General features: G+C 41.5%; 9 protein-coding genes across 11 annotated transcripts in view; 8 read left to right on the forward strand and 1 right to left on the reverse strand.

Annotated features, from left to right (window-relative positions):
• The window catches only part of tacr1a (tachykinin receptor 1a), a 20,407-nt gene extending 11,639 nt beyond the window's left edge, over window positions 1-8,768 (forward strand). The window contains exons 3-5 of the mRNA XM_048244437.1: window positions 1,031-1,181; window positions 2,989-3,185; window positions 3,850-8,768. Coding sequence (XP_048100394.1) covers window positions 1,031-1,181; window positions 2,989-3,185; window positions 3,850-4,192 — 691 coding nt within the window. The 3' untranslated portion in view covers window positions 4,193-8,768. The remainder of the gene's footprint in view (window positions 1-1,030; window positions 1,182-2,988; window positions 3,186-3,849) is intronic.
• A 25,727-nt stretch (window positions 8,769-34,495) lies between these two features.
• Window positions 34,496-44,166, forward strand: ncaph (non-SMC condensin I complex, subunit H). Its single transcript, XM_048243702.1, has 18 exons — window positions 34,496-34,648; window positions 35,004-35,228; window positions 35,333-35,423; window positions 36,244-36,333; window positions 36,542-36,659; window positions 37,448-37,602; window positions 37,826-38,015; window positions 38,344-38,423; window positions 38,623-38,825; window positions 39,064-39,209; window positions 39,386-39,492; window positions 41,217-41,336; window positions 41,446-41,553; window positions 42,162-42,305; window positions 42,414-42,536; window positions 42,835-42,908; window positions 43,076-43,151; window positions 43,708-44,166. The coding sequence occupies exons 2-18, from the start codon at window positions 35,014-35,016 to the stop codon at window positions 43,765-43,767; spliced, it is 2,100 nt and encodes a 699-aa protein (XP_048099659.1). The 5' UTR covers window positions 34,496-34,648; window positions 35,004-35,013; the 3' UTR covers window positions 43,768-44,166.
• A 304-nt stretch (window positions 44,167-44,470) lies between these two features.
• vamp8 (vesicle-associated membrane protein 8 (endobrevin)) lies at window positions 44,471-51,073 on the forward strand. Its single transcript, XM_048244599.1, has 3 exons — window positions 44,471-45,020; window positions 47,347-47,514; window positions 49,469-51,073. Exons 1-3 carry the CDS (start codon window positions 44,988-44,990, stop codon window positions 49,655-49,657), a joined length of 390 nt encoding a protein of 129 aa, XP_048100556.1. The 5' UTR covers window positions 44,471-44,987; the 3' UTR covers window positions 49,658-51,073.
• A 10,386-nt stretch (window positions 51,074-61,459) lies between these two features.
• vamp5 (vesicle-associated membrane protein 5) lies at window positions 61,460-66,173 on the forward strand. Its single transcript, XM_048242486.1, has 3 exons — window positions 61,460-61,743; window positions 63,697-63,840; window positions 65,092-66,173. Exons 1-3 carry the CDS (start codon window positions 61,741-61,743, stop codon window positions 65,290-65,292), a joined length of 348 nt encoding a protein of 115 aa, XP_048098443.1. The 5' UTR covers window positions 61,460-61,740; the 3' UTR covers window positions 65,293-66,173.
• A 1,227-nt stretch (window positions 66,174-67,400) lies between these two features.
• Window positions 67,401-69,464, forward strand: rnf181 (ring finger protein 181). Its single transcript, XM_048243263.1, has 6 exons — window positions 67,401-67,620; window positions 68,109-68,241; window positions 68,337-68,476; window positions 68,593-68,708; window positions 68,987-69,061; window positions 69,168-69,464. Exons 2-6 carry the CDS (start codon window positions 68,156-68,158, stop codon window positions 69,225-69,227), a joined length of 477 nt encoding a protein of 158 aa, XP_048099220.1. The 5' UTR covers window positions 67,401-67,620; window positions 68,109-68,155; the 3' UTR covers window positions 69,228-69,464.
• Window positions 69,465-70,338: 874 nt separating this feature from the next.
• Window positions 70,339-80,178, reverse strand: tmem150aa (transmembrane protein 150Aa). Its single transcript, XM_048243262.1, has 8 exons — window positions 80,038-80,178; window positions 78,090-78,253; window positions 77,800-77,847; window positions 77,610-77,696; window positions 77,158-77,225; window positions 76,674-76,801; window positions 75,429-75,606; window positions 70,339-74,060 (listed from the first exon to the last, which is right to left on the reverse strand). Exons 2-8 carry the CDS (start codon window positions 78,152-78,154, stop codon window positions 73,756-73,758), a joined length of 879 nt encoding a protein of 292 aa, XP_048099219.1. The 5' UTR covers window positions 78,155-78,253; window positions 80,038-80,178; the 3' UTR covers window positions 70,339-73,755.
• Window positions 80,179-80,684: 506 nt separating this feature from the next.
• Window positions 80,685-99,516, forward strand: LOC125294472 (prominin-2-like). 2 transcript variants are annotated; one of them, XM_048243259.1, is made up of 24 exons: window positions 80,685-80,808; window positions 80,989-81,226; window positions 81,802-81,848; window positions 82,121-82,329; window positions 82,790-82,910; window positions 83,009-83,072; window positions 83,172-83,261; window positions 83,380-83,567; window positions 83,657-83,731; window positions 83,820-83,883; window positions 83,998-84,148; window positions 84,258-84,416; window positions 84,510-84,633; window positions 84,761-84,915; window positions 85,063-85,147; window positions 85,342-85,488; window positions 85,626-85,697; window positions 86,095-86,184; window positions 86,329-86,382; window positions 97,172-97,252; window positions 97,646-97,714; window positions 98,549-98,638; window positions 98,764-98,870; window positions 98,967-99,516. In XM_048243259.1, exons 2-24 carry the CDS (start codon window positions 81,007-81,009, stop codon window positions 99,100-99,102), a joined length of 2,598 nt encoding a protein of 865 aa, XP_048099216.1. In that variant the 5' UTR covers window positions 80,685-80,808; window positions 80,989-81,006; the 3' UTR covers window positions 99,103-99,516. The 2 variants fall into 2 exon arrangements, with proteins under 2 accessions (XP_048099216.1, XP_048099218.1); XM_048243261.1 differs by having other exon boundaries at window positions 80,689-80,808; window positions 82,988-83,072.
• Window positions 99,517-108,166: 8,650 nt separating this feature from the next.
• Window positions 108,167-118,041, forward strand: LOC125294915 (cytotoxic granule associated RNA binding protein TIA1-like). Of its 2 annotated transcripts, none has more exons than XM_048243982.1 (11): window positions 108,167-108,331; window positions 108,958-109,054; window positions 109,156-109,275; window positions 110,795-110,849; window positions 110,988-111,075; window positions 111,159-111,234; window positions 111,465-111,573; window positions 113,879-113,974; window positions 114,081-114,165; window positions 116,148-116,280; window positions 116,547-118,041. In XM_048243982.1, exons 1-11 carry the CDS (start codon window positions 108,303-108,305, stop codon window positions 116,703-116,705), a joined length of 1,047 nt encoding a protein of 348 aa, XP_048099939.1. In that variant the 5' UTR covers window positions 108,167-108,302; the 3' UTR covers window positions 116,706-118,041. The 2 variants fall into 2 exon arrangements, with proteins under 2 accessions (XP_048099939.1, XP_048099940.1); XM_048243983.1 differs by having other exon boundaries at window positions 108,168-108,331; window positions 109,177-109,275.
• Window positions 118,042-118,737: 696 nt separating this feature from the next.
• LOC125294720 (calcium-activated potassium channel subunit alpha-1-like) lies at window positions 118,738-134,623 on the forward strand. The gene is made up of 27 exons (XM_048243676.1): window positions 118,738-119,101; window positions 119,290-119,379; window positions 119,521-119,582; window positions 119,661-119,751; window positions 119,878-119,989; window positions 120,452-120,527; window positions 120,625-120,700; window positions 121,346-121,516; window positions 121,699-121,787; window positions 121,937-122,047; window positions 122,271-122,376; window positions 124,073-124,155; window positions 124,261-124,330; window positions 125,389-125,544; window positions 125,864-125,973; window positions 126,192-126,260; window positions 126,376-126,462; window positions 126,711-126,787; window positions 126,981-127,041; window positions 129,057-129,174; window positions 129,885-130,109; window positions 130,395-130,614; window positions 131,970-132,041; window positions 132,258-132,388; window positions 132,741-132,936; window positions 133,735-133,838; window positions 134,390-134,623. The coding sequence occupies exons 1-25, from the start codon at window positions 118,895-118,897 to the stop codon at window positions 132,849-132,851; spliced, it is 2,781 nt and encodes a 926-aa protein (XP_048099633.1). The 5' UTR covers window positions 118,738-118,894; the 3' UTR covers window positions 132,852-132,936; window positions 133,735-133,838; window positions 134,390-134,623.
• Window positions 134,624-140,000: the final 5,377 nt, after the last annotated feature.

Here is a 140,000-nt window from a genome sequence, read left to right on the forward strand (position 1 = left end):
CTTCCGATGCATCTCCTGAATTTTTATTTTTTATTTAGTTGATAACCCTAATCTGAGGGTCATTGCCACTGTATTAATTTACACTTTGTTTAAATTGATTGCCATCTCATGGCCACAACAAACACAGAATGAATGCATGAAAGAGCATCAATAGAAAAACAAATTCAAAGTGGCCCTGGACAGGGGTGGTGCACAAGATCATGGGCCCTATGCATAGGCAGTCCTGATGGGCCCCCATAATAAATATAAGAAAAATATATTCCAGACTTTTCAAGGACCCTCCCTCCCCTTGGGGCCCTAATAATCAGTACTGGTTTTACCCCCCAGTCCCACGCCTCTGGCCCTGGTACATAACTCTGATTGTGAGTTGCTTGCTTTTTATTGCCCTACAGTATATTGGATGTGTCAATCTTACTTCTTCCTAGAAAACTGTAATGAACAGACTCCGTCCAAAGTGCTCTTTGTCTTGTCTGCTGTGCACACTCACACCACCACTCCTGATGTGCCTCTATGACACATTCATTTCTGCACCATATATACATCCAGGAAGCTCTACAGCAGGGAAATGAAGTTCATTATTTATAATTATGTTTCCACAGCCGAATCAGCCTTAAATAAGTTGCAATTAGCCTGTCACTGTCGGGCATGTTCTCTTGCTTGGCACGCAATGAATGAGCCCACGTGACGTATCACTATGAGAGTGAAGAGGAAAGTATGTTCACAGTCTACTTCAATGCATGTTGTTTGTGGTCAGTTTAGAAAATTAGTTGCAGCTGTGCAGGTTTTCTTTAGAGAGTCTTTGTGAGCAATTGAGACACTAATCACAGTTTAATATACTTTCAGTACAAATGTAATTGCATAGTCCTTATTAAATGCATTCATCGCATAGCAATGTTCTGTGTCTAACTACTATTTCAGTAATGTCTCATTTCCCTTTGTGTGATTACTCCCCTTGTCTTCTGCATCTGTCATTCTGTCCTTCCTCTCTCTTTCTCTCTCTCTCTCTGTCTGTCTTTATTATCTCTCATAGCTACTATGTGTTGCTGGCTGTGCTGATCTACCTTCTGCCCCTACTGGTGATGGGCTGTGCCTACCTAGAGGTCGGGCTCACTCTGTGGGCCAGCGAGATCCCAGGGGACTCGTCCGATCGCTACAAGGAGCAGCTTACTGCCAAGCGCAAGGTACCAATGTCTGGACCCATTGATTGGGCAGCGGCCCCAATCCTCTAAGCTGTCTGTGGTAGAACATGATTGTGTATAGAGGTAGACAGCAAAGCAGAGGTCCCAAAGTCAGCTGGACTTGATTGCATAGAGATAAACAGGACAGCAGACAGGAGAGACCCCAAAACAGGCTGTGGATGGAGTAGACCTAGCTAAAAAGAAAGACAGAACAGCAAGAGACAGGAGACATTTTTGTTTATTTTCTTTTTTTATTTATCCTTTATTTTACCAGGTGAGCCCCATCAATCTTACATCTCTTTTTCAAGGGAGCCCATGGTCTCGCAAAAGTAAAAAGTACACATGTTGCATCAATGTTAACTCTACATTTACAATTAAAAATGATACTCTGAATAGGGACAACTGATTGACAATGCTCATTAACTGGCAGACAAAAAAATATATAATAAGCCGGAGTTAACTGTCAGTGTTCACATTTTCATCTGTCATCTCTAGCCAGTTCTTACAAAGGCAGCCTAGAATAAAATACTAGGCTCAAGACTAATATGCATCCTCATTATCCTACTCCAGTAATAACCTCTCTTTTGTTTTGTTATCTATGTGGCTTACCTCTCCATTTATAGACCTTAAGGTTATTTTAATGCCACTACCTGTAGCACAGTGTGCCAACTGGATCTGTAAATCTACTGCAGTGTAACCTTGGCAAGGCTAATGGACAACACAATTTAAGCAGTTGTCCGGAAGAATGCTCTTTAGCTGCTGAGTTTGGAACAAGAGCACATTAGTCACCAGACATTGGCACTTTTCCACTGTTTAGCCAATGCAGAACATTGTTCAATTCCACAGTGCAATTAGTGTCTTAATGACAGATTCATTCACAGGGTGGCAATTTGAAATCTCACACCAATAAGCCCAGTTTTATTTTCAACCTGACTCATGGCTCCCATAACTCTTTAACTTACTGTTTCAATCTAATACTAAACTCACATGTTCAAAAGCTGAAGGCTTTGTCTACGCCTTTTATACCACAAGCCTTAAAGTCATGGTGAGGAAGACTTGTATTACATAGACACACGCTCAGAAACTTGAATAGAGACCTTAAAACAAATGTGTAACGTATGTTTCATGCAGTTTCATCACAAGAGGTTGTCTCCCTCCTTTCTCAAGCATTGGTTACTAGCATTCAATAATTTGCACATTAGCAGTCTTAGGCAAGCAAATTACCCAGTCTGTCAAAGGGCAAATGAGGTGCTAGCAGAATAGAGCTGCAATAGGTCAGAAAGCTTGTGTTAGAATCTACCAAATCTGTCAGAATGCATCTAGACTTCAAAGCGGTGGCTTTGCCTTGTAAATCCATGGGCTCTGTCTACCTTCTGCTAGCTCAGCAAGGCACCTGTTTAGCTATGCTCGTGCTGATGACTAAGTGTGAGCCTCCTAACTGTATGGACTGACCATATGCTGTGCTGTAAGATTCTCACGCTTTCATCCTAGAGCTCCAAACTCCACACTAATCTTAATGTCATGGCTTTCCTAAAGAGAGATGTAAACTGGATAGTATTGATCAGGTGAAGGACAGAGCAACTCACTTGTCATTCACATAAGCTAAGGTAGAAAAGTCCTACCACGATTTGGTTCTACCTGTGCACTTAACACATGCGATTTCACCCATGAGTTGATTGACCTGACTATATCATAAGAGTCAGAATGATAGGCTGGGAAAAAAGTAGAATGGGAAAAAAAATCGCTTTTAGGTACATCTCTCTGCCGCCCTCATCTCTCCCTCTTTTTCCATGTCTACCTCTCTCTGAAGGTGGTGAAGATGATGATTGTGGTGGTGTGCACCTTCGCCGTCTGCTGGCTGCCCTTCCACGTCTACTTCTTCCTGGGCCACTTCTTCCCCAGCCTGCTGCAGAGGACTTTCATCCAGCAGGTGTACCTGGCCATTATGTGGCTGGCCATGAGCTCCACCATGTACAACCCCATCATCTACTGCTGTCTCAACGACAGGTAATCTCAGACTGTGAACAAGAAGAATTTGGAGCCCTCTCTCTGTCACGCTATCGCATGACCAGGAAAGAGCCACATGGTTTTCCTCAGGGTGCATTTTGAATTGATAACACTGAATGTGACATTGTCATGTTAAATATAATGTTATTTGTGAAATGGATGACAGCATACCCAAATAATTCCACCTGTTTTGCACCAATATATCTCCCTGTATTATTTTGCAGACTTAAAACTGTGATATCCACTAAGCTTATCAGAGTGCAGCAAGAATGTATTTTAACAATTACGTGAGAATTAAATTAGAGAGTATTGTATCCATAAAGTTAGAATTATATAAGACAAGCAATTGAAAGTTATTGGAGACAGATAGGAGTTTCTCAAGGTTACATTCAATGCACCCACAATCCTGCGACATCTATGTGTTGAGAACTTAATGCTAGTTATGTGAGTCTGTGAGGTCGAACTAACAACAGAAAGCTGCTGGCTCAGTGATAAGGGGATCCATCTCCTGAGCCAGCATGTGTGTGTTAGATCCTCTTCCTGACGCACGAATTGTGCTAATTGGCAAGGTCAAAACGGTCAACACAAAATTCCGGAGAGGATTTCCATATCTTTAACCCATACCGTCCTCCTCTGCCGTTGCCCTGCCCTGTTTGTTTTGTAGGTTCCGTGCCGGCTTCAAGCAAGCGTTCCGCTGGTGCCCGTTTGTGCCCGAAGGCGCCTATGAGGGTCTGGAGATGAAGTCCACCCGCTACCTGCACACACAGACCAGCATGTACAAGACCAGCCGCATGGAGACCACCATGTCGACGGTGCTGCCGCAGGGCACCGACAAGGACCCCAGGGCAGGAGCGTGCGTGTGCACGGCGGTGGCGGCGGCAGGGGGAGTCGCGGCCGCGCGCCGGAGTTCAGTTGACCTGGCCTCCAACGGCTCCTCGTCACGGAGCATTTCCAAGACCGTGTCGGAGACCTCCAGCTTCTACTCCAGCAACAACCTGCCTGAGTAGTCTCCTCCTCCTCCTCCTCTCTTCTCCTCACCCCCCCCCCCAGCTCTGCTCATCCACTGACTGTCAGACTTACTGTTTGTGAGTGTGTCTGTGTGTGTGTGTGTGTGTGTGTGTGTGTTTTCATGCCGCTGTGCATATCACCCGTGTGCCAGCATGTCCGATGAACTCTGCTGAAACAGCATGCCCTGGTTTCTGGGCAGGATTGTTTCACCAAGGGCACTATCGCACAGTCACCTTCTCTGCGTAGATTTAAAGCTATTGGACATTATTTCCTGTGGCCATTGATGAATCACACACACACACACACACACACACACACACACACACACACACACACACACACACACACACACACACACACACACAGCAGTCTGGCTCATAGGTTTCATAATCCCCAATTTACACGCTGCACACCATTTGGTGATGTGGTTTGTGCAATGGGACCTCCATTGTCTGAATGTATATTTTACAGTATCGATTGGCTGCTAGGCTTCAAACTGTTAACTGCAGTTTGCCTGTTCATAGCAGCTTGTGAACTGAAGCTCACTCAAAGTGCTTTTGACTGAAGAAGAGTGTGTCAAAACCACTGACCTCAAATGCAGCAAACACCATGGATTTGTGTACATTACTCTCAACTTTGTTATCATTTAATGTTTTCCATGTAGTGCAATAGACACTACAAACGTGTATATAGGCTCTGAAGTAGCAGACCATGTCTGAGGAAAATGAGAAGACTGTACAGCAGGCTGGGTTATAAGACAGAGAAAAAAATAATGGAGAAAAAGTGTTCCGAGGTGGTGCCACCGCGTGTTACGTCTGGCTGTGCTTTACCAAACAAGACTATGTTAGAATCACAGCTGAAGGTATGACTATATTCAGCGGAACATAATATCTTGGGGAGTAGTTTTCACAGCTTGTTTTCTTTTTGTGCCATTGCAAGCAACTATTTCACGCAATCTAGCCGAGTAGCAACAACACACAACACACATACACTAACACATACACATAAACGCACATAGCCAAGGCAGTGGTAAAATTAGCTCAGCAGTCTTCTACAGTGCTCTTCCCAGGTCTGCTGCGGAAGCATTTGTGAGTGTGAGTTTGTGTGTGTGTGTGTGTGTGTGTGTGTGTGTTTGTGTGTGTGAGTAGAGTAATATGGAAGAAGGGGATACTGAACAAATAACAAATGGATCAAATACATATCATTGTATATTCCTGTTAGGACCAGAACTTGCCCTGAATTGTTAATTGCCTCTTCCTACTATACTACCATACACACCAAACTATTACATGTAGATCCTCTGTGACATGCTGTTGGTGTTTGTATGGGGGTGAAGGAGTCAGATGGAGAGAGAGACTTGATAAAGACTGGAATTCTCAAATAGAGATCCCAGTTCCCAGTGACAGTTTGGTACCTGGTGGTATTTAGAAACATGCCCATTAGAATGAATGTTGTGTGTATATGTGTCTTTACAGTAAGCCTGTGGTTGACTGTGTATATGTATTGGGGCGGGGGGACTCCATGACTTGAGTGCAAAAAATGTGTACGTTTGTGCATACAGTATGTATAAGTGAATGTTTCATATGAGCAAATGTGTCCTGAAATGAGTGCAAATCCATGCACATCTGTATGCATCCGTGCAGTGATTGAGGACTGAGGCCACACACTCTGCAGATGCATCCAAGGGCCCTGAATGATCTCTCTCTCTCTCTCTCTCTCTTTCACACACACACACACACACACACACCTGGACACCTCAGGCCTCCTGGCTGTGCTGAGTCTCCTGAGACCTAACATGGCTCACCCTGACATGCAGCCCTCCCTGCATTAGCGGATCGTTCATGTGGCCCTGGCTTAACACTACAGCATCAACGTGCTCGCTGTGGTTAATGTATGCAGCTGTTTCAAAGTGACTGTGGCCGTCTGGTCCATGCCTGACATGAGTGGCCCTACCTACCGTTATCCGATCCGTTTGATGCAGCTTGCCATATTTTATCATAGCTCTGCTGTTTAATCCAGTTTCCATTCTCCTGGAAAACAATTTCAAAAGCAGGAAATGAGGCGCAATTGTTGAGCCATGGGCTCTGTGGGTTTAACACAAACAGACGGCATTGCATGCCAAATCAAATGGCTGCCTCAATGTGATGTGCCGATGCCGGCACCTGTTAGAATTTAGAGATTCAAAGTTATTCTGTTCAGGATGGAAGTATTCTGTTCATGGATAAAGTAGTTGTTCTATAGAAGATGAAAAGGAGATAAGTAAGTGATGAAACAATCCTCAGCACGTTCAGATCAGTAAGATTTTGTTGATTCTTTGTGTTAATTAACGTGTTGGTGATAAATAGTTCTTTTTTTATTATTATATATATATATATATATAAGACAGCAGCTGTTTCTTTGTACTTTTAATGTGGTTTTATTTAACTTGTACTGTTATTTAGAGTGATTGTACAAGAGAAGTGGTATTAATGTTGCGTATACAGAGAACAATGTATAATTTCTTGTCACATAAAAACCACACGGTCATTTCTAATCTAGTGTACAAGTTCAATACAAACTTTTACCAACAGTGCAAATCACTGTAGCTTTGCAGAACAATGTTTTTGAGCATTAATCTATATGTTGCTGAATTGTTTTCCCAGTAAATCTCACATTATTGTCACTGTAGTGCAATTGTGCTTTTGTTGTGCTGTGCTCACTGTATGCATCACAAAAAAGTGTTCTGCCTATTGACAACAATTGACATACATTATCCATCTATCAATAAAATAGATTGATTTAGTTTTGTTTAAAGAAAAGAGAATCAAAGCACCCCAAGCCCAATAATGTGCCTTCAACTACACAGCCATTACACCGCATAGGTCCTTAGGAAGACACTAAATAGATAGATAGATAGATAGATAGATAGATACTTTATTGATCCCCAGGGGAAATTCAAGCAATTCACTAGTGTCTAGGCAGACATAAAAAAAACTTATTTGCCTCTAATTCTTATTCCAGTCCACTGTTGTTGTGTCTGGTCAGATGGTGCCTAGAGGGGGGTGCAGATGTAACATTGTTGTATTGGAGAAGACCTTTGTTTTCACCACGATGGCTCGTGCACTGACAGCTCGTGCACTGAACTCAGTCCCCAGCTGAGATCTCTATCTCTCTTTCCTTCTCTCCACGTTCCACTCAGTTTGAGAGTCTTCATTTTTCTGGCAGTGTGCTTTCCACATCAGTCAGCAGAGAAGGCGTGTTCAGTCCTGTTCCATGTTTTGTCTGTCAATCCAAATCAAAGGCAAACTGTGCCCCCCCTGACTTTCATAGGATGTGTGGTAGTATTTCAGAGTATGAGTTTGCATTGCTTTGACTTAAATGTCAAGCACTGACAATACAAGAATACGAAGAGAGAACATAAAGGGAAAACACCAGTGACTGGGCTTCTATTAAACAATGAATGGTTATGGGAGAGGGGGTCCAGGGCAGGGCCGCAGTGGGGCCACTTTTCAGCCCGGGAGTTTCAGGCCCAAGACCGGCCCACTTTTTTAGTGGTCGTGGAAATTGGATAAATAATATATATTTCCCTCGACCGGCCCAAAAGTGAAGCGGCCCACCGGGAATTTTCCCGATTCTCCCGATTACCCACTCCGGGCCTGGTCCAGGGTGAGAAAGAGGTGAAAGGAACGAGATATTTCACAAACTGTGCCCTGCGGATGTATGCTAGAGAGAGGGAGAAAGAGAGAAGAAGAGGAGGTTGATATCAAAATTAATGAACAGACTTGGGTGGGCACGACAGAAACAGATCGATCACACAACGTAGCACAGCCAGCATTTTAAGCGAGGAAGGCTGAGAGAAGAACACGAACCCCCCAGAGAAGCAGACGACGGGCGAAAGTAATCACCAGGGAAAACACCGCAGCAGAGAGAGAGAGAGAGAGAGTACGAGAGAGAAAGCGCCCGATGTCAGCACGTCGCACCTGTGGAGTGTTTGTCGCCGCGTTAAACCCAGCGGATGCGCTGCACATGCAAACGCATCCTAATTCCATCTCACCGCTCTCATCAAACAAGGATTCACGCCTCTGCAAAAGAGGCTCAATATAACCGAAAATAGATTAATTTAGAGGTGTGAGTTGAAAAGGGAGATGATTTGAGTTGGGATGTAATTTACTTAACCTTCCTTAAAATCATTTGTGGGCAGGGAGAATGCTGTTTATGTCCTTTAGAGCACGGGGTGCTGCTTTCAAGTTGAATCGTTTTCATGCCATTACACCTACATATCACCATCCACTTACTTATATCGATTATATGATAGCAATCATATTTCAATGGTATGGTCTTTTTGTGTGAAAATGAAACTGAATGGTTTATAAGTTAACTTGTAGATGTGTGAATGCATTTAAAGCAGTAAGTGTTCTGCTGAGTTTTCTTTGGGCTGATATAAAAGAAGGTATTAACCTAAATCTCAGTCGCTGCTCCCCCTTTAGACGTTTCCATTCAGTCTCACAGGGCATGTGTTTTTATCAACTTGCTAAGACGGTGTGCATAATGTATTTTCACAGCTTTGCCATTCTGCCCCCAAAATAAAGAATGCTCTTCATCATGCTCTTGTCCCATCTTGCCTTTTTCTGTGTTACAAAAAAATAAGACATAGTGGTGCTGCTGCCGCGGCACTAAATGCCTTTGAACTGTATATAAAACAGTAATGAAATGATACCCTGATGCAGAAAGAGTGTGATTTTTCTGGGATCACTGGAGCGGGTTCTGCGATGTTTGCACCAACCAGTGTGAGATCGATGACAGATGGTGGCGGCTGGCAACGTGGCTGACTCTCGCTGCGATCTAAGCAACGAGCTCCCGGTCTCGTCTCTCCATCTACACCTCGTCTCCTCATCAAGCTCAGGGGAAGGGATTAAGATAAGGGCCCTCTCTCTTGCTCCAGGCCTTGCTGGGGGAGAGGGAGAGGTGGAGGATAGAGGGCCTCAGAGAGGGAGATTAAGGGTGGAGAGCCAGATAGGAGGAGAGGAGAGGAGCGGAGCCAGGCTGAGAGGCACAGAAGCAAGGGCTGCACATGTTCACATTGGCCCTTCAGGGTGCGTGTGGGGTTCTGGTGGCGATGCAAAGGTGCCAGGGATTACGAGAAGAGCTTCATAAACACGACAAGAGCACAATTCACACACACACACACACACACACACACACACACACATACAAAAACACCACACCTCTCATTCATAGACACACACAGATACAATTGGTTTGTCCTTCTCTGACACTTGCAGCTTGCCATGAAGTGAAATTTGTGTGTGTGTGTGTGTGTGTGTGTGGTATGTGTATGTGTGTGGGGGGAGGTGTCATGGTGTGTGATCTGTCGTCCACACAGGGCTGCACAGGTGAGCAGCCAGTCACTCCAGAGCCCCAGTTAATGCCTCATGTCACCCCTGACTGCCTCTGTCCCTGTAGTCAAGATATCACCAGAGCAATTTAGCTCATTCGCACCTTCCCAGAGACCAGATGAAGCCACAAGAAGACATGAGTGTGAAAAAGAGAGAGAGATAGAGAGATAGAGAGAGTGAGATGGTAACAGAGACAGACTATATGCACATGTTGGGGTAAAAGAGGGAGGGAGGACAATATGGATGGTGAGTGGAGAGGACTGATAAAAAATTGACCTCTTTAGCCCTGTCTCGGGTCTGTGCCCTGGGGCCAGACACCATTGTCAGGGATGACTTCTTCATTGCAGAGTTAAGGAGACTGAGCTGTGCTGTTCATTTCTTCTCCAGAGCAGCGCCCCGGACCTGATGAAATAATAACAATGATGTGTTCGGCCTGCAGCGAACGCACTGGGCATGACAGATCAAATTTCTTCATGTTACCCCAACCACCACAAGTCTGGTGCCAGTCTTTTTGTGTCCCCTTTATAACAAAAAGAAATGTCTTTTTTCCCTCTCTTTTGTTTGTCCTCCTGACACAGACATGTTTTTATCTCTCCCTCTCTCTCTCTTTGTCTTTTTGTCTGCTTTTGTATCACTCCATTTCTGTCTCCTCAACTGAGCGTAGAATGTGTCAGTTTAATTGTCTTCTTTCTCTTTGCTCTTATTACATACTGTTTTAATTTTTTGTGCCATTCTGCTCTTATCTGAAGTCTTTCTGTCTTCTCACCGTCTCTATTTCCTGTTCTTTTCTTAAACTCAAACATCTTGAGACTGAGTACGACAGACAAGATTGAATTCAAATAATTTTTGTTCAATACTCTCATTTTTAATATATCAGTGAAACAACACCCGATGGTGAACAAGACTGAGAAGAATTGTAATGAATAACAAGAGACAGATAACATCCAATGCATGCTTACAAGACAATAACAAATGTGAACTGTGCTACATCATTTCAAACATTACATTAATGAACGATTTTGAATATGAATTATAGTATGAGGAAAAATCCAGAGACCAAAGGTTTTTTATTAACTTCTGCTTCCATTTGAGTCAACTGGAGAAAATGAGGTGTCAGGAGAGACAGACGGGGGACAAAACACCATTTTGTTTCAGTTTTCCCGTTCATTTCTCCTTACAAAGACATATGAAGAAGTGAGGGGGTCTGACAGCAAATTAGAAAACATTCCCGCTCTCTCCCCGAACGACCATTGATCTCCACTGTGCTTTCGTTTGATTCACACATTGAATATTTCATAAGCAACAGATGACAAGTCTGTGGCATTTAAATTCAACAGTGGCTATGCTGCTCAATCACAAGCTTTTGCAAAATGCAGAATGACATTTTAAACAATATCAATTGGAAAAGCAAAATGAAAAGACCTGTTGCTGTCTTTTTGACTTGTTTGTACATTTGTACAAAACGCTATGCAAAACAGCAGTAAGCCAAATGATAGAGAATGGCGTTTGATGTATTGTGGCTTTCAGGTCTGTAAAGCCTGTTTGGTACCCAATTTCACCTACATATAATCTGCCAACAGCGGCCATGCTGGCAAAAGCGTTCAGCATCTCACCACACAATGTGTGTGAATCCCTCCCCTGGGTCCTTTGTGTGTTTTACAGAAACTGTTATGAAAGTAAGAGCAAAAAAAAAAAAAAACACCCTGGTCAAACATTTTCCCTTCACACTCACTTTCTCTCTCTCCTTCACTATCTCTCTTTCCCTTCCCCTCTCCAACTCTTTCCTTCTGCCTCCCTCCCCTCTTGCTGCCATCCCACCTTCCATTTCTGGGGGCTGCAGAGGTCCAGTCTCAGCAGGGTCTCTCCCTCCCTGCGTGACATTCACTCTGACGGTGGGGGCGGGGAGAGAGAGCTTTCCGACCGCTCGCTGGGCTCCATACCCAAACAGGCCCAGGAGCACGGAGGTCAGAGGCTCCCTGCACCACACACACTCACCTCTCCTCATTTTCCAGCGGGGGCAGCTTTAATACCTTTCCCCTCAGTCAGCAAAGCACAACAGAGCGGGGCAGAACACAGCCTCACAGTTCCGGCTCCAAGGGTGAATATAAGGACAGAGTGGCAGTCCCACCCCTTCATTTACCTCAATGCCCCCCCCCACACACACACACACTCCCCCAGAGGGACTGCCAAAGGTGTTGGCAACTTTCCTCAGGCCTAATCAATGTGGATTGGCATGCGACATTAGTATTCTACCCAGAGGAAGTTGATAGCTAAATGTATTCTGTAGTGGTGGATGCTGTGTGAAAAGAGCAGCTCAGCCCCCATGCCCTGCTGTGACACTGCCGTAAGAGCACAGCATCAAAAACACATCCAGCAGGTCTGACACACAAGCTGCCTGGTCCAGTCTTGACAGCTCTGATATCTGATATATTTCAAAAACACATTAAAACTAGAATTGGATTTTGAACAACACATACTGTTTCTGAAATCAGATGATTAACACTTTGAAATTCTGTCAGCGCAATCACTAAATTGAAATGTGGCAACCTCCAGCCATACAGCTGCAACTTTAACTCAGGGTCCGCGCACACACCTGCTAGTTCAAAAATCAGGCAAAACACTCCATTACAGTAAAACCTTCATTACCGAAATCACATTTATGTAAGTGGCATTTTCAGAAAATAGCTTACATCCCTAATTTAAAAATCAACGGTTTCATTATCTCAGTCCAAACAGATTCAGCTGTATGACACATTGATATTTCTCTCATTTCTTACATTCCACAGTTCACATTTCTTTAGGAGAAAACAGACCATATGATACAGCTGAGTAAGAGTAAGGATCAAATATCATCATCTTTGGTAATGACTAGAAGTCAAACTCTTCATTTGGATCTGAAGTCGCTGAGTCACTTTCAGCTATAATGTTGCTTTAAAACATGACCAACTTCAACAAGTTGGAGGCAAATATGACTTTGATATTATGGCAAAATACTACTAAAATATCATTCAACATCTGCAAAATCAAAGTCAATTTGAATGTTGATTTGTAAAGTAGCCTACATTTCTTGAGAGAAGTCCACAGATTAACAGTACAGCCGTTTGCAGAACTTCATATATAGTGCTCATTCATCTCTCCTTTCCTTTACATTGTTTCATCACGATGGATATGTGTGTGTGTGTGTGTGTGTGTGTGTGTGTGTGTGTGTGTGTGTGTGTGGTAATAAAATGTTGTTTATGTACACTACTTCAGAGATAATAAAGTTGAGAGGTCTTTCTCTGGGTGCATTGACAAATTATTATTAATGTCCTGGAATCCCAGGGAAGTGAGATGTGCAAATCAAACAGACTTGTTGAACATATCTGTCAGGCCTGCCTTGATTGTAGCATGTGACATTTTTGTGACATTAACTTGAACTTGTTCCCAGTGATGTGATTATCACAGGTAACAAGATTACCCATGGTATCCACCAAGCCCATGATTAGATCTGCAGGGGACCCCTGTGGTTATGGTATTCGTGCCGATTCTGGTGGAAAAATCAAACCAGGGACCCCTGTGCTCTGAGTGCTATGGTTGCCAAAAAGTCATTATCCGTCATTTTCATTCTGACTAATTGCCAGCATGCGCCATGTATCTCTAAATAATGAGAGTCTCACCAAGCACCCATGTAGACGAAAGAGGTCAGGTGACTAGAGGCAATGTAATCAGCACTTACAGAGAGAGAGAGAGAGAGAGTCTGTTCTGTGCAAAATAACACAAAACTGCAAATGCATTCTCAAAGCACCAGGGAGATAAAACTGCACACACCCACACACACACATCATGTGATTGTCAGATCATCTATGCATTTGATACAACCTGAAAGAGGTAAGAAGACAGTGAGAGAGCTAAAGGGCTCATCTCCATGGCTCTGAGTGACAGAGATAATGAGGAGGACAGGTAGAAGAAGGCAGATGATTGGTAGCACAGATGTCAGGAAGGCGACGGGAGGTCTGCCTCTGTGCTGCACACTGATGGAAATGTCACGGCAACCATCATAGCCTACATCCCGTGGTCTCTGATTTGCCGCAAGGCTACCATCGGCCCCATTTCCATGAGTCCTTTCCAGCAAACAATTTGTCCCATTTTCAGGAAGTGCACAGGTCATTTTAGTGGCTCTACACGGCTAATAAGATTGAGCTAATTTTCTTGCCATTATATTGTTACAGGCAGTGCACCTTCTCATAATATGGAGTCAGGAAGAGTGTCAAATTTAGGGGATTCAAAAACTTTTAGCCAGACAATAATATTAATTCAGGGCTTAACTTACCGTAACAGAAATTAAGGTAATTGGAATAGAAACAATACAAAAATAAAAAACCTAACCTAACTAAACCTTTGTACTATTTCAATTGGGATTTGAGCTATGATGCAAAAGTTACAACTGCAGCTAAATCTAGAAATGTAACTCATATATATGCCTGTGTTTTTTAAGTGAAACATGAGTTTTGTCTCTGTGTGCAGTTGCATTCAGAATAGCCAGTACTCCTCGCCTGTAATATCAGTGCAATGATAGTTCAGATGTGTTAATGGTGAATGAGCAAAAATTATAATCTTTGAAATATGATGATGGTCATCATTGTCTTTTTAAAGGCCAATCAAAGATGTTGATGAGGATGATAGACTAGAAAACCAGACAAGACCAGGCTCTAAATGAACCTTCTCACATGATGAACACAGTGTTCTTCTTATGCGTCCACAGACGCAACACATGGTTTTCAGAAATTGTATTTCAAATGCTTTGGTCAACAGCCCTCCTGGGCTCGCTTCCCAGTCTTCCCCCTGAAACAGCGCTAATAAAATAAAGCTTTAGCTGGAAGCCAATTAGAGCAGGGTCAGGCAGGTGTTTATTATGACTACTACAGTAATTATGCCCACTCCAGCGCCATGGCCGGAAACTGTCTGTCCACTGCCTGGGCGGGGGTGCTTCCCTCCGTAGTGTCCGAGCTGTGGCAGAGTCGAGACTCCTGGAACATCATTGGTGGATGTTGGCAGGAAAGGCTAGCCAGCGGACCAGTCCGTGATTGTGCTCAAGAGCGGTTTTGGTGATGGAACTGCAGCACATGGTAACAGAGTAGGCCCTGCCCTTGCTGAAAACAAGCGTTTTTAGGCAGATGATAATTAGCCTCATGTTCCAAATAGCAGCCATTTCCACGTCTCTGCATGTCAGATTACAGTCAGATCTCCTCCACAGTCCACAGAACTGTTTTTCATAATTAGCCCATGTTCCAATAGCAGCCACAGATAAATCCACAGTGTGTCATAACCACAATACAGATAAATGTGTGTAAATGGCAATGATAAAGATTCACACAGAGCTGGATAGAGGCATTTGCCATTGATCGTTTTCAGAGGGATCTTGCTGTAACTGATATTTCATGAAGCAAGCAGCAGAGCCTATGAGGAAGGTCTAGAGAGTACAGGCTGCATTTGTGCTCAAGCAGAAAGAACAAAATAGCCTACTGTTCCTATAGTCCCTATAGCTGGCTCTGTACAGTACTGTATTGTAGCTCCATCAGGCTCCATCCGCCTGAAGGCATACATCATCCACTTACAGACCTGTCAGTCACGCAGGTTTGGATTGAAGGGCGTGACCCATGCACAACAAACATCATTGTTTCATGCATCCCCACAACTGCACTGTGCATTCTATTAGCGCGAGTAGAGGATGTGGAAAATTGCAAGAGGTTCAGGCCAGCAACGCCACCGACTGGGCTTAACAGTGATGTTTATTTCACAGAACCAGCCGCTGCAGGACTGAGATGGAGGACCACTTCAGAAAGAGCAAAAAGACAAGAAGCTTTTAGTAATCATTATTTTACAGCGGTCCCATTTGCAGTCCACACCAGACTTTAAGAATATTTCTCACAGAGAGAGCTCGGTCCACAGAGAGAGATGGCGGTGTGGATTCTATTTGTCAGAGCAGCATGTGGATAGGAAACACATATAATAATCAGTGGGAGACAAAACAGCTTTATCTGTCAAAGTGAGGATAAGACTTGGGTTCCCTTCAACGAAATGAATCACATAGTTATAGTGTACCAGAAATGTTCTCTTTTCCATGAACATTACAGTCCCATGTGTCAATTATTTGCAGCCAGATGATGATGTGTTATTACAAAAACTCAACTGTCTCCAACCATGTTTGTAATCACACATACAGACATTTGTGGAGTAGACATGGTTGACCCAATATTGGGGATTCAACATTTAATTCAAATTAATGATATTTTTTTTATTGTAAAAAAATGCATAATAGTACATAATGCACTAGAGATAGGAACCTTGGAATGCCATTTAAATAATTTGATTGCCTCAGTATTCTCCAGAGATAAAAGTAGCGAGTTCAAGTAAATAAAGTAATTTTATCAGCAGCCGAGATAAATAATCTCTATATGCTTCCCCCCGGCACCTTTCTGATTTATTCCAGAGGAATAGGAATCAAGATGATAAAACAGATTTGGGTAACACTTTATAATAACTACACACAATTCATCATTTATTAAGCCTTTGTTACTTATTAGTTAATGGTTTGTTCATCATTAGTAATTTCTTGTTCATACAAAATTTATCATCAGTAAAGCATTTGTTCAGACAGTTATAAATAGTTTGTTCATAGTAAATAAGCCTATATCTAAAATATGTTTATACATTATTGTTAATACTTAATAAATGATGCAATAATACTTTTTTTATTCTGCAGACTGACCAATCTAGATTTAATTTGGGGTTTGGAAAAGTTTGTGAAAACACACTCATGAGGCAGATTTAATGCAAGGTCTGACCATGTTAGGTAATGCCCACAGTTGGCTTGGGACTTGGTAGAGGCTCTGGTGCAGATCTGGGCATTGTGGAGCCGAGTGAGTGGGTGGAAGAAAAAATCCCAGTCATACGATGAAGACTAGAAAAAAACAAAAAAAGGCCAGTGCAAGAATGAGAATGATGAGGATGATGAATGGTGGAGAATGTCATGCAGAGGATGAAAATGATTTTTGAGTTGGACAGAATCACTGGAAGTAAGGAGCGAGCGGAGTACAAGAGTGTGAGGTGATCTAGGAGTGATAGGATAATATTGGAAGGTATACAGGAGAGGAGGATTATAAAGAGTGAACCGGAGGGTCTTAGAGGACAGGCGGAGACCCCCTGAGCACCAAAGAACATCAAATGAGGAAGGGGAGTGAAGCTGTGGAGGAACGAGTGAAACGTTATAATGGATAAAAAGAGAAAAACGACAACAAGCAAGGAGAACTGGATAGAAAGAAGATAAGAGAGGAGGAGAAAAAGGCTAGAGAAAAACAACAACGATGAAGTGGACAAGGAGGAGGGGGCATAGCACATTAGTGTTTTTCTTCCTTCAGTGGCAGAACACAAATAGTTATAAACTCTACGTCTGGATAGGATCCCACTGACGCCCGTTTCCAAATCACCAAAAACCTAGGATCCAATCACAATTGCTTGTCTGGAATGGGGCAGGCTTAATATGATGACAGATAGAGCAGTGCAGTACAGAATAGAGGGAAGTGAATACAAAGTCACAGTTCTTCAGAGAAACACATTATCGGACTGGAATACTTGATAGGGATTTTACAGACCTTTAACACCTCCATGAACTGCAAGAGGCATTGCCAACAGCAGAACATAATTAGCAACCTGTGATTAATGCTGATAACTTTGTCATGCCCTGCTGTTCTGCTTGAGCAGACCTGGATCTGAGAATTAAGTATAAGGGGAGGTACATGTGTGTCTTTCTATTCACAAAACCTGCAAAGAGGTTGAGAGCTGAAGAAAAGAGACTGTGAACTGAGCTATAGGAGAAACATTTTTATCTCAAAATAGACATATTTGGGGTCTATGGCATTTCATTTGGTGGACATTTTTGAAAAGTGGTTCAGACTTTAAATAAATGACTGTTTTTTCCACATGAGACTACTCTTTTTAATATTTAGATATCTTCACTACTGCTATCATAGCAATAATTCATGTGTTTATGCACATATGGCATGATCTGTCAGATGGCATGTTAAACCAGTTTTGTCTGTCAAATGTTGCAAAATTAAGTGTTTCAATCAACAATGTAAGCAGTGTATGCAGAATAAATGAATGAATGATGTTTCATAGCCTAATAAATAAATAAATAAACAAAACACTGAGGCATCATCATTAGCATATAACTTCCTCTCAGCTCAGCTCAGTTTAAAATACTTTTATATTATTTTAATAACTATCCAGAGGCAGCTCTTAAGCAAGTCTAACAGAGATTAACTTTGGGTTTTGGAATAATGCCCAGTTAAGACTTAAGGGTATTTGTTTACGCACAGTAGACACTGTCTTACAACAACAGGACAGACATAGAGGAGTATACAGACACTGTAACCTCTTACATCACCAAGTGCATCGATGATGTGACCCACACAAAAGACATCATCACTGGGCTAACTGGAAGCCATGGCTGACAGGGGATGTCCCTCAGGCTGCTGAGGGCCAGAGACAAAGCCTACAGAGCTGGGGATGAAGCTGGCATGAAAAACAGCGAGAGCCAACCTGTCCCTGTGGCATCAAGGAAGCAAATAAGGAATACACTCACAAGATAACCACCCACTTCAAAGACAGCAGGAACTCACAAAGCCTATGGCAGGGCATTCAGGCCCTCACGGACTACAAGCCAAGGCCACAGAGCTGTGAGAGCAACATCCCTCTGCTCAACAACCTGAACCTTCTTTGCTCGCTTTGAAGCACAAACAGCACCTGCCCACAGAAGACCCATCCCCCCTCTACATGAGCAGCCCCTGTGCCTCTCTGCCGACAGCTGAAGAGGACACTTGCTGCTATCAACACCCGTAAGGCAACAGGTCCAGACAACATCCCAGGTCGCGTGGTGCTGAAGGACTGCGCAGGGGAGCTTAAGGATGTCTTCACAGACATCTTTAACACTTCCCTGAAGCAAGCCATCGCCCCATCATGTTTCAAAGCTGCCACCATCATACCTGTGCCAAGAAAACTGCTCCATCCTGCTTCAATGACTACCGCCCTGTGGCACTGACACCCATCATCATGAAGTGCTTTGAGCGGCTTGTCATGTCACATATCAAAGCCATTCTCCCCCACCCTGGACCCCTTCCAGTTTGCATACCGAGCCAAGCGGTCTACAGAGGATGCAATCTGCTCTGCCCTCCACCCAGCCCTCATCCACCTGGAAAAAAGAGACTCATATGTGAGATTGCTGTTTATAGACTTCAGTTCTGCATTCAACACCATAATACCACAACAACTCATCTGCAAACTTGACAAACTAGGACTCAGTACCTACCTCTGCAACTGGCTACTGGACTTCCTCTGTCAGAGGCCCCAAGTAGTAACGTGTTGGCAACAATACCTCAAGCAGCATCACACTGAGCACAGGGGCCCCAAGGCTGCGTGCTCAGTCCGCTGCTCTTCACCCTGCTGGACGATGACTGCACTGCAACCTACAGCAACAATCACATAGTGAAATTTGCTGGACGACACAACTCTGGTGGGTCTCATCACCAAGGGCTGACGAGACTCAATACAGGTTGGAGGTCGACCATCTGACCACGTGGTGCAGGGACAACAACCTCCTGCTGAACGTCAGCAAGACCAAAGAGATTGTTGTTGACTTCCGGAGAGGTCACACCCAACACCTGCCACTGACCATCGACAGGTGCTGTGGTGGAGAGAGCGAGCAGCACCAAATTCCTGGGGGTGCACATCAGTGAAGACCTCTCCTGGACCACCAACACTGCATCACTGGCTTAAGAGAGCTCAGCGCCGCCTGTACTTCCTTGGTAAAAAACTCAGGCGAGCAAGTGCTCCACCAGCCATCATGACCACATTCTACCGAGGCACCATTGAGAGCATCCTCTCCAGCTGTATCGCTGTGTGGGGGCGGAAGCTGCACTGAATACAACAGGAAAGCCCTGCAGCGCATAGTGAACACAGCTGGAAGGATCATTGGTGCTTCACTCCCCCTCCCTGAAGGACATTTACACCACCCACCTCACCCGCCAGGCTGACCAAAATTGTGGGAGTGATGCAAGTCACCCCGCTCACAATCTGTTTGATCTACTGCCCTCTGGGAAGAGGTACAGAAGCCTGCGCTCCCGCACTACCAGACTCACTAACAGCTTCATACACCAAGCTGTAAGGATGCTGAACTCTCTCCCTCCTCTCCCCCCCTCCACCCTCAGCTACATAACATCCTGGACATTGGACCCACAATGGCCGCCTGCACTACTCCACCTGCACACTTGAACACTTGCACACTTGTACACTTTACAACTTGGTGTTGTTGTCCTGAAAACACAACACTTCTGCTGCTCTTACATAACTTGCACCACTATGCCACTTTCTTTATTACTTAGGTCAAACAGTATTTTATAGTATTTTACAGTATTTGCACTAGTATTTTATTGACTGTCTATGCACAATGTCAACAAAATTTTGCTGCTCTTATTTTTTCATTATTATTATATGTGCCCTCTTATTTACTTATTTACTTACTTTTTTGTTTACTTGAATGTTATGTTTGTCTGTGGACTTAAAATTGGTCAAATATGTCTTGTCTTCACCGTGGGATAGTGAGAAACGTAATTTCGATCTCTTTGTATGTCTGGAACATGTGAAGAAATTGACAATAAAGCTGACTTTGACTTTGACTTTGACTTTGACATTTTTTAAGCACACTTTACAGAAATGGTCTATCGTGCTCTCTCTGAAGCCAAAGTAGTGACCTGATTAACTCTGAAAAATGCCTGAAAGATCTCTCTGTGTGGTTATCTCTGAGAATAGTTCCACAGAGACATTCACACAGACACAGACACACACACACAGACACACACACACACACACACACACACACACACACACACACACACACACAGACACAGACACACACACAAAGAGAGTACACTTCAAAAGGAGATCCAAAATCAAACCATAGATAACAGCGAAACAAACTAAGGTCCTGCCTCTTAGTCTTACCTTGTCAAATCATACCATGCATCATACCAACTGGGAACTGTCTAGTGACAGCCATAGGGAAATCGATTTCTCTGCTGAGACAGTGAGGCGGGTCCTGGAGGCATGTTAGAGAGGCGGCGTATAAAACAGAGGGTGATGGATGGAAGGAGATGGAGAGATTGCATTCACATGCATGCAGGCTGCTTAAATGTGGAGAGGGTGACTGCAATATTCCCACATTAATAACTGCACTGCAATGCAAATCTGTCACCAGATAAGAAGGGAAAATTGGGGGAAAGTGGGAGAGAGAGAGAAATAGGGAAAGAAAAAGGGAGCGAGGGAGAGAATGGGATGAATGCATCTCCCTCATCTTTCATGCTCTACGTACGGTACACACAGGAAGGAGAGGCAGGCTGCTGTGATATGGTAATGGCTGCTGGTCAGCCCATTGTATGATGCTGCTGTGTTATGTGTATTTCTATTTCTGCCCTCAGACAGGAAGCTCTCCAGCTCTTCTCAAGACCCACATCTTCAGTGTGGAGCACAAGTAAGGGTGCACTCTTTAAAAACAAAACATGGTGATTGGTGAAGAGCCTCCCGCCTTGGAGTGCATTTCAGAAGGTTGCGCTCTCTTCAAAGCAGAAAAAAAGTGTGTGTGGGGAGGATCAAACCATTCACCGCCACAATCCCTAATTCTGGCTTGATTAGCTCAGGCAATCTGCATGGGCCAGCAAAGGACTCTAGCTGGTTTGAAATGGGTTTGCCAAGGTGAAAGAGTGGACCATAAAACAATCTAATGAGTAACTGAGGCATCTAATGCTGGAGAAGCAAGAGCTGAATGGGGGAAATAAACACTCAAGAGGTGTGTGGGTGGGTACACTCCACAATATCCACAGGCCAACTAGGTGCAGTGTGGTTCAGCAGAGTTCCAATACAAACTTCAAGAGGATGATTGACACAAATAGTACATTGCTGCCAGCATGGACATGCTCTGCATAATATTTCTCTCCCAAAGCCTTTAATTAGCTCTTCCGATGGGCAATCCTGCAATAATAACCAATTCAACTCTTGACCTCAGAGGAGGTTGAATGGGGGCAAGAGCTGGAAAGAAAATAGAGGAAATAGAGTATATCAGTTTCATGAATAAATGTATACACCATTTCGTATGCACTTAAGAGGGGAGAAAAGGAGATAAGCACACTGCACATAGGTACTGCAGGTTGAAGAAGAATTGTTCTGTGATTCTCCATGACCTGTGCCACTAATCCACACACTTCTATGCATGAGATGAATTCAGTTAGTACGTTATATGCCTGTGATGCTAATTTGATCTGAATTTCAAATCCCTCTTTCAAGAAGTGACACTCACTGGGGGGAAAAAGCTCATCTTCAAGACACAGAGAAAAGACCTCGCTCTCAACATCTCATTCTTATTGTTTCTTCATCTCTCTCTCTTTTCTCCTTCCTTTTCCTCCTTCTTCTGCAGTCACAAACAGCCACTGTGCAAATAGCATGTTGGGAGCACAGGTACTCTTCGGAAAGCAAACACACTGTGTGATCCCACTATCCCGGCTTGCTTTGATTAAAGCTTGTGAGTTCCTTCATGGTTTTCATCTTTCTCTGACCCCTATGTGTGCACACTCCCTGCCTCACCATGATTTAACTGTATTTTCAAATTCAATCCAGCTTTTGATGTCTCTCTGAAATTAGCACAACATATAAAGGCCTACTGTACCACCAAACAGCTGCAGGTGCGGTTGCCTTGGCCGAGACTTTTAAGCCGAATGAGTCATAGGAGAGAGGGGGCACTAACAGCAAAGTGGATGAGTGCTTTCAGCTCAGCTGGCTAGGGAGGCAGTCGTAAAAGAAAAACTGACCAACAGCATAAAAAAAAAACTTGGATGTCCGCAGTGACATTAGCAACTCTGTTCCCCTGCTATTTTCTCAGCGTAGAGCTCCATTTCTGTCTTACACTACTGCAGCCAACCTCCTAGGTCTCCTCCTTCTATATCGCACAGCTATCTATCCTGGGGATTGATGTCTTATTTAGTGTCATGCCTGCCTCAGTCATTGCAAGCGCCTCTTGGTTGATTAATCACCACTATGTGGATACTGATTTTAGAATTGATTTAGATTAAGTGTTAGTTAGTATAATTTATATTTTAGTATATTTAGTATATTCTTTATCTTTTACTGTCCTTATTGCTTAGTTGTGTTTTTATATTATACTTTTAATTACTTTTTCTGCTGTTAGTGAATGTGTGTGTGTTGTCTGTATGCTACTGAGACCTTGAATTTCCCCTGGGGATCAATAAAGTATCTATCTATCTATCTATCTATCTATCTATCTACCTTTCAGTCACCCTAGACCCCAGTCGTCCTACACACTACTATTTACAGATTAACACAATCTAAAAGCAGATATCCACCAGGCGGCTGGGTATGGGAGCCACGCTTCCTGGATGGATGGATGCACCTCTCAGTGAGCAGTGGCATCTCAGTCGCCCATGAAGTTTGTTAAGTGCAGTGATTACAGCAAAACATTGAGCAACGGGAGCAGAGCCATAACTCAGGAGCCAGGAGGAACACAAGGCTCACACAATGCATGCAAATGCATGCAGTGATTTCTTTTTTCTTTTTTTTAAAGAAGACTCTCCATTTCCCTCTCCCTCTCTTTCTCTCTCTCTGATGATGACAAGACAAAAGGAATCGCTTTAGTCACAGGCAGTACTCACAGCAGTACACAGGCAGTAGCCCCAGCCATCTGTTTATTCCTTATCCTCTTGTCTGCATACATTAAACTCTGCACTCCTCTCCTCTGATAGGACCCCCCCTCCCCAGTCAGCCCCTTATCTTTCTCTCCACTCAGCTCTTGTAACTGGGCTAACTCTGCATTTCTAACAACACGGGAATATGGGAAGGATCTTAAAACCACTTATGTCGACAAAGTTAAAAAGCTCCAATGTCTTTGCCATGCGGCATGCTTTTTGTTTAATGTCGACATAGGTGGTCACTTTAGGATTAGATGTATCTCTCTAGCGGCCAGCGCATACTCCCGCCCCCCGCAGTGATGCTGGCGGGCGCATCAGAATGCAAAACGCCACCTTTCCAGTGCACTGATCTTCATCACCAGTCAGTCGCAGATCCCAGCCCTTTTTCAAGGGGAAATCCCATTAAATGTCAGTACAGGGCAGTTCCAGAGTTATGGATGCGACAATTGGACTCATATTGGTAAACAAAATGCCTTAGAGTGGGGGCAAAATTAGTATCAGTGAATTCATTTGCATAACTTTTAATGTAACCTCTGTCCTCTGAATACTGAGAAATCCTCAAATTTCATATAATCAATTTCATCCTAAGAATCAGGTCCGAGGTGGGTAATCGGGAGAATCGGGGAAAATTCGGTGGGCCGCTTCACTTTTGGGCCGGTCGAGGGAAAAATATTGGCATTTGTTACGTTAATCTATCTTCTCTTAAAGTTGGCTACACACGTTCGCATTCTATGCCTAACACCGCAGCCTCTGCATGGGTTGTTCTCCCTCCCAAGAAGAGTTAATTGGTTGGGTCCAGAGCCATATAAAGGTAGAGTTGCGACAACTCCATTGACGCTATAATGTTCCATATTTTTTTCAACAATGGCGGCTAATGGAAGCCTCAAATAGTTCCCGAAAGTTAACAATTTATAATAGCAGCAGTGCAGTTACAGACTGTTTGTAGCCAACATTTCAGACTCAGATTTACATTATTGGCTCATCCGAATAATAATAATAATAACAGTAACAACAGTAATAGTAGTAAAGTAATAGTATTAATAACCTAATTATAATAAACTATTTATGTATCGACTATGACAGCTTTTCTGCTGCTCAGTTTTTATCAGTTCCTTATCAAATAAATTAAAAGAGGCTAAAGCCCAATAAATGTGCCACACATAATAACCTAATATAAGATAAGCCTATACCATTTCAATTAGGCAGCACTAGGCAACACCACAAACGAGCTGTCATTAAGTTTTTTGCGTTTGTAGCCTACAACTTTTATGACGTGACGTGTCTTGGGCATTTAGCTTTACCATCATGTCAACATAGTTGTAACGTTATGCAATGCTCATCTACGCTATGGATTTAAGTGGTTTAATTTTAAAAAGGGCAGCAAAAGTGGGATAAAGTGCAACTGCTTCCCCAAAACAATTCCTCCATAACTGTGGATTTAATCGTTTGATATATGGATAACTTTCAGTGGACTAAACACATAAAAGGTAAGATTTTGTTATCACAAAGCTAGCTGGTTAGTTAAATATGGTGAAGCATATTTACAGCCAACTTTGTAGGCCTACTTCAGCAGTGAAACTGAGTTTGTTGTTAACATTGTTGGTAACGTAAACGTTTCTTCAGTTAGGAGCAGGACTGTTTTTTTTTTTTGCATTCATTTTCATTGGCAAAAGCTAGCCTATGCATGAGAGAACCTAGATTTGAGGGAGCTGCAGCTGTTAGCATCAGCAGGTCATATTAACACAGCAGGGCACACTAGCCCAGTGATGAAGGATCGTTTAAAATCCCCATCCCCAGAAAGTTTCAAACCAAGCTTGCGCTGATGATGCATGATCACTGATCAAATTGCTATTTTCTGACACAATGCACACCATTTCCAGGTGCTCACCTGTCTGAATCTCAAGTTCTTTAGCCTAGCATCTGCTGTTCACAGCACGGTGAATGACAAACGATGACAAAATGCTGTTCATGTTCATATCCTGGTTATTTATCGAAGGACTTACATCACGTTTTATATTTTATTATGATCACTCGCATTACCATGGGGTTACTAAATAGTTAGGTCTAATGCTACGGTTAACTTAGAATGCCAACCATTACACTGGAGATGTTAAAAAACGTTTAAACTTTTTTTATTCTGCCGCGACGATAGGCTAGGCTTGGCTAGGTAATTCGCTCATTAGCTCAGATCAGTGACTACCAGAGGAAACGCGGGGTAGAAAGCTCAAACAAGTAATGTTAGACTAGCTGTGGATTGATGTCTTATTTAGTGTCATGCCTGCCTCAGTCATTGCAAGCGCCTCTTGGTTGATTAATCACCACTATGTGGATACTGATTTTAGAATTGATTTAGATTAAGTGTTAGTTAGTATAATTTATATGTTAGTATATTTAGTATATTCTTTATCTTTTACTGTCCTTATTGCTTAGTTGTGTTTTTATATTATACTTTTAATTACTTTTTCTGCTGTTAGTGAATGTGTGTGTGTTGTCTGTATGCTACTGAGACCTTGAATTTCCCCTGGGGATCAATAAAGTATCTATCTATCTATCTATCTATCTATCTATCTATCTACCTTTCAGTCACCCTAGACCCCAGTCGTCCTACACACTACTATTTACAGATTAACACAATCTAAAAGCAGATATCCACCAGGCGGCTGGGTATGGGAGCCACGCTTCCTGGATGGATGGATGCACCTCTCAGTGAGCAGTGGCATCTCAGTCGCCCATGAAGTTTGTTAAGTGCAGTGATTACAGCAAAACATTGAGCAACGGGAGCAGAGCCATAACTCAGGAGCCAGGAGGAACACAAGGCTCACACAATGCATGCAAATGCATGCAGTGATTTCTTTTTTCTTTTTTTTAAAGAAGACTCTCCATTTCCCTCTCCCTCTCTTTCTCTCTCTCTGATGATGACAAGACAAAAGGAATCGCTTTAGTCACAGGCAGTACTCACAGCAGTACACAGGCAGTAGCCCCAGCCATCTGTTTATTCCTTATCCTCTTGTCTGCATACATTAAACTCTGCACTCCTCTCCTCTGATAGGAACCCCCCCCCCCCCTCCCCAGTCAGCCCCTTATCTTTCTCTCCACTCAGCTCTTGTAACTGGGCTAACTCTGCATTTCTAACAACACGGGAATATGGGAAGGATCTTAAAACCACTTATGTCGACAAAGTTAAAAAGCTCCAATGTCTTTGCCATGCGGCATGCTTTTTGTTTAATGTCGACATAGGTGGTCACTTTAGGATTAGATGTATCTCTCTAGCGGCCAGCGCATACTCCCGCCCCCCGCAGTGATGCTGGCGGGCGCATCAGAATGCAAAACGCCACCTTTCCAGTGCACTGATCTTCATCACCAGTCAGTCGCAGATCCCAGCCCTTTTTCAAGGGGAAATCCCATTAAATGTCAGTACAGGGCAGTTCCAGAGTTATGGATGCGACAATTGGACTCATATTGGTAAACAAAATGCCTTAGAGTGGGGGCAAAATTAGTATCAGTGAATTCATTTGCATAACTTTTAATGTAACCTCTGTCCTCTGAATACTGAGAAATCCTCAAATTTCATATAATCAATTTCATCCTAAGAATCAGGTCCGGAGTGGGTAATCGGGAGAATCGGGAAAATTCCCGGTGGGCCGCTTCACTTTTGGGCCGGTCGAGGGAAAAATATTGGCATTTGTTACGTTAATCTATCTTCTCTTAAAGTTGGCTACACACGTTCGCATTCTATGCCTAACACCGCAGCCTCTGCATGGGTTGTTCTCCCCTCAAGAAGAGTTAATTGGTTGGGTCCAGAGCCATATAAAGGTAGAGTTGCGACAACTCCATTGACGCTATAATGTTCCATTTTTTTTCAACAATGGCGGCTAATTGAAGCCTCAAATAGTTCCCGAAAGTTAACAATTTATAATAGCAGCAGTGCAGTTACAGACTGTTTGTAGCCAACATTTCAGACTCAGATTTACATTATTGGCTCATCCGAATAATAATAATAATAACAGTAACAACAGTAATAGTAGTAAAGTAATAGTATTAATAACCTAATTATAATAATAAACTATTTATGTATCGACTATGACAGCTTTTCTGCTGCTCAGTTTTTATCAGTTCCTTATCAAATAAATTAAAAGAGGCTAAAGCCCAATAAATGTGCCACACATAATAACCTAATATAAGATAAGCCTATACCATTTCAATTAGGCAGCACTAGGCAACACCACAAACGAGCTGTCATTAAGTTTTTGCGTTTGTAGCCTACAACTTTTATGACGTGACGTGTCTTGGGCATTTAGCTTTACCATCATGTCAACATAGTTGTAACGTTATGCAATGCTCATCTACGCTATGGATTTAAGTGGTTTAATTTTAAAAAGGGCAGCAAAAGTGGGATAAAGTGCAACTGCTTCCCCAAAACAATTCCTCCATAACTGTGGATTTAATCGTTTGATATATGGATAACTTTCAGTGGACTAAACACATAAAAGGTAAGATTTTGTTATCACAAAGCTAGCTGGTTCGTTAAATATGGCGAAGCATATTTACAGCCAACTTTGTAGGCCTACTTCAGCAGTGAAACTGAGTTTGTTGTTAACATTGTTGGTAACGTAAACGTTTCTTCAGTTAGGAGCAGGACTGTTTTTTTTTTTGCATTCATTTTCATTGGCAAAAGCTAGCCTATGCATGAGAGAACCTAGATTTGAGGGAGCTGCAGCTGTTAGCATCAGCAGGTCATATTAACACAGCAGGGCACACTAGCCCAGTGATGAAGGATCGTTTAAAATCCCCATCCCCAGAAAGTTTCAAACCAAGCTTGCGCTGATGATACATGATCACTGATCAAATTGCTATTTTCTGACACAATGCACACCATTTCCAGGTGCTCACCTGTCTGAATCTCAAGTTCTTTAGCCTAGCATCTGCTGTTCACAGCACGGTGAATGACAAACGATGACAAAATGCTGTTCATGTTCATATCCTGGTTATTTATCGAAGGACTTACATCACGTTTTATATTTTATTATGATCACTCGCATTACCATGGGGTTACTAAATAGTTAGGTCTAATGCTACGGTTAACTTAGAATGCCAACCATTACACTGGAGATGTTAAAAACGTTTAAACTTTTTTATTCTCCGCGACGATAGGCTAGGCTTAGCTAGGTAATTAAGCTCATTAGCTCAGATCAGTGACTACCAGAGGAAACGCGGGGTAGAAAGCTCAAACAAGTAATGTTAGACTAGCTGTGTTACAGTTTCGTTGCAATCAAAATTTCACAGGAGCTCCATGCTTTTGTAGGCTACATGCAGTCTCAAAACACTGTTTACAGCTTCGAGTCACACTGTATGAGGTCATTTATTTTATATAGCGATAATTTAGATACACTTATGGGGTGGGTGCAATTGCGTTTTTCTAAAGAATCTCCGTCTTGATTTTGTACAGAAATTAATATTAAGTGACACATACGTAAAAGGGCGGAAAAAACGTCACCTTATATAGCAGGCTAAGATATAAGGTCTGGAATTTAATTTAATATTGTTGTAATGGTAGGATAACTACATAGGTTACACAATAATTACACTGTGTTATAAATATTGTATATTAATGCATTTATTGACTGTCAATTAACCAAAATCGTGGCTCTGTCTATCATTGAACAGTAGCCTATTTAATGCATTCTAATCCATTGTCAATCACTTCCGGGAACTATTTGAAGTTTACATGAACCACGTGACCTTAACGAATTTTGAACACCCATTGTCGCAACTCTACCTTTTATGGCTCTGGTTGGGTCCATATAGCCCGTCTTTCCTAAAAAGTTTTTTCAGATACCAGCCGGGCCGGCCCTACCGTAGTGATAAGCGTCAGGGAGGATGGATAGTAGAAAGATGCTATAAGGGACTGAAAAGGCCAGGTAAAAAAGACGAAAAGTATTGGAGGGAAATGCTGCCAAATGTGCCATGGTTCCTATTTTTTTTGAAGAGGACAGACATAAGTGGCAACTGGTAAAGAGAGATAGCCATGATTATAGCGGCGTAAGTGGGCTAATAACATACTGGGCGTTTTAAGCGTTGTCAACCTATTTCGCAAGTAACATATTAAATGAATTAAAATATTAGCATTTTGGTATCATCCAATATGGCTATTCATAGACTTTGCAAATATTATGCAAATATTGATAACAAAACTCAAGCTTGATCTGTGTATGCAGTAGCCTATAGGCCTAAAAACAAAAGTAGCCTAGCCTGAGCAGCAGATCAGCCAGTCCCCGCTGAAAATGATGAGCCCGAAATTAACTATGACTATAGGGACAAATAGAACGGATAATAGAGTTAACCATATGAATTAAAGTTATTTTATGGAAGAAAGAACAGTAGGCTATGGCAGCAGTAGGCAACATGATCAACCTATATGGCTTGTTTGCTCAGAAGTGGATGTAGTAAAGGAGCAAATCACCAAACAACAACATGATAGCTGACCCATGCAGAAAAAAACATGTAAACAATACAGTAGTTCAATATGCCTCTTAGTGGAATTGTGGGATACATTTCAAATGCTTTATTTCTTCCTTCCTGTTTTTGTTAACTTATCAATATCCTTGTGGAATAGTGGAATATTAGCCTAGAAATCTAGACGCACCCTAGCGGCGGCAAATTAATTTGCTCAGCCTGTACGTCTAGTAGCAAACCATAGGAATTTGTATTGGCTAACACCGTGGATGTTATCCAATCACAGCGCTCTATTTTGTTAGAATCTTAAGGCAGGCTTAACAGGATAACGACAGTCCTGCGACGGTGAACAACAAGGAAGGTGGCTATGGCGAACGAAGAGCGGTTGTTTGAATCGGCGTTGGCGTCAACTTTGGAGGAGTTGGACTTAAGCTTTTCTTTGAAAGTTGAGCAACACAATGCACTTAAGTCATTCCTTAGAAGAAGGATGTATTTGCCGTTTGCCGACCCGGATGCGGATATGGTCGTAGTGCTGGCCTATTGCATGCCTAGGCAGTTTGAAAGACAATTCTCTGCCCGCCCCTTGGATTAAGCGAGGTGAATGGCTCGATTCCACACTATACATTTCAATGATATAGTATGGCCCGCCAGGCTAGTGGAATATTAGCCTATAATAAAAACTAGCCTACAGGATAGTAAGAGCTGAAATGTTGCCTTATTTATCCAATTTCCACCACCACTAAAAAAGTGGGCCGGTCTTGGGCCTGAAACTCCCGGGCTGAAAAGTGGCCCCACTCCTGCTAAGAATACAAGGCATTTTATCAGCGTTATGGATGTGACATGAAATGGACACACTTTTGTGAGAGATTTCAGGTTTTCTACAAACTGTGAATTTTGAAGGAAACTGCCGAAATTATGATATATGTAGCATGAAGGAGACTTGAATGAACACAAAAAGTGTGTTTTTGAAACTATGCGTCATTTTCGTAATGCATTATGTAGGAAAAACTGGCGTTATGGATGTGACGGTTTCACGTTATGGATGTGACGTGTCTGGGCCCAGTTCCCCGAAAGCATCTTAAGCCTAAGAGCGTCGTAAAGTCCTTCTTACAAACGTCTTAAGATTTGCCGACTGTTTCCCGAAACCATCGTAGCTTAAGAGCGTCGTGAAAACACTCGTAGATCTACGAGTGCTCCAGAGTTCTCGTTACCGGCTAAGAGCGTCTTAACAGTACTTCTCACTGAGGTCACCAACAGGATATACAAAGGAATTGCAACTTAGAATACATAATCCAAAGCGCACACACACACATAAACACACAAACACAGGCACGCATACGCACATGCACACACACAGACACAGACACACACACACTCTTATAAACAAAAGCAAACTCACATATGCACACACTCATTCACATGCACAGTTGCAGGAGTAGGAGATGGAGACAAATTGACAAGCGTGATTTATTTTTGCGAAGAGAATATGCAGGACTGAGAGGTGGTCATATTTTGTACCGCTATGCGGTACATCTAGTTTATTGCTGCCGTTACTAATGTTACTCTGTGGGTATTAGCTACAGAGTACCTGACACTTCAAATGCTGGCATATCGCGTCACATTTAAAATTAAACTGTGTTAAACAGACGTGAGCGGCAGGCTGAACAGATCTGCAACAGAAGGAGGTGTTAACTCCAGCTGCAAAATCAGCCATCTTCACCAGCTAACACGATAATCCAGTTACTGTACAACAACAGTATGACAGTTATAGGAAGAAAATCGCTCAGATTTTCGTTATTAGGCCACTTGAAAATAGGCTATGGCTAGGCTAATCACTGGAGGTATTTTAATATTATGTTTGTTTTGCTAATAGTTAGGCAAGGCCTCCTTGTGGTTTTGATCAACCTAATAATCTTTGAAATGTCAATTGTAGGCCTAAACACTAAGGTGAAATGCATTGAAACTGACATGCCACTAGAACAGACGTTTTATCGGCTTTGAGGTATAACAAAGTCTCCAGTCTTGTAAATTCACATTATGTAAGATCCATAATGTCACATCCATAACGCACCATTAAAGGTTTTAAAAGTAAGAAAGGGGCACAATTTGGTCATCACACTTTACATTGATATAAATCAGCTTTGCACAGACACTATGGACATTGTCGCATCAACACTGTATGTGTAGCATAAACTTTTCCTATAAAACGTTATGGATGTGACATGGCCATGGAACTTGCTGACTTAAAAACAAAAGCCTTACAAATGTAAGGAGTTGTGCTCTTAAAGGCAAGCTGAGCATAGACATTACTCTACCATGCCCTTGTCAATCTGGAATTTGTCAAATGACACAATTTGTTTGAACCTTGGGTCCATTTATCCACTTTTTAAATATGTATAATATTACCATGTGAAAAATGTTGTTTCTGTATGGTTGCACACCATATTTATGATGTAAAAAGAGTGTAATTCTCCATCAAATTCAATCAGATCAGTTACAAACAATAACCTAAATGAAGATTTTAACAACAGTTCTATTTGCGTATGCACAACTTTTTTTTTCCATGTTAAGGATGACCTTTGCATGGAATTGCCCTACAACTACAATACAGAACATTGATGTATGAATATGGGACTATGGCTAGGGGAGGAAATGACATCATAACAAAAGCCACACATTTAACCCAAATTACACTTTGGATCCATCAATATATTCGATCCTAAATGGGTTAAATGTTCGGAGCACAAGCCATTTAAATTGCCATTGTGAAGTGCAGGTACAGGGATGCAGGGGATATTGCGGAGTTCTACCCATCAGCAACTGTAGCCTACATTGCCTTGCACATTAAGAGAGGAGTGGTTACCTTCCCTGTTGAGCTAACAGAGGCACAGGAACTCTCTGCAGTGTGTCACAGCAGGAGATTGGGGTGTCATGAGTCGCATCATTATTTATTGATAAGACCCAAGGCTCGTATTAGTTGTTTTCTTCCTGCTTAGCCATTTATCAAAACCTTAGACAGCAACTAAAGTACTGTCGGTGTGTGTGTGTCTGTGCAGTGTGTGTGTGTGTGTGTGTGTGCGTGTGCGTGCATGCAATCTAAACAAATAAACTGCATCACAGGCTATTATAAAAGATACATCAGCAGCAACTTTCTTACTACACAGCACCAACAGTATCAACAGTTTTCTGAGACCAGGGCTGTTGGCAACAAACACTGATGTAGAGTCTACTTCTGATGTAGGGCGGAACACGAACACCAAAGATGAAAGCAATACCCATAGATGAATGAATAAAATGCCCTCAGATCAGATCTGAGTGAGAAACAGGACAGATGTACAGGACCCAAATAGCATCAATGAGTGAGAAACATATACAGGACCCAAATAGCATCAATGATGACCTGACAGAAGGAATGAATAGCACACCGACTTTAATTCTAAAACACTGGGCACATATCAGACAGAGGAGGCAGCCCTCTGTGATGTTCACAGTAAATGCATAGTTTACATCAGGGCTATTCAACTTCAGTACCAAGTGGGCCAGACAGGAAAACCACAGGGTCTTTGTGGGCCACCCAAGACAGTGGTTTGTTACTTGTTGTGGACAGTAAAGTAAACAAATATGGGCCTATAGTCCATTCCTATGAGATCACGACTTTGGGGATTTTGACAGACATGGCTTGCTGCTGTCTTAGCTAACACAGGAATTCCAGTGAATCAACAGCCCAGGGTGACAAGCTTGACATTGTCTACTGTTGCAGCTAATTTCTGCTGCCATTGTATTGACTGAAGCGTAGTCATGGCAGCCAGTTTTGCAGGCAGCTTACAGGACGTAGAAAAATTCTAACACATCCGACCAGTGGGCCGCAAGTTGATTAGTAGCCCTATCTAAAGTTATTACATTTTCACATGCAATGTTCAGTTTCTTTGCCATTTTCATTATAATGGCTGCATGTAGAGGGTATACATTTAGACCCATTCAGATATTGGATCTTGGAAAACATAATTCACCTTGTTGAGATTTGTTGAGATAAGGGGTGTCTGCTAACCTTTGACACTAGTTAAACATGTATCACACTGGAATTTAAAAAAAAAGTCTACACAAGATGTTCAGAGCAAAAAAAAACTTTATCTCGGTAGACTGTTTGGCTTTGTTGTCTTGTTCGGATGTTTTTCAATCCCCTGATATGTAATGTTCAAATTTAAACACATCCCTGGGCCCTGCAGCATTAGTGCAGTCTAGATAATGTCCATGAACTGATAAAATAGCACACATATGCAGCAGATAGGCCTACTGGGAGCGTTAATAACAGAGTCGTTGGAGACAGATGAATGAGGTTGAATTGATTGGGTTTTCCAAGTCGCATAGGCTAGTAACATGTAAGTGAATACTTATCCAGCATCTGTAGCCTAAAACCATGTAAACCCTGAGTTGGGATATATTCAAATCACGTGGTCTTGATGTAGCTACTTCTTTTATAACTGTGGGAGTCTGTAGTCTAGACATAAGAAGTCAAGTCAAGTCCGTTTTATTTGTATAGCGCATTTAAGAAGATGGGCTAGGCCTATTTCTCATGCTGCCCTCGTTTTTCACTATAATGATACTGCCACCTAGTGGAGTCAATTACCATGTGACGTTACAGTAATACCACCGGCTCTACGTGATGACGCAAGTAAACGTATTGGCCAAACCGTTCTCTCGCAGGCGGCGCTAAATTTCAAATGGGGAATTCTGGACAAGGGGTGATCTGCTAGCTAAGTTTCGAAGGCACATCGATTTCAAGTTTAATATATACAAATCGAGGACTGTTTTACGATTAGATCTTCAGTGGAGACTTTCGGTAAGATCGTAATGCACACAACGTCGTGTTACCTTTGCTGTTTGCAATTCAATCTGTGAGGCAGTCAAGTTTTTTGAAAGTAGCATTGGCTAACGTCGGCGTTGTTTACTAGCTTGTTTGCAAGCTAGCAGGAGGAGTAACGTTATTATGCTAATATCATACCATTTCACAACACGCTTTCAAGTGTAACGTTTGTCAGACAAAGTTTGTGAATAATATCCAGCCAGTGAGCTCACATGTTTTGTGAAAATATTCTAAGATTAAAACGGTTGCTAAGATTAAGCCACTGCGCTAAGAGTTGGGTTGTTCAGTGTATGTGAATTGTAAGCAACTAATGTTGATATTAACTTATTAGCAAAAACAAAATGAGTGCAGTCTCTACCCCAACCTCCCGGATGCGGCAATGGGCTTCCCCATCTTTGGGGCCGAAAGCAGCTATGTCTGCTACCAGCAGCCCACGTCTTGCTGCTTGTTTTCCTGGCAACGACGATGAACAGGAGCGACGGCAAAGGCGTAGATCCAGAGTAATTGACCTACAGGCAGGGCCAGACTCTTCCTTCAGCGATGCTGCATCGCACAGGTGAGAGATGCCCGACTTTCCGTACAGTCAACAACAGAGTGGCGACAGTTTCATATTTGTTTGTGGTGTTGGTATGCTAACCGTGCATGGTCTTCTGTCTGTAGTAATGCTGGGACCCCTGCTGCTGTGCCCAAGCTGTCCACAGCCCAGATCTCTGAGCACTACTCCACTTGCATCAAACTCTCCACTGAAAATGTGAGTGCTGCAGTATATCCCAACACTGGACTATAAATAAGCAATGTTTTTTGTTTTTGTCTGTGTACTGCAGCGGTCATATTTATCCATCTGTTTAGCCCAATGTTTATTTGCCCTGTATCCATTGTATTAATGGAACGCTTGACAAAGCAATACATAACATCTTTCATAACAAGGCTTCGACGAGGGTTCAACCATGGTTGGTTTTGAGTGTGCAAGAATGAACACAATTTCAATGACCCTGCTTCACAACCTCACCTTTTGAGGTGGGTTGGACTTGAGTCTGACCAGGGTCAATTTCAATGTGAATGGCACAACCTGTGTTATGAATGGCCTTTGTTTTGTTATTGTATTGCTAATTGTTGCTCCCATAGACTGTATATACAGTCTATGGTTGCTCCTGTCCAGCGTTGTGACCTAGGAAATCCTATCTGATTTTCACAGTCTGGGATTAATCCATGTTTATCGGCTTGGATTGGATTGACAAAAGAATGGATCTGATGCTTGTGTATTTACTTTTTTATTTAACTTTTGTTTAACTTGGGCAAATCGTGTTGAGATTTGAATCTTTTATAAGTGAACCCTGACCAAGAAGGCAACAAACCAAAACACAATAGACAACACTGACAAAGGGCAGTAGACAACAGCATTGGTGGCACACCCAACAAAGTCATAACCGAATCAAAATCTAATTTAAAAACAAGACCAAACAAGATGGTCATTGATTTTAAAGTGGTTTTAGAGTATGAATGAATAAAATTACTAAAAAAGACCAGAAGGGACTCCTAGATAATATCTAAATACCCTATCTGTTTGACAGAAAATTACAACAAAAAATGCTTTTGGTCTGCATCTCATTGACTACATGGCAGACATTCTACAGCAGAAGGACTCAGAGCTCAATTTCAAGGTAAGTCTGTTATTAAAACATGTATCCCTTTGACAGAATTTACTAGAACAATCAATGAGGATCTTTAAAAATAATTATCATTGTTGGTTGATACACTTGAATACTCTCTCCTTAGGCAAACAAGATATAGCTGAATACATATCACACCACTGTTTTCCAAGTATATGCACTGTCAAGTATATTTATGTGTTTGTGATTGCTTGCCAAGGTTGCAGCTGGTACGCTGGATGCCAGTACCAAGATCTATGCCGTGCGAGTGGATGCTGTCCATGCAGATGCTTATAGAGTCCTGGGAGGCCTGGGCGCTGAGACTAAGCCCAAGGAAGGTGAGTGGGTTGTGGGGATCACTATGCTGTGATGGTACTGCTTACAGTGCAGCCCTCTGGGAGAGATATCCTCCTGTAGCGTTCTTACGGCTCCCACACACAGTTGCGTGCGGTGCAGTGCTGGAGACTCATCCCCTGCCACTTTACATGGGCTTATGTCATCCGTTGCCGAACTGAATTGTGGGTCCGTTGCATCAGGTTGCTCCTGTCGCTCGTGTCAAAGTTCAACTTTTGCTGCACCGACGGACAACAACAGAAGGCACCAGCCAATCAAATTACAGTTATACTTCAAATCATTTGCATAGCTACCTTCGGGAACACCCACTGGCATGTGTTGACGGAACGCAACTGTGTCTAGGAGCGTTTAGGCCACGTTTCAGACAGGGCGCGTTTTTGTAATGTGATCTGCCTTTTGTTTATGTTGTTTCGTATTGGCAGGAAGTGTTTTGCACGCTGCTTATGCGGCCAGAGTGCCTTGCCTTTTGTGTGCCTGCTGTGCCTCACGTTTTTTGTCGAAGCGAATGGAAAAAAAAATCAATTCAAAGCAGAAAAGCGCCCTGTGTTATTCACGCCGTCTTTAGGAAAACATGGTACACCTTGCGTTTCACAAGCAGCAAAGCGTGTTCTGTCTGATCTCAGCCTTCTGCAGCCATCACAGGCTTACCATGGGATATCTCGAGAGCAATTGCACTGCTACAGAAAGATACTAGCATATTGTTCACATCTTTTGATCAGCAAAATGATGTGTTGTCTCACTGTGGTGGTTGGTCTTGTTGCCATGTGAACAGGGCCAGATGGAGGGGAGGATGCTGCAGCTGAGGATGGTGACGAGGGAGAGCAGTCTACCGCCAAGCAGGTAGCAAGGAAGAAGCGTCCTCCCAAAAAGACCGTGGAGCAAAACCTGGGCAACATCAACCGCTCCGAGTCCGAGATGAAGTGCGAGGTGAGATGTGTGATGGGGTTTCGTTGTTGACTTAGTGAAAGCAGGACGATGTGGAATTATGAAATGAAGAGTCAGAAATCAGAAGGATCTGTTTGATACCCACTGGTAGTGAAGATGGGACTGATTAAACTCGTGTTAAAGAAGAATCCCAATAAGCAAAACTCATCGTGTTTTAAATAGAGAATATTTTTAGCTTATCTCTCCTCTCTTTTTTTTGTCTCAGATTGACCCCATGTTCCAGCGCATGGCTGCGTCCTTCGATGAGAACAGCACGGCCGGGGTCTTCCTGTCGGTGCTCTTCAGCGAGGACAGCCGCTGTGAGCTGCGCTTCCCCTCTCACATGACCCTGCTGCACTCCAGGCCCCCCTGCAGCGCTGTGCCCACGCAGCATGTCTCCGCCCGACCCCTCACAGGTACGCCCGACACCGCATCACTCAGGTGTGTGTGTGAGAGTGTGTGAGTGTGTCTGTGTGTGTGTTTCATCCATTGAACTAGGCCCGAACTCCTCCATCTATTTATTGACAGCCATATCTGTACAGTCAGTTACTTTCTTATGAGTCCTTGTAGCTCCCCTAACTCAGCAGTGTGTTGACCAGTGCTAGCAGCAGTAAGCATTACCTGGCACACAAAACTGAAGAAAGAAATGTTTTTCGCATGAAGTGATGGTCCTTTTAGCTTAAAGAATGTGCTGAAGGAATAAACGTGTCATGTGAGTGTCATGTTTGTTTGTGTGACTTGCAGGTGGTCTTAAGTCTTTGGAAGAACGTCCCATCTGCCCGTCACTGGGGGACTTCTCATTCACAAGATGGTCGCCCGACCAGGTTGAGCAATACACACCACATCCTTTAATTATTGTTTTTATCACATATACATTGAGATGACATTAAATGACATTCATTTTTATTCATTCATTTATATACACTATACTGTACCTTTTGGTACACTGTTTGCATCATAGGCCAGAATGCAGATAGAGACGAGTGCTTATCTGTGTTGCTCTGTTGTCCGGTCATTCTGCAGACTATGAATCAGCTGCTGGAGAAGTTGAAACAGGGTGAGCACGTGTTTGACGTAAACGCCGACATTGAGCCGGATGAGGAGGAGTGCCAGGACTTTGGGGACAACTTTGACGCAGACAGCGAAGAGGTCGGCCAGGGGGATTTCAGCGGAGAGGGTTTCGACGAGCACAAAGAGAGCTGTGCCAATCAGAAACCAGACAAACGGTAAGATTTTGCAACCAGCATTTGGTCTTTGGTGTTCAGCTACATCCTGGAATTCTTGTCTGAAAATTTAGCAATAATGCAAACACACCCTAAAAATGTACTCCATCTGTTTACTGGAAGGATCATTTGTTTACAAAGTCGCAATGAAATGCCAAGGAAGAATGAGCCTGACTAAATACAGATGGTCATGACCTTAAGATATTCTCAATCTCATGTTTACATGTTTATCTGTACACAGTGGTGTCATACCAATTGGAGAAGCGGACATCACAGCCATGTGTCTCCAGCTGTCATCTCAGCCCAGAGAGTACTCATACTTCAGCCCCAAAACTATGGCGTCATGGGTTGGGCCTGGCTACTGGCTTTTCAAACCAGGACAGAAACGTGAGGAGTTTGGGATTGTTGTGTCTTCTGATGCACTAATATGCAAAATTAAGGGAACACTTGGGAGTTTTTCACAATTGCTAAAATACTTCCCTTTGAGCTGTGTATTTAAAGCATGCGCTGTACGAAGGCAGTCTGTTTTAATTGGTGGGATGTTCTGCTTCTTGTCTTATCAGAGGATCAAATGCAAGATAAGGAAGCCCGAAAGAGGGCACCAAAGAGTGCGCTGGTCATCGACTTCAGTGAAGACATTCACTTCCACAATTATTTCAAGACAACAAGAGTGAGTGAAACCATAACTTAACCCACTCATCAAACCAGATAGCGACCAGTTGTAAGACATTCAGCATGGAGTCCTTTAGTCTTGGAAGAACAAGCTAAATTGTCATTGGCAAGTTTAATTTAACCATTCTGCTGTTGAAATCAATCAATATTTTTACATGGCTCAGTGGCTAAAGTCAAAGTCTGCTTTATTGTCAATTTCTTCACATGTCAAGACATACAAAGAGATCGAAATTACGTTTCTCACTATCCCACGGTGGAGACAAGACATATTCTACCAATTTAAGTCCACAGACATTACATAACATTCAAGTAAACAATAAAAAGTAAATAAGAAGGCACATACAATGAAGAAATAAGAGCAGCAAAATTGGGTTGAAATTGTGCAATTGTGCATAGACAGTCAATATAATAGTGCAAAGTCAGGCCAATAAATGGCTGAGGTAGTTCTGTTTGACCTAAGTAAGCAAGTGGCATAGTGGTGCAAGTTATGTAAGAGCAGCCGAAGTGTGTTGTGGTTTCAGGACAACAGGACAACAACAACAAGTTGCAATGTGTGTAAGTGTACCAGTGCAGTAGTGCAAGGCAGCCATTGTGGGTCCAAAGTCCAGGATGTTATGTAGCTGAGGGTGGAGGGGGGAGAGAGTTCAGCATCCTAACAGCCTGGTGTATGAAGCTGTTGGTGAGTCTGGTGGTGCGGGAGTGCAGGCTTCTTCCCAGAGGGCAGTAGATCAAACAAATTGTGAGCGGGGTGACTTGTATCACTCACAATTGTGGTGCATTTGCTTGGGTGAGGTGGGTGGTGTAAATGTCTTTCAGGGAGGGAGTGAAGCACCAATAATCCTTCCAGCTGTGTTCACTATGCTGCAGGGCTTTCCTGTTGTATTCAGTGCAGCTTCCCCCACACAGTGATACAGCTGGAGAGGATGCTCTCAATGGTGCCTCGGTAGAATGTGGTCATGATGGCTGGTGGAGCACTTGCTCGCCTGAGTTTCTGCAGGAAGTAGAGGCGGCACTGAGCTTTCTTCGCCAGTGATGCAGTGTTGGTGGTCCAGGAGAGGTCTTCACTGATGTGCACCCACAGGAATTTGGTGCTGCTCACTCTCTCCACCACAGCACGTCGATGGTCAGTGTTGGGTGTGACCTCTCCGGAAGTCAACAACAATCTCCTTGGTCTTGCTGACGTTCAGCAGGAGGTTGTTGTCCCTGCACCACGTGGTCAGAAGGTCGACCTCCAACCTGTATTGAGTCGGCAAGCCCTTGGTGATGAGACCCACCAGAGTTGTGTCATCAGCAAATTTCACTATGTGATTGTTGCTGTAGGTTGCAGTGCAGTCATGCGTCAGCCAGTGTTTAATATGTGCTAGAAGTGGCTGTAATTAATGTTTAGAGTGTGGCATTACCATGCTGCTTAAATGTGATGTTTGCTCCTCACTAATCCCTCTGACCTAAAAGATATGTCTGAAAGCTGTGGAGGGTACAGGCGCTTAAGAAATCTATACTAAAGCAGCTCAGCTCTATAGGTTTCTGTTACTTTTGCATGGCTGGAAGGGTCATTGTGACTCTGAAAAATCTACTCTGCAGTGATCCAAGATCCAAGCCTAAGGCTAACTCTACCCACCATTTAAGAGTTTATAACTCTCTCTATCCCTCTTTCTTTTTTGCTGTCTTTCTGTGTGTCTCTCTTTTTTTTTTCTTTCTCTGTTTGTTTGTTTCTGTCTCCAGGCAGCCACCACCATCAGCAAGTCGGCTTTAAACACCAGCAATAAGAAGACCACTCTTCCGTCAGACTTCCAGTATCCCCTGAAAAACTTGTCTCAGCTCAGTCTCAAGCCCTCCAGCACAGTAAGCCCCGCCCCCCATCCATCCCCCTATTCAGCAAAGTAAAATAATAAAAGATAAAAGACAGTGGAGTGTTGAGAAATGAGGGCTCTAACCATGGTTAACTTTTTAGCTGTGTGCAGAGGGGAAGAAAAGGCTGTCTGGAGAGCTTGGCGAGGGCATCGGAGAATACGACTACAACAACGCCAACGACACGGCCAACTTCTGCCCTGGTGTTGAGGTATGTGTTTGTTCAATGTGTGATAATGTAGTTTATATTGTTAATATTTATTAACTTAAAGGAGAATTCCGGCGATTGTTCACATAGATCTGTTTCTTGAAGTACAGTCGCTACGAAAATAAAAACCTGAAAACAATCGGTTCTACCTAGCTTGAATGGTTGCAGCAAACAGCTAGAGCCAGGCAGCTATAGTGCTACACTCTGGGGGCATGTTCATTTGAAAAAATTCCTTTATTTCTCCTTTATTCCCCTTTAAAAGAGATATGTGTGTTCGGGTTGCCTTGAGTGTGCACCTGTACGACGACTTCATTGACTAGAATGTATTTTCTCTTGAGATTCAAAGTGGCATTACGAGAGAGTATGGTCCACAGGTTGTTGGTGAGCAGCACTCTAATTTTAATGGATATCTTGGCAACAGAGCATGTGTGGTTTTGAAATAACGTCAAAACTGTTCCTCACATTCTGTGGTTATTTCTAGGTCATTTTTGAATGTTGTGAAACTAAAGATCCTACACATGGTACAACTCAACCTGGCTTATAAGTGACTTATAAGTATAAGTGGCAAAAGCAAATACTTAGTATGTGAATGGAAATTGTTTTTACTCTAGGGAGGGGACAGTGATGATGAGATGGAAGAGTTTGGAGCCTTGCAGGACTCTCAGGCCTCTATGGACGGCCTCCCCCAGTCCATGCCGGACCACGACGGTCTCTCAGTGTACGGCGAGGACAACCTGGTGCCAGAACCACACAAGGTACTGTTCAGAGCACAAACTGTGGAACTTTTATTTCCTCTCTCTGAGTGATTTTGAGTGGAAGTGAGTTAACATGTTTGTTGTTTGTTTTTTGTCATTGTTTGTAAGGTCAACACAATTGAGATCAATTATGCTAAAACAGCTAAGAAGATGGACATGAAGAGACTGAAGACCACTTTGTGGGGGCTACTATCGGACGGCCCTGAGAAACTGGTAGAGGACACCCCCACAGTGAGTTCTAGTCCATGCATCTGCAGCTAGTTAGAAATATCTAACATGCCATCAACATATATATTAGTGTGTGCTTCACCTCACTGTGTGCTGAGTGTGTTTCATCAATTCACGGATTGGGATAAATGCAGAGACCAAATTTCCCTCACGGGATCAAAAGAGTATACTTACTTATTCCTCATGTGTCTTGTTTTTTAATGTAATATTTAATGCCAGCTTCCTGATCATTCTCCTCACTTACTCTCAATCGCTTCACCCATATCACCTCATGACCATAGTGTTTTCTTCCTCTCTGCAGGACACAAGTGATGCCAAAGCAGGAGTTGCTGGCGAGAAATCCTTCAGTCAGTCTACCCGGAACCTAATGCAGAAGTACGGCTGCGTCTGGGCTGTTCTCAGTCTTCAGTATTATTTAAATGCGTCATTCCCAACTAAAAGACTTTATGTTTGTCAACCTTCCACTCCCCAGAAGCTTATTGTGTACAACATTAATTGAGATAAGTAATGCACTCATTGGGACTCGCCCTCTTCCTTTTCAGACTGCCCAGCGCTATGGCAAACAACCTGTCCGTGCCTCTGGCCTTCGTCGCCCTGTTGCACTTGGCCAATGAAAGAGTAGGTTTGGTGCTCCTTTACTGGCTGTGTAACAGATAGACAGATACGTTTGGTGATCTTTCACTTCATCACATGAATGCAGGAACGTATACACATGTAGAGAGGCTTAGTGTCACCCATATGCAGACGAACACATACACACATATGTAGCTTAGGATGTTGCTGGCATGGAACCTCAGAGGTTATGGAGTCAAAACAACCAAATGCCAAATCCCATAACCATCCTCACTATAGCTAGCAATATAAATGCACTTAAACTGTAGACACACACTAACAAACTCTTATTTGGCTACTTTTACAACCTTTTGTGTTGGCACGTAAATATCCAGTCCAAAACTAACATTGGCAGAATGATTGATGCTGGATTTGAACCAATGATCCTTAGATCAAAGCTCGCTCCTCTAACCACTGTGCTACGACACATCTTGTACAAAGTGAAACTGCAATACTTTTTAACACTTAAAGCCTCGGTTGCTAGGTAACGATAAACAAACTCAAAGATCATAATTCTTATTCTTGACTCTTCTTTTTTTAACTGAAATGTCTCCCTCCACAGAACTTGTCACTTCTTAAAGTGGATAACATGTCGGACATCCTCATCAAGCAAGACCACTAAGGATGGACTGCTGATGTGCTCAAGATTTTTACTATTTTTGTACTCGTTATTTCCATTTTAACCTTTAACATAATTATTCACCTTTTTGATAGTGTCTTTGAAATACCTGGCCACCAATTTCCACATTAAGGTATACCATTATTTTGGCAACATTTTTAGATTTCTTCATTAAGTATTTGTGTAAATCTTTTTCTATATGTATATATAACTATTGTGGTTACTCAACCCATGACTACATCACAAAATAAAGACATACAGAATTGACATGATGAACTACACATTCTTACTGAGCCTTTCATGTTTGTTACCTCTACATGTTGTCTGACCTGTCAGTGTTTTCTGTATGTTATATATGTGGGCCACATTCTGAAAAATAAAAACATCTTTCATTAAAAATGATCTTGGAATCAGTAGTGGTCTATTCCTTAGACATGAGAAGTTAAGAGTACACTTCTACTTGAGACTGATACAGTTTCAGCCTCTATATCCAGAGTATTGAGTAGTCTAATGATGGTGTTTCTTGAGGGCCAGGCAGGCCAGCCCCTGTTACAGCACAAAGTGGCAACCGGTTAAACTGGCTGATAAGCATAAAGGCCGGGTGCCACTAATGCGTCAGCAAGACTTTGAAAAAAGTGTGATGGGTGGAGCAAGTCTGGGACGCTGCAGTGGAAATCTGATGAAACTTGCTGTTCATTTGCATTTATCACTGCATTTTATTGACCCACGCAGGCCTCGGCTGAATGCATGCTACACTTAATGTTAAGGGAAATCCGTTATAGAACAGAAATTAGATAGTCAAATTAGAGCAACACAAGTTAGATTCTGTGGTTGGCTTCAGGCATGTTGATCTAGGTTAAATAGCGTACCAATTCAAACGATAAGCTGTTTAGGAAATAGACTAATTAACTATTTTTGTAAATATATGATATTCTGTCACCTTCAAAATCTGTGTTTTACCTGAGGCTTCAGGTGATCCAATCTGCTATTTTGGACCAACGCCCCCACAAGGAGGCGGCAAGAAATTCGAGAAAATAGGTGGGCCAACGCGAAGGAATTCACATTGAAAGGGGGGAAACAACCAGGAAGTAAGCTACGGGAATTGCCAACAGACTCTAGAAGTCTTGAAGGACAATATTAGCAGTACCAAAACTGGTGAAATTTTGCTGCAACGACGGTAACTGGAAGTGAGGTCGGTTCGACGACTTCAACTTTCTGATAATATGGGTCTTGGAGACAACAACCCCAGCACTATGGTAAGATTATCCTCGAGTCGAGGCCGTGCTACGTTGTTTCCCTGAACCTGTTGCTGATGTTGTTTACGTCATCTCGAATAATAATCGTGAAACGTTTCATATAATGAGACTTTTATTAGATTTTTTGGTTTTGATTACGCCCAAGCCCTAATACATTTGTTTTCGGAGTTCATGTAGGCCTAAGTTTAAGTGTCCAAGACTTGATGGCCAACGAGGAAGAATGTTTAAGGCCTTGTCTGTCATGTCCATCGAGTAGTATAATATAAAGAAACAAAATCCAGTGACACTTTGTAGCCTATTTTCAGAGTTCCTTTTCGTGTGTTACTGCTGAGAAATCATGCAACGTTGTCATCAGGAAGCATTTTTTAGAAGTAGCCTAGATGTGAAATGGAGATTACACAGTAAATGCAATCATTCAAGAATTGCAAGTTAACAGACATTTCCTCCAAAAGTCATGTCGTGGGATGCATCTACGCGTCCCTTGATCTACAATTATTACAGTTAGTTCTGTGAGGTGATCTATAGGGTGTGTGACGTACACATATTTAACAAAGTTGGCTATTAGACTATGTGAATCCCACACCTGTAGCTTAATGCTCTGGCATTTTTAGCCTAGACTTCACTAAGGGGGAAACAAACTATTTTCCTTCAGTGATCGAACAACAAATGTGAGATATGGTTTAGGCCCGCATGTCTAGCTCTTTAAGAGAAATACGGATGGCTACAATGTGATGTAGTTCACCCTGTTTTCATGTTTAATGCTTTCCCTGTATCTAGACAGTATTTAATTTGATTCAGTCTAACTTAAACTAAAGCTGTTGACAAGAAGAAACATTATAGCACTGTAATATAGGCTACTGACTCTTAATGTCATGAAGGCCATTATTTATAGTTGATCATTTTTGCTGAGCGCTGGACTCAAAACATTGGTCACTTGTTTTGTTGTCAGCTAATGAATAAATATGATTTACTTGAAGTAAAGTGTAACAAAAGGAGCTCCACATTTTTGCTGAAATTAGAAAGAAACAGAAATGTTACATGCCAAATGACTGAGTGGCAAATGAGAGCTGTTATGTAACCTGTGATATTAATTATAATCACATATTTCATGCTGAGTGAGCTGCTGCACTTTTCATGAACTGGCAGGAACATTGGATGTCCATTATGTCTCAGCTGAAATTTCTCAGAGAAGAATTGCACAGAGATCTACACATACACAAACACAGGCTTGACGAAGCTAACAGGCCATTCTAAAGGCAACACAATTTGGCCCTATGAAATGCACTTGCACTCTTAAAACGAATGTTTGGAAAATAACACAGCTTTGTTTTTAACACATCTCTATGAACATTGTTCAGATAGGGACAATACAGTTTGTGTTGTTTCTAACACATTTGTTTTAAGAGTGTGGAAGGCTCTGCTCCAAAGATCAGAGGAACTCCCGCTTCACAGCTCAGTCATATGCAGCAAACGCTCTTTTCGCAGTGTGAGGGGAGTCATTTGATAGCACACTGCCATTCTGTGGCAGAGTGGGACAAAGCACGGGGGACATGGAACACAGCAGAGGTGAGGGAAGGAGGGAGGGAGGGAGGGAGTAAGTCAGAGAGGTAAGACCGGTGCAGTGCGACACGACACTGTTTCCTGGAGACGTCTGTGACAAGACACTAGATTGGCTCTGGGGATTTGAGTGGAGGTGATCATAAGGAAGTGTGCAAGTTCTCATCAATATCCCTCATGGAACTGAATTGTCAATAGTCCCCCATGCTAATGCATTTTGGTGCTGTCATCCTAATAATTCACTGATCAACACTTTTCCAGTCAGGCATGGGGACTCATGGACATAACCTGCATATGTACAAAATATTCATGACCCTTGTTTAGCTTGTCCTAGCATGTCCTGGTATTGCGAAAAGAGGCATCCTAGGTCAAGAGTGAAATCGACTGTATTTCCTGGATCAGAGAAGCTTTTTTTTTTTTTCATTATTGTGGTCATTTTCACAGACCTTATACAGTGTACAGCATGGTCAGTATTTGTTACAGTGAATAGATGCATACATTTTTGCCTTTTTCTGATGTAAATTTCAATTGCTGGACTATGGACAAATCTCCCTTGAGCTAAAACTGATAATATTCTTTCAACAGATAGGTAAATCTGTTTAGTGTTGTTGAAACCATGCAAGTAACCTATAGTATATCCTCTAGTTGTAATGAATGTGAATGACTAGCTGATTAAATGATTAGTTAGCTCCTGTTGAAATTCAGCCTCCATGTTTTGACGTTGTGGATCATGGTGGGACCTCACACTGTCATCTGCTGCTGTGTTTAGGAGCAAGGAGGCGAAGAGGAAGAGATTGAGGAGGTGGACAAGGTCACTCACCTCAAGAACCAAGTGGATGGCGTCAAGCAAATCATGACCCACAACGTAGACCGCATCTTGGCACGTGGCGAGAGGTTGGATGAATTGATGGACAAATCAGAAGGCCTTGAAGCAGGAGTAAGTCGTTATCTGTTATTCACAGAACTGTCTCAAGCCTGAACTCTGTAACCGCTGCATGTCCCATTTTTGTGAAATGCTGGCTCATCTTGCACACGCTCAGTGTACAGTTAACCCACAAACAGAAAGCCACTGTTTTTTTTTCAGTCGCTAACCAGCGTTTGTCCAACCAGTTGTCACATTTTCAAAACTCTAAATACAGTTAATGTATCTTTTGTGGCCATACCATTCACACATTTCATGTCGTTTTCACACGATATGCAGTCAGTGAACACATTTCCACAATGCTTACATTTTCTTAACAGACAAGCTATACCTCCCAACAAAATTATGGATTGTTTTTGCAGTATTTACGAATGTTAACACACAACATCCCATAATACCAAAAACAATATTCCAAACCTTAGATACAGTATAAAAACCTCTGCTTCTGCAATGATATCAGTTCAAAAACAATATATCTCAGCTAATAATAAACAAACAATTGAATAATTGACACACACTTGATTTATGTTGGGTAAATTGGGCCAACCACAGCTGATTCCAGTCTGGCTTAGACTCAGTGGCAGGGGTGATTTTATTTTTTTTTTTTTTTTTTTTTTTTTTTTTTTTTTTTTTTTCTCTATTACATTGACACGTATACAGTAAAAGGAGGACTTTGAGGAGTGATGTTTTTAGAAACAGAAACAGAAAAAGACCAACACTGTAATGTCTGGATGAGTAAGAGCAAGGGGCCCAGGGAGAAGAGCAGGAGCAGTGAGAGATGCAGGAGCAGTGAGAGGAGCAGGGCAAGGGAAAAAAGCAGGCCCAAAGAGAGGACAAGGTAGAGGTGTAAGAATGCGTGGTGGTGGCATTCCAAAGGTTGCAAGAATTGTTGTCAGTGATGAAATTTGTGCCACTATCATTGACCATGTAATCAATGTGATGTTGATGAAAACATGTGACCTAACCCTGAAGACCCTGAAGATATCAGAGATTAGATGCAGTAGTTTTGTGCTTTTTCAGTCCACCCCTCCTTTTTCTCGCGTTTTGCTGTTTGTTTTTTGTTCAGAATGCTCTTGTGTGTTTCATGGACATTTTGTTGTTCACTGTAAGCAATACTTTAAAACTTTTTCTGTTCTATCACACTGTAAACAGTATTTCTACTGTACCTCCTGTAGTAAACAGTAAAGGAAAAAATAAACTGATTTGCTTTTTACTGGAATGCTTTTGAATGTGAACATAACATGTGGACATACAGTTCCCAACCAAGCCATTTCGTGTAAATGCATGCAAATACCTGTAAAACTGAAACATAAAAGTCTATGCAGTTTTTATAATGTCAACAATAGCCAGTATTTTGAAACCTGGTGTACTTTGATTGAATGCATGTACCTTGTGAAGTGAAAACAAGTGTCATTCTTTGACAGAATAATTTCATTTTGAGTCAGATTTCCAGTGTTTTGGTAAAGTTAGTCTGTGCAGAGAAATATGTGTTAGTAATATATTTAACAAAATGTGTTTTTGAGAAGAAAATTATCCATTTGGCCAATTGTGTTTTCTAAGTGTGAGTGTGTTAAGAGTTTAGAAAAAGTATCTGAAGTATGGGTAAGCGCTTGTTAGCGATTGAAAAAAACTGTAATACAAAGATGAGTTGAACTGTCTCCCCCCCCCACCAAACAAGCTGTGTGGAAAAGTGTGAAGCGGTCAGTCTCGTAGATTTTCCCAGTCATCTTTCATTAAGTGTGTTAGCACAGCCTTGTGAAACAACTGCTATATTTATTTATCTATGTATTATTTACCTACTTATTTATTTAGAAAGAAACAGCTGTTACGTAGAAACATTATAAAAAAAACTTGAATGAATTAGACCATAAGTGCGTTAAAGGCCTGGTCTAGGCCCTCTGTCTACATTGTACACTTGTGCTCGGTTTCATCCTCCCTCTACTAACTGTGTTTATATTTTCACCCCCAGGCCCAGAACTTCAAGCAGACGTCTCAGAAAGTGGCGCGCTCGTACTGGTGGAAGAATGTGAAGATTGTCGTGGTCATCATCGTTATTGTGCTCATCATCGTCCTCATCATTGTCCTCTTGGCCACAGGAGTCATTCCAACCAGCAACCCTGTTCCCCCACCACCCACCATCAAGCCTCCTAACCCTTAAACACAGCACAGGGTGTACTCTGTATACTTTCTCCCCCCTCCCCCCTTTCTCCTTCTCTCTGTCTGCCCCCCCTCTCATGCGCTCGCTCGTGCTCTCTCTCTCTCTCTCTCTCTCATGCACAATGTAGTTTTTGCACATTTGCTCACACTTTCAACTGTCATATGGGTGTCAGTTTCACAACTGCCAATGTGAAAGAGTCTGACCAATGCCAGTTCTGAATTGACATCGGGATCTTACATCACCATTTTTACTATTTTAAAGAGTTGGTACATGTACAGTACTCTCAGTGTGTGGTTCTTTGAGTGGGCATTTTATCAGAGGCAAAGCTAAGAACTAAAAGGAGTTATATTATGCTGTGGCAAGTACATTGCCCTCCAAACAGGACACGATGAATGAGTAGGACCTTTTCAATTTTGTTATTTCTTTTATTTATATTTCTCACTGGTAAATTGTTACTTTGTTGAAAAGACAAATCAGTAATGTGTTACCCTTGTTTCTGAAGGTGCCGGTAATGTTCACACAGAAGTGTGTAACGCATCTCTAAAGGTTAGTAGAACATGATTTCTTTCAGGGTGTAGAAATGTGGCTTCGCATGGAGGGTTTTCTGTGTCATTATACCCACGCCTCTCAAAGACTTTTTAAACATGTGCATTGCTTCTCTTTGATTAAATTAAGCTGTCTCATAGCTTGAATATTTTAGCTAAGTTGACCACTTGAGATTGGTATTCACACAGAGAAGCTCTAAGACTAGAGGAAGAACAAAAAAAACATTGTGTGTGTGTGTGTGTGTGTGTGTGTGTATGTGTATATGTGTGACCACCGCTGGATAGAAGCCAGGTCCATTTTGTTGTAGTTTGGAGAGAAAATTACATGAAGGTCAAAAAAAATTCTGGAAGGCACTGTTACTTCTCCAAGGTCCTCTAAAAAAAAAAAAGAACTCACTGACTTCTAGCCACCTTATCTGACTGGAGGCCAAAATATGATATGAAGACTCTAACCCTATGACTATGCCATCTCTACTATCTAGAGTTTATTAAGTTTTCATCTAGACAAACTAATTCAGATGTACTTTTTTCAAAACAAAGCAGACTGGTTTACACGTCTTCATGTTACTGGATAGGCTGTGGAGAGATCTGGGAGTCATCTGCATTGCCTGTAAATAGATAGAGATATCTCTGTATACAGAATGTAAATCAATCTCTAAATGTGTTAAGAATGGTTGCCCATTTAACCTGGAGGTTTCAGGGTATTTATTTGTATTTGTTTTTCTCAGTCCCAACCTTTTTGTCTTGATTTCGAGCATATGTCATAATCTTTTTAATAACTTAAACAAATCAATTATTGATACAGCTAATCTTTATGTGCCTTAGATAAATATCTGTCAATGTCAAAATAATAAAGTTTGAAATTATGAAATTTTGCCAAATGTTTTGACTTATGTTCCCTTACTGTAAGAGAAGACATTCCATTAAATTCAATCTTATTCATATAGCACCATTACCAACGGCCATTGTCTCAAGGCGCTTTACTGAGCACCCTGCTTGAACCCCCTGGAGCAAGCATATGCAGCCAATGAATAGCTTTCATATCTTTCAGCTTATGCAACTCACTGTTGTGCTATTGTGCTATTAAACTAATGATGGGTAAATATTAGACCTTGCACAAGATATTATTAGTTCTATCCATTTTGTCAATTTTGTATTCTGATTTGCTAAAGCACAGATAATTTGGTATCGTAGTTGGATAGATTACATGTTTGGGTATAAGGAGGTATATGTAATGTGCAATATATCCTCTCTGGCATCCTTTGTGATTGAGCAGTACATTTCTTGCCAACCACTAGATGGAAGCAAAGCATAATGTCCCACTCCCAGTGTCCTGTTCTACATGTGCCATGGTATGCATCCAGATCTGGGGTGTATTCCAAGTACGTGGTTTAGTGACAAACCTGGGTAAGTTAACTCAGACTAAGTGGTAAACCTCCTACAACAAGAGCTCTATGGAATTGTTTTATTTGGAAAATGAAGCCATACAGCTCTTCTATTAGGAGGTTTACCCCTTACTTACTTAGTTAACTTACCCAGGTTGGTCACTAAACCACATACTTTGAATACCCCCCAGTGCATCATTTTACACAAACCCTGCTAACATAACACAGGACTATTCCATATAAAATGTTTGATCTTACTCGTTGCATCACAATATAGCAGAAAATATACATTTTAACAGTTTTCATTTCAACATCAGTTTTTAAAGGTCAGGGCAGTTGGCAACAACACTCAGGGGTTTTCTCAAGTAGTCATACTTATGCCCAAAGACTATGGTGAAGTGGGTTGGGCCTGACAACTGACTCAAACCAAGATGTGTGAAGGTGGTGGTGTTTTTTCATTTGGTAATAAAAACAAGCACTAAATGCAAATGGATTGATGGGGTGTTGTTCTGCTTCTTGCTTCGTATGAGAGGATCAAATGCAAGACAAGGAAACCTGAAAGAGGACATCACTTAGTGACCTGGTCATTGACTGTAAATACATTCACTTACACGATTACTTCAAAACATCAAGAGTGAGTAAACATTCAACTTGATCTACTGACATTTAGACCAAATAGCAATCATTTGTTAGGCCTTCAACATAGAGTCCAATAGTCTTGGAAGAACAAACTAAATTGTCATTGCCAAATTGAATTGCACCATTCTGCTGTTAAAATCACAAAATGATTGTTACTTTGTTTAAATGACTCAAGTCTCTGAAGTGGCTTTTGCGTCATTGCCCCTCGCTAATCCCTCTGACCCCCATAATGTTCGGTTTCTGTTGCTTGATAAGAGGCCTCTTCCCTAAGACCTCCAGCATCCACTGAAAATCTTGTCAGCAGCAGTCTCAAGCCCTCCAGCACAGCATGACCTCCCCATTCCCTCATTTGTATCCAGCCTGTTGTAGATAACAGGCACTAAAGTGTCGAGAGATGAGGGCTCATGGTGAACTATTTCAGCTGTTGTTCACAGAGGAAGAGGAGGATGTCTGCAAAGCTTGGTCCAGACATTGGGGAATATAAACACAACAAACCCAATGAGACGTCCAGCGTCTGCCCTGGCGTTGATGTGTGTGTTCAATGTGTGTTCTGCATTTCTTTATCATTTTAGATAATGATTTCAAATGACATTGTGTGTTTGACTGTGAATGATTTGGCTCACCATTGCCAATAGCATTACTTATAACATGACTTAAAATGTCTCTGCCCTTCAATTTTTTTATTATTATTATTATTATTATTATTATTATTATTATTTATTATTATTTCGGATCCTTTCTATTGTGTCTCCGAGTGCCCCTCAAAGAATTGTTCTTTGGAGATCAGTCACACACCAAAAGCCTCACCATGGCACCTTCCTTTTTCTTCTACCAGCATTACCCACCCACCCCTTCACTCACGCACACGCAAATTAATGGTGGAATCTAGAATGTTTATCCTCTTTGTTTTGGTTTAAGAGTCGGTGTGGTGATTGTAATCGGAGTACTCAGTTAAAATTACCATTTTTATTCGGAGTTAAGAGTATAATCGGACTGAAATCTGATTGTTTGTTTGCATGTATAACCACACTGATTGAAACACTATTTAGAGGATTTAAAATGTAACTGCAATGATGATGCAGCTTGATGTAAGAACAGTTTGGTTACTTATGTTTGGGTTATTCTGACACATTTACAACTCCCATTTACAATTTGGGCGGCTGAGGTCAAGGAAATTACTAGGTTCAATATGTTACCTGGGATAATGAATTTCACTTAGCCTATCATTTCTCACTCAACCAAAGTTATCACTATTTTGTTGTGTCAGCTGTAGTCTGTTAGAGAAAGCTAATGTTTTAAAAAGGATTGCCTAGAAGTAAAATATAACAAATGGAGCTCCACATTTTTGCTGAGATTAGAAACTGTTATGTATGAACTGGCAAGAGAATTTACTTTATTTACACAGTGGTGCCTGAGCTGAATCTTTTAGAAAGGAATTGCATGTTCAAATACACATTGGCTTGACAAATCTGTGACTTCAGACATCTGCAGGCTATTCCAAAGACAACATAGAGTCCCTGTGAATTGCAGATGTGGAGACGTCACCTGGCAGAGAGACCAGAGGAACTCATTTCTGCAGTGCACATCAAAAGCTCTTTTCTCCGCAAGAGGGGGTCACTCAGTAGCACACCGTTATCAGAGACTTGTAGAGAGAAAGGTTGAGCCCTGGAGAAGTCTTACAACCTAAAATCAGAAAAAGTTGGGACATTGTGTAAAATGCAAATAAAAACAGAATGTGATAAGTCTCATAAACCCATAGCAGCAAAAAGGACATAATATCAAATATTGAAAATGAAAATTTGGACTATGTTATGGAAAATATATGTTCATTTTGAATTTAATGCCAGCAACATATTTTTAAAAAAGTTGGGACAGGGAATGTTTAACACTGTGCGGCTTCACCTGTTCATTTAACACAATTCTGAAAGGAACTGAGGAGACCAGTTGCTAGAGTTTTAAGAATGAAATGTTGTCCCATTACTCCCCAAGGATTTCAGTTTCTCAAAAGTATGGGGTATTCTTAGTCATGTTTTTCACCCATTATGCACCTACTTTGACAAATCTCAACTGCAGACAGGTCATTTCTGGACTCTTCCTCTATGGAGAAATGCTGTAAAATATGTGCAGAATTTATTTTGGCATTGTTTTCCTGAAATATTCAAGGTCATGTTGCTCAAAACCTGTATACATCATTCAGAATTGATTGTGCTTTGCCAAATGTGCAAGATGCCCATGCTGTGGCACACCGTCATAGATGTTGGGTTTCGAACTGAGCACTAAAACAAGTTGGATAAGTTGGATACTTGGATAGTCCCTCTCCTCTTTAGCCCAGATGAGTCCATGATTTCCAAAAAGAATGGCAAATTTTGATTGGTCTGACCACTTCAGTTGTCTTGACTTGAGGACCTTTTTCCGTGTTACCTCAGTCCATTTTAGGCCCAGATAAGACGGTGGTATTTTCTGTATCATGTCTCAATACAATTTTGGCTGTTACAATTCTGCAGTTTTTGAATCGAGTATCAAACTGTGCACATAGACAATGGTTTTAATTATATTATATCATGTAGATGATGTACTCCCCAAATACTTCACAATTTCATGTTAAGAAACATTACAATAACATTGTTTCATCATTTGTGCACACAGGTTTACACAGAGTGATGAATACCCCTAAATTTTACTTCTAAGAGACCCTGCCTTTCTGGGATGCTCTTTTTCATACCCAATCGTGTTGCCAGTTACCCTAATTAGTTGTGAAACATTCCTCCTTTTGTTTTCTTTATCATTACACAACTTTTCCAGCATTTCGTTACCCCTACCAACTTTTTTTAAAACATATTGCTGGTATCAAATTCTAAATTAACATATATTTTCCATGAAACAGTCAAATTTGTCACTTTCAACATTTGATATGTGTCCGTTTTGCAACTAAATGGAGTTTAAGAGCAGATTATTACATTCTGTTTTTAATTCACATTTTACGCAACATCCCAACTTTTTTTATTTTGGGGTTGTACAAACATTTCAATGCAGTCATTGTAATAGAATTTACATCATAAATTTTCCAGTCTGGTATCACTCCTGTGGTTAGTGAAATGAAGCATCTTAGTTCAGACACAGAAATGTTCTCTCTTTCTATTCCCTTTTAGAAGTGGAGAGGCAATGAGTAAGAAGTTCAGGAGGTGGAACAGATCTAGGCCTTCAAAGGTCATGTAGACGTCACTCGTCAGGACCAATGGGGAAACTGGGAGTGATCAAAGGAAATCGTAAAGCTTCCGTGCGCTGTTGGAAATAACAATTGATTATAGAACCCCTGTTAACCTAATGATTCTGACCCCGCTAGATATGGAGAAGTTTCAGTCAAAGTGACCATTACTGTTCTGGGACTGAGACCAATTACTTCCGTGAGACCCCCAAAGTGAATCAATCAATATGACAATGTACACATTAATTACATTTCCTGCTTCCTAGTTACCTACATGACTTTTAGCACTTTTACATCCCTCTCCCTATGCTACAGGCCCGCCCACACACACATCTTTACTGTCATCACTCACATACATCATACATACAGTACTCTGCTTGCAATAGTAAGTCCCTTCACCATACTTGCAGTACACTGCCCCCCCTCCCTACATACACAGCACATTATTTCATTAGGAAGCTTCTCCAACACACATCCCCAACATACTTACAGCACACTGCCCTCTCCCCACATACACAGCACACTATCCCATCTCCCTTGTCATCCCCCCCAACACACACACCAAGACCCCTGGCAGTTGAGTTAGCCCCTTGAGCCGTGGATCTGCCCAAGGTTTCTTCCTTAGTAAGGAAGAGTTAGTAGTAAGTAGAGTTTTTCCTTGCCCCTGTTGCTCTTGGGTGCTCCTTGTTGGTGCCCCCCAATCCCAATCCTCCCCCACCTTTCTTATGCAGCCCTTGCCACTTAATCTACTAAACCCCTCTTCTACTGCACTTTTTACCCCCAAAAAAAAAAAATGCACAAATAGGCTGACACCAGACATAATTTCACTGCATTTCTTACATCCAGTAACTATATGCATGTGACAATAAACTTCCTTGTTTGGGGGTGTATTTTAAATGTGAATGACTATTTAGCTGATTAAATGATTATTTAGCTCCTATTGAAATTCAACCTCCATGTTCTGTGTAAGTCATTATCTGTCAGAGGACTGACTCAAGCCTGAATTCTGTCTATGTTGCTGCTGCACATCCCATTTGATGATGTAATTAACCCACAAACAGAAAGCCACTGTTACAAACAGGGTTTGAACTTTCTCACCCCACCAAACAATGCTGTGCTGTGTTGACAAGTTTGGTTGTGGTTTGTCATATAGATTAAGCAATTTTGTCATATGGAAAAACACAATCAAGAACTAAAAAGCGGTTGATGGTTTAAGATCAATGCCTAGCTTGGGATAAACCTTGAAGTCATACAGTGTCAGGGATATGAATTTGTGGTCTGGTTCCCTTCTACTTTCATTTCTCTCTTTTTCCTTCTCTCTCTCTTTCTCTCTCTCTCCCTTCCTCCTTCTCATGCATATGATACTGTATCTCTTTTCAAAAAAGAACACGTTCGTTCACTTCACACCTTCAACTGTGACATGGGGTCAGTTTTATACTGTAGTCATCATAAGTGAAAGAGCCTGACCAATGCCAGTGTTCAATATGCAGTTACTCTAGTGGCCATTTTAATAGGAGAAGCCAAGCTAAGATAATAAATGCACTGATAAATGTTGCACATGCCCCATATGCAGGATGAGAAAACCTATTCAGTTCTGTTAGTTGTTACTTTTGTTTTATGTTTTCACTGGCAAATTATGTGACTTTGTGAAAAAGACAAATCCGAAATAATATTATGTTACCCTTGTTTCTGAAGGTGCCAGTATTATGCAAAAGTGTGTTAAGCCTCTGAAAGGTTTTTCAAAATGATGAAATGTGAATTTGCATAGGAGGTTTTATGTATCCTAAATGTCATTGCACTTCTTTTTATTGCTTTGTTTAGATTGAATGGAACTGTCTCATAGCTGGACTTTTTTTTAGCTGAGTTGACCACTTGAGATTCACTTGGCATTTACAGAGGTCTTAGAGGAAAACCACAAAACACTGCGTGTGTGCGTGCGTGCGTGCGTGCATGTGTGTGTGGTCTCATGGCTCAGCACCAGCACAAAGCCACCAAAGCACATCTTCAACCTGAGTCTCCGTCTCGGACAAGTTCCAACACTGTGGAAGACATCATGTCTCACCCCCATCCCTAAGAAGCCACACCCTAGTGAGGCCTGTTGCTCTAACATCACATGTGATGAAGACAATGGAGCGACTGGTCTTATGTATGCTCAGACCCCTATAGTTTTTTATATTACTTGCCTACTCTCTTATATGTCCATATTTATTTTATGCTGGTCTCTAGACTTTATTCTTGCACTGTTGCACTGTTGGACTTACTCATTTGCACCATCACCATGACACTCACTCACACAGAGCACCTTACCTTACTATGTACAGAGAATCACAGGCTCAGTCCCTGCCTCAGTCATTGCAAGCGTCTCATGCTTAATCACCCACTATGTGGTTACTGTTTTAGATTTGATTTAGATTTAGTGTTATTTAGTTTAATTTATTTTAGTATATTCTTTATCTTCTACTGTCCTTATTGCTTAGTTGTGTTTTTTTATATTATATACTTTTAATTACTTTTTCTGCTGTTAGTGAATGTTGTGTGTGATGTCTGTATGCTACTGAGACCTTGAATTTCCCCTTGGGGATCAATAAAGTATCTATCTATCTATCTATCTACAAGATGGTTCTGTAGTGGCATTCAAATCCAGACAAATAAAAAAAATCACACTTTTTATCAAAACAATGCAGCAAGAATTTTGTATATGTTTACATGTTACTGGGTGGGCAAAATGCCAAAATGTTCTATTGAACTCATAATGGCCATTAGACCTTTTCTCAAGCTCAATTTATGCTCCCAATCAATCTCATGTTGTTTTCTTTATTCTTTTGTTGGCTAAATGACTGCTATGAATGCTATGGAACATGGCATCATGGCTGTTTGGTTGATTTCATGACAGACTAATCTATCTGTATGCGCATGTGTTGGCATAGATGACATGTTTGACTGACAGAAAAATAAAATGTCGGATACTGCATATCCTCCCCTCACTGGATTCCTGACTATGATTGGGAGCACAATGTTTCCCAACCACTAGGGGGAGGCAAAGCATACCTTTCCATTCACAGTGACCTATTTCACATGTGCCATGGTGAGATAATCAAAGCATCCAGATCTGTGTATCAGGTAGCCTATTTATGTGATCCTTGCCAGCATAGACACTGTACAATTTAATAGGTTTCCAGTACTTTAACTTATTACACCTGAAAACACTACGGTATGAAAACATTTATGTTTAGGCTAACATCTGCTTCTCTCCTCAGGGTCATATATCTATGAAGATATCTGTTCTGTCTGCTCAGCTTCTAGTTATGGTTGCAGAGTGCAAACAACTGAGCAGAGACTCTGCATTTGGTCAAAGGATTCTGTGTTCCTGCTGTTTGGGCCAAGTCATGACACGTGGATATTAGTGTGGCCTCCTCATGCATTCATAAACAAGAGAGAACAAATGGGTGAGTGTCTGTGAGTGAGCATTCTTCTGCTTTAGAGTCTCTGTTAAGCCTGTTACTCAACTACATGCATTATATTGTCAACTGTTTTACCATCAAAAGCCCTAACTACTCAAAAGGCCTTTGTTTTATTGAATTGCCTCATGAAATATTCAGCCGTCTAATAGAGAGGACAGCGACATATAGTTACATTTATTCATTTGGCAGACTCCAGTCTGACTACAAATGTGAAATCTGAATCTGAAATATCTCACATAAATTCATGAGGATTATTGGCATGATGTTATACAGTGGAGTTTTGATTTTAGTTTCGGTTTCTTTTCGGACATAACTGTGGAAAATAAAATGTCCTGGAAAGTACATTGGTTTTTTTACACAAAAAAACCCAATGTAGCCTCTTTCCAAAAGTTTACTTAGACATGACAGTTGTTTTATTCAAGAAAGCATTTCATTAGGGTTATCAAACAGGTGCTTTTCATTGATTTGAAGTCAGTTGATTTAAGGGGATAGGCTATTTTAGTTGTCCTATCTGCTCAGACAATGATTTGAGCCTTTTTAGACTTTTTCACATTTTGCATGATTTTTTTCTAGTTATATCAGACCAGTTAACATGTCTGTTGTTTTTCACACAACAGGGAAATCTTGCCAGTGGTCCTAACCAGGGATGTATACATATACTATAGTGGAGACTAAACGCAAGTAAACACAGTTTATCATGGCACTGTATTATCCACATTCACAATATGTACAACACTCTAGGAATCATGCTATTTGCATTGTTATAAACATTGGACAATAACCTCCACCATCATCAAACATGCTCTGAATGCCTTTTAAAAAATCCGATACCACAGTCTTACTTACTGTGATCACAGAATTCATATAGTTTACCTACCTCTTATGTTAACACTACACTTCTGGTCCTAACTACTGACTCTACTGTGCCACATACAAATGGAACTACGAGAGCTTTGACTTTCAAATTGTGTCAAACAAAAATCCATCAAAAATAAATGAAGTTTCACTTCTCATTGTGGTTTTCTAAACTTCCTGTTTACAGTCTACATTATATACTGTCATTTCTATTATTTCACAGTTTTACACAGTATCAATTTACAGAATACAGTGCAGTGTGACTATCCTAGGAAGGAACCCTAAACATATATCTTGTATGTCTTTATATCCTCTGTAGGCCTATTTATTCATATTTCTTCTTTCTGTCTGTATTGCTCTACTATAGTCTCTACTTTTATATATTCTTACCTAAGCATATAAAAAATGATTGAGTAAGTACAATTTTCTGAAAATAAATAATCTTGTCAGATGGCAAAAGGAACACTTCTCATCAGTCATGCTGTTCTGATCGTGTTCTTACAAAATATTTTGATAGACACACACCAGTCATATTTGGAATCAACAAAGCAGTTGTCAGCGAGCCAGCCCAAAGCACATGGCAGGCAGATGCTTTTAAATCTGAAGGAAGGAATCCAAGAGTAAAAGTCTTGAAAGACAATACCTTTTTCCCAGACCTAGAACGCTGGCTGGATCTAATCAACAATACCTCAATAAGGGACTGACAAGATGCACCCGATCTTGTTTGGACAAGCTGCTCAGAAAAATAGCCATCTGATTGCAATTCTAACCAATAATGTGGAGTGATTTCCTGTTGCATTGAAAATGCCAAAATTCTTGGCCTCATGGGATGGCTATAGTCCAGAGGTACTCTACAGTCCAGAGGTATGGCACATAATTATAAGAATTTAGACTGACACATCTATAACCTGATCAGTGTTTTTCAGTCTGCTTGGCTCTCCACTCTCTGTTCTGTTGTGAGGCCTTGTTCCCCTTTGTTTGAGAAGATGCCTGAGTAGTTCTCTATAATATTCCATGCACCTCTCATTCACACACACATACAGAGAGAGAGAGAGAGAGAGAGAGAGAGAGAGAGAGCTGAATTTTCCTCCTTTCCGTTTTACAGACTGACCAGGTAAAAATCCAGTTGTGTTAGCCTATTACGGCAACTTAAAAAAGTCACATGGTAGGCCTGTAAGCCAAAGCAATTAAAAAATGAACTCTCTACTTACCTATAATCAATTCAGATCTGTAATCACAAACCTTCCTATGTCAAATTGTACCTGTTTTATGTAAATGTTATTGTATTATTGTTATTATTTTATTTTTATTTTATATGTTCTGTATTTTTATTTTCCCTTCTTCCTTTATCATGTTATGTAGGTTATGTTATTATTTGTTTTATTTTCCACAATTATTATAGGCCTACTATATCTCTTGTTATTCCACTGTTAGGCCTACTGTGTAATCTCGGCTTCACTGAAAATGAGGATTAGGCTACCCAATGAACCTCCAAGAATAAATAAAGATTGAATGAATGAGTGAAAGCCAATATAAGCCTCGTTTAGGCTATATCGCCGCTTTATGGAGATAAAACACACCTCATTAAAATTATATGATCATCAAAAACGAAAAGTCATAAGCTAGCCTACTGAGGATGCTCGATGTGTCATAGATTTCCCCGCTCTTAGAAGGACGATATTTAAAAACGTCGCGTCATGTCCGTCTGCCCACTGCTACTCCACGATAAGGGGGACTGGTGTCTCGAATCAGAGGGGTGTTCCAACTTCAGAGACAGAGTGGTCACTGTTACGCGTGCCTTCGGTAAATATCGGCAAACGAAAACCCGCTTTCACAGATAAGGTTGAAGGAACGTCACAGGATTGTATTCTACGAAGACCGAATCGGACGAACATATAGCCTTGAAGACAACACGCCTGAACTTGAAGTTGATCTTTCAGATGCAGTGGCGACACAGTCCCTAAAATAACGGACACCGGGACGTGAGAGAGCCATGGTGAGATACACAATTTCACTTTGATTAAATTAAGTCTTGAAATGAGTTCATCCTCTTTCACATAGTCAAGCGATAGGCTATACAATAGCCTATAAACATTTGTAGAATCGGATTCTGATCTGTGTGGCGCAATTAGGCAATCGATATTAGGCTACACAACTTAAAAATGCTGTCTGGTTAGGTGATAGGGACGCTCATCTCTGAAGCCATTTTTTTTAAACCACTTGTTGTAACAGAGAAACAGACGTAGCCTATAGTAGGCTAAGCTAGTCCTTTACGAATGTATGAAAGCCTGACAGCTGTCACGATATCCAAAGGGGACATTATTAAACATTTTTACCCGGTCCCTAAGACCTAATGGGTAATATGAATGTTTCCAAACAGTGATCTCTCCTAAGCACCAACTAAGTCACTGATGGAAAGTTTAAATAAGTCTCAAGGAAATGGCAGCAGGTATGCTTCTCTTTCAGAGAGAAGAGGGGAGAAAGGAAGGAAGGACATTTGGACGAAAAGAGGGACCTTTCCTGTCTAAGATTTTTAGATCATTCAAAACAAACGAATTATGAACTAGGCAATTTATTATAATAACCTTTATTATAATTATTATAAGAAGATATAGCCACAGTTTAGTCCCCATGTTTAAGTGTTCTGTCAGTGATTTGACAGAAAACTAATTCAAGAATTTCTCATTAACCGTGCAAGAGGAAGCTGCTTAGTGTAACAGTGGATTATTGATTAATGTGATGATTATTGGAATTGACTTGCAACAACTGACTATCAGCATGAAGCCTTCAGTTAAAATGCAACATATACAAAGGGTGGATACACACACACAGTGTATCAACATGCAAACACCCCTTAAAAACATTAAGGTACATTTCGAACGGCAGTCATTCGTCATCGGTCTTATCACAGTGGTGTTTCCTTATATTGTGCTCAGGGGTCTGCTGTTGTATGCTCGCCTCAAATTAATGGATACACAAAACCAGATATGCTGATATAATTATTTCTTTGGCCAGGCCTCTCTCCTTCCTGTCAGTGACTAATCTCTCAGCTCCATAGCCTTGAAGGCCCACTTCCCATCCTTGAACTGGAAGGTTAAAGCTCGCAGAGAGTGCAAATAGGGATATTTGTCACCCGCTTTGTCTAGACGAGGGTATGATTTGTGACGTGCAATGTCCAGTATACAGTCAGAGGTCAGTCACCCAGTTTCTGGGCACTCACCCATGGGTCATACAAAGGGCTTGTTGTTTTTCGTTGGGTTTTGTTGGTGGACTCTTGTTTTGTCTCTTGTTTTTGCTGCCCCTGCCCGAAGAGCAGGCCCGGCAGTGTTCCAGATGAAGTTGGTCCAAGGTGACATTGAACAATCAACGCTCACCTTTCCCCCTATTCTGTTTGTTTGTGTGAACTCAAATATGTGTTGTTGGCGTTGGTGCCAACATTGCCATTGCAGCAGTGTTGTGTGAATAAACTTCTCACAAAGCGGTACCTCCACTGTGTTTAACTAAAGTGTAGTTCATATTGAACTACATAGATACAGATACATATGAATACATCTATGACCAATATAGATGTTATATGAACATATCATATGATTGCATTGTGTAGACTGCTTGCATAAGTCATCACAGATGAATCAAGCAAAAGACAATGCACAGTTTTGCAGCTTTTTATACTGACAGTGGGACCGGATCGCGTGTTAGTTCATTTGTGATGGGGTCAGTTCCTCAGTGTCATCCAGGCTTGAAAAAGTGACCACTGGCATGGAATGTGTTTCCTGAGGCTCAGCCCAAAATGACTGAAAGAGGGGGTGAGTGTGCCCTGCGCTTCCTCATGTCCCAGCCTTCCTCATGTGTATGTGTGTGTGTGTGTGTGTGTGTGTGTGTGTGTGTGTGTGTGTGTGTGTGTGTGTGTGTGTGTGTGTGTGTGTGTGTGTGTGTGTGTGCCCCCCAGGAGAATGGGAAGAGCCGCCTGCAGCAGGCCCAGGATAATGTGGAGGAGGTGAAGGTCATTATGATGGATAACCTCAACAAGGCCGAAGAGCGCACAGGCAAGCTGGGGGAACTGGAGAACAGAGCAGACGTGCTTCTTGAGCAGGTGAGAGCTTTGTGTGTGTGTGTGTGTGTTCCATTACAGCTTTGTGTCAGCTCAAGATATAGGGTGAACATGCCACTAAAATATACATAATATAGAATACTCTGTCATATAATGCCTGCCACATGCCAGATAATCTCCAGATCTCCAGACGGACCTTTACAGGAAATTCAACAGGTTTGTCTGGGTTCACCCATGCTACAAGCACTTAGTACTTACAGTCCTTTTCCACTTTTAGTGTCACCCTATACACTACCAAATAAAAAACAACACCATATTGTTTTTGTTTTTTGTTGTTGTTGTTTATTTACAATATTTCAATGTGTAACCTATATACACTTTTTGTGGAATACCTAACTGTTTTTCACTGAATTGTATTTCACGGTAACTTACAGCTACTCAAATGTTCCATGGTCCAAAACGTCTTACGGACCAGCCAGGAAATGTCATATTGGAGTCTATAAATACACCCTAGGTGTGGCTAGGGGGAAAAAGAATGTACAATTTACATCCTGATTGTAGTTTACGGGGATATTTTTGGAAAGCTATTTCCTTTTGTTAGGAGATGAATGAAGCAAACCTTCCTCGGCCTGTGCCTGAGTTTATGCACAGGACATGCCACATGGCACATGGCCACCCCAGGGTCAGGCGGCTCGGTCGACTCGTTCCCACATCACTGTGCTGTTACATCACACTGGTCCATAAGTCCCACGGGACTCGCTGTCTGAGTGGGTCACTGGGATAAACAAAATCAAAGAGGCAGTACCACTAGGAAGCCCCCTGGGTTTTCACCTAAAAGACAAATGGAAATTCCTGCAGACAGTCTATTCTATGAATTTTCCTTTACTTACAGTATGCATCTTAACTAAGAGGGCAACATACTTACTTACATACATACATACTATCAGCGCTGATTGGAGATCATGGTCCAAATGATGCCAAATATATTTATTTTTGTTAACTATTGTTTTAGTAAACTGTCTTTGGAGATTGTCCATAAAATTAGCAAGCTATAGCTAACAGACTCACCGTGCAACCAGCAAAACAGCACAGTTATCACTAACAAAGCTACTTAGGTTGTAAACTGATATATTTGACAATGTATTTTGGTGTATAACTACATTGTGGAAGAATGACAAATGTAAGCTACTTATCTCTCCTTCACATATGGTTACCAACAAAATTATTTGTAGGGTGAATGAATAAATGCAACAGAGTTGCTCACTGACTGAATTCTGTATGCTTTGTTCACAGAGCAAGGGGTTTGCCAAGACCGCAGGTAAGGTGAAGAGGAAGAAACAGTGGGAGAACAACAAAATGAAAATCCTGATAGCTGGCATTGTATCAGGCGTCATTGTGGTCATTATCCTGGTGGCAATTCTGACCAACATTGACTTCAACACTGCCACAACAGGAAGTGACAGATCTGAAGAAAACTCCACTAGAGGGCCTTGACAAGGACAGAGGACTGGCAGGGAAATTAGAGGACAATGGGGATGTAAAGAAGACAGGAAGATTTATCAGGGATTCCCTCCAGAGGAAAAGGAATTGATTAGGGGGGTACAGTCAAGCCTGTGTAGTCAACAAGAGTTGGTCACAATTGCAAAGATTGCTTTTGTAAGATTGAAACAGAAGGGTCTGAAGCATAACTTCCTATGCTTTTGAAGCAGTATTATTTGTAATAGAAATATCATGTTGTCACTTCGAGGTGTTTGCCTACTGGACAAATGCATGTTGAATAGGTACCGGGATCTGCTGCTTCTTCAGCCATGTTTCTGTAGTAAAGTCTGTTGCAGTGTACAGGCTTTTTAAAGAGGTTTACATGTGGGGTTTGATACTGTTCATCTGGTAAACATTTATTCAAGTGAGTTTACAATTTTTCATGACACAGTATTATCAATAGCCACTGCTAGTGCAAGACATTTTGAATAGTGTATGACGTGCCACCATAGCAGTACATTTCAGTTTAATTTATACCTATGTGCTAATGCAGTTAAGAAAACTACTGAACAATGGATATCTTTTGGTAATGAAGGGCAGGTTTTTGTCGTATATGCTGTAGCTCTCACAATAAACATGTTTGCTCAGCCTGTGGGGCTTGTGTTGTTATATTCATGTGTATTATAGAAGTGCCTTTCGTTTGGAAGCAGAAACTTGGTTTGGTGTTTAGTATGATTTTAGCAGACTATTGTTATAACCTGGGGAAAATAGACACCCCTGCTGCTGTCAAAATATTTCAGCTGTGTTAATCTTTGTATGTATCCTTGCCTCTGACTGTGACTGTAATTATATTGTGCCTTTTGAGCCTTCAACATAAATGTCAGTTTTCACTCTCAGTTTTCATGTTGTGGGTTTCTGTCTCTTGTAATGTGCATTATCTTCAACTGTAACATTTCAGTGGTGTCTTGTATCAATCCTATGCACACAGTACATAATTTCAAAACCATTAACTGATGGATAATAACGTTTTTGTGAGCACATACAGTATGCATCTCATGCGTGAATATCCCCTTTCTTGTATTGTTATTACAGAAGGGGCTTCCTTTGATATTGCTACAAATTGCTACATAACGTTATTATGCCAACTTTCTGGTGTTAGATTTCTGGTCTGGTTCATAGACTTTCTAAAATAAGTCTGGATCTGCTAGAGGTTGGTTCAGAAAGGGGGCGCCACCTGGTGGTATGTAATAGAGTGTGGCTACGTCGGGTTCGGACAAATATTTAGAAATTGTAGTCGGGTTCGGACACATGGGGGCGATATGCATTGGAAGCTTTACATTTAAATTCCTTATTATGTTGGGTAACCAACAGGTCTGCTTTACATGATGCAAACGTTTCTGTTTTTTGAGAATAAAGTAAAATGTAAAAAAGACCTAATAGCTTTCTTCCTGTGTGCAAGATTTGTTTATCGTGACAACGCATTTCAGGCATGCCGCCTGAAATGCACACGCGTTGTCACGTCTCACGACTACATAAACAAAGGTTATGCACATCGCACATATCAACATAAGCACAGTCTTGTGTGACGTTAAAAATAGTTGTTAGCCTATCAGGAGATTTTAAGATTATTTGCGTTGCATACTGTGGTAAAGACATGCTACCGGTAGGCTATAAGGTCGTCTCGTTCAACTGGATGAGGATTTCCTTGAGTTGCCCCAATTAACGTCGATGCTGCATATGGATCAGTGACAGAGGCACTGTAGTTTCAACGACTGTTGCAGTTCATTTTTAAGATTTTTCGTCAAGGGTAAGACAAGAATTCGATTTAGGCTATGCTTGCTTGTGCCTCTTGTGTTAATGTGCGCTGTGTGTGACCTGCGTGCGTGCACGCTCATCTGATTCTGTAGACAATTTGTTGTGTGTTCCGTTTAATGGGCTAAAAAGACAGGCTATCCACAAACGTGAACGTTTAATCACTAGCATGGGAATAACTGAGGCATCATCTGCGTCGGGGTCGGGTCGGGTTCGGACATAAAAATGAAAATGCCTGTCGGGTTCGGGTCGAGTTCGGACGCAACTCTGTCGGACGCGGGCCGGGTTCGGACAGAAATTTGCGGCCCGATCCGCAATCTAGTATGTAAAGTAGCCTACTTACTCTCATACTAACTATGCGCATGTTTGTATGTCGTCTTGTGAACGATTGGTTCATCTTATTCTGACGTAGGCTAGTGTTGATGGTGCCTAAGTTTTGATTCTGTTATGATGATGACAGTGCACTGATAGCGCGCTCAGCGTTTGATGCAGTCTAACATTGGAACGACAGACCGCAAGAGTTCATCCCAGGTAACCTTTTGACAAATATTAAGTAACCAATATTGTACATGTGATGTCAGAAGTTTGCAAACATCAGAAAGTAGATGTCAAACTTTCAGCTGTTTCTCAACAGGCTGGTATTAGCTAGCTAGCTGTTTTAGCCATCGCTAACTTGCTAGCTAGATATCTAAGACTTGGCTACTCTTAGCAAGTAAGATCACCAAGTGTATTTTTTTTGCCTCATTAGGGGAAAGGACATTTGGCCAGTGTTAAGAGCTAAACGTAAAATCGATTCTGAATGCCTTTACACCAACAATCATAAGCCTAGCAAGTGAAATGCTACTTTGTGGTGAAGATATTAACGTTAGCTCGCCTGCTGGCTGAGGTTAAGTTTCAGTGGTCACGGATGTGTGAGTGTGACAATAGGCTACTCTAACTCCGGTGGAGTTTGGTTTAAATAAATTTGTGCTGGTATTCATTTACTGATGCTGTGTAACTTACCTAAGTTTCTTCTTTAGGAGGCAGGTGACGCGCTCATGTGTTCATTTAAGCTGATGTACCAAAAATGACTTCCTATTTCGACGAACATGACTGTGAACCGACCATTCCCGAGGAGCAGTATCGTCAGAATGCTCTACTTGAATTAGCCAGGTAAGGGTTATATATGTCAGGCCTACAGCTGCTTCAATTTACTCTGACTGGTTAATGTTACACTATGGTCGTCATTTTTGTCATGCCCTGGGCAGATCCCTGATGCAGGGTCTGGATATTGACTCAGGGACATTTGACATTGACACATCTGACTGGGAACAGCGTCTCCCTCCCGCTGCCTCCAAAACTGTCGTGCAGAGCCTGCCCGTTGTGATCATCAGCCCTGAGCAAGCAGGTGTGTTGCACCCCCCCCCCCCATCCACCATTTGTAAAGTGACACCTCACCTGATGTCCCATTCTATGATGATGTTAACCACCTGTCTGTCCGTTGGTTTTTTCTTCAACCATAAGACAAAGGACTGAAGTGCCCCGTGTGTCTATTGGAGTTTGAAGAGCAGGAGTCAGCGCGGGAAATGCCCTGTAAACACCTGTTCCATTCGGGCTGTATCCTGCCTTGGCTTGGCAAGGTGAGCACTGAGCAGCATCAGGTTCACATTACAGTGATGGGCACCTTGAAAACTGTTCTGTTTAAATTATGTTCTGTAGTTTACTAGTCTTCTATACAAATTCATAGACATTATCATATTGTTTACCAGAAATGGGCCTATTTAATTAGAGCTTATGTTACAATTACACTTGGTCTTGATGTTCTCATGTGCTGTAAGATACAGTTTGTATTTAATATTGCATAATCGGACTGTGTAGTATTCTTTCCTCTTTTCATGCTGTAATGTTATATCTATAGACCAACTCATGCCCCCTGTGCCGTTTCGAGTTGCCCACTGACAACCCTGATTATGAGGAGTTCAAGAAAGACAAGGTGAGCACTGCAGTGAGGTGCAGTATCCGCACAGTGACATTTCTTCCCTGAAACACGTTTCACTTGTAACCTCCATATTTGCTTGATTTTCATCTCACTTTTGCAGGAGAGGAGACGACAGCGGGAACACAGACTAGAAGATTTACATGGGGCCATGTACACATAGCTCCAGCCAACAGGAGAGACTCTTTTGCACATCCACTGCAGCATTCACCTAAGACAGTAAACATTTTACTATAACAATCAGGACAAGAAGGACCCGGGAACATTCTTTTTAAATTTGCTGTATGTAAATATAAATGATCATTAATGTTTTTATGCCGATGTATGACAGATATAATATGTGATGCTGATTTCATGTCCATGTGATGATAATTAAAAGTAAGAATGGCTGCTGACATATGTACATTTGCCATCTTCAGTCTGTTAAGCTACAACACAAAGTAATGCAGAAGGATACCCTATATAATATAGACATTAGTTAGAAACGCTCACTGTCAGTTCTCTGATGTTCTATGTAAAGATTTATTGGACTTATTTATTGTAATTGTACAGGCCTTAAAGGAACACGGCGTTGGAATTTGCTAATCTAGGCTAACGTTGCGTCAGATTGACCACACCACAAATTAGTGGTTATGGGCTGGGTTCATACGCCTCCTTGAGACAAAATCTACCACAAACATTTTGGAAAGTTGGACACAACTGTTGCCAAGTGGAAAAACACCAATATGGAAATCATGTGCTTCAATTGAGAAATGGTGTGATTCCACAAAATTTAAATCACTGAGACAACATGTGGACCCTTGACAAGTTTCATAAATTCTGCAGGGCTTCAAAGTTTACGAAATTTGACATGCAGGGGTGAGTTTCCCAAAACTATAGTTGCTAACTAAGTTAGCAGCTTTGCTAAAAACTACAACTTTGTTAACTAAGTTAGCAACTTTGTTGGTTGCAATGCAATTTCACATCGCCAACCAACAGGTTAGCAGCTATGGTTTTGGGAAACGCACCCCTGAATCACTGCCAAAAACTTTGCTTGCACATGAAATTTCATGTAATTCTGTATCGAACATTTCAATACCTTTTTGGACCCCAATGATCAGTGAGGGAAACAAATAGTGACGCCTGTTTAAAATCATATCAGTTTTACTTTCATGATAAAACACCATAATCAACATAAAAAAAAAAAAAATACATTTGTAAACATTATATAGTCTATTTTGACACCATAATCTATAAGTAAGGTTGACAATGAAAGAACAGCTCTGACAAAAAAACAAATTCAGATTCAGTTTATTTGTTACTTGAATATAAATCTCTTGACAAAAAGAAATCAGAATTGAAAGCAACACAAATCAGTCATTTATACAAGAAAAGAAGAAAAAAAAAACATTCAGTCACTGTTATCTTACTGACATTTGGTTGAGTCTAGTTTCACCCACTCAATTATCCAAATTCACCACATAAAAATATCATTGTGTTTTTGTATTTTAAAAAGAGACTTACAAACAGTAGAACAGATAGAAATGCAACTTTTAAAAAGAAAAGCTCTCAGAGCTGGTGGCATTTGTTGTTGTTTACATTTCCTTCCCAAAAATGGCCACATTAACCAAACAATACGTAACCGATCACATTCACAGTGGGTGAAAACTAAGTCAAGGTGGGACTTCAAAACAAGGCTTCAAGATGTGCTTTTTCTGTTTACACAGTAAAGTATTTTATGAATCAAAAAAGGGGTTAAGGGCTTGGAGACCATCATGTTTGACATTCTGGTAACAACAACATTTTACAGTAACCCATTGCAGAAATATTGAATAGTAATGTGAACCGTCTTCTTACATGCCATGTGTGGGATTCGTTTTGGTTTTAGACATCAAAACACACTGAAGTGGAAGCTGGGATAGTAGAGGTTCGTGGTGATTTTACATAATTGGCACCAATCGTAGTTCAAATGTGGTCAGAAATGTTTGATGCATTAAAACAGTTTATGGAGACAATCTATTTAATGCTTTGATGAAACTACATGCCAGTAAAACTAATTTGAACTGGACTGAGGTGAACATTTGATTTAACTATAGAGCAATTCATCGTCATCCTGCACAGAGATGAAAAGTAACAATGATAAGTCCATGTATGAAAGACTCCATGTATGAAAGACTCCATGTATGAAAGACATAAGATAAAAACATTGGGAGTGCATTACAGTGAAAAATAATGAAAAGCCACTGAAACTGTAATTATAAGCACCCCTGACATATACATGTATACAAGTATGGTGCATTTTCTAATGATCTTGTAGTGCTCCAACACAAAAATAAGTAAGGCTTAGGGAATACTCTGTATATGTTTCTTACATACGGAGGTGAACAGCACACAGATAATATATATTTCCATGAGCCTATATACACACCAAAAATGTAGAGGGAGGTGAGTATTGAGATGCCAAAAATACAACATGGTAAAACATGTTTGACACTTATATTGCAACATGGAGGAGAATTGTGGTGATCACATATGTCTTTCCTCTGTTAAACTGATTTTAAATGTTGATTTTTGCTGGTAAATAACATTGTAAAACGTCTCAAACAAGATTATCCCTCTGGCTACAGCTCAAATACCTTACACACACACACACCAGACCACCTAGCCATATATAGTAATCTCTAGTAATATTTATGGCCAGGGTCAACAAAAACAAATCCATAAAGTATGCATGTTTTTTTCCTTCTGTACACTACTGAGTCAAATACACCCCCCACTCCCATACACACACACACAAACACACACGCTTCCCCCTGAAAAGCACGCTAGCCAGCAATCAGAGGTAGCTAATGTAAAAGTAATTGTAAATGCTTCTGGTGTGGTTCTCCAACCATCCAGTGATTGTACACAATAGAGGATAATCAACATGTTGCGGCAGATGAAGGTTGTATTCAGTGGCGCTTTGGCTCTATCAAGGACCTCAGCGTCAGAAAGATTCCACCCATTGTGGTAAATGGCATTTGGTAAAAACAAGTGTGGCAGTGTGGATGGCAGAGTTGTAGTTCACACCAGTGCCCACCAGGGGACGCCACCATCAAAAGCAAAAGCATATGGCCTTGAGGACAAAGTAGACAGGACCTGAGAGGATGATCTATAGCATGGCTAAACTGATCATAGTGGTGGTTTCTGTATTGTTGTTTGTATCCGACACAGGAAGTAACATGAAGAGTCTGACTGGACACAGAGGTCATCCATAAATGCCACCTTAAAACAAGTTGTGGTTAAAATAAGGCTTCCCAGGAACCAGCCTAGGCACCAAAACAATCAGCACAGACATTTGCCAGTTTCAGTGTGGACAATTCAGAGTGCCATCTCCAGTTGACATTGGCCAGGAGTAGGCTATGCAATTTGCTACATGAACCAGTGAAGCAAAAAGGCAGTAAAGAATGTTCCTGTACTCTGTAAGTTACAGCACTACTGTGCTATCCTGGCTAACACAAATAGGCAGGAATACAACATGGCAGCTAGATATTGGTATAGAAACGACAACAGCACAAATTGCCTAGAATATGCCCTCTGTGATAATAATGATTCAAACAGATCTCAAAAAATACATTGAATTGTAGTATCCAATCATACCACAGTGATAGGAAAACGGCTGCAGTTTCACAATCTTGCTGAAGTCACTGTTAATCTCAGACAACGGCACTTGTTTTGAGTATGGCGTCAAAGGTGAAAATTTTTTTTTTTTTTTTACCAACAGTATGTACATGCAATCATCTTAAAAATAACCGTTCAAATTGCCAACATAATGTGCTTTTCTACAATGACCAGGAGCAAAACTTTGCTATATTTAGTGGAGTGGTGAAAAAAACAAAACAATGCTGTATTCATGATTCATCTTAACCCATACACATTTCTATTACAATTCAAGATCTCCACCTCTATTACAAAATTAGAAGTGTTCAATAAATCATCTCTAATTCTACATTGATCACAAAACAAGAATATTCTCAAAAGGAAACTCAGTATTAATTTTGTTGTGTGCAAAAGTAATCAGCTTTGCCATTGTGAGAAAGGACTGCCAGCATCCTGAACCACAGGGACCTGTCAAACCCCAAACAAATCCACCTAGGGGTCTTAAAACCCTTAAGCCGGTACCGTCACACCGGTGTGACGGGAATGTTGGAAATTGAACGCTCTAAAGAATATCTGGGTTCATTGAATTCAACATGGAATTTTAGAACCCTACATTGTTGCGGAACAGAATGTTCTCTTAGAATGTTCAAAACTCCCCTGCTGAAGGGTTAAAAACGTGAAAGGGGCCAAGCCTCAAAGCTCTCTCTACCTCACATTTGAGGTAAACGTACAGCGATCATGTGCGAAATATCTAGCATTGTGAACATTTTTAGTAAATTTCTGGCAATCAAGTTTGTCTATGTAGAACATTCTTCTCAAGAGCACTTCCTAAAGGGCTTGAGATTGAGGGTCACCCGGACGGGTTAATACAACAAACATACACACGCACACACACAAAAACTAGCACAGGCATCAAACATTCCTCTATCCTTATGCAGCAATCATCTTTCCCTCAGTCTCCCCTCCCCCTCTCTCTCTCTCTCTCTCCTGGTCCACTTCATCTAAAAAGTACCGGTCACCTCCACAGGAGCGGCGTACGTTCCGCAGGACACGTGACCAGGGTTGACGGGGACCTACAGCATGGCGATGCTCTCTGGTGTGCAGTTCAGGTGGGTGGAGGTGCTGCTCCCCCCGGGGGACTTGAGGCCCTTGGCACTCCCGCTGCCGAGGCCCCCCAGCCGCTCGCTCCCGCCCAGGATCATGCTGGAGCTCTGGTGGCAGGCGCGCTGCAGGCCGGCCATCATGGTCTCGCTGGTAACAGTGCCGAACTCGTAGGTAAAGGTACCATAAAAGACTAGGATGACCACAGTGAAGACCCACTCGCAGATGGCTGCTGCATGCTGCAGGACAAAGCTCTCGTGGATGAAGAAAGCACCACCTACAAGAGCTGGTTAAGGGCAGAACGAACCAACCCATACCAGAGCATTGTGTACATTACAGATAAGCAGTGACCATTTGCATACTGTATATAACCGTACGATATTCATACAGTAGTGATTGTTTAAACCAGTTAGATCTGGGACATTTAGGGCTGGTGTCCTAAACATGGATTATGCCTTATCCTAGACTAAAGGAAAAGTTCAGTGAAAATCTCCATTTGAAAAAAAACTTTTAGTCTAGGACTAGGTATAATCCATGTACATGATACCAATAATGTTTGTGACACACACAAAAACAAAATCTCCAAAACAAATATAACACAGTTTCTATTTTTCTGTGTGTATGTTAAGTGTTGTTAAGTTGAATAAAAGTATGTAGGCTATTAAATGCAGCTTCTGGAGCTAAAATGCACATGCTGCAAAATGAGCTTCAGAAAACTCCATATTTCACCTTGCGCAGCAGAATTGAGGGGCCAGGCCATCTTTTATGCTTGTGCGGGAGCAGACAGTTGGTCTCAGGGGCTTTAGCTAACGCACATGTTTAATTCACCACTCAATTATCCACCTAGAGTCACAACAAGCCACAACTTAAGTCTACCAAGAGCTACCAATCCTTAACCATCGACCTAGTGCAAGAAAACGTGACAGAAGATGCGAGAGCAAGTGGCATGAAGCCTAACCTGTTTTTCACTGATTAATCAGAACTTCATAAAGTTAAGAGCAAAGAATGTCCCATTCCTTGTGATCATTAGATCACATTGTGGGTGACAGTGCACACAGAAGAAAAGACATAAAAAACAATACGAAACTGCAATGAGGAAGATGGATGCTACTAAATGATGGAGTTATTGTGATAATTGCCCAGAATTGCCCCGAACTGCTCAAGAAGAACCCATATCAAAACTGACCTCAGTTCGCCAACTGACTGCAGGGATCAGATTTCCTGTTCTATTTTAATCCATCTTTCAAAGTGAACGGGCATTATCTAATCTTGTTGGAGGGCACCTGGCTTATTACATTTTTGTGAATAAGCCAAGGTGTGTTCATAACACTATGCCTTACAGTGCATCAGCTATGCAAAACATGTCACCCGCAACAAAGTGCCCAAACATGTGCCACCTTTTACTTCCCTATCACAGTTAGTTCTGTGATTCTAATCATACTTTGTGGCTTTTGCTCAAAGTGGGGTGTGGTGGTTATACATGGATCCCTTTATAAGTAGTCCTGAGGAAAAGGCATATAATGACTAAAAGTCTTCAATAAGTAGTGAGTTGTGCTACATTTAAGATATCTGTACTAAGCATCATCTCATGGTCCTCTCGGACGGTACTAGTCCTTTGGTCGAGGTACCAAGCAAGAAAGGATACTGAGGACGAGTGAAACCAGAGCGCCCACAGTCAGGCCAACCCGAACGTGTGCCATCCAGTAGTCCAGGGCAGTAAGGGCCACCCGGTAGGTGAGCAGACACTGCAGGGACACGAACACCATTCCGGCTGGGAACGCCACACCAGCCCCCACATAGTGGAGAGTCTTAGCATGGTCCACCTGACATACACAAGACACAATTAGACAATAAGTACATGGGGGGGAAATGTTCTTGCCATACATTGTTACAGATATACAGAGATGTACAGAGATGACACCATCTCTCTCCTCTAAGTGATGAGAGGAGTCAACACAACCGGATACTAAAAGAGGTTTTAGCACTGGAGGGCAATCCACACTTTTCACAGGGTGCTGCATCACAAGAGTTATTGGTTCCACCTGCTTCTTCAACATCCTTACTGTAAAAAAAACGTAACAAACCCACCCAACTAACCAATACTGCCACCAAAATAATAGGTCTGCATACCCCAAACCTACAAGAACTAAACACTAAGGCCATTGCACGTATTGCTCATTCAATATCCCTGAACATTACCCACCCACTCTTCTCACCGCTACTTCTCACCCCTACCCTCTGGCAGGAGGTTTAGTAGCATAAGGTGCAATAAAGCCCGCTTCAGCAGAAGCCTAATCCCCTTAGAAATCCAAACACTTAACAACACAAAGCCCCACAGATAAATATATGCAGTGCAATAATGTATGTTTTTCCCATGAAACCCCCAATAATTTATGTAAAAGTCTGTGTCAAATGCCTGTGATGTATGTAAGGTGTATGTCTGTATGTCATTCCTATGTCTATGACCATGTATGTGCCATTCTGTGCCTGTGACCATGCAGAATGAAAAGCTGTATGGAAAATGTGAACAAGAATTTCCCTAAGGGGACAACTAATAAACTAACTAATAAACTAACTAAACAGCTCTTGGGAATGGGGAAAGTGCAAGCGATCAATACACACCGATCATTATGACAGAGGTTGTAAGACATGAAAAACATAACTCATGATAACTGACCATGAGGACATTCTAGAGTGGGACATCCCTGAGTTCAACACATATTTGTATGCTGTGATTAAAGTATTGTGATAATGAATTAATCAAACCATAAAAGCAAGACTGTCCAGTTGTAGTGACAAAAAAAGCATTTACATTTTCTGCTTAAGGGCTCAGTATAATATCTGACAGTAATAATAATAATAATAATAATAATAATAATAACTGACAGACCTGGAAATTCCCCACCATGACTAAGCCAACAGCATTGCCGAACCCAGCCACCAGGCCACCAGTGTTGATCCAGCAGCCGTGGCCATGCTCAATCATCTGAGCATAGCGCAAAAGGCACACCATCACAACTACCAAGGGGTAGAGAAGAGAAGAACCCAAGGGGAATAAAATTATAAGTCAGAAATAGTTAAGCCATGGTTAATAGTTCGTTCATATTTAATGGATAGGGAACAAGGAACTAAGGTGAAAGATCATCTGAAGCAGATCATCTGAAGAAAGATCATTTGAAGCAACTGTGTGAGCTTTGACAAGTGTTTGAGTGTTTTGTTGAGCACAGAATTAGCAAATGTCTCAACTAGAAGTTTTGTACTATTACTCAACAGCATTCTATAATACATACAAAGAATGGCCTGTAAATCCACACCCATTGTCCTCGGTGATGTCAAAGGCTTGTTTCTGCGGGCTGACGAAAACTAAGCCTTACCCATGAACGCTCCCACGTTACCAATCAGGCTGAATAGACAGCTTTCAGGAGGGAAGGATCCACATTTACTAGAAAAACAGAAACAAGACAAGAACCAGGGTAATCAGATCTCAGAGATAACTTAAGGAAAAATCTTATCTCTACGATACAATTTTATTTATTCCACCACAAGATAAAGACTGGGCATGGACAAGGTTTTAAAGGGTTTTTTACCTTGATTTTTAAGAGAGATTTAATGAAATTATAAAGTTTCAGTAGTATCAATGATGAGACATTTAATGCAAGTCTTCACCAGCGTATTTTACTAAATACTTTCAGATCTTGGATCTTCCACAATGAAGACATAATACAAATCTGTAAGGTTGCATAACGAGTCAGTGAAAAAACAACTCTGCTCAGCTCTGAACAATAGAGGCATGATTAGAGATAGGTGTCCACAACATATCCTTTACCTTATGAGGGGGATATCCTGAATGGTGCAGCATGTCTTTGGAAAGCCTGGTTTAGAGGGTTCCTCTGTGCATGTGACGTTGTACGACCTTGAAAATACAATGGACAGTAGACTTTAGAGATAAGTCAATCATAAAAAGCAACATTTCACTCCTTTGTGCTGAGGTTGTGGAAAAGGACATTTACACTTACCAGTTTTCTACTGGACAAACATGGTGGTTCATGACAGCCATAGCATAGCTGTCCAGACAGGGAAAGAAAGAATAAGTAATTTATTCAAGTTTACTCAGCTTCAATATGCCTTTCCCACTTGCTACAACAGATCCAAATTTAGCTTTGAATGAAAATCACAAAGCAACTAATGACCTTGGCTGTAGTCAGCATCTATCTCTACAGGGTTATGCTGGGGGAGTATTGCATTACATGGAGCACTTTCACCTTTCATTATTTATTTATTATTATTATTTTTCCAAAGTACTCACACTATCCATATTCCAGTGATGGAGAAGGCAGACAAGCTGACAGGCAGAACAATCCAGGCAGTCATCAGGCTGGCAGTGGCGCTGCTTCATCCACAGCATGAGGGAAGGGGGAACTGGAGAGTGGCAGAAGGGCAGAACCGAGGGGAGGGGGCAAGGCAGGGAGGCTAGAAGTTGGGGAGAAACAAGGACACATGGGAGACAAGGGGAAGGTTGTCATGAGAGAGGATGGAGTGGGGAAGAATGCTACTTTTCCTTCATCTGCCACTCCATCGCCAGGCTCTTCTGAGTAGGATTGGATGACAGAGGAAATGATGTGAGAGTTACTGTGCCCATGCCGGCATAGGAGAGTGTGTGAATAAGCAAGTCATTGTTCTTCTAAGTAGGCTTGTGGTCGTGGCTCATTGAGTGAGTGTGGCAATCCACTCTCCAAATGAGATTTGTTTTGCTAGGTTAAGACGATATTTAGAAGATATATTAAGAAGATATTTTATTCCTCAAATGTAAAGACGATAACCGCACACTGGTATGATATTACAGATTGTTTATTTAGAGAAGCGGTGTTGTTCACGCTCAATAAACAATCAGTAATATTATACCAGTGTGCGCGGTGAAGATCTTTACTTTTGAAGTCTGATATTCCTGCGTATTACCAGGACCTGGGATCCAAAAAGAGCAAGTGCACAGGGATATTGTCTTATACATATTTAATTCCCTTGGGATGAATAATAGTACCTAATATTATCTATCTATCTATGTTTTAGGTTATAGACATTTTTGTGAGACATTCTTAGTCACTTGCAGACATATTCCAATCCATGGTTAGGAAGGGAAGTAGGCCTAATTCAAATTAAATCAAAATAGAAAGTAATACACAACATTTCCCAAACCCGGATTTCTTTTCATAACTAGGGCTAATCTGCATGCAAAGAAACATTCCCTCTTGTCAGCAAGAGGTTGAGTTTGGGTTTGCTTTTGAGATTCTTTTTCATCCTTCAGAAAGATTAAGATTGAGTAAAGTTTAATTTCAGAAAACAAAAATCATCTCATATCCTCAACAATTTTCAGAGTGAAATAGGATATCTAGTCTTGCAGACCTTGCAAGCAACTTTCTTCCTCCCTATCAGTTCAAACAGTCCATCATGGAAATGGATAGAGGAAGTGAGCGGACATTTTCTCCAGTGGAAAGAAAGCTGACTGAACTAAATTGTTTCTTGATACAATTACAGGAGACTGGAGAGAGAGAGAGAGAGAGAGAGAGAGAGAGAAGAGAGAGAGAGGAGACTTCCGGGCTCCATTAAAGCCACATCTAATTTCGTATCAGTGGGCAGTTTTGATCTAATGGTCCATCTGCAGTCATTGAACACGATCATCACGTCATTGATTTTAATAACACGTTCAAGAGAAAAGGGCATTAGGGCTCCTGTGTCGCTTGCACAATGAAGTCACCCCTTTATACACAAACTATGAGTCACGCCGGTGGAACCTAAAGCACTTCACAATTCTAGAAATTGAACAATTGACTGAATGATTTCCAATGTTTTGACGTATGCATGGATTTCTACAAGGCAAAAACATATGGTGAACTCAACAGCTGCAAAAAAGTTAGCATAGCATATCCTCTACCGCTAGCTACCTTGCTCGGGCTGTTACCGTGCATCGGTTTTAACACAATGCATGTTAACAGAGTATTGTCAGTAGCTACCAAACTACTAAGTGACACAGCGTCTGTTCTCTAAATACATTTACAGAGCATGGTGGCTGGAAACGAAAGCCGCACACTGTTATATCTATACAGCAAGGTAACTAGCAGGCTAATACCTGGCCCAAAGCATAACGTTAGGCTACACGCACAAAGCTCAACATACGTGTTTATGAGGCGTAAGAGGAAATGACCTACAGACTTCCAATTTGCCCTTAAATGACAGCAACACCGAGAAGACATACATACCGTTTCCTTGCAATGGCTTCCTCGAATCTGAGTGATCTTGATGTCGCTTTAAAATGTATTTGTGATTCCCTTGTTTCGGCAGGCCCGTTCCGTCAACACTGTAATTGTAGTTCCTCGCCTGATTTTCAGACATGCGGACACAACACTTGCAGTAAGAAAACACACCATTACCCACAATCCGTTGGGTAAGAAAAATAATTTTGCCGCTTACCAATGAAAACCCACATCATAGCCACGCCTCGGGGCCCATTGTAGCACAAAGTTAGTCTTCTTACAACAGTCTTACAACATTAGGCTATATATCCTGGACATTAGAATAGACGTGACTATAATTAAAGGCAAGATCTCAATCCAAGTGTATGAAAGTAACTTTTATGTAAGGTTGCTAGTGATTTGCAAATTATTCATTTTATTCTTGCAATGATTTGTGGAGAGGATTGAGGAGACACCATTGTGAGAATTACATTTTAGTAGCCTATGTTCTAGTACCTAGGCCTACTTTTTATAGATGACTAAATTAATGTGAAATATGCATAATCTGTCCTCGTAAAAACGGAGAAACTGAGATTGGGATTGTTATTGTGACTGTCCTGGGGTAATCCCCATTGTAGCGTTAGCCTGTAAAACTAGTTCCCATCCCCTTTCAGGTATGCTTCTACTATATGAAATGGAACAATCTGCACTCTTGTCTCAGATGATGAAACAGTGAAGCTGTGCATGGACTGATAATGGTGGATTGTATACCACAGAAAACACTTTCTCTTGCCTAAGGTAAAATAATTGTTCCACTCTTCATGGACATACTAATTCTATATCATAGACTAATAACATATATTATAAGATAACCTATAATATAGTTGTATTAATGATTATTATTGTGATAGACATGTGAATATGATACCATGATGAGGAAAGTGTGATTTGGATTTTTTGCTAAAAATGTATTAACAGGTCATCTTTTAATGGGCCATGGCACACCATGGAGGTGCGTCTGTTTTGGTGTTTCTGACCTTCCTAAGCAGCATAGACTCAATGGAGAACTGCACGAACAACACAGATTTTCCATCTTTGGTCAACTTTACTCAGATTCCCGGGCAGGGCACTGAAAAGTTTGTAGGTTCACTGGAGCCTTTGTACAATTTTGCAAGGGTCTTTTTGGAGGCAGTTCAGCCAAGCAAATTTCCATTAGGTAAATAACACCCTGTTTGTTACTATGGCTGACTGAAATGGAAGGTGCCTGCTCCTTAGTTATAGCCTACTCATGTTGATGTTTTTGGTCTTGCCTCACTTTGTTTTACATTATGCTGCACTAACAGCTAGTTGCACTGTGCCTTAAATGTTCCTTTTTTGTAAGTCACTTTGGATGAAAGCATCAGCTAAATGACTAAATATAAATATAAATGTTCTAGACTACAGTACTTGCACAAGTTAAGCTAGTATACACAAATTAATTTTTACATATGCTTACTAATTTATGGACATAAACCATAGACTGTAAAAAATAGACATAAACATATAGCCTACATATGATTCAAACAATCATGGTTATTCATGAGAATAAAATCAAGGAACTTTTCATTTTTATTTAGACCTATATAACTTGCTATAAAGATCATGCGAAATGACATGTAAATTAATCTTCCTTCTCAACCTTTTACAAAAAGTTAATTCTTGATCATTTCTGTTCCTTTCTTTCAATTGTCCTGACTTAAACTGAATTTGAATTATTTTTGGAATTAATGAGCACTTTTTAAATTAACACAGAGCTTGCCATTAATGCTTCAAGAAATGCACAGCTGAACACATCTTCGGTGAGTAACATTAGTTGATGATAATTTGATTTAAGCATATATGAAATATGCATTATTTATAAATGTTAATATGTATGCTAATTAATTCAATATCTGAAATGGGATATAAGGACAATTTGATAATACCAAAGAGATTCATTGATTGAAATGTAATCCCATAAGGATATGTTAAAGACACTGGAGAGTTCTTGGATATGCAGCATGTTTAGTGTTTAGTTTAGTTTAGTGTGCTAAGTGACATAATCGTTTTTTTTTTTTTTTTTTTTAAACAGCTTGTGGAATATGAGGCAGGTTATGTGGTCTGTCTCATACTGGCCATCCTCTATGTTCTCATAATGGCAGTTTGGGGTGGAGTGCTTGCTTGGAATTATTTCCGTCAGAAAAAGTTTCCGCCAAATAATCCCTCAACATCATCCTCAACATGGCCCTACACGGACATCACTGTGGCAACATGCCTTGCAGTTGTTGCCATTTTATTGTTGTAAGACATACATGACTTCAATAGTTTATTCCACTATTCTTTTCTCTCTTTCTCTCTCTGCTATATATGTTAATATGCAAATATGTTAAAACTTTTTAATGCAACACTGTTTTCGGAAGCTTTGACCCAGAGTGCTAGCAATCTAGATAGTTGACTATTTTTGTAGAGCCACAGCTTATTCTAGCTATGGACACATGGCTCGTTTGAAAGGTGAGACCTTAAGCTCTCAGTGAGTACAAACCATTTATCTCTACATGCCTCTGTTCCTGAGAAATGTGAAGTGTTGCCTCTAAAGTTTCCGGGAAGTGACCTAGCGAGACCTGGCAAAACGGTTTTAAAAAAGCTTTTGGCACTCAAAGTGTTAATGGTCATTTTTACAGTGATATTGGTATAAAGATATAAAGAGGACAGTAGACAAGTCTTATTTTTTCTATTAGTATTACATTTAGCTCTTTTGTAGAACTGGAGTGATTCTGGCCTTCACAACAAACGACAAGGTGCGTGAAAACATGAGACCCAGCTTGCATCAACTCATGATTGATATAAAAAAGGCTGATGAAATCTTCAAGGTGATCCCAGAGGTATGCTTTTCCGTGTACATATCCTACTGAACAAAGTCATTTGGAAAATGATTTCAGAGCCAAATTGAACCCCATAGTGTTATGATGCTTTATTCTAGAATATAAGAAGAGCTATTGATGAATTTTCCATTCCCAAAGGAGAGATCACCAAGACATTAAATGGTGAGTAAGCAAATACTGGTTCATAACATTTAAGCCCTCTGGTGTTTAGAGTTCACTGTGAGTTGACAGTTTGGAGGCTCTTTGTGTTTTGTTTTACAGGAACAGGAAATGTAATTGGTGAAACTCTCATCTCAACTTTTGGCAGAGATGTTCACGATGCTCTCTCTGCGCTATCGGTATCAATTCAAGGTGTGTCATTATGTACTCCTGTGTCAGTCGATCCACAGACACACACACATGATGACACAGGAATATGTGAAATAGTTCCTGTAGTATCATATGAATACAAGTTATTCTACATTTGTAGATGTCAGAGGGGCCTTAACCAACCTGGAGGAAATGGAAATTAAAAGAAAAGACCTACAGGCTCACCACGTAGACCTTCAACAAGGACTGCAAGCCATCCAGTCTCAAATTCAGAATATTAGAAATAGTTGTTCGACCTGTAATGTCCCAGATGCTAGCAACCTGGAAACAGTGGCTAACTACAACCAGGTGTGGTCTCTCTCTGTTTATGGGAATTGCACTATGGGTATCTATTGCACAGTATTTTGTTGTAATTTGCTTTCATTCTTTTTGTGTAGATCCCAAGTGTGCAACAACAACTTGACCAGCTGAATGAACTCTCTAGTATACTAGCAACAGATATTGTGAGAAAGGTATGTGAAACATCCACAAATATATAAATGCTATAGCAGAGACGGACATGCAAAAATGTCTTCTCATCTAAATGTTTGTGTGTTTCAGGGAAATATGTCCTTCTATTCTATTCCACAAACATGTAGCAGACAGCTAGAGCCAACAATAGCAGGTAGGCTCTTAATCTGAGAAACTCCTCTTCTCCATTTTAAAGTCTCTTACAATTCCCCTCTTAGTCTTTCTGCTACAGGCCTCACTTATTGTGTCCTTTTATTTACCATTGTAGAAATTGAAGAAGACTTGGAGAAATCTAAGGAGTATTTGAGAAATTGTAGTTGTCGGATTCCCACTTTGAAATCTCTTTCAAATTCAGTGTCAAGTGTCAGGCGAGCGGTGGATCAGTACTGGAAATATGTGGATTACTATGATTATGTCAGGTATGAAGTGTTTGGGTCATATTGACTGTGCACACAATTACCCCTTGGTGCTATTTTTGAGCATCAAGAGACATTTAGAAATATGTCTGCTCTCTTTTGCCCCCTATAGGTGGGCAGTGGCCATTGTATTTTGCACTCTGATTTTGATCATAGTGATTCTGATGATTGTCGCACTTTGCCTTGGATTGCCAATTGAATATTCTCCCACCCTCTACTCCTCCTTCACCAAAGATCGATTTAACCACACAGCTGTCTGCCTGCTCAGAAGGTGAGGTCATTTTCTGCCTCCAATACTGTATTCATCCGCCTTTGACACTCTGCTATATCTGTCCCTAATTCTTTGCCTTTTTGTTATTTGCAGTGCCACTGTGATGACCTTTGTCTTCTCCTGGCTGTTCCTCATCCTATTGGTCATCACCCTGTTCATTGGTGGAAATGCTTACACCCTCGGATGCCGTAGCTGGAATAGAGGGGAACTTTTTGAGGTGAGGAGAGAGCCATTATGAAGTGTTGTTCATGGTCTTGAATCAAGGCAGGCTTTTTTGGGTGTAAATATTTATCTACAACAGCATGGACTAATGAGAAATAAACTTTCTCTCATATGTTGTGAAGTTTTTTGACCAGAGCGAAAAGCCTATCATCCCAGGCTACAACACGTCCAATGAAATCAACTCCACTCAACTCACAAACGCCACCCAAGCTTTTAATGCCAGCCAAGAACTCAACATCACTCAAGGGATCTGCATCAAGACTTCCGTGATGTACCAGTGAGTTGCCACTCTTCCTCCATGCTTATGAGTAAGCCTAGCACACTCTGTGGGTGTGGCACTAACTAAAGTAAAAGTACTTAAGTTAAATAGTGAATTAAAGTAAATGGAAGGAGTATGATTTATTTGTGGCTTTTCTCTGTATAGCGGCTGTATGAAAGGAGAGTCTCTTTTCTACAGCATGCACATGCATGAAGTTTTCAACATGGATGCGTTTCTAAACGCCAGCAGGGTAGTACATGCTTTGTCTTCCAATTGCATATCAACTCCACCAAACGTGCATGAACAGTCCAAGTGCACACACCATACTCACCACACACAACACACACACACACACAACACTCACACCAGATATCAGCTCGACTTTTCTCGACTATTTACAAGACACTGTACTTGTCTAAAGTTGGTTGATTTCTCTCTCCTCAGTACCTAGGGGTATTTAATCAAAGCTTCCATACCCTGAATGTTAACCTTGGTAGTATCACTCTTCTACCTCGTGAAGGCAGACAGGCCTTGATCAAGTTCAAGAACAGCACACTGGGTCAGATTGATTATGATGCACTTCTAGACCTGGTTTGTATATAACTGTCACCCCATCATTATCCTCTTAAGCATTTTACTACTTTTATATCGATGAATGCTTATCAGAAAATCCTATTTTGTACATCTGTACACATTAAAGTTTATCATGTTTTAATTGTGCCCCTAAGCTGAGTCAACCTGTGGTGAGTACTGACCTCAATGATTTTGCTGATCAACTGGATGAGGCTGCACAACTGCAAGTGAGTTTTTGTGTCAGATCTGAACAAAAATCCATCACTGTGATATAGCTTATTTATTTTTAAATTTTGTGGCAATACATACTGTATATGAAGAGTTCAGATGCAAAACCCTTTAAATCCGTCTGACCACTTTTCTTTTAAATGAGCATTTAAATTCAGGCTCCTATAGGTTTTTGCCTATAAATCGATATTCCAGACCAGGAAGAGAGTGGTATTTAGTTGGTTTAGAAGTTAAATTATTTGATTAGCATATACTATGTGTGGAGAGCATCCCCTCACCATCTTTATCTCATTTTTGACATAGGTGGCATTTAGAGGCTTTTGCATCTGAACCCTTCATATTCACCCTTATTTTTTTCACATTACGCTTTCTGTTTTTGTATTTTAATTGAAAAAGGAAAATACAACAGTTAAGGAGGACTTGGAGAAAGTGGCAAAGATGACAAGAAATCTAACTGAGATTGTTGCACTTCAGGAATCAAACGCAGTGAGTTTCTTACTTTGTGATATCTGTGACAGACCACTGTGCAGGTTATATGTGATAAACACGACAGGACAAAAGACCTGCTGATGGATCTGCAAGGTGAAAAATGGTGTTTGAACTGTCTGACATGTTGCATTTGTTTATCAGAAAGCAATGAAAATCAGTGTCAACGCTGTGAAGACGATCAGTCAGCAGTATCAGGTACATAGTCTGACATCTGTCAGCAAGACTGTAAAAACAAGTTATGCATGCTAGCGTGCTGCTAATTCTCAATATTAACATGATTGGATAGACCCTTTCAAGAGAGTTCCATTATCAGCATCATAGTTGGCCCCACAAGACTTCCTTTTTAACATTCCATATGTTTTCTTAATGCAGAGGAAGTAGATTGGGACCCAAATAGAACGTTCAAGCATTGTTTTTGTTTTTATTGTTGAAAGGGTCTATACCCATAAGTAATGTGTATGTGCACTGTAGCCAGAGCGAAGTCAGACACATGAAGTGGGCTGAGTCAGGCCGATGTTAATAAAAGATAGATAGATCAGAATTTAACATTGGTTGCATGTGATTGGTTTATTCAAATTCAATTCACTGGAGGGGTCCCACCCATTTCATAGTCCCCGCCTTGATGTAGCTTCCCGCATCGCCGCCAAACTCGGGCCCATTAAAGGACAATTCCGGCGCAAAATGAACCTAGGTTAATAACACATGTGTACTGAGTTCGACCGTTCGCTGGGATTTGTTTTCATGCTAGTCGAATGTGACCAGTTTTATTGCAAACCGCTAATTAGCGTTTAACGCTAGCCTTCGGGGCACACGTACAGAAGAAAGAAATCGCTATTTCTATACCACTAACAAGGCTCAAAATAGCACCACACTTACACAGTAGCATAATGTAAACCGAAGCATTGACAACTTTGTAAGTGTACAGGCAGTTTATTAAAAAGAAACACATTACCGTTCACGTCTGGTTCACATAGGCCTACAGGCAGACGCCTTGGGAAAACAGACAAACTCTGGGATGTGAAGTGAATCTCGCGTGAAACGTTGTTGCCGAAAGAAAGGACTGTGCAAAAGAGAAGCACTGAACGCAACAGGAGACATAAGAGATGGCAGGTTATTTGAACGAATTTGAAGACATCGAGGATGAACCCTTATTGGACGTCGGAATATACCAAAGAAAAGCTGCGGGAGCTCTGTGAAAGGGCTATGAGAGAGAGAGCTACCTGTAGTCAATGCCGCACACAGCCTCGCACTTCTGGAAACTGTAGGCTACCTGCCGACATTGTGAAGCTATGGCCACCGAAGAGGAGTGCCAGTGCCTGTGTTGCATGGAGTGAGACCTGTTGCGTCGCGACCCCCAGTCTGAAGATTTCCCCTCATTGATAAACAGGGCTGTAGTTGAAACTTTGTTCCATGTCCCGAAAAGAAATTGGAGGCGGCAATCCATACCAGAGGGACCAGATGGACATCCACCAGTGTTGTATAAAGTACTAGAAAGCAATACTTGAGTAAAAGTACAAGTATCGCACTAGAAAAAGACTTTGGTAGAAGTGAAAGTTACCTTTTAGAATATTACTTAAGTAAAAGTCTTAAAGTATCTGATATATAATGTACTTAAGTATCAAAAGTAACTTTCTGATATTTAATGTACTTAATTATTTGAAGTAAAAGTAAAAAGTAAGCGGTTTTATTTTGAACTTTTATTGTGAACTTTATTTTGGCTTTCTTATAGTAAAGCATAAATCATATTCAGGGTTCCCATATCTTCTTAATCTCACTCATCAAATCAAAATCACATTATTTTCTAGGATTTTTCAGGCACAATTCTCTTAAGTTCAAAGAACAAACAGCATATTTTTAGAGCTGACATCAAAGAAAAAAACAGAAACAGAAATGTCACTTTTGTATGAACTTCAGGTAAAAATGAAAAATAAATAACTTATTTCTTAAAAAAAAAAGACCTGCTTGTAGGGAGAACATTTTGGTCATGTGGTATGAGCATTTCTAGGACTTACTCCCCAGGATCACCTGTAAGTATACTCATCTACTGTAAGTATAAGTATAAGTATATATACTTTTTTGATCCCGTGAGGGAAATTTGGTCTCTGCTTTTTACCCAATCGGTGAATTAGTGAAACACAAACAGCACTCCGTGAACACACAGTGAGGTGAAGCACACACTAATAGTTGAGCAGCCTCGGGAGGTGCCTTGCTCAAACTTTCAGCCGTGCCCACTGGTCGGGCTCGAACCGGCAGCCCTCCTTACAAGTCCAGAGTGCTAACCAGTGGGCCAATGCTGCCCCAGGTCCTCTTCTCACAAGGCCACCTATGTCCAGCTACTAATATGCCAGTCATTAGTTGAAACTGAAAAGGTGCCTGTTCATCTTCAAAAGAAGCTGGTTTTCAGTTACTGAAGTTTTTGCCCATTCCATAGTGGTGGAAATTGCATAAATTAAGCAACATTTCAGCTCTTACTATCCTGTCGTTTTTATTAGTACCATGGTTCAACAAATGTGTAAAAGGTTATATAACTAGATACCGCATAGCGTACAAAATATGACCGCCGCTCAGTCCTGTACATCCATTCCGCGAAAATAAATCACACTTTCACAATAATCACAATTTGTCTCCATCTTTTACTCCATCCCCACTCTTGAAACTTTTTTTGTGTATGCTTGTTTGGCATGCCTGAGTGTGTGTGTCTTGGCTGCACAGAAAGTAGCCTACTTGTGCTGAAAAGGTGAATAGATTGTAGAATAGCCAAAGAAGATGTAGCATTGTTATAAAACCTTTAAAATCTCTAAACAATCACAAGTAGGGCAGGTCATCACAGTTCATCCATTGCAACTGGATTGATGAAAGGTCACTTACACCTGTAGGCTACATTGTATTTGGGAAAAGCAAAAGGTATCAGCATAATGTTATTTATTTATTTATTTATTTATTTTTATGTATTTATAAACAAAAAACATCTCTGTAAGTTCCATGCCGTTTTCAACAGCTATCAAAACAAAGGTCATTTTTGGATGGATGGATTTTTGTGAATATTTCTTCTTCTACATAAGATTTTAGTCATCTTTAGTTCATGTAATACTTTATTGTCAATGCACAAATTAAGTAACAGTAGTCTGAAACGTTATTGTTAATGCACAAATTAAGTAACAGTAGTCTGAAACGAAATGCTGTTTTACATCTAACCAGTGGTGCAAATAACTGACATGTCCAAATGGGCCTTTTTTGATGAAATGCGCCGCTAGACTGTTCATACACATTTTAACAGGGCCAAAGTTGAAGAGCTTTTGTCCGTTATTGTTCGTGCAAATATAGGCTGATTCATGTTCCCTTGCATTGTGTAACTGAGGTCCATGGCTAGTCTGGCTTTCATCAGACCAAGCTCAATCTTTTAAGAAATCAAAAATAAATAGCGGGCAGATCAGGCTGGGTTCACCCAGCCTAGTCCATAGGCACCGGATATTGTTTAATTTTCAGATTGAGATATACACGCTCTGGCTATTCTAAATGCAAAAAATGCATTAGGAGTTATGACAAAACTGTAACTAACAAACTAGATACTAATAGAAAGCTGTTAGCTTCCCTAAGCTACAGGTAGGATTATAAGGTAGGCCTATTTACAACATAAATTGTCAATAGGCTATGCTGGCGACACAAATAAAATCTCCTTTGAAACCAATGGCTTACTTAACTTACAGTATCAAAGCGGACTTAAACTGCCATATCCTGGCGAAAAGTTGTAATAACATTCACGCAGTTCCATGAGTCAAGGCCCCGAGAGAATGAAGTAGCCACTTCTAAATGGGACCCACTACACAGTAGCTTAAGGTGTGTTTGCTAAATCAGCCATAATGAAATGAAGGTGTCATTGTTTGGATACTTCACACAACGTGCTTTTTAATTTCACAGACTACAACTACCAAGCTGTAATCAAAGCACATCGATTCCCTCTCTCACCCCTGCACGCACTTAAAACAAAATAAACAGGCGTCTCAGTCTCGCATGTATAGGCAAAACTGTATCAGACCGGTGTAGCGTTGGTAAATCTTCCATTGCACAGAATGATTTTGTAGCACGTGCAATAAATGACAGTCGAAGATACAAACAGTGCTGCTATCAATTTGCTTGGTATAACCGCATTTATAGTTTTCTACAAATGCAATCAATCAAATGGGCCTCCATCACTCAACCAACGCTAACGGTAACATTACCTAGGTCCTTATTGATATTACAAGATTAACGTACCTGCAGTAAAACCAAGCATGTCCGATAAACATCCTCACTTCATCCTCACTTACACTTCATGTGAACATCGTCCTGTCCTTGGGCTGTTAAGCTGCGGTAAATTACAGTCCTTGTAGGAAGTGTCCATTATTTTTCAACCCACTTTTAACTTCCAACAAAATTACGTCTCACTGCAACGATGCGCCATCTAGTGGACAAATGACTACTTATCGCCAATACTGAAAATGCAGCCATGATGATGATGATGAATATTTTGGCTTTCTTTTGATCCTATTGAATTTGTAATTATGTATCGGCCGTTCTAATACCGATAGTATGTGGGTGCCAGTGTGTGTGCATGTTTATATGTGTGCACCGCCATTTACAGGCCAATGAGTGTACAGTCACTAAATGTACACATAACCTAATTTTTAGCCCCCAAGGATGAAATTCTACGAAACTTGGCATACCCCAGACCCCAGAGAATGCCAGGTCAATCATACACATAAAATTTGGTGCAGTTCTGAACATCTTAACTGAAGATAGGCTGATTAAAGCAGAATAATATTGCATTTTCATTTTTGACCGGGGGGGGGGCAAATCACAAATGAGTGATTATGAGCCAGGTTGATGTGGGCCCTTGAGACCAACATACCATAAAAGATTCACAGAGAACTGTGTCTGCCCTACCCTCCTTTCGGGGGGTCCAATCCAGTGGGGGGGCTGCAGATCAAAACGAAAAACGATTGTTCCATGCTATCCATGTGGGGTTACATGCCCACCAAGTTTTGTGTACCCCGGTCTTTCAGTGTCCCGGGAATCCTTGTTGGTGTACGTCACTAAATGTACACATAAATTATTTTATTGTAAGGCCCCCCATGAACGAAAGTACACAAAACTTGGCATGCATTCAGAGGGTGTCATAATGATCCTACACTTTTAATTTCGTGCAGTTTTGACCTTGTCAGCCAGAGATATTGAGATGAAAACACCTAATTTTTTGCTTTTTAATTTTTAACTAGGTGGCGCTATACATGAAATAAGTGGTAATGGGATGGGTTGACATGCCCCCTTAAGACCAACATACAAAAAAAAGGTGGACCTCCTAGGCCCTACGGTTCTCGAGATATTCACAGAAAACTGTCTCCGGCCACCTACAGGCCAGTTGGTGTAATATAACAGAAATTCATTTATTGTGTGGCCCCCCATGAACAAAATTCCACGAAACTTGGCGTGCATTCAGAAGGTGTCAAAATGATCCTACACTTCCAATTTCTATGTTAGGTCACAGATACCTACAATTACAACACCTCATTTTTACTTTTTTGTGTTTAACTAGGTGGCGCTATACATGAAATTAGTGGTTATGGAATGGGTTGACATGGCCCCTTGAGATCAACATAAAAAAAAAAAGGTGGTCCTCCTAAACCTTCACGGTTCGAGATATTCACAGAAAACTGTGTCTGCCCTACCCTCCTTTCGGGGGTGCAGTCCAGCGTGGGGGCTACAGATCAAAACGAAAAACGATGGTTCCATGCTATCCATATGGGGTTACATGCCCACCAAGTTTTGTCTACCCGGTCTTTCAGTGTCCCGGGAATCATTGACGGAAATTTGGACAAAAAAAAAAAAAAAAAAAAAAAAAAAAAAAAAAAAAAAAAATCTGACTAAACCTATATGACCCGCCGCTTGGCTGCGCGGGGGTCATAATAATTCACTTCAACTAAGAAGTTAACAAAAATATTCCACTATTCCACAAGTTAACAAAAACAGAAAGAAAGAAAGAAAGAAAGAAATAAAGATAGAAAGCCTTTGAAATGTAGCCTATCCCACACTTCCACAGAGGCATTGAGCTAATGTTTAGGCTACATGTTTTTTTGCATAGGTAGGCTATATTGTTGTTTGGTGATTTAGCCTACTCCTTTACTACACCCTCTTCTGAGCAAACAAGGCATATAGGTTTATCATGTAGGGTAATTGCTCTTTCTTACATTAAATAACTTTAATTTATCCTGTCTACTTGTCCCTGTAGTCATGGCCTCCTCATCACTAATTTCGGGCTCATCATTTCCAGTGGTCGACTGGTTGATCTGCTGCTCAGTCTCTCCTGGCCTCTTTCTACCATCCATCCTTCCTGGCGCTTGTGTAGGGCCGGCTCGGCTATCCGTATCTGAGAAAACTTTTTGGAAAAGACGGGCTATATGGACCCAACCAAATATTTTTGGGAGGGGAGAACTCCCTCACGTAGTCTACAACCCATGCAGAGGCATTGCATTGGTGTCATGCACATAATTCGGAACGTGTCCTACTTTAAGAAAAGATAGACTAACGTGACAAATGTCAATATTTTTTTCCTCGACCGGCCCAAAAGTGAAGGGTCCCTCCCCAAACCTCCTTATTGCAGTCGCTTCACAGAAAGCTGCCAACAAAACATTTCTTCTGATTTTATGTTTTAGTAACGAAGTCTATGAGCGGGAGGAAGATGCTTAGTGGAAATATAGCGGAGTAAAAGTATACAGTTTAAAGTGAAAGTTGACATAAATTTAAATAGCGTATACAGTTTAAAGACATAAATTTAAATGGCAATCATTGAAATTTCTACTGAAGTACAGTAACGAAGTATATGTACTCCGTTACATTACAACACTGACATCCACTAAGTAAGTTCACTATAGAAGTTATGTTACATGGTATAGAACTATTATTATGACCGTTATAATGCTATTTAGCGGTTTGCAAAAAAACCATTGGACGGCAAAAAAATCCCAATGGAACGGCGGTCATATAGGTTTAGTCAGATTTTTTTTTTTCTTTTTCGCATGCCCAAATTTCCGTCAATGATTCCGGGACACTGAAAGACCGGGGTACACGAAACTTGGTGGGCATGTAACCCCACATGGATAGCATGGAACCATCGTTTTTCGTTTTGATCTGTAGCCCCCCCGCTGGACTGGACCCCCCGAATGGAGGGTAGGGCAGACACAGTTTTCTGTGAATATCTCGAAAACCGTAGGGTTTAGGAGGACCATTTTTTTGTATGTTGATCTCAAGGGGCCATGTCAACCCATTCCATAACCACTCATTTCATGTATAGCGCCACCTAGTTAAACACAAAAAAGTAAAAATGAGGTGTTGTAATTGAAGGTATCTGTGACCTAACATAGTCAAAACTGCACGAAATTGGAAGTGTAGGATCATTATGACACCCTCTGTATGCACGCCAAGTTTTGTGGAATTCCGTTCATGGGGGGGCCACACAATAAATTAATTTATGTTACTATACACCAACTGGCCTGTAGGTGGCGGAGACAGTTTTCTGTGAATATCTCGAGAACCGTAGGGACTAGGAGGTCCACCTTTTTTATGTATGTTGGTCTTAAGGGGCATGTTAACCCATCCCATTACCACTTATTTCATGTTTAGCTACCTAGTTAAAATTAAAAAGCAAAAATTAGGTGTTTTCATCACAATATCTCTGGCTGACAAGGTCAAAACTGCACGAAATTAAAAGTGTAGGATCATTATGACACCTTCGAATGCATGCCAAGTTTTGTGTACTTTTCGTTCATGGGGGCCTTACAATAAAATAATTTATGTGTACATTTAGTGGCGTACACCAACAAAGGATTCGGGACACTGAAAGACCCGGGGTACACAAAACTTGGTGGGCATGTACCCCACATGGATAGCATGGAACCGTCATTTTTCGTTTTGATCTGTAGCCCCCGCTGGACTGGACCCCCCGAAAGGAGGGTAGGGCAGACACAGTTCTCTGTGAATATCTTGAGAACTGTAGGGCCTAGGATGACCAATTTTTTTCCGTATGTTTGCCTCCAGGGGTCATGTTAACCCATTCCATGTGCACACATGTGCATAAACAGATACACACGCATACACATACATTTACAGTAATCATCACGTATGACACATACTCACACAGTAGACATATATGCGCATGCATGCACATGCACAAACACACATCGCAGGCAAACACACAAAGCACATACACACACACACACACACACCCACACACATAAACATAAACTTGTACCGCACACATGCACACAATTCAAGAATTTTTTCCCGTCATCTACTTCCTGAATTTTTGGTCATTGATACCGGGACACCGAACCACCCGGGTACATGAAATTTGGTGGGTATGTAGCCCCACTAGACTTTTACCTTAAAAATTTCATTTTAGTCCCCATCCCCGGTAAAAATGAAAATGCAATATTATTCTGCTTTAATCGCCCCTATCTTCAGTTAAGATGTTCAGAACTGCACCAAAATTGTATGTGTATGATTGACCTGGCATTCTCTGGGGGTATGCCAAGTTTTCGTAGAATTTCATTCATGGGGGTCTAAAAAATTAGGTTATGTGTACATTTAGTGACTGTACACTCATTGGCCTGTAAATGGCGGTCCACACATATACACATGCACACACACAGGCACCCACATACTATCGGTATTAGAACTGCCGATACATAATTACAAATTCAGTAGGATTAAAAAGAAAGCCAAAATAAATATTCATCATCATCATCATCATGGCTGCATTTTTCAGTATTGGCGATAAGTAGTCGTTTGTCCACTAGATGGCGCATCGTTGCAGTGAGACGTAATTTTGTTGGAAGTTAAAAGTGGGTTGGAAGAACAATGGACGCTTCCTACAAGGACTGTAATTTACCGAAGCGAACATCTAATAAGGATAGGACGATGTTCACATGAAGTGTAATTCCCATTTCTTCTTGAAGCCGAAATAAATCTGAGGATGTTTATCGGACATGCTTGGTTTTTACTGCAGGTACGTTAATCTTGTAATATCAATAAGGACCTAGGTAATGTTACCGTTAGCGTTGGTTGAGTGATGGAGGCCCATTTGATTGATTGCATTTGTAGAAAACTATAAATGCGGTTATACCATGCAAATTGATAGCAGCACTGTTTGTATCTTTCGACTGTCATTTATTGCATGTGCTACAAAATCATTCTGTGCAATGGAAGATTTACCAACGTTACACCGGTCTGATACAGTTTTGCCTATACATGCGTGAGACTGAGACGCCTGTTTATTTTGTTTTAAGTGCGTGCAGGGTGTGAGAGGGGAATCGATGTGCTTTGATTCCAGCTTGGCAGTTGTCGTCTGTGAAATTAAAAAGCACGTGTGTGTGAAGTATCCAAACAATGACACCTTCATTTCATTATGGCTGCTTTAGCAACACACCTTAAGCTACTGTGTAGTGGGTCCCATTTAGAAGTGGCTACTTCATTTCGCTTTCCTTGACTCATGGAGCTGCGTGAATGTTATTACAACATTCGCCCACGATATGGCAGTTTAAGTCCGCTTGATACTGTAAGGCGTAAGCCATTGGTTTCAAAGGAGATTTTTATTTATTATCGCCAGCATAGCCTATTGACAGTTTATGTTGTAAATAGGCCTACCTTATAATCCTACCTGTAGCTTAGGGAAGCTAACAGCTTTCTATTAGGATCTAGTTTGTTAGTTACCGTTTTGTCATAACTCCCTGATGCATTTTTGCATTTAGAATAGCCAGAACGTGTATATCTCAATCGGAAAATTAAACAATATCGGCTGCCTATGGACTAGGCTGGGTGAACCCAGTCTGATCTGCCCGCTATTTATTTTTTGATTTCTTAAAAGATTGAGCTTGGTCTGATGAAAGCCAGACTAGCCATGGACCTCAGTTACACAATGCAAGGGAACATGAATCAGCCTATATTTGCCGCGAACAATAACGGACAATAGCTCTTCAACTTTGGCCCGTTAAAATGTGTATGAACTGTCTAGCGACGCATTTCATCAAGGCCCATTTGGACATGTCAGTTATTTGCACCACTGGTTAGATGTAAAACAGCATTTCGTTTCAGACTACTGTTACTTAATTTGTGCATTAACAATAACGTTTCAGACTACTGTTACTTAATTTGTGCATTGACAATAAAGTATTACATGAACTAAAGATGACTAAAATCTTATGTAGAAGAAGAAACATCCATCCATCCAAAAATGACCTTTGTTTTTGATAGCTGTTGAAAACGGCATGGAACTGACAGAGATGTTTTTGTTTATAAATACATAATAAATAAATAAATAAATAAATAAATAAATAACATTATGCTGATACCTTTTGCTTTTCCCAAATACAATGTAGCCTACAGGTGTAAGTGACCTTTCATCAATCCAGTTGCAATGGATGAACTGTGATGAACTGCCCTACTTGTGATTGTTTAGAGATTTTAAAGGTTTTATAACAATGCTACATCTTCTTTGGCTATTCTACAATCTATTCACCTTTTCAGCACCAGTAGGCTACTTTCTGTGCAGCCGCACACACACACTCAGGCATGCCAAACAAGCATACACAAAAGTTTCAAGAGTGGGGGATGGAGTAAAATATGGAGACAAATTGAAGTGTGATTTATTTTCGCGGAACAGATGTCCAGGACTGAGCGGCGGTCATATTTTGTACCGCTATGCGGTACATCTAGTTAACCCCTAGGTTCATTTTGCGCCGGAATTGTCCTTTAAGTCTTAAATATCCATTAAGTTATAAAATAAGAACTGTAGAAATATATTTGCTGAGAGTATTTGTGATGTGATATGATTGATTCACCAGCAAATGTTTTCATGTAAACCAATCTGCACACCATCTTCATATAGGATATATGGAAGTAACAGTGTTAGTCACTTAGTGTGCCAGTGTGTTTGTGTTCTCTTCATGCACAGGGTAATGCAGATCGGGCCCTGAATAGCACCACCAAGACAGATGAAGCAATAATCTCACAGACTCCATACATTGTGGGCAATGTGAGTCTGGTCATCTGACAGCATCTGTCAACATCTGAAGAGTTCAGATACAAACCCCTCTAAATCTGTCTCACCACTTTTCTTTTAAATGAGCATTCTTGATCAGGCTCCTATATGTTTTTGATTACAAATCAATATTTCAGACCAGGAAGAGAGTGGTATTTAGCGAGTTTTGAAGCTAAATTATTTGATTAACATATACTATGTGTGGAGACCATTCACTCAACATTGTTATCTACTTTTTTATGGAGATGGCGTTTAAAGGCTTTTGCATCTGAACTCTTTATTTCATAACTGAGCCTTAATTCAAGTGTTACCTGTTTGTGCTATGTAGTACTATGCATTTGGGGATGGCAAGTTTCACTGTACTTCAGCAATGTTTTTGCTTTTCAGGTGTCACAGTGTGTGCTGAAGAAAGCAGAGCTCTATCTTTTAAAGTACCTTGCTTGGGTTCGCAATGCGGTGGGTGACAACTGTATGCGTATTAATGTTGTGGAGTTGTGGATTCTGACTTTACAAATGCTGGCCTTTGTTGCACATGGTTGTCTGTGTAAAAAACACTCCATCGTCTCAAGTTATCCATGAGTGTCAGAAAGTGCTGCATGAATTTAAGCCATCAGTGAGCTCTTTTGAACTGAATGTCAGTCACATTCATCATGCTTTTATTTGCATCAACAATCTGTACTATAACTTGTTTGAGATATACGACACAAAAGTAATTTTGCACAAAGTTGTTGTGTAATGGATGTGACTGATTCCTATTCTATGTGACAAGAATGTTTCTAGCTTTTTAAGACTGCTAGCTGTTTTAGAATGTTCACTGTTATGCAATCTGTGCCAGTATTTATAACCAAAGGCTTTTGGTTCCACGTCCATATATTTGTATGTCAGTCCGTATGTGGGTATGTTTCATTCTTCTGAAAGAGATATCTCACGAACGGCTTGAGACAAAGATAAGCTAAGATAAAGATAAGATCATACCTCACGTATATTCTATCCTTGTGAGCGTGGTATCTCAAGAATGCGTTGCGATGAGGTAAAAAAAATCACTTGGAATCAAGGATAAAGTTAATAGAGCTTAGTGGTCAAATGTCATGCTCTTGTGGACGCGACATGTCGTGAACTCCTAGAGGGAATTTATTCAAATTTGGCATACACATTCACTTGGATACGAGGATGCACTGATTAGATGTTATAGTACAAACATCTGTGCCACCTTGTGAGCAAGCTGTTAGGGGCCTATGTGAAGTGAACTGCTGATTGACATGATGATTGAAATGTTCCTATCTTTCTCAGGTCATAAATGAGATTTTGGATTGTAAATGGCTTCCTGTGTCAGTGGACAATATCTACAGAGCAGCATGTGTCCATATAATTGATCCTTGGGTAAGTGTGTGTGAGTGTAAATGTCATTTCTAAAAACTAAACATATACATACACAGAATGTTTTTTCCATCTTTGTTTCAAGCTGTGCCTGGTCTGTGTGTGTGTGTGTGTGTGTGTGTGTGCAGAATGCATTCTGGCTGGGTTTAGGTTGGTGTTGTGCATTCTTGGTCCTTGGGGTAATTCTCAGTATACACACGGCCAGGCACTGGCAGGCTGTGCCTAAGTCCCTCAGGTAACAATTTCCAACATTTGTTTTAATTTCAAGTCATGTACTGGAAACTGGATTCCAGTGATTAGATTCTAACAATGTAATTCTCTCTTCAATTAGCACTGTCACTTTTAAGGATTTTGATTATTGCCATGAAATAACTAAACCTGGCATGGGCCTAAAGGAAACTGAAGACTTTTACCATGAATATGGCAGGGATGACGACTACAAAGGCAAAGAATGTGAAGACACTTAAATGCTGTATTTAGTTTTGTCTGGAATCAGTTCAATTGTCTAGAACTTTTGTGCTATTGTCTAGTTAAGCAATATAGCACGAGTGAGAGTGGGGTTGGTCATGGATATTCCCAAGGGTGGTGTTCGGCCGTAGCCATGAGGCCGGACAATTGTTGTATAAACTAGATTAAATGATAATGTTGAAGGTTACTCTGTTGTTTGTTAGTTTCCTCTGGTGTTGGAATATTCTATACAAATAATTTAAATAAAGGGAATTTAAATTTAAAAGTGTGAGTTTAATTGTCAGAAAGTTTAACAAAAATGATACAGTGACACTGTGAACAACATAAAATTGTTTCCATACTGTGAACAATAAAGGACAAACTTTAAAAGAGACCGCTTGCTGAAAAATGCATGGTGAACCTCTTCTCATTAACTTTTGTCTTGCTGTTGTCTTACTTTTACTGATCAGGGTACCTTCAAGCCATCTTTATAAGCTCCTGCCAGCTGTCTAGCTTTATCTTTGCATTCACTCACTAATGTGGCCCAATACTGTACATTTAGCAGGTTCAAGTAGGCCAAGTTTTTGTTCAGAAGGGGCCAACACTTACCCTGTGTCCCTAACTACAAACTCACTTGTGGGAACCTAATCACGGAATCTATATTGTTTTCTTTGGATCTTATTTAATCAAAATCACTCGGTTGGAGGTAGTGGCTTACAACTGGAGTATATGCAATCACAGCAAAAACTGAGCCAGAAACGGAGTTTAGAGCCAGTATACAGATACAGTGGTGTCCATGTGAAGAAGTTAAAATGTTTTCCTGTGCAACTAGGTTAGGCTGCTAGCCTAGAAATCTAGACGCACCCTAGCGGCGGCAAATTAATTTGCTCAGCCTGTACGTCTAGTATCAAACCATAGAGATTTCTATTGGCTGACGCCGTGGACGTCATCCAATCACAGCGCTCTATTTTGTTAGAGAGTCTTAAGGCAGGCTTAACAGAAAGACGACAGTCCTGTGACGGTAGCAACAAGGAAGGTGGCTATGGTGAACAAAGAGCAGTTGTTTGAATCGGCGTTGGCGTCAACTTTGGAGGAGTTGGACTTGTGCTTTTCTTTGAAAGTTGAGCAACACAATGCACTTACAGGAGAAGTTTCCAAAGATAATTACAGATTCCAAAAATAATTCTGTGGAAATGCATGGATTCCAGTTGCTGCTACTGGAAGAAACTGGAATCCATGCATTTCCACTGAATTATTTTTGGAATCTGATCCCTTTATCATACCTGTTCATTCTTACTTAATTTCGACTTATCGTGACTAAATTCAAGATGGCTGCAAACGCTAAACTTTGTGAAGATACTGTCTGCATAAATCGTCTTGTAAGTAAACTACCAGTGCTTTTTCAAAGTTCTCAATGTCTCGTTTTAAATGTCAGGGCCCTCGGAAGTCTACCAATGAAGTGTGGAGATACATTGAGCCTCGTAAATGGTGTAAAACAGTGATTCATTTGCATGGCTAGCCCGATGCCGAAGCACCACCATTGAAAAAGCTGTTGGTAGCATCGGCTAACTAGCGCCAGATTTTGGAGTGCAGGGGACAAGCCGAGATGGGCTATGAGACATACGTTCACTCTCGGTATCATGTTTCAACACACTTTAGGTCAATATCACACTGGAATTCTCCTTTAAGTCATTCCTTTCGAAGAAGGATGTATTTGCCGTTTTTCCGACCGGATACGGTAAAAGTTTACTTCCCCGTTCACTGTTTTCATCGCTCTGGCCACGTCATCCTGCTCTTTGTTCTGATTGGTCGTAGCGCTGGCTGCAATAGCATGCCTAGGCAGTTTGAAAGACAATTCTCTGCCCGCACCTTGGATTAAGCGAGGAGAATGGTTCGATTCCAGACTATACATTTCAATGATATAGGATGGCCTGCCAGGCTATTAGGCTGCAGCAGTGGTTCTCAAACTGTGGGGCGGGCCCCACTAGTGGGGAATAGAGACATGGCAGATGGGCTGCGGTGAAGTGGAGGAATTATTATGACCGCCGCTAGCGAAGTGGTCATATAGGGATTGTCAAAGTTTTTTTTTTTTTTTTTCGTCATCTACTTCCTGAATTTTTGGTCAACGATACCCGGGACACCGAACCACCGGGGCACATGAAATTTGGTGGGTATCTAGCCCCACTAGACTTTTACGGAAAAATTTAGTTTGGTCCCCAGGGGCCACTCCCACCCTGCGCTGGGCCCCCCGAAACCCAAAAAATGCAGTTTTTCCTAAATAACTACCTGAACCGTGGCACCGAGGATGAAGAAATTTTTATGGTATGTTGGTTTCAAGGGCCCACATCAACCTAGCCCATAATCACTCATTTGTGATTTGCACCCCCCACCCCGGTAAAAAATGAAAATGCAATATCATTCTGCTTTAATCGCCCCTCTCTTCAGTTAAGATGTTCAGAACTGCACCAAATTTTATGTGTATGATTAACCTGACATTCTCTGGGGGTATGCCAAGTTTCGTAGAATTTCATCCACGGGGGTCTAAAAGGTCTAAGTTATGTGTACATTACATTATGTGTACATTTAGTGACTGTACACTCATTGGCTTGTAGATGGTGGTGCACACATATACACACGCACACACACACACAGGTACGCACATACCATCAGTAATCGGCAATTACAACGGCCGATACATAATTACAAATTCAGTAGGATTAAAGGAAAACCAAATATTCATCATAATAATAATTTGCCTGCATTTCCAGTATTGGCGTCACGTAATCGTTTGTCCACCAGATGGCGCATCGTTGCAGTGAGACGTAATTTTGTTGGAAATTAATCTAAAGTGGGTTGGAAAGACACTACGCTTCCTACAAGGACAAGACTGTAGTTTACAGCAGAGAACGTCTAATAAGGGTAGGATGATTTCTGCATGATATGTAATTGCCATTTCTTCTTGAAGCCGAAATAAATCTGCAAATGTTTATCGGACATGTTTGGTTTTTACTGCAGGTAGGCTACGTTAATCTTAAATTAGCCTATATCAATAGCCTAGAGTAGGTAAAATAATGTTACCGTTAGCATTGGTTGAGTGATGGAGGCAAATTTGATTATTGATGTATATGTAGAAAACCATAAATGATAACAGCACTAATTGCATCTTTCGACTGTCATCTCATTTGCTTATAACCATAGGCTACTAACAGGAGCTAGTGAGTTAGCCACAACACGTTTGCTACGTGATGGTTTTCTAATGGAAAATATATATAGGCCTAGGCTACCTGAAAGATAACGATGCATCCTAAACACCAGGCTGGGACATTTAGCTCAAAGTCTCAAAAAGCATCTGTCAACGTTCATTCCCAAACACCCATATAGGCTACTTCAATCCTCTATTTTCAAAAGTGATTCAAGTAAGGAAGAGCATGGCTCAAAGTAAAGTAACTAGGACTGAAACTACATAAATTCGTCAAAGTGAATAATTTGTGTCAACTCGCCGCAATTTAGATTTATTAACGCACCCGTGATCTACATCTCCATTTAAACCAAATGTTTTAGAGCGCACGTTGAGAGATGTATCCAGGGCAGGGCTGTACCTACACATATTTGTTGCACGTGCTACAAAAATCATTCTTTGCGATGGATGAGTACAAACATTACACCGGTCCAATACAGTTTTGCCTATGGCTATACCGTGAGACTGAGGCGTTTTTTGTTTGTTCCAAGTGCGTGTTTAGGGTGTGATAGGGGAGTCGATGTGCTTTGATTCCAGCTTGGTAGTAGTAGTCTATGCGATTAAAAAACACGTGTGTGTGAAGTATCTAAACAATGATAACGCTTTCATTATGGCTGCTTTAGCCCTAGTGCTATACCTTGAGCTACTGTACAGTGCTGGGTTCCATTTAGAAGTGTCGCTTTCCGTGATTCACACAGCTGCGTGAAATGTATTACTACTGATATGCAAAACTATTAACTTTTCGCCAAGAGGTGGCAGCTTATGTCCGCTTCATACTGTAAGCCATTGGTTCCCAAAGGAGATTTTATTTGGGTCGCCAGCATAGCCTAGTGACAATTTATGTTGTGTAATAGGCCATAGCATATAGCCTATTTTTATGAACATATCGGTTTGTCGGATTTTCATATTTTTTTTTTCTTTTTTTTTTTTTTTTTTTTTTTTTCTTTTTAGATGTCCAAATTTCCGTCAATGATTTCCGGGACACTGAAAGACCGGGTAGACAAACTTGGTGGGCATGTAACCCATATGGATAGTATGGAACCATCGTTTTTCGTTTTGATCTGTAGCCCCCACGCTGGACTGCACCCCCAAAGGAGGGTAGGGCAGACCAGTTTTCTGTGAATATCTCGAGAACCGTAAGGTTTAGGAGGACCACCTTTTTTGTATGTTGATCTCAGGGGCCATGTCAACCCATTCCATAACCACTAATTTCATGTATAGCGCCACCTAGTTAAACACAAAAAGTAAAAATGAGGTGTTGTAATTGTAGGTATCTGTGACCTAACATAGTCAAAACTGCACGAAATTGGAAGTGTAGGATCATTTTGACACCTTCTGAATGCACGAGTTTCGTGGAATTTTGTTCATGGGGGGCCACACAATAAATGAATTTCTGTTATATTACACCAACTGGCCTGTAGGTGGCCGGAGACAGTTTTCAGAATATCTCGAACCGTAGGGCCTAGGAGGTCCAATCTTTTTTATGTATGTTGGTCTTAAGGGCATGTCAACCCATCCCATTACCACTTATTTCATGTATAGCGCCACCTAGTTAAAAATTAAAAAGCAAAAAATTAGGTGTTTTCATCACAATATCTCTGGCTGACAATGTCAAAACTGCACGAAATTAAAAAGTGTAGGATCATTATGACACCCTCCTGAATGCATGCCAAGTTTTGTGGATGTCTCAATTACAAAAATAAACAATATAACCATGGACTAGGCTGGGTGAACTCAGCCTGATCTGCGGCGATTCCTTTTTTGATTTCTTAAAAGATTGAGCTTGGTCTGGCGAAAGCCAGACTAACCATGAACCTCATAGTTGCAAAATGCAAAGGGAACAATCAGCATATTATTTGCACAAACAATAGCGGACAGTGGCTCTTCAACTTGGCCCGTCCACCTAAAATGTGTATTAGTCTATAGCGCGCATGTCAACCCATCCCATTACCACTTATTTCATGTATAGCGCCACCTAGTTAAACACAAAAAGTAAAAATGAGGTGTTGTAATTGTAGGTATCTGTGACCTAACATAGTCAAAACTGCACGAAATTGGAAGTGTAGGATCATTTTGACACCTTCTGAATGCACGCCAAGTTTCGTGGAATTTTGTTCATGGGGCCACAATAAATGAATTTCTGTTATATTACACCAACTGGCCTGTAGGTGGCTGAGACAGTTTTCTGTGAATATCTCGAGAACCGTAGGGCCTAGGAGGTCCACCTTTTATGTATGTTGGTCTTAAGGGGGCATGTCAACCCATCCCATTACCACTTATTTCATGTATAGCGTTCATGTATAGCGCCACCTAGTTAAACACATAAAAGTAAAAATGAGGTGTTGTAATTGAAGGTATCTGTGACCTAACATAGTCAAAACTGCACGAAATTGGAAGTGTAGGATCATTTTGACACCTTCTGAATGCACGCCAAGTTTCGTGGAATTTTGTTCATGGGGCCACAATAAATGAATTTCTGTTATATTACACCAACTGGCCTGTAGGTGGCTGAGACAGTTTTCTGTGAATATCTCGAGAACCGTAGGGCCTAGGAGGTCCACCTTTTATGTATGTTGGTCTTAAGGGGGCATGTCAACCCATCCCATTACCACTTATTTCATGTATAGCGCCACCTAGTTAAACACAATAAAAGTAAAAATGAGGTGTTGTAATTGAAGGTATCTGTGACCTAACATAGTCAAAACTGCACGAAATTGGAAGTGTAGGATCATTTTGACACCTTCTGAATGCACGCCAAGTTTCGTGGAATTTTGTTCATGAGGCCACAATAAATGAATTTCTGTTATATTACACCAACTGGCCTGTAGGTGGCTGAGACAGTTTTCTGTGAATATCTCGAGAACCGTAGGGCCTAGGAGGTCCACCTTTTATGTATGTTGGTCTTAAGGGGGCATGTCAACCCATCCCATTACCACTTATTTCATGTATAGCGCCACCTAGTTAAACACAAAAAAGTAAAAATGAGGTGTTGTAATTGAAGGTATCTGTGACCTAACATAGTCAAAACTGCACGAAATTGGAAGTGTAGGATCATTTTGACACCTTCTGAATGCACGCCAAGTTTCGTGGAATTTTGTTCATGAGGCCACAATAAATGAATTTCTGTTATATTACACCAACTGGCCTGTAGGTGGCTGAGACAGTTTTCTGTGAATATCTCGAGAACCGTAGGGCCTAGGAGGTCCACCTTTTTTGTATGTTGGTCTTAAGGGGGCATGTCAACCCATCCCATTACCACTTATTTCATGTATAGCGCCACCTAGTTAAACACAAAAAAGTAAAAATGAGGTGTTGTAATTGAAGGTATCTGTGACCTAACATAGTCAAAACTGCACGAAATTGGAAGTGTAGGATCATTTTGACACCTTCTGAATGCACGCCAAGTTTCGTGGAATTTTGTTCATGGGGCCACAATAAATGAATTTCTGTTATATTACACCAACTGGCCTGTAGGTGGCTGAGACAGTTTTCTGTGAATATCTCGAGAACCGTAGGGCCTAGGAGGTCCACCTTTTATGTATGTTGGTCTTAAGGGGGCATGTCAACCCATCCCATTCATGTATAGCGCCACCTAGTTAAACACAAAAAGTAAAAATGAGGTGTTGTAATTGTAGGTATCTGTGACCTAACATAGTCAAAACTGCACGAAATTGGAAGTGTAGGATCATTTTGACACCTTCTGAATGCACGCCAAGTTTCGTGGAATTTTGTTCATGGGGCCACAATAAATGAATTTCTGTTATATTACACCAACTGGCCTGTAGGTGGCTGAGACAGTTTTCTGTGAATATCTCGAGAACCGTAGGGCCTAGGAGGTCCACCTTTTATGTATGTTGGTCTTAAGGGGGCATGTCAACCCATCCCATTACCACTTATTTCATGTATATTTGTGCATTGACAATAAAGCTGAATATCATATGAACTAGATGACTAAACTTATGCATATGTAGAAGAAGAAATTCAAAAAATCCATGACATGACCTCTTTTATTGATAGCTGTTGAAAACTGCATGGAACTGACAGGGATTGTTTTGTTTTATAATAAATAAATAAATATATTATGCTGCTACCTTCTGCTTTTCCCAAATACAATGTAGCCTACAGGTGTACCTTTCATCAGTCCAGTGGCAATGGATGGACTGTGATGAACTGCCCTACTTGTGATTGTTTAGATATTTTAAAGGTTTTATAACAATGCTACAAATTTTTTGGCAAGTGCTACAAATCTATTCACCTTTGCAGCGCCAGTAGGCTACTTTGTGTGCGGCCTGCAAACACACATTCCAAACAAGCATACACAAAAGTTTCAAGAGTGGGGGATGGAGTAGAAGATGGAGACAAATTCATTAATATGATTTATTTTCGTGGAATGGATGTACAGGACTGAGCGGCGGTCATATTTTGTACCGCTATGCGGTACATCTAGTTTTTAAAAAATGTTGTGCCCATTATTAACAATGCCTTTCTTTTTTGACAAGGAAGATCATAGATTCAAAACAAAATAATCACACACAATAAAATAGGAGTCATAAGCAGACCGACATTTGAATTAAGGACGCTTGCAAATTCCACTCTTGTTAGATGTCATCAAAACTTTCTCTGAAGCTTCTGGTCTCCACCTGAATATAAAAAGATGTGAGCTTCTGTCCATAAAAGAGTGCTCTGTGCTCTCTGTTCATGTGAGAGATCAAATTACAGGTATTACAATTGCCAAAAACCAAAAGACTAGATCTGCTTCAAATTTTAACCTGATTATTATTAAAACACAAAAAAGCTAAACTCATGGTTACAAAGGGATTTGTCTATGAGAGGCCGAGTGCTTCTCTCAAAAGCTGATGGCATTTCTAGACTCACTTACAGTGCTCTTGCCTTGGCTGTTGACAGTGCTCTAATGAAAAAAATAGATTAAACTTTATATGGAAGCATGCACTATATAAAAAATACTGTTGTAATGAATTCTAACCACTGTGGGGGTATGAACTTCTTAGATTTCACAACACTTAATAACACATTTAAAGTGAACTGGATCAGACAATTCATGAATAACCCAACTCTCTTCAAGACATCACAACATAAATAGGAAAATTAGAGCATTATTCCAAAAAGACATTGTTACTGTTCTTATATTATCCCTTTCTGGAATAGTGTTACAAATAATATACCATGGAGAGAAGTTTCGTCATTGCCTTTCAAGTATTTTGTTACTAACAAAATAAGAGAAGTTTCATTTAAACTAATTCACAAAATCTACCCAAGATCATTTCTTAAGAGATAGGCCTACAAACAAGATATTGAGACAACCTGTTCTTTCTGCAATATTTCTATGGAGAGTGTACAGCATCTATTTTGGAACTGTCCTCATACAGCTACGTTTTGGAGTAATGTTCAAAGATTCATACACACTGGTATTTCTTTCTGTTTTAAGGATGTGTTCCCGGCGCAGTGAGCTGCCTGCATCAACAGTGGCGCTCGGGGAGCAGTGAGGGGTTGCTCAAGTGCCTTGCTCAAGAGCACTTCAGCCGTGCCTACTGGTTGGGGTTCGAACCAGGTCCGAAGTGCTAACCAGTAGGCCACGGTTGCCCTAATAGGTTTTATCATAAACCTATTAGGCCTATTCTTGCTTGCAAAGTTTCATATACATAAATGCAAGTGGTGGTAAACCTTATTTCCCTGCCTTCTTGATCGACTTGATCGACAATTATATTATATATATAAAAAACAACATCAATAGATTGGGGAGCTGGGTATATGAAGTGCTTGACTTGAGAAGTCAGTGTGTCTACTCCGAATCACCAGGTGGCAGTATTTATATTGGAAACGCACATTGCCTTCGGCTAGTTGAAGCTGAAGCCCTACCGGGTGGATTACGACAGGATTTCGGAATTCGAAAGTATCTTGATTCTTCGCAACATACGATACATCTATCTTGGAATATCTCACTTCCTATCGGGGAACGCAAAGATGATGTGTGATGAGCAACCGAAGACCCTGTGAGTGAAATACAAACATTGCAATTTAGCCGGTTAGCTGTTTTTTTTCTAGGCTAAGTCTGCGTGCACGCTAACGCTATCAAATAAGCAATAAGGAAGGAAGTTCCTTAGCTAACGGTAGCTACCTAGCATAGGTAATCTAGCCGTGGCTAGTTAAATACAAATTATGTTTGATGTTAAATTACATCTAGCCCCCAAAGAAGATCGTGGTGAAAGAAAATAATGCGAGTATTTGCTACAATAGTTCCACATAAGTTAATCACGGCCCAGTCATGCGTGGCAACTTGTGGCTAATAACTGCCTAACGTTAGCCGGCTCAGATAGGCATGCAGTAAATGCATTAAGGTTGGTTACCCGCTAAGAATAAGCCATTAGGTAACTGTTAATCAGGGCTCTCTAATTCTTGTTGACTTTCTCTGTGATTCCATTCAAATGTATTAACGCTATCGAAGTTGCTTATTTTTGTAATGTTAGCTGGATGTACGATTTTCGTTGGAATAGTGCGTGTTGATTGCCGAAGCCATTCGTGACGTGGCCTTGGTGTTTGATACAAAGCTAGGTTAGCATAGCTAGTTTGGCATGGTGAGTTTTAGCTTTTACTGAAATTCTTTCTCTCCAATGTCAAGGTACGTGGGGAATCTATCTCGAGACGTGACGGAGGCCTTAATCATGCAGGTGTTCGCTCAGATTGGCCCCTGCAAGAGCTGTAAAATGATCGCCGATGTAAGTATTAAGTAATGTTGGCAACTACCACATGCCGTAATTGTCCGTTTAAAGGAACAATAAGTCTAACTTATTATCTGTTATGCTTGCCACATTGACAGGATCTTGTTGTCTCCTTCAAGTCTGCAGGTAATGATCCTTACTGCTTTGTGGAATTCTACGAACACAATCACGCTGCTGCCGCCCTGTCCGCTATGAATGGGCGTAAGATATTGGGCAAGGTAAGCTGTTGTTTTCAAGGATCAAGTCCTAAAGCTCTCGACAAAAAATACTGGACAACTGTATTTTTGCTACTAACTGGACAATGTACAGTAATTTGCATGATTTGCGCATAAACTCACCCCAATAGGTAAGTAGCCTGTTCGGTCCTAGCGTCAAATGGAAGTGAAGGATTCAAAAGGATTGTTTTGATTTTCAGGACATCTTGTGCACACCACAGGCATGCCCTTTGTTTTAATGTTGTACTGAGTAGGCTTGATGGCAAGCGGGTTGATGGTTGTAGTTGCAGCTGCTGAAGAAAGTAATTCATTATGCGCAAGAGAATCTTCACTTATCTTCACATATAAATCCTCATCTTAAGTTAGATTAATCAATCTTTTTCTTCTAAAAGTATTGCCATTTAGTTTCAGCTGGAACCAAATTCCTTGTGTATACTAACTAACTTGGCCAAATTAATCAGATTCAAATTCAGATGTTTTAATTATAGTGTTGGGATGAGCATGTTTCTGTATTTTTTTTTAATCTTTGTTTTTTGGTGGTCCTGTTTGCTGGAGCTGGGGCCCTTGGTGTGGTTTGGTGTAGTTTTGGATGACGGTGGTGTCCATTAAGCAACGCCATGTTTTACCTCTGCATGTTCCACTTCACAATTTCAAATTAGTGAGAGACAGTGGTGTCCTTTGTGCAATGAGTATGAGGGGCCTACATCACAAAGCTGGTGGGAGAGGTTTAAAAAAAAAAAAAAAAAAAAGAAGCAGCCACTGAGCATAGGTGTGGTAGGGTGCGCTGCAAAACAAGCATTTGGTTTAGCACGAGCAACAAGTCGAGTAAACACATTGAGACAGTATCTTTATTTGGTACAAATAAGCCATTTTCTAGAAAGATAGACCTAGGTATGAATGTGAATTTGTGCATGTGCAATTTCACAAGATGGTCCTGGTTCATCAGTGTTTTACCCGTGAATTCCCAGTTTCTGAAATGTTTTGGCTTCTTGCGACATCTGACCTGACTGAGTCTGCAGCACAGAGTTCCTGTGTGCACTCCTATATGTGAGAGCCTGTATTTAATTTTTTTTTTTGCCCTGTCTTTGTCCTTACTCATCTTTGCACTTAATTCGCACACCTGCTTCAGAATGGTGACCACCGTGGTAAAAATATATTCAGTGCAAATATTTTATCCTCAACAGGTATTGAAGGCCCAATTGAGGAGTTATACAAGTTGATAAAAATCACTCTGTTGTAAGTCACTTTGGACCTTCTACTCCGTAGATTATTTTTTTCACTCCAAGACCTCAGTTTTTTTCTTTTTCAGATTGTTTTTTTTTGTTTGTTTGTTTTTGAGTGATCAGGATTTTTTTTTTTCGTCCCACATTGCATTAAGTGATTCAGTGGTTCAATTCAATTAGCTCATGCCTCTTAACATCACAGAAAGTGATATGGTGGTTTTTGCAGAGCCCTAGAAGTGAGTCTGCGTCATAATATTGTTTCTCTCTTTGTGTCTCTCCTCTGCTCCATCTCCTCTCAGGAAATGAAAGTCAATTGGGCCTCTATGCCGAGCAGCCAGAAGAAAGACACGAGCAGTAAGAGACCCTTCTGTTACCCTTTTATTCTTTCCATCAGTTCAAGTGCATTTCAAATTAGCTGAATGAGGCTACACTAGTGTGAGTTTGCCGGCATGGTTTCGCCTTACAGTTGAATTTCTCCACCTCTATTCATAGATCATTTCCATGTCTTTGTTGGTGACCTGAGCCCTGAAATTACCACAGATGACGTCAGAGCTGCTTTTGCTCCATTTGGGAAAATATCGTAAGTTCCTTAAAAGATAGTGTTAAATAGATTAATCATTGTGTGCGTTTCTACAGATATAACATTGTTTCTTGCTCTTGCAGGGATGCCCGTGTGGTGAAAGACTTGGCCACGGGCAAGTCCAAAGGCTATGGCTTTGTTTCATTCTTCAACAAATGGGTAAGTTGAAGTTGTTAATTTGGTCTAATGGGTGTAGAGGCTTGTTGTTGTGGCTCATTATTTTATTGCTGCCTACACCAGAGCGAAGTCCAGTTTTTGAACGTCTACCTGTTCTGTTGACACTTCTTGACATTTTCCTGTTCATAAAATACTTGTGTGTTTGTGTTTTGAAAATCTTAAGTTAGAGCTTAATGTGAATGTTCACTGTCATTCTCTGGGTTGGTGTTTAGGATGCTGAGAACGCCATTCAGCAGATGGGGGGGCAGTGGCTTGGGGGCCGACAGATTCGGACAAACTGGGCTACAAGGAAGCCCCCAGCTCCCAAAGCCACCTCTGAGTGTGAGTATCTGTATGGAAGAAATTCAGCAGAGACGCAAAAAAGCTTTTTTTCATGGGTGTGATTCTTCCGTTTTTAAACAGAATTCCGTTTTTTTCGACTTGAAAATGAGACCCACGCTTCGTATAGTTCCGATGAGGTTTTTTTTAGGAGGGGGTCTGTCAATCAGAGGTAGGCTATATTTCTGCATTACACAGGCCATCATTATAACAGGCAGCTGACAATGACGACAGGTTTTGTGCTTCATATCTTTCCGAATATCACGCCGCTTGTAGTGTATTCCGTTTACTAGGATTTCATTGAAAGTGAAAGTAGACGGGTTGATCAGCTGCGTTCTGAAGAATGCTTGATTCAAGTTAAGTGTGTGTGGCGCACTTCTCAGCAGAAGCCATGAAACGATAAAGGTCAACAAATTGATTTAAAAAGACATCATGTATGAAGTTCCCCCTCTTTTTGGCTTTGCATCGGGTTCGCTGTCAGGATTTTCAGATAATGAATCTCATGATCCTGATATTGAATTTTAATTTTTGCGCGTGTAAGCTGTGCTTGAAGTTAGCTGTGACAGACCTTACAGGTTTTCAAAGCCTGTCTACCTTAGGCCTACTACATTGTTTAGTTAACACCTTGTCATTTTGCGTTTGTCCAGCGGTTCACCTCCGTGAACCTTGTCAATGGCAGCAGGTTTTGTGCTTCCGATTCATGTCTTTCATTTCATTCCATGAGTAGTTTATTCACTATCTCAATGAATCTTGATTGAAAGTGAAAGTCAGCCAGTAATACGTTGCTGTGCAACATTTTAAACTTTAAAGTTGTATTTGTGTGGGGAACTGTTTTTTTTTTTTTTTTTTTTTTTACGCAAGCCACAAAGCAGTAGCAAAAACATTTTAAAAGATACATTGTGAGATGTTCCTTTCCTCGTTTTGGCAAGTAGCTGCTTCACGTTGGGAGCCTGTTCTCCCTGTCGGGACCTATTTTCCAATAACATCTAGTGGACAATACATTATCCCTAACATAACCTCTATATATAATTTGAGAGTCCTCTAACATCAAGTTGTTATCTCAGTTGATTTTATTTCTAAAAGTATAACCTCACCCCCAGTTCTGAGGCTCACTCTACCTACTGCACAGTTTTGAACAATGGTGCAGAGAGTGGGGTGGGGCATGATGTTTTAATAGACTGAGAGTCTGCAACATGTAGAAAAGTACCAAACGGTGGACTTTCATCAGTGTTAAGGCTGATTTATGCTTCTGCGTTGACTCCATGCAATGACTATGCCGTTGCCTCAAGGCCGGCGTGACGAAGTTCTGCGTCTCTGGTATCTGCGTCGCTCACCACCGGAACGGTATAGTCAGAATGGTGAACTCCATAGACTGCCGTGCTGAAATATGAATCTTATTTGTTTGGCCTTTTTGCTTAGATTTTGTAAAAATGATCGAGAAATAGACACCGTACATTCCAATGAACTAGTCATTGTGACCAGAAAATAAGTTTGAGGTTATTTGTGAGGTGTCTGCCAGCCAGTTTGTTTTATTAGCAGCAAAGTTTCCCACAACTGCCCACAAAGTACAGCTTGCTGGCGAAGAAGTGCTGATTTCAAATTTTACTGACATAGACTTCACAAACGGATAACCCTGTCATTGTAACCAAAATATGTCTTGAGTTTATTTGCAAAGTGAACTAGCATGTTGCTACTCCCCACAGTAGGCTTTAGCAGTCGCTATCAACATACAGGGAGAGTCTACCAATCACAGTCCTTGTGGTCTGCGTCGCCTCAACATGAGGTTAGAATGTTTTGGAGGTGTGCGTCGAGCAGCGGTGGAGGGCTCGGAGGGGGTATGCGGCGGCGCAGCTGTGCCACACATTTGATTTTTGATGGTCTTTTTTTTGTATAGTCTAACTAGCTTACTAAAAATTAACATAACGCTACTAGTCCACAGTGCATCCAAACTGAGCAGTGAATCAGGCTGAGCAGTGCAGGGAACAGCTGTGATTTGTAGGCTGTATGCAGGCACATGGTCAGACAGGTTTAAGGAGCGCTTGATTTGTTTTGTAGCGGAGCGTTCTATGGGTTGCCAGGTTGGTTCTATGGGTAGAGCACGCATTTGAAATATCGCTCGATCAGGCAAATTTGATTGTGGGAAGCCAAAATCGTGATCGTGATTAAAATTCAATTAATTGTGCAGCCCTAGTCAATATTAACACAAGCAATGATACGTTTCATCACAGTTTAGAGGACAGCAACTTAAATAATACATGCAATGGTATGTAAAGCAATGTGTAATAACTAATTTCCTCTGTTTTTTCAGCCAATCCAAAGCACCTGTCCTTTGATGACGTGCTGAACCAGTCCAGTCCTAGCAACTGCACTGTGTATTGTGGAGGAGTGGTCACCGGTCTCTCAGGTTGGTAACCAGGGCTATTTTTTCGTGGCTATGCAATACGTTCTGTATCTTTCATTGCTTTATTACTGGAGAACATTGTATGACTGTTCCGTCAATTTTATTGCAGAGCATGTGATGAGACAGACATTCTCGCCATTCGGCCACATCATGGAGGTTAGGGTATTCCCTGAAAAAGGCTACTCCTTTATAAGGTAGGTCACATGGTCATGCAGTGCAACACTGCATTTTAATGACAACAAACCATAGTGTCCCACTATCTACAACTTTCATGAAACTTAGCTGTAGATGTTTTGACACTACAAATAACTCAACTAATTACGAGCCAGAGCTGCATTCCAGACAAATCGGAAGTCAGAGGCCTGTGGGCTATACTACGAATCTCGATTAGTGAGTTAGCAAGGTATGTTGCGCTCTAAACCAGGGTATGATGTGACACAAAAGTGGCTCTGTTTTAGCGTCGCTGTATCACCATGGTGTCTTATGCTGCCAACCAAACCTGGGGTGCGTTTCCCAAAACCATAGTTGTTTACCTGTTAGCAACTTAGTTGGTTGGCAATGGGAAATAAGTTAGCAACTATGTTTTGGGAAACGCACCCCTGGTTGGGAGCAGGTTATGTGCTAAGTTATAGCTCAAATCGCGTAAAACTACCGCCTACTGACCGATCATTTATTTAAAAACGAAGTTATCTCACGTTTTAGATTCTGTCATATATATTCAAGTGGAGCTCATCCAAATATTTGGATCTTATATTTTAACAGAGTTCGCGTGCAAATATGCCACTATGGACTAACCGGCAGGCATTTTTTTTAATTTTTATGTCCGAACCCCGAACCCGCAATTTTTTTTTTTGGATTACAGAATCAAATTACAGAATCAAATCAGCGTGCACACACGCAGGTCACACACAGCGCACATTAACAAGAGGCCCAAGCAAGTAGAATTCTAGTCTTACCATTGACGAAAAGTCTTGAAATGAACTGCAACAGTCTTTGAAACTACAGTCCCTCTGTCACTGATCCATATGCAGCATCAACGTTAATTGGGGCAACTTCAGGAAATCCTTCTCAGTTGAACGAGATGACCTTATAGCCTACCGGTAGCCTATGTCTTTACCACAGTAGCCTGTGCAACGCAAATAGGACTGCCTTCACATAGTAGGCCTAGACTTAATTTGCTTAGTTTTCTTTGGTCTTAAAATCTCCTGATAGGCTAACAACTTTTTTTTAAAGTCACCCAAGACGTGCCGCCTGAAATGCACATGCGTTGTCACGGCTACATAAACAAATCTTGCACACAGGAAGAAAGCTGTTAGGTCTTTTTTTTTATTCTCAAAAAACAAACGTTTGCATCATGTAAAGCAGATCTGTTGGTTACCCAACATAATAAGCTATTTTAAATGTAGCTTCCAATGCATATCGCCCCCATGTGTCCGAACCCGAACCGAACCCGACTACAATTTCTAAATATTTGTCCGAACCCGACCCGACCCGCCCGTCGGGTCCTGTCGGGCTCGGGTCGGGTAGCCACACTCTACTATGGACGTGCATACCATACAACATCTGATGACAATCGATTTATTTTATGTTAGTCACTAAAAGTGACCGCAGTCTAGATTACGCTATTGCTCATAAATGCGGAAGTAACAGTCTTGTGCATCTCCACGTTTCACGATTGGCCAACACCGAGAACGCGCACATATCTGAGCTGAAAGCCTAGTTTTATAAATATATCACAAAACTGCTATCGTAGTATCACTTCACTTATACCCCAAGTTGAGGCTTTGTGTAGCTTCGATATGTCTCTATATAGCCTAGATATGTCTAACGTGCTTCGTAGTATACCCCATTGTTCAGTTTAGGGTACATTCTGATTGGCTCCGGAACTTCAGAGTTTTGTGGAATGCAGCATCAGTAGCCTAGACCTAGGAGATGTACCAATAAAGAAGAATGGACATAACAGTACAGTGCATTTTATTCATTCCCATGTGGATGAGGCCTTAATTTCATTGGGCAGCTGCCTGTTTTTCAGTTCCCTGCCAAATTCAGCACAGTAGGGCACTTAGGTCACTCAAGAACTATCTCTCTCATTAGAAGCGTGGAAGTCCACAAGCATGCTTTGAGATTCCCGCTACCGGTTTGCCTATAGATCACTCACAAGCTTGTCTGCCCACAGGTTCAGCACCCACGAAGAGGCAGCTCACGCCATTGTCTCTGTGAACGGCTCATCTGTAGAGGGACACACAGTCAAGTGCTACTGGGGCAAAGAGACGCCAGACACAATGAGTCCCATGCAGCAGATGCCTCAGGTACCACAGTCTCTTCCATTCCAACATGCTTAGTCTGAGTCTACAATACTCAGTACTCAGCAATATTCAATATACTTAGTGTACAATATCCAGCCATTTACCTTGAGTGATGAGCACACCTTACATCCCTGTTGCTTACTGTTCTTGAATTAATTCATTTTGAATAATCTTAAAATAGCCATTTTTTGATACAATCTTGGTGTGACATTTGTTTTCAATATTTGTTGATTTGTTTATTTACTTTCCTCCTCCCACATCACCTGCAGCAAAACAAGGTAGGCTACAGCCCAGCCCAGCCCTATGGCCAATGGGGCCAGTGGTACAGCAACACCCAGCAGATTGGCCAGTACGTGCCCAACGGATGGCAGATGCCCTCCTACGGCGTGTATGGCCAGGCAGCCTGGAACCAGCAAGGCTATAAGTAAGATGGTGGAGGAAAGAGGGAAGGAGGGGGTAAGGCACCTCCTTCACCAGGGTTCCCGCCATAACCACCCGCCGGACCACAACCCCAAGCCCTGCCGAGAAATACACAACAGGCAGAGGCCTGAATTGTCCACCAAACACAATATACTTAACATTTACCTTATTTTTCTCACGAAAGGAGATTGACCCCTACATTTCTGTCTTTTTCCCCCCCTTTACTTTAAAATGCTGTGTAAATGGGACACTGCAGCTTTGCTGCTTTTTTTGAAACGGACTCGTTACTTATTGTTTTGTTTTTTTGTTGTTGTTTTTTTCTTTTGTCATTATTGTGTAATTTTTTTCTTTTGGCTCAGTGATGGTAACATCTTGATGATGAGCTGCTGATTAGATTAAAAACTCCCAGGACTGATCCAGATGTGAGGGGGACTCACCGATTGATTTTTAAATGTCGTCCCAGTGTCCTCTGACATGGCGGATTGGTGTGGGCGCCAGACGCTTCTCTGTTTGCAGAGTCATGTCATGTTTTTTTAGTCATTTTGCATTCTTCCTGTACTTACTCATAACTCTGAGAGAGGAAGTGAATGGTCAGAATATGGTCACATAATTTATTTGTTTGACTTGACCCCTTACTGAAAGATGACAAGTACCCTCGTTATGTTAAACTAGTGTATTTACTTAAGATATCAGGGGGGTGAGTTGACTTGGCATCTTTCAGGTCCCAATTGAGGATTGGCTTTTCCCATGGTATGTTTTGTTTCGTTATGTTTTGTTCATGGGTTAAGTTTTTAAAAGAAACAAACAAGAAATTTGCCTTTTTTGTTTTCATAAAGAAACATTTGTTGTGTATGATGACTTGTGTATGACATTATGAAAGATGCTAAAAAAATCAGGTTGTACTGCATTGGAGACATTAGTAAATTCATGTATGTGAAAGATTGATACTGTGCTTTTTCCTTCAGTCCCTCCACAGTTCTGTTGAGACCATCTAATTTTATCCACCATCTAATCCGTATTGATCCGTAGAGTTGAGATATGCAATTTTAGCTAAACTGTTTTACATTTCTCCTGTTTGTTTTGCACTGTAACATTAGTAGACCAAAGACATCTATGGCCACAGTAGCTTAATTATTTATAACTGTAAAAGCATTGAAGATGCTGGTACTAATGTTTTAAGTGCATCACAGTACACATTTAGTTGTAATAAACACATTTTGGAAGTCCCTTATAAATTTATGTCATGTAAATAATAAACAAACAAAACCATTTCAGAGCTTTTAGCATACATGTTCAAAATTGTTCTCCCTTCAGCTACTTTGATTAAAAAATGAACTGAATATATTTGGCAATGTTCACCGATTAACTTCTTTTCTCAAGGTATTATACTAGTATTCTCATAAGGAGTGAGATTATTCTTACTTCTCGACATGAACGTTCCAAGGAGTACAGTTTTGATAAATTCCTAGCATTAAGAAATTTTGCATTCTTTAAATGATATCCTGTCTTTATTTCTGACTTTGTTTTTTTTGTAAAATAGCGTAATTAATGGAAATTTCCCCATAATTTGTAAATACAGCAAAAGACGACATGATTAATTTTGTTGCCTTATTTAGTAGTCGATCACTTAGGTTCCATCTTAATGTCAAGGCAGTGCCTGAGGACACCTACAGAACAAAATCTTTTTTTAAGGGGTGTTTCATTCCTGGTTTTTGAGATATCTATGCTACTTTGATCAATACTTTCTTGCTTTGTCTGATTAAAATGCTGGTGCATGGAAAAAATTACTTGTTGGAAGTTTTTTGCTGTCAGATCGACCTTTTTCACAGAAATAATTTGCTAACCTGGAAGCATCAGCAATGGTCTCCTATGAATCTATCAAAGCTAGTGTCAGTGTGGTTTTGCCAGTGTCTCAGTTTTGAGCCCATTAAACACCATGACAACATACCTGCAGTAGAATGTTATAACAATAGAACGCCAGATGTTATATGATGTCACAGTATGGACGTGAATGTTCTGTGCCTGATCTACTGAGTCCAGTCTGAGTATGGGTAAATGAGCTGTAATCGTGGTATACACCTACCTCACATCTGCATGCATCAAATGTTGCCAGCAAAGCAGAGTAGGCTTCCCTGTGCACCACCAACCAGCTTTTAGTCCTCTGCTGTGTCTACCTGGAGCCACAGCTGTTTGCGTTATGGAGGGCTTTAGCAAACCTGAGCCACATCTGCTCCTCCCTTACTGTGTCTACCGTGGTCATCGGGTATGGTGGGTCCACCTGTGCTCCTCTCTGTCTGTCTTCCTGGGAGGGCTGCTGCTCCTTTTACTCCTCAGGAGCTGCCACTTTGGCCTCAACACAGTTGGCACAGTACTGCCTGAATGGACGTGGAAACGTCAGGGAAAAGTGAGTGATAAAGATTCAATTTTCAGGTGTTTGCATACCTGTGTACTTAACTTGTATAATCATTCTCAGACCACAACCGCTAAAAAACATTTAAAGATAAGGCAAGGGCCTACGTTTGTGTAGTTAGTGGTCAATACTCCATATTTGTATGGATCTTATAAATGAAGCTGACCTTATGTCCATATCAGGCTATGTTGACCAACGTAAGTCTGAGCTCCGCTTTGAAAGAATGGGCAGTGAAGGTCATTTCTGCCCAGCATCTCTCAGGACAAATCCTGGTGGGTCATAGCTTCAACTGATGTTTTTGTTTTACCAATAAACCTCAAACACTGTAATGTATGCTTTACTGCAATGCTCTCAAATACATTCCTTTTGATCAAATGTTTTGCTCTCTACCTGTCTCCTGTTGGTGTGTCAAGATGGTTATTTGTTTTTGCTTCAACACTGGATCATTCATACTGTATCTACTCCAAACACCAGAGTAAGTGATTTTGCCATTGTCTGGGTTATTCCGAGAGGGAAATGTAGGCTAATTTCTCTCACATCCCATCTCTTTCAGACCTGTTGAGTATTGCATAGAGAAGCATGGCATTGCATCTCTTATAGATCTGATCTTCAACATTATCCATCTTCTTCATTTTGGACTCAGGGTGAGTGAGTCCTCAACGCCTTCCACCTTTTGCACTGAAAAAAAAAAAAAAAAAAAATCCACAGTTTATCAACATATTTTGTTTTCTGGGACATTGATTGTTCACCAGTGTACATTCTCCTAACAGTTTCTTGCAGCACAGGATCTGCTTCAGTTCTGGGTGGAAACGAAGACTCTGGTAGATTTCATAACCATTCCTCCATCCTTCATCATGCTCTTCACACGTCGAGCATGGATAGGTGAGGTGTAGTCTTTTTGGCAGAACGCCAGAACAACAATGTGAACAATATACGTTTTTAATGGTTTCTTTATTGGCTACTGACCACCAGGGCCACCAAGTTTATACACCTGTCAGTCATAGTGTTGCACAATGCAGCGATACTAGAAAGGTATTGCAATCCATTTTATTAGCACAGATGCATTTAGAATGGTATTTTAATCAGGTTTTAATAAAAGCCATATTTTTTATCTTTTTTTCTAAGGAAAGTTCCAGGTTCTCTTGTCTAGGTATATTCGATTACTGATGGTTTTGCCGTGGTATCATTTCAGTATTGCGATTAAGATAATTAGGCATAGTATCATATCAAAGTCATAATTTTGTTATAATTTAGTTAGTTTTAGCTTTGCCTGCCTGTGGTAATTTTCTCAACTTTTTCATTGTTCCATTCCATGCATTCTCCTCCACCTCATGTCTCCTGCAGGACTAAGATTCATCAGGGCACTGAACATCCTAGAGCTTCCATTGATCCTGCAAATACTTGGCATACTCAAGAGCAAGTATGTGTGTGAGCACAAGCCAGAGATCAGAACTAGATTTAAATTTCCTCACCTCACACATGTGTAACCACCACTTTCTCTCTTCTTTATTTAACAGCACATCTCTAAAGCTGTCCCGCCTTATTGGCATTATCGTAGGAACTCTCCTCACCTCTGCTGGGCTCATCCATCTGGTATGTCATCAAGCAGTAGCACGTTTAACTCCTCGGAATTGCAAATGCAATTCAAATGGATTTAAACTAGTGTCATTTTGGACAGACAAAAGATGCACTGTGGTAGTTACAGTGTTTCTCGATTGGTAAGATGCACTTAATGAAACTGGGATCCACTTGATCTTTATCTTCACTTTCTGATCAGAGCAGATGTCATCGCTTGCAAATGTGTTAACCATGTCATTGTTTTTACGCCCTTTTTCTAAAACATTTAAACTACTGGATTAGCTGTTTTGACATAACGGTAAACATCTATTAACAGCTTACAGATATTGCTTGCATAATTACGAACCTCTAATGTCTGTGTGTGAAACTCCTTTGCACAATTCTTCAGTCACTCTTTATCCTTAATAATAACACCTCAGAGCTGATATTTGCAAGCATGGATCAGAGAGGACAAAAGCAGAGTAATCATGAAAAAGTATTGGTTATTTCTTAAAGAAGGATTCAGATGTTTACTTGAGGTCTATGTCAAAGAAAACTGGCATTTAATTTGTACTTGAATGTACACATTTGCCTAGTCATCTATACTTTATGTAACAGACACCAGTTGTGCAGTTGTCCATAATCTTTGCTATTTGTCTTTCATTGCATGTCTCATGACAGTTTGAGAGCTCAGGTGACCCCTGGCTGGATTTTCGTAATAAGGCACCTCTCAGCTACTTCAACTGCATCTACTTCCTGGTTGTCACCATGTCATCAGTGGGTTATGGCGATGTGAACATGAACACTGTGCTGGGTCGCCTTTATGTCACAGTCTTCATTGCAATTGGCCTGGTAAAACACACACACACACACACACACACACACACACACACACACACACACACACACACAAACACAAACACACACACACATGCAAACATCACTCTCTTGTCTTACCCAACTCAGATAAATTTCTGTACTACTGGAGTGTTACTGACCATCTACCCTCCCCCCCTCACACACACTCTCTATAGGGCTTGTTTGCTACCTTCGTCCCAGAAGTTGTTGAGATCGTAATAAACAGGGAGAGATTCGGTGGGAGATATAAAGATGAAGGAAGACTGTACGGCTCGCCACATCATACAGCATGATACACCACACAGTGTATCAATACACAGATTCAAATGAGATATACAGTATATACATTTGGAATGATTAGAAGAGTTATTTCATGGTGGTGCGGAGTCTAATGGTGTATTGTATTTGCATTAGGCATGTAGTGGTGTGTGGCCACATCACTCTGGCTAGTGTCTCAGCATTCATGAGAGAGTTTCTCCATGAGGACAGGGGAGACGTTAATATCCGGGTGATTTTCTTGGGGAAGTGAGTATGACAGCGTTATGATGGAATAAGAAATTTATATTAAACATGTTATTGTTAAAGGTAATTAAATTAAATATATTCATCAATGTATTTCACATACACCACTACCAGTGGATCACATGCCTCAAAGTGCTTTTCAGAACTCAAATTGGTCATTTATCTATAGAACTTCCGTAACTCACTGTTTTACATGCTTTCTCTTTTACATTTGCCTTTTTTCCAGCTTTTGCCCTGACCAAGAATTGGAGGCTTTCTTCAACAGGTGGTTCATGCATGTTGCCTTCTTCCAAGGCTCTGTTTTAAAGCAGAAAGACCAGGAGAGAGTGATGGTAATGGGCCCTGCACGCACGCATGAATATACTGTGCTTACATACTGTATGAAAATATATACGTATACATATACGGTATCTCAGAAAAGTGAGTACACCCCTCACATTTCTGCAAATATTTTATTATATCATTTCATGGGACAATACTGAAGAATTGACACTTTGATACAATGTAAAGTAGTGAGTGTACAGAGTGTATAACCGTACATTTGCTGTCCCCTCAAAATAACTCACAGTGTTTAATGTCTAAACCGCTGGCAACTAAAGTGAGAACACCCTAAGTGAAAATGTCCAAATTGTGCCCAAAGTGTCAATATTTTGTGTGGCCACCATTATTTTCCAGCGCTGCCTTAATCCTCTTGGGCATGGAGTTCACCAGAGCTTCACAGGTTGGCACTGGAATCCTCTTCCACTCCTCCATGACGACATAACAGAGTTGGTGGAGGATAGAGACCTTGCGCTCATTCACCTTCTGTTTGAGGATGCCCCACAGATGCTCAATAGGGTTTAGATCTGGAGACATGCTTGGCCAGTCCATCACCTTTACCCTCATCTTCTTCAGCAAGGCAGTGGTCATCTTGGAGGTGTGTTTGGGGTTGTTATCATGTTGGAATACTGCCCTGCGGCCCAGTTTCTGAAGGGAGGGAATCATGCTCTGCTTCAGTATGTCACAGTACATGTTGGCATTCATGGTTCCCTCAATGAACTGTAGCTACCCAGTGCCAGCAGCAGTCATGCAGCTCCAGACCATGACACTCCCACCACCATGCTTGACTGTAGGCAAGACACACTTGTCTTTGTACTCCTCACCTGGTTGCGGCACACACGTTCGACACCATCTGAAACAAATAAGTGTATCTTGGTCTCATCAGACCACAGGACTTGGTTCCAGTGATCCATGCCCTTAGTCTGGGAAGACAGCCATACAGTCCAATTTGATGCAGTGTTGTGCAATCTGAGCACTGACAGGCTGACCCCCACCCCTTCAACCTCTGCAGCAATGCTGGCAGCACTCATACATCTATTTTCCAAAGACAACCTCTGGATATGACTGGATATGAGCACATGCACTCAACTTCTTTGGTCGACCATGGCGAGGCCTGTTCTGACTGGAACCTGTCCTGTAAAACCACTGTATGGTCTTGGCCACCGTGCTGCAGCTCAGTTTCAGGGTGTTGACAATTTTCTTATAGCACCGTAGGCCATCTTCATGTAGAGCAACAATTCTTTTTTTCAGATCCTCAGAGAGTTCTTTGCCATGAGGTGCCATGTTGAACTTCCAGTGACCAGTATGAGAAAGTGTGAGAGCGATAACACCAAATTTAACACACCTGCTCCCCATTCACACCTGAGACCTTGTAACACTAATGAGTCACACCGGGGAGGGCTAATTTGGCCCAATTTGGACATTTTCGCTAAGGGGTGTACTCACTTTTGTTGTTTGTTGCCAGCGGTTTAGACATGAATGGCTGTGTTTTGAGCTATTTTGAGGGGACAGCAAATTTACACTGTTATACAAGCTGTACACTGACTACTTTACATTGTAGCAAGGTGTCATTTTTTCAGTGTTGTCCCATGAAAAGACATAATACAAATATTTACAAAAATATGAGGGCTGAACTCACTTTTGTGAGATACTGTAACTGACTGCCATTTGTGTTTTCATTTGCCCATTTCCATTTGTTTTCTTGTTCAGCTGAATAAAGCAAGTGCTTGCTTGATTCTATGTGATAGAACTACAACAGACCCACACAATGAGGATGTCACCAATCTCATGAGGTAAAATATTTTCTTTCTTATTCCTTCTCTCGTTCCCTGACATATTATTTAATTAGTGTTATCTGTAAATTGACGTGTGTAATCACATATCAATTTTGACACCAGGGTGATCTCCATTAAGCAGTACTGCCCCAACACCAGAGTCATTGTGCAGATGTTGAAACACAACAGCAAGGTGGGATTAGCATACAGCAGTCAAACTATGAGCATAGTACCCATCTCACAGGTCTCATCTCCACACCTTCTACAGCTCCAACAGCTCTAGACACCTCCACACTCCTCCAACATCTCCACACACCTTCTTACACCTTCAACACCTTGTTACGCCTGGATGTTAAAATGCCTAGGGGCATATGGCTGCGTAACTAGTTAACTTAAATAAAAGGAAAATAATAAAACACAAGGACGTAAATGGTTGAGATGACCGGTTTATTGATAAATCAAAATAAAAGTTCAAACAGACAATCACACCAAAAGTATGAAGACGGCTAGGCCTAAACCAAATAGTAACAAACACATAAACATACAAACACTAACCCTACTGGGGGTAGTTTTGCCGAATCCAGCACACCCTGGCCACACTAGGCCAGTATTTTGCTACATCGTAGCCACTCTCTCCACTGAGAGTAATTGCCGCACTCGGCACACACTACTGTAGTAATCTAAAAATGAGCAGGTAAAGATCACACAGCATGACAACAGCTCATTACAATACACAACATAAAAAAATACACACAGCCATCCACGGCTCTCACACAACAGTGGATGCTGGCGGGCTCAAAGGCACTGAACTAATGCCATCTTGGGTCTTTTAAGGGCTGTCCAATCAACCCCAATTAGGAACTCCCTTTCCGGCAATCAGCAGTAGGTGGGACCTAAACAAGGGCAAAGGCAAAACACAGGCAGACGGCCAAAACACACTAAGACAGACGGCCGTAACAACCTCCACACACCTTCAACATCTCCACACGTCTCCAAACACCTTCTTACACCTTCAACACCTCCACACAGCTTCAACATCTCCACACACTTCCATACATCTCTATACACACCTCCAAAATCTCCACAAATCTCAAACTCCTCCACACATCTCCAGCAATCTCCAACATTTCCACACATCTTCACACACCTCCAACACCTCTACACACCTTCAACATCTCCACACATCTCCACACATTTTCCTCACATCTCCACACCATATCTCTTCTCACTTTGGCACCCTCACATCACCAGGCTTACCTGCAGAATGTGTCCAACTGGGAGTGGAGCCTGGGCGACGACGTCATCTGCCTGTCCGAGCTCAAGCTGGGCTTCATGGCTCAGAGCTGCCTGGTGCCAGGAATCTCCACGCTCCTGTCCAACCTCTTCAGCATGGAGGGCTCAGTGGAGGTCAGTGGACACTGTCCTGAGGAACAACCTTGGAGGCAAAATGACATCTTGTAATGTGATTCTACACATCTACACAGTCACAGATACAATTAAAACAAAGTTCCTGGCCTTTCAAAGGCCCCAAAAAATCTAGTGCTGACTTTAAATGTAGGATTGCATGTTTAGCATTTTTGACAATGAGGCTACCACAGTGGGCTCACAATATTTCACCAGCTGTTGATTTGAAGGCTGTAAACTTGCTTTGGAAATTATTCTGAAATCATGTGTGACATATTACTACATTGCAGTGTGTCTCACCCTGACGTTCTTGCTTTTTCAGAAAGAAGATCATTCTTGGCGGAAGCTTTATAAAGAGGGCATGTACATGGAGATTTACACTGAATACCTCTCCAGCACTTTCACAGGTCTCTCATTTGCAGAAGCCTGCAAGTAAGTGTTAGTTTAGTTGATTTTAAAGTAGCTGGCTATTGTAGCTGTTGGCTGCAGCAACTCGAGATAGGTAGCAACGATTTTCTTTACCGACAGTACTCGCTTTCCTCGAGAAACAGGCATCTGCGTGAAAGATATCTGGAGCTCTCCTTTAAGTGACTGACCTGAGAACAGAGTTGCCAGGGCCCCTCTGTTTCATAGTTCTTCTCACTCCACAGATTGTGTTTCCTGAAGCTGCAAATGATTCTGATTGGGATAGAGTATCAAAGCGGGGAGGAGGAGTTCTGGTGAATGTCAATTCAATTATTTCACAAAATCATTTGATGTTTTTGGTTACATACCCTACACTTATTTTTTCTTGATATAATCATGTTGAATGTCAATATTGGTCTTTTTTGTCAGTGTTTTAGTGAATCCCCCGAGCCATATCAAGATTAAGCACAAGACCCTGGGCTTCCTCATTGCAAGCGATGCAGCAGACGCACGTAGGTACGGCTTCCTTCCCGCTTGTGTGTCCGTATGTGAGTAGACATTTGTGTGTGTGTGTGTGTGTGTGTGTGTGTGTGTGTGTTTGTGTGTGTGTGTGAGTGTCTGATCGTGCATGTTTGTATTATGTGAGTGAGAAAGTGAGCATAAACTTTGTCACATATTATGGTACATTTAATCAATTATGGCACATGGAATATGTATGCATTTATTCAGACTGACTCTGTATGTTTGTATTTTTCCTATTATAGAGCCAGTTTTTATTGTTGCATTTGCCACAGTGACATTGATGATATCTCCAGAATGAAACCATGCAAGTGTGTGGATGGTAATGCCCTTGCTCATGTACACTTTTCAACCACTAGGTGGCAAACTCAGAACACTTTCCCCAATCTTTAGACAGAACCTGCTGTTGTGATTATAGCTTTTAGAAAGCCTTTTACTATTGCCTATTGTTTTGTGCTTGAGCACACAATCTGCTGTTGATTTATGTCTTTCATAAACTAATGGATTTTCACCAGTTTCCATATCCTCATCTTCACTCCTGAGCATTAGACAGCCATCATTGGGAGTTCTCCCCTGGTAAGTCCTGAGGGCAGACCAAACAAGCAACTAGGCATTATAAAATTAGCCAGGACTGATATATTTCCATTTAGACTCTTATAAAGTTGCTTAAAATGTTTGTTTGTGGGTGTGTTTGTAGTGTATCAAAGGGAGGGGTGAAGAAGAGTCATGGCAGTTCTGAAATTGCATTATTACTCTTGGTGGATAGGACAGGATTATTACCCTTCCACATCAACAGCATACATGCATCCACATGCATGTATGCACATAATGCATGTGGATGCATTATGGACAATGACATCCTGTCATAGTCATTGTCAATGGCATCCTGTCATAGTCATTGGGCAGCCGTGGCCTACTGGTTAGCGCTTCGGACTTGTAACCGGAGGGTTGCTGGTTCGAACCCTGACCAGTAGGCTGAAGTGCCCTTGAGCAAGGCACCTAACCTCTCACAGCTCCCCGTACGCCGCTGTTATTGCAGGCAGCTCACTGCACCGGGATTAGTGTGTGCTTCACCTCACTGTGTGTTAACTGTGTGCTGAGTGTGTTTCACAAATTCACGGATTGGGATAAATGCAGAGACCAAATTTCCCTTACAGGATCAAAAGAGTATATATACTTATACTTATACTTACTAGTCATCCTGAGCTAGATCCCAGCCGAGAGCAGTGTGGAGCTGGCCGACAGACAGACAGACAGGCAGACAGACAGACAGACAGGCAGACAGGCAGGCAGACAGACAGGCAGACAGACAGGCAGACAGGCAGGCAGGCAGACAGGCAGGCAGGCAGACAGGCAGGCAGATAGGCAGGCAGAGGCTGGATTGACAGGCTGATGAATGGGTGCTGCTCCCCCAGCCGTCCCCATTCGCAAACCGGGCATTAATATTGGGAGAAGCTGTCAGTGGAGAGAGGGGCACGTCAGCGGATGAGTTAGCGGGCAGATTAGAAGTGAAATCTATCAAAGTCCCGTCCCACCCTGCTCCTGCCTCGCCGCCACGTCCACGGCCTCTCAGCGCACTGTCTCAACTTTCACTGCTCTTTCCCTGTGTCTCTGTCTCTCATTTTGGTTTCTGTTTCTGCCTCAGTTTTCAGTCTTTAGTCCTCTCTGACACTTTTCCAAGCACTGCATGCTGTCTACAAGCTAATGTTAGATGTCAGCCTGTCAGTCGTCTACTGGCATACTCTGTCTTTGACTTCTAATGTTTACAACTGTGCCGTTGTTTGTGTGACAGCTGGGATGATGTTTACACAAGTTATTTTGGGTCACAAAGCTGAGCTCCTCTGCCAGTGTTATGAAATGGATCAACTTCTTGTAAACTCCTACTTTTTTGTTTATTGTTCCCCACATTTTGTTTATTTTGGATGTCCGATTTGTTCTGTCTTGCTGGGCAACATTTCATATTCCTCTCTTCGCAATCCATCATACTGGTATTATCTGTGGACACAGACATTTTTGTAGTTGTGCACTAGACAAGGCAAGGCAAGGCACGTTTATTTAAATGACATATTTCACACATGAAGGCAATTCAATGTGCTTTACACCATCGGAGAGTAGAGGGTAACAAGCAGTAGTAAGTAAAAGCAGGAAGGACAACATAAACAATAAAAAAGAAATAGATCAATAAATTAAGTTTAAAATGTTAAAAGATAAATAAAAAGTTATAACACACATCATAAAAGTCATAAAATACATAATTAAAATACAAAATACAGTTTAAATAATAATTTAAAAGGTTAAAAAGAAAAATAGAAAACATATAAAACAAAAAAAAAAAAAAAAACAGTAAAAGTTGTAAATAAAACAATAAAAGTCGTAAAATAAATAATTATGCATAAAACACAGAGGGGAGTCGGTTTAAAATATAGAAGACAAATATGAATACATATAAATATAAATATAAACAATGAAAGGGTACAGGCCTCCTGTCTTGAATCCTCCACACTACACAAGCTGGTTTGGGTGACACAGCCCCACTGCTTCAGCACTGTGGTTAAAAGCCTGTTTGTGATTTTTTTGTTTTTCTTGCCAAGCCTGGAACAGGAGGACGGTGAGTATGTCTCGGAGCCTTTGGAGAGTGAAGAGGTGATGCTGGACTCCACTGGGATGTTCCACTGGTGCAACCCCATCTCACTAGAGGACGTTTCACTGGTAAACATACCCGCACAGGCCACAGTCATTAAACATTTAGCATCAAGTTCTGCATTGTTCAACATATACAGCTCTGGAAAAATTTTAGAGACCACTGCACATTTTTCTGATGATATCTAATGGTTGCTGAGTGACATTTGAGTTGACAGTCATATTTAAAATTAAGAGACCACTGCACATTTGAATATAACAATACTACTGCAATAAATAGCCTAACTCATTGCAGTAATGTCACAATGAGGTTAGCAACAGAAGGTATGAACCGTGGAGGTCAGTTCTTCATTTTGTCCAGAGCTGTATCTGTTAATTTATGAAAATCGTAATTTTGGTTCAGCAGATGTTTAGATTTTTACCAAAAATGTACATTTTTACTTGGCAACTTTTTGTTCGATCCCATATGGAAAACCAAACTTGACAAGCCGTACAGAAAGTATGTGTTTAAACATCAATGTGTTCCTATTGATCTTGTTATCACTGATTAGTTGAGTGTGTGCTTATGTTTCTGCTTATTAAGCTGCTGTATGTCAGTGTGTGTGTGTGTGTGTAGTGTGTGTGTGTGTGTGTAGTGTGTGTGTACATGTACACATGTGTGTGCGTGCAGGTGTGTATCTACATGTGTTTGTGTCTTGTGTGTGTGTGTGTGTGTGTGTGTGCTTGGTGTGCACACGGTATGTCTACTTACCATCCTGCACATGGTTGACCCTCCCCAGACCAGAGAGAGGGCGTCGGTGCTGCCCCTGTGGCAGCATGTGGTGGTGTGTCTGTTTGGGGACGAGAAGTCCAACCTGCTGGGGCTGGGCGACTTCATGATGCCGCTTAGGGCCAGCAGCCTCACCACCCCTGAACTCAAGACCGTTGTATTTCTTGGAGACCCCAACTACTTCAGAAGGGAGTGGCCCAACATCCAGTACTTTCCCAATATCTACTTCCTACCTGTGAGTGTGTGTGTTTGTGTTTATTGGTGTGTGAGAGTGTGTGTGTGTGTGTGTGTGTGTGTGTGTGTGTGTGTCTGTAACCTTCTTCTTGCCTTCTCTTCTACTCCCACTCCATTTCCTTTCCTCTTGCCCTTCACTCTTTTATGTTCCACTTGTTTCTCTCCCACTTTCCATTAATCCAACCCTCCACCGCTCTCTCCCTCGCTTTCTCTCCCTCGCTTTCTCTCCCTCCCCTCTCTCTCTCTCTCTCCTCTGCCCCCACTCTCTCCCTGTGGGCGCTGGCAGGGCTCACCTCTGTGCACGGCCGACCTGCGGGCGGTGCGGGTGGAGACCTGTGCCATGTGTGTGGTCCTCAGCACCTTCAGCAACCCCAACCACCTCGAGTCATCCATGCAGGACAAGGAGACCATCCTGTCCTGCGTCAACCTCTTCCACACACGCTTCACCCGTGAGCCCACCCGGCCCCAGGGCCTACACGGCCGCCGCAGCAGCTATGGCTTCCCAGGTGGGTCCAGGGACGGATTATGAACTTTCGGGCCCCTGGGCCCAGATTTGTTAAGGTCCCCCGACTAATTGTCGCATATGTGTGTGTGTGTGGGTGGGGGGGGGTTGGGGGGTCCTCCCCCTAAATTTTCTGTATTCTGGTGCATTTTGGGGATGGTCAATACTAAATTCAATCAGATTCATAGCCTACATCCTGATGTGTTGATATTGAGGCAATGATTCCATGCAAAGGCTTGGGCTTCAGGGCGCCCTGACCCCTTGGGCCCCTGGGCCTGGGCCCGGTAGGCTCGTGCAGTAATCCATCCCTGGGTGGGTCTCTCTCGGCCAATGCCAAGATATTCGTGGGCTGGTGTGTGTCATTTTGAGAGGATGAGAGGGAGTGTGAGAGGATATTTTAAGAGCGTGTGCTGAACTTGTGTGTCAGGTATTTTTGAGGAAGCATTGCTGCGTTATGGCATGGCCACTATAGTAAAACTAAAGTATGAGTGTAGCACTGTAGAGGACACAATGTCATGCAGATTCCAGATTGTGGCTAGCTGGATGTATTGTTATGTGATTTGTTAATGGCCCTCCTAAGGCCATTTTAAGCATTTTAATTCAGCGTCGTCAAAATTGTTAGAAGTAAGTTATGCACTTGTATGTACGTTTTTCTGAGTTGGCCAAATGAAGTTCCCAGGTCCACCTCACCCCAGTGCAACACGCTGTATTTCGGTGGGCATGGTAACCAGTACTGTTTGGGTGGGACAGCTGTTACCGCTGCATGTGTGGTGGAGAGTGTCACGGTGTGGTGGTTTACGAAAGTGCAGTTGAGGTGACACGGTGGGATTTTGGAAGCTTTGAGACACTGGAAAGAAGAGCGGAAAGAAGACGTGCGGGCTGGCGATTGTAGCGGAGCTAGCCCGTGGGATTCCACACCGGCGTGCCCACGCCGTGTGTGAGCTAACCGCTCGTGCGACAGCCTGTCGAATGGGCTGACAGAAAATAAACACTTTACAGTAATTAACCTTGACAGGCTCAATGTGCCGCCAGCAGCCGAAATGTGCTAATGATACAATAAATCCATAATTAAGACACGCTGTCTGTCTGCTAAGAGCGACAGCGACCGGGCAGCAGCCTGCGAGGAAGAAGGAAGATGACTGAGGGAGACGTGTATTTTGATTAATAGACTTGGGAAATTAAATATTAATGGAGCATGGGGTTGCATATCACTGTTTGTAGAATTGAAGTTTATGTTTTAGCTGAAAAACGGTAGTCATTAACTTTACACAATTAGTATGGTGCAATATTATTACATATCCATGTACGTTAATGTTCTTGTATTTGTAGTTTTTATGTGTGTTCTCTGATACATTGCAGGACCTCGGCTACTAGAAGCCTCGCCACCTCCTCCAAAGAAAGGAACCACAGTTCCTCTGCTGGTGGAGCTCGGTACTACGCTTTTGATCCGCTACACCACCTACATTTTGTACCACAAAAACATGGGATTATTGATGCCCTAGATGAAAGACTGACCTTGAGCTCTGGTTATGTATAATGCATTTATACACAGAGCCTGTGAAGCTGTAGATTTAGTTTCAAGCCCGTGCCTGTGTTTCTCTCAGCTCCCAGCCACAGCTAACCCCTTTCTCCCTTGTCTCTCCACAGTGAACACCTCCAACGTCCAGTTTGTGAGTGATGTGGAAGAGCTAAAGAGCTGCCCCGGTATGACTTTGACACAGGCGTTTGCTGTCGGCTCAGTGTTCTCCATGGACCTGCTGGACTCTCTCATGGCGGCTGTATGTACCCTCTGCCTCTCCTCTCACTCTCCTCTCTCTTTCTCTCCTTTCCTCCACTCCACTCATTTATCATTCTTCTTGTTGCCTCTAAGCCTGTGCCCATAGTTCAGTTTTTACTGTCCCTGTGACTCACATAGAACATAGCTGAGACTTAGGGATACCTGTTCATACATTCATTATTACCGGTATGCAATCTAAACTACCTGCTGAACACATTTGTTTTTTGAGAATAAATTAAATAAATAAATTACATAAAGTTGTATATGTAAAATATATATATTTAAAATATTATATTTTTTTTTTAAAAAAAAAAAAACAACAACACTGCATCCCTCCTCCTCATTTCTCACAGACATACTTCAATGCCAACGTGTCCAACCTGATCAACACGCTGGTGACGGGCGGAGACACGCCCGCCCTGGAGGCCCAGCTGGCAGAGGACAACCATTTGCGCGAGGGCTGATATGAGCCCGCGACTGAATATGCTGCGCCAACGCTCCAAACTGGCACAGCTGCAGCTGGATGACGAACCCCTGTGCCGCCTGCGTGTAGGGCACCGCACTCTTCTCTAGGCCTGTAGAATGCACACAATGCACAGATACTGCTACTAGTGATACACAGATGCTAGTAAGAGTACTACTACTGATTTAACTGCAGTGAGGGAGGTCTGTAGAGTGCTACATGCAGGGTTGGAGGGTGTAGAGGGCTACGGGTCTTTATTCTTGTCTCCTGTAAGAATAAACATTATGTGGAGTAAGCTCTCTGGGTGAGTAAAATACTTTAAAAAAATATGCAACAGTTACCCCACTGAAGCTGCCCTTGTGAATGCTATAACTATATTAAACATTTCAGTGACACTCTCCACCAGTCCAGTAGGACTGAATCTGTTGGATGAGCTCCTTAGTAGCTTAGTACCATTTTTGGTCATAACAAAACTCGCATACAGCACCAGCAGGCTGGCTCTTGAAAAACACATCACCCTGATTTTCTTGAATGTAGTAGTAGTAGTATTGTTGCATGTTTGCTGAACAATATCATTGCACAGTTGCCATAAAAACACACATGGAGTTGGATTGCAATTATAGTTTTATTAGTATACTCAGTTCCATTACATATATACATTTCAGTGTTAACTGTTCGCTGAAACATTTATAGGCCACAGTTTACAACCACCTTTACTGCAATTGTATCCAATTCCAATGTAATTGTTTAGACAGCATTGTAAATGTTCATTGTAAATGTCACATTCAGTCATTCAGCAAATCTTGTGCCTTGAATTAAGCACTTTAGTCTTGCTATGACTTTGTTTATATATGACATTGATTTGTTTTTGTTCTTCATTCCAGTGCCTCAAATACAAAGATTTGTTCGTCCAGGCTTTGGACTCACTGGAGATCCTGTGCTTTGGGCTCTACCGGCTGCTGGATCCTCCCAACCCTTTTATGAAGAGGTACGCCTGAGGTTTCCCACACTATTCAATCAAGTGTTTCAGTACCCCCTCACCCTAGCAGGGGTAGTGGTAGTGTAGTGTGTTAAGGAGCTGGGCAAGCACGCAGTAGTCTGAAAAGTTGTGGGTTCAATTCACGGTTTCTACCGTTGTGACCTTGAGCGAGGCACTTAACCCCAAGTTGCTCCAGGACCCTGTAATGTAATTGTCATTTAAATTGCTCTGAATAGAAGCATCTGCTAAATGAATAGATGTAAATGTAAATGTAGGTAAGTCAGTGGCAGACTGAGCCCTGAGCTGCCATGTTACGTCTGTGCCAGCTCAGGGTCTGCTTCAGAATCAGAGTCCCTTCTCCCCTTGAAGCCCATCCATACATGCCCCCCTATGCACATTCTATTACATCTTCACTAGATCATGTCTTGTGTCTTGTAGTCTCATTTCATCTTTTGGAAACTGTTCAGCTCAGGGACAATAGAATACATAGAAAAGGATGCATTCTACAGTCATTGATGTAGCTAGAGTTGCTAGCTAAACTGCCCCCCACCCCCCATCAGGTTTGTGATCACGACCCCCCCAGGGGACCTTGTCCTGGATCCTGCAGATAAGGTCTTCTGCTCAGTACCCTTCCACCAGAGCCACAAGCTTACGCGGCGGAGATCCCAAAGTCCCATCTAGACCCTCGGGTGGACGAGGTCAGAGTGGACTGTAGACCACAGCATGTGACCTCTACAGAGGTTTGGAAGAGAGACTACTGCCCTACTAAATTACGTTGCAAATAAAAAAAGAGCTGCAAGCAAAATACTTCCTATTTAGTTTGCTGATTTTACTTCGAAAATACACGTGAACTAACACAATTCCAGGACACTTGGAATGGTGTGTTTATATTTATGTTTTTTTGTGTGTGTGCATATTACCTGATGTAGCAAGTACAGTGGTTCATAACCATTACATTATTGGTTGTAAAATAGTATTTGTGTGGTGAAAAAGTTGCCCCAGAAAAAGGTCCATGCTACTACATGTCTACAACTGTACAACAGTAGGGATTGTGAGATATGACATTAATAGGCACATCGGACAGGTTCAAGTCAATCATGTGAGGCTTTGTGGGGGATTGAAAGTCTTGTCCATGGTTATTTGTTAGTTTGTATAGTGGAGGTAAGTGGGTATACATAACGCTTGCTAGTTTGTGTAATCTAACGCGCACGCGCGCGTGTGTGGGTGTGTGTGTGTGGGGGGGGGGGGGGTGTGGGTGTGTGTGTGTGGGTGGGTGTGTGTGTATGTGGGTGTGTGTGTGCGTGCGTGCGTGCGTGTGTGTGTCAGTGTCTGTCAGCAAGGGGAAGCTGAGTACTGACAGGTGTGTGTCACCCCATCAGCCTGCTGTCAGCACCACTGCAGAGACCAACAGCAGAGGACAGCGGCTGTCTGCCTTTGAGCCAGAGCTGTCTCCCTTACACACACACACACACACACACACACAGAGTGAGAGAAATAAACTCTCTGTCGCATACACTCATTTACACACACTTGCACAAAATCCCAAACCCACCCTCCCTTTTACAAACACACACACACACATGCACTCACACACCTGTCCATATGAACACACACTCAAACTTTCCCTCCCCTCAGTCCTCATCGTTCACACAGTCAGGGTCAAACTTATTTAGGTCAACGGAGGTCCTCTATACAGTTCCCACTCATTCCAGCCCAAACTTTGTTTACATAACACAGGTCTCTGTGTGTGGGTGTGGGTGCGTGTGTGTGCGGGTTGCATGCAAGTGTGTGTGTGTGTGTGTGTCTTATCCTCTACCTGAATAAAAAAATAACAGATTTCAGAGCATTTTGCCAATCCAGTGGAGGTCCTCTCCGTAGCCAGTGTTTATATAGCCCGGCAGTCAGGAGACAGAGTGATGTGCAAATCTGCAGTCTTTGAAAAGAGTAAAAAAAACAGGTCTTTTCTGACAGTGCTTCACGCTCAAGTTTTTCTCTCCTCACAGAGGAGACCGAACGATGACAGATTTATGGCAGAGATACACTGACAGAAAGGAGAGGGAGAGAGAGAAGAGAGGAGAGATGGAGTGATAGAGCAAGATGACAGTGGCAACAAACGAGGGAGGAGAGAGGGGTGTTGATGAAAGGGGAGTACAGGGGTGGGAAGATACGACTTGATGACAGCACGGTTCCCAGAACTCTGAGCATGGCACACACACACACACACACACACACACTCTCACACATCTCAGGCTCCCACTGTGGGGAGTCTCCACAACACACAGGCCAAGGACACACACTCAGCACCTTCTGTTCTAGAGACCTATATCTGTGTGAGTGTTTGTGTGAGAGCAGGTGTGTATCTGAGGTAGAGAAGGACAAGACATGGAGGTGAAATGATCATATTCGTCACTGGACGTTGCTCCGCTGTGTTTTATTTGTTCATGTATACATATTCTATGAGGCTTGTGTGTGTGTGTGTGTGTGTGTGTGTGCGTGCGCGCTCGTGACTGTATGCCTGTCCGAGATCTTAAGTGCAGCCGCCACTCATGGTGACATGCAGGGCTCTGACAGCGCCCGCTTACCCGTGTCACTCAACATTACACACACACTGCCAGCCGAGCAGAGAGGGGGAGCTGGCCTCCTGCTGTTTCCTCACACACACACACACACACACACACACTTTCTCTCTGTCTCTCTTTCTCTCTCTCTCTCACACACACACACACACACACACACACACACACACACACACACACACACACACTACACACACACACACACAAAACACATTCATCTTCTAGCACTCACAAAACTGCACATACACATAAATACATTTCATCTTCTAACAAAACTCACACACACACAGACAACATCAACCTACACACACACACATGCACACACACAAACACACACACACACACAGCCCTCTCAGTGATTCCTCTTGGTACAAACACTAACAAACAAGCATACAGTACACATGCAGAGACACACACCGATGCACAAAGCAAAGTGCAAAGCTGCAAACTTCTTTGTGCAATAATATACTGCTGATAGACACACAGCATCACTGTACTGCACTAACACAACCACCGTGGGATGCTGTACTGGGCTCCCCTGTACCTCTCCCTGATGTAATGTGGTGAGGGCTACATCTATATCTGCATCTCTATACAGTAAGTCTCGGCTCTTGCTTCACAGAGGCCACCCACTGTGTATAAACTTGTTTGACTCTATGCATTTTCCATGTGTGTGTTTGTTTAGACAGCAGATAGTGCTAGCTGTGTGTGTGTGTGTGTGTGTCAGAGTTTGTGTTGAGATCAGTGCAGGGGCGGAGAGAGCTTGCTGCTACACGAGCAAGACCACACAGCCCTATGGGTGTTGCTGGTGCCAGCTGTCAATCAAACTCAATCAGGGGTGACATTAGTGCTCTCAACTCAATTCCCCTCTGCTGTGCTGACACACGTGCGCTGACACACACACACACACATACACACTCGCACACACATACATACACACACACGTGCGCTGACACACATTCACACACATACACACACATCACACACACACACACACACACACATACACACACACACACACACACACACACACACTCGTGTGTGTGTGTGTTGTATTACGTACAGAACAAACATTTGTGAGTGTTTGGTGTTTTTTTTTATTTGGATGTGAGTGTGAGTGTGTGTGTGTGTGTGTGTGCGCGTGCTCTCGCGCGCCCTTGTGGTTGTGTGTGTGTGGGTGGCGGAGCAGAGAGAGAGAGAGAGAGAGACATGCTTGTGCCTGTGGTCAGTCCAAGGGCGCGGATTGGAGCGAAGGAGCGGAGTGCATGCCAGGCGGAGGTGGGCACTGAATCAGCCGCTCTGTCAGCGGCATAATGAGGGTGCCAGTGCGGCCCTCCACTCAGGAGGGTGAGTGACATTTATATGGGGCCCAGGTAGAGCTGGGTAAACACACCTCAAGAGCAGGAGAGAGGGAGAGAAAGGAGGGAGGGATAGAGGGAGGGGAAGAGACAGGTACTGATGAAGAAAGAGGGCTACAATTGTGTGTGTTTGTGTCGATCTTTCTGTCTGTCTGTCTGAACAAATGTGTGGGTGTGTACATAGTACTCCAACAGCAACCCAACCATAGCCGAAAGAGATTGATAGGAATCGTTGATGAAATGAAAGGGAGAGAGAGAGAAGGGGGGGGTGAAAAGAAAGAGTGAGGAGAGAGAGATAAAGTGTTGAGTGCAGATATCGCCCACGGAGCTCTCCTGCTGCGACTGCACACCTCTCAGTCTAATTGGGGCAGACAGGGCCCTCGACAGCCAGATGGGTGTGTGGGAAGGGGGGGGGGGGGGGGGATAGATAGATGTGGTGTCGGAGGAGAAGATACTCTATCATGGCCCACTCTGTCAGTGGGGATTCTGTTGCTCCTCTGAACGGCCATGACTTGAGGCGTGGGTGGTGGTGGTTGTGGAGGGTCAGACAGAAGTGGCAGCACTATACTGTGTAGTCCACAAGAAAAGGGTGAAGTGTGCTGTGCAGCTGCCATTTTAAGAGGCCAGTGCCAGTCGTGCCACGTGCAAGAGACGATATGCGAGGTTGGTACTGCCAACGCAGTCGGGCATCTACCAGATCAATAAATATGTCCTCTCGGATGATTCATTTGGGTGATTTTGATGCTTCCTTTATCGGCCCTCCGGTGCCCAGCAACTGGACTCAGTGAGACGATAGATTTATCTGCCTCAAACACGTTGCACTTGCCAAATGTTTTGACAATCCTGCCTTACACAGGTTTCATTGGCACAGTGCAGTTCCCCCAGAAAGCTTTGACATTTCCACCATCTCACCTTTTTTTTGCATAGTGGGCATTTTCAGCCAAGTGCACCATCTCCATCCGCTCCCCAGTGCTCTATCACCTTGGAGGTAATATTAAAATAAAGAAAAAAAGAGCCAAGACCTTTTAGAGCCAAGAGTGGCCAACCAGGTGCCTCATCTCTACTCTGCCCGTTGGCCGCCCATCTCAGAGGTCAGTGCCACTTTCGCCCGCGTGCCACTAATTTAGCCTCTAAAAGCAACACCACAGACTTCAGCATGACAGTTTCCCTTGGCCATCCGTGAGGAGTACGAGCAGGAAATGAGACTGATTCTGACTGGCATCTTATTTTGAAGGTGTCTCGCTGGCTCCGATGAGGACGCTGTGGTTACATTATGAGAAAACGGCCAGCGGCTAAGTAATCATCCACTGGTGACTGACGGCCTGCAGTGTTTATTAATGGAAGTAGCTGGCAGTTAGGAGATTAGTTATTTATTTCAAAATGACTGACTTGACATTCACACTCGAGGCATGTTTAAAGCGATGGTTCGGAATAATTTCACCCTAGGGTCCTTTGCACCATGAACCGAACCAAACACCCTGTCCTGCATGCATAAGAATGTAGATCCAGGAATGCACTAATATGTTGCATAACAACAATTATTAGTTAACACTAAGTTGTAAACACTTCGGAAAAAAAATATTAAAAACTGGATATACCAAAAAACGTTGATGTAATCGCTTCCTGCCAGGACTTTTACGGGCTTTTCCCAATCACAGAAGTAACGTCGACGCAGAAGTATAGTAGCAGTTAGTAGCATCCATCAGGCAAGTGTTATTTAAATAAACTCCTGGTGTATTTACAAACTTTTCAATGCCTCGTTTTATGAGTAAAGAACATAGTTGTACTACTGTAGAAGTTTCGTACCATTCAGGGCATTATTAGTGGGGTAATTTACGAGATAAAAGTTGGTACCATCACGATTGCAGAAACTCATTAGTTTCTGACAGCGCTACTCGACCAGGGTTCGATCAAGGGAAAACACGTTCTGGGAGGGTGTTTGGCTCGGGGTCATGGTGCAAAGGACCCTAGGGTGAAATTACTCCGAACCATCGCTTTAAGTAAAAGTCTAAGTGATCATGCTGCTCCGCTATCAACATTTGACCAGTTTGGTGAACATAAATTAAGAAAGTGATATTCTCAAATCAGTCTGTCATTGCTCACAACCAGTGCTCAGTAGAAGTCCTCTTTATTAATACAAATCTCTCTGGATTATTTAGGAGCTTTCCTCCACTCCTCAATGTGCTCATGGACTTTTACATCAAGTGTGTGTGGGTGTGAGAAAGAGTATGTGCATG

This window comes from Alosa alosa, chromosome 5 (assembly GCF_017589495.1).
Source record: "Alosa alosa isolate M-15738 ecotype Scorff River chromosome 5, AALO_Geno_1.1, whole genome shotgun sequence".
Taxonomy (NCBI): Eukaryota; Metazoa; Chordata; class Actinopteri; order Clupeiformes; family Clupeidae; genus Alosa; species Alosa alosa.

Excerpts from the sequence above, each read along its gene's own strand:
- LOC125294472 (XM_048243259.1), top strand. The coding sequence starts at position 81,007 with ATGGCACACCATGGAGGTGCGTCTGTTTTGGTGTTTCTGACCTTCCTA. Across the intron at positions 84,634-84,760 it reads ATAGAGGGGAACTTTTTGAG|TTTTTTGACCAGAGCGAAAA; the intron begins GTGAGGAGAGAG and ends TATGTTGTGAAG. Across the intron at positions 85,148-85,341 it reads CGTTTCTAAACGCCAGCAGG|TACCTAGGGGTATTTAATCA; the intron begins GTAGTACATGCT and ends CTCTCTCCTCAG.
- vamp8 (XM_048244599.1), top strand. The coding sequence starts at position 44,988 with ATGGGTCTTGGAGACAACAACCCCAGCACTATG. Across the intron at positions 45,021-47,346 it reads ACAACAACCCCAGCACTATG|GAGCAAGGAGGCGAAGAGGA; the intron begins GTAAGATTATCC and ends TGCTGTGTTTAG. Across the intron at positions 47,515-49,468 it reads CAGAAGGCCTTGAAGCAGGA|GCCCAGAACTTCAAGCAGAC; the intron begins GTAAGTCGTTAT and ends TTTCACCCCCAG.
- LOC125294915 (XM_048243982.1), top strand. The coding sequence starts at position 108,303 with ATGATGTGTGATGAGCAACCGAAGACCCT. Across the intron at positions 111,574-113,878 it reads TCCCAAAGCCACCTCTGAGT|CCAATCCAAAGCACCTGTCC; the intron begins GTGAGTATCTGT and ends CTGTTTTTTCAG. Across the intron at positions 116,281-116,546 it reads CCATGCAGCAGATGCCTCAG|CAAAACAAGGTAGGCTACAG; the intron begins GTACCACAGTCT and ends CATCACCTGCAG.
- vamp5 (XM_048242486.1), top strand. Across the intron at positions 63,841-65,091 it reads CAGACGTGCTTCTTGAGCAG|AGCAAGGGGTTTGCCAAGAC; the intron begins GTGAGAGCTTTG and ends CTTTGTTCACAG.
- LOC125294720 (XM_048243676.1), top strand. The coding sequence starts at position 118,895 with ATGGAGGGCTTTAGCAAACCTGAGCCACATCTGCTCCTCCCTTACTGT. Across the intron at positions 119,380-119,520 it reads ATCTCTCAGGACAAATCCTG|ATGGTTATTTGTTTTTGCTT; the intron begins GTGGGTCATAGC and ends TGGTGTGTCAAG. Across the intron at positions 121,517-121,698 it reads TCTTCATTGCAATTGGCCTG|GGCTTGTTTGCTACCTTCGT; the intron begins GTAAAACACACA and ends CACTCTCTATAG.
- rnf181 (XM_048243263.1), top strand. The coding sequence starts at position 68,156 with ATGACTTCCTATTTCGACGAACATGACTGTGAACCGACCATTCCCGAG. Across the intron at positions 68,242-68,336 it reads GCTCTACTTGAATTAGCCAG|ATCCCTGATGCAGGGTCTGG; the intron begins GTAAGGGTTATA and ends TGCCCTGGGCAG. Across the intron at positions 68,477-68,592 it reads CATCAGCCCTGAGCAAGCAG|ACAAAGGACTGAAGTGCCCC; the intron begins GTGTGTTGCACC and ends TTCAACCATAAG.
- tmem150aa (XM_048243262.1), bottom strand. The coding sequence starts at position 78,154 with ATGACTGCCTGGATTGTTCTGCCTGTCAGCTTGTCTGCCTTCTCCATC. Across the intron at positions 77,848-78,089 it reads ATCACTGGAATATGGATAGT|CTATGCTATGGCTGTCATGA; the intron begins GTGAGTACTTTG and ends CTGTCTGGACAG. Across the intron at positions 77,697-77,799 it reads GTTTGTCCAGTAGAAAACTG|GTCGTACAACGTCACATGCA; the intron begins GTAAGTGTAAAT and ends TGTATTTTCAAG.
- ncaph (XM_048243702.1), top strand. The coding sequence starts at position 35,014 with ATGAGTGCAGTCTCTACCCCAACCTCCCGGATGCGGCAATGGGCTTCC. Across the intron at positions 38,016-38,343 it reads CTCCGCCCGACCCCTCACAG|GTGGTCTTAAGTCTTTGGAA; the intron begins GTACGCCCGACA and ends TGTGACTTGCAG. Across the intron at positions 39,493-41,216 it reads ATTATTTCAAGACAACAAGA|GCAGCCACCACCATCAGCAA; the intron begins GTGAGTGAAACC and ends TTCTGTCTCCAG.